The sequence below is a fragment of the Anguilla rostrata genome, chromosome 10, assembly GCF_018555375.3.
Source record: "Anguilla rostrata isolate EN2019 chromosome 10, ASM1855537v3, whole genome shotgun sequence".
In the NCBI taxonomy this organism is placed as follows: Eukaryota; Metazoa; Chordata; class Actinopteri; order Anguilliformes; family Anguillidae; genus Anguilla; species Anguilla rostrata.
In genome coordinates, this window is record NC_057942.1 from 35,209,486 (window position 1) to 35,353,664 (window position 144,179).

At 41.4% G+C, this 144,179-nt stretch overlaps 5 protein-coding genes and 3 long non-coding RNA genes across 16 annotated transcripts in view; 5 read left to right on the top strand and 3 right to left on the bottom strand.

Moving 5' to 3' along the window:
* The first annotated feature begins 11,513 nt into the window (after positions 1-11,513).
* arid3c (AT rich interactive domain 3C (BRIGHT-like)) lies at positions 11,514-95,734 on the top strand. Of its 2 annotated transcripts, XM_064296713.1 has the most exons (9): positions 11,514-11,810; positions 12,560-13,240; positions 21,453-21,536; positions 67,635-67,707; positions 84,964-85,147; positions 85,860-86,104; positions 88,532-88,831; positions 90,263-90,352; positions 91,155-95,734. In XM_064296713.1, the coding sequence occupies exons 1-9, from the start codon at positions 11,772-11,774 to the stop codon at positions 91,328-91,330; spliced, it is 1,872 nt and encodes a 623-aa protein (XP_064152783.1). In that variant the 5' UTR covers positions 11,514-11,771; the 3' UTR covers positions 91,331-95,734. The 2 variants fall into 2 exon arrangements, with proteins under 2 accessions (XP_064152783.1, XP_064152784.1); XM_064296714.1 differs by lacking the exon at positions 21,453-21,536.
* On the bottom strand, positions 12,242-13,245 carry LOC135233311 (uncharacterized). The gene is made up of 2 exons (XR_010323807.1): positions 13,116-13,245; positions 12,242-12,989 (listed from the first exon to the last, which is right to left on the bottom strand). It is a non-coding gene; the product is annotated as an uncharacterized LOC135233311 (long non-coding RNA).
* LOC135233310 (uncharacterized) lies at positions 37,624-59,641 on the bottom strand. The gene is made up of 2 exons (XR_010323806.1): positions 59,509-59,641; positions 37,624-38,886 (listed from the first exon to the last, which is right to left on the bottom strand). It is a non-coding gene; the product is annotated as an uncharacterized LOC135233310 (long non-coding RNA).
* Positions 59,693-60,981, top strand: LOC135264522 (uncharacterized). Its single transcript, XR_010332716.1, has 2 exons — positions 59,693-60,332; positions 60,823-60,981. It is a non-coding gene; the product is annotated as an uncharacterized LOC135264522 (long non-coding RNA).
* Positions 95,735-114,719: 18,985 nt separating the features above from the next.
* On the top strand, positions 114,720-121,986 carry pias2 (protein inhibitor of activated STAT, 2). Of its 6 annotated transcripts, none has more exons than XM_064296724.1 (15): positions 114,720-114,858; positions 115,926-116,014; positions 116,903-117,142; positions 117,902-117,986; positions 118,076-118,126; positions 118,426-118,516; positions 118,753-118,887; positions 119,064-119,169; positions 119,478-119,551; positions 119,638-119,798; positions 119,893-120,026; positions 120,412-120,592; positions 120,736-120,875; positions 121,065-121,096; positions 121,243-121,986. In XM_064296724.1, the coding sequence occupies exons 2-15, from the start codon at positions 115,996-115,998 to the stop codon at positions 121,429-121,431; spliced, it is 1,638 nt and encodes a 545-aa protein (XP_064152794.1). In that variant the 5' UTR covers positions 114,720-114,858; positions 115,926-115,995; the 3' UTR covers positions 121,432-121,986. The 6 variants fall into 6 exon arrangements, with proteins under 6 accessions (XP_064152794.1, XP_064152792.1, XP_064152791.1 ...); XM_064296726.1 differs by lacking the exon at positions 115,926-116,014 and adding an exon at positions 117,260-117,405 and having other exon boundaries at positions 114,741-114,858; XM_064296723.1 differs by having other exon boundaries at positions 114,798-114,858; positions 116,668-117,142.
* Positions 121,987-122,350: 364 nt separating this feature from the next.
* eef2l2 (eukaryotic translation elongation factor 2, like 2) lies at positions 122,351-131,418 on the bottom strand. 2 transcript variants are annotated; one of them, XM_064296715.1, is made up of 15 exons: positions 131,167-131,418; positions 129,764-129,978; positions 128,941-129,122; positions 127,869-128,080; positions 127,587-127,771; positions 127,077-127,182; positions 126,750-126,863; positions 126,057-126,195; positions 125,748-125,943; positions 125,237-125,495; positions 124,990-125,097; positions 124,482-124,835; positions 123,979-124,161; positions 123,217-123,349; positions 122,351-122,874 (listed from the first exon to the last, which is right to left on the bottom strand). In XM_064296715.1, exons 1-15 carry the CDS (start codon positions 131,167-131,169, stop codon positions 122,681-122,683), a joined length of 2,583 nt encoding a protein of 860 aa, XP_064152785.1. In that variant the 5' UTR covers positions 131,170-131,418; the 3' UTR covers positions 122,351-122,680. The 2 variants fall into 2 exon arrangements, with proteins under 2 accessions (XP_064152785.1, XP_064152786.1); XM_064296716.1 differs by lacking the exons at positions 128,941-129,122; positions 131,167-131,418 and having other exon boundaries at positions 129,764-129,898.
* Positions 131,419-132,822: 1,404 nt separating this feature from the next.
* Positions 132,823-140,492, top strand: fancg (FA complementation group G). 2 transcript variants are annotated; one of them, XM_064296719.1, is made up of 14 exons: positions 132,823-133,202; positions 133,401-133,485; positions 133,597-133,722; positions 134,084-134,268; positions 135,657-135,801; positions 136,138-136,268; positions 137,151-137,297; positions 137,603-137,763; positions 137,943-138,009; positions 138,315-138,661; positions 139,018-139,058; positions 139,206-139,373; positions 139,703-139,835; positions 140,226-140,492. In XM_064296719.1, exons 1-14 carry the CDS (start codon positions 133,110-133,112, stop codon positions 140,347-140,349), a joined length of 1,953 nt encoding a protein of 650 aa, XP_064152789.1. In that variant the 5' UTR covers positions 132,823-133,109; the 3' UTR covers positions 140,350-140,492. The 2 variants fall into 2 exon arrangements, with proteins under 2 accessions (XP_064152789.1, XP_064152790.1); XM_064296720.1 differs by having other exon boundaries at positions 132,825-133,187.
* A 1,280-nt stretch (positions 140,493-141,772) lies between these two features.
* vcp (valosin containing protein) overlaps positions 141,773-144,179 on the top strand; it is an 8,679-nt gene continuing 6,272 nt past the window's right edge. Inside the window, exons 1-2 of the mRNA XM_064296718.1 lie at positions 141,773-141,932; positions 143,931-144,042. Coding sequence (XP_064152788.1) covers positions 141,916-141,932; positions 143,931-144,042 — 129 coding nt within the window. The 5' untranslated portion in view covers positions 141,773-141,915. The remainder of the gene's footprint in view (positions 141,933-143,930; positions 144,043-144,179) is intronic.

Sequence of the window (144,179 nt, forward strand, 5' to 3'; positions counted from 1 at the left end):
GCTCGGGCCTTGATGGACTCTCGATGCTGTCTCCTCAAACTCCACGAAGTCTGCTCCCCTAATCCCCAATACTCAAACCACAGAAGAAGAGAGTGTGTTCAAGCCAAAGCATCTGCTTTTTACAATCACGTATTTACTGTTAACCCAGCTTGGAATTTGTATCCTGTCATAAAGGATTCCTTTGAAATGTCGGAATCATTGTTTCTCGGTAAGTGCCATAGAGGGAAATGATGCCCCTTGTCCAGTGTCATTGGCTGGCACTGTTCCCACTGTTCTACACGCGAAGGCAATGCTTTGTTTCAGAGTCAGAGCATACCATTGAATTGTCATGGGAGTTTGTCATCGTCCATCTGCAATATTCCACTACTATCATTTTGCAATCACATTTCTTGTTGATCTGGTCATGCTTCTAGGAACAGTTGGCAAAATGACAGTCAATTTGTCAGAGGACATAAAGTGTAAATCTAAGCAAGTGCATTGGTAGGAGAGTATAGTTATGGTTGGTGGATGAGAAATGGAGTGAAAGGATTGGTTTAGCCCATCCACAGTTTAATTCCCAAGTAGATGTTTTAAAACTAGACTTATATGCTTGGGCTTGCTACCACCTAATCCTTGTTAACATTCATGCAAATTTTAATGAACTGATTGGTTTTAAAATGTTTTGTATATTCATAGGGTTTCTTTAAAACAGATTTCTTACATTACATTACAGGCATTTAGCAGATGCTCTTATCCAGGGCGACTAAGACAACTTTTACATAGCATTTACATTGCATCCATTTATACAGCCAGATATATATACTGAAGCAATGCAGGTTAAGCACCTTGCTCAAGGGTAATACCCAGCAGTGTCCTACCCGGGAATCGAACCTGTGCCCTTTAGGTTACAGGACCGGTTCCTTACCCATTACACTACACTGCCACCCATTTCTATATTAAGAAATGGGATATAAATAAAGTTAATCTGCAGGCAAAACTGAATCTTGTTTGTTTTTCAGTTAAATGGGAAGTTATCACTCAGCTAATAAAAGAGACGACATGTGCTTGGAGCGCTAAATAGCAATGATTTAAACTGCTCTGATTCACGTAGCTTACAGCAGTTTGTTTGGCCCTCTTGGGAGCTCAGGAAAGATATCCATCTGGCCTTCACGTTTTCCATTTTCATTAAGTGAAGTCACAAATACGTCACATGGAGACAAAGTCTGTTTATCTGAAGACAAACAAGCACCGCTGTCGGTTCCCTTGTGCCGGGTGATGCATCATTGCTCGGAGTGATGGATAAATGATGATTCACTCACAAAAATTTCCCCATCACAGTTGACACCATACTAAACATTCCACAGGACAATACAGACGAGTGGGAAAAGGAAATCTTTGCTATGACTGACTGGATGTGTGTGTGTGTGTGTGTGTGTGTGTGTGCGTGTGTGTGTTGAGGTCACTCTTCTAAGAAGCCATGGGAAATTTCCAAAAAAGCCATGTGAACATTTACAACACTAAAATACCTGATTCATCACTCTGATTTCTCTCTCTCATATCCTCTCAGGATTATACAGTAGGATAAACAATGTTATTTTTTAAAATTTAACCTTTGACCTTCAATTAAAAACAAAGAAATTGAGATTGAAATATCTTTTGCAAGGGGGACCTGATATAAAACACAAAGTTAAGAAGGCATGCTTAATAAAAGCGTATAAAATAAACTTCCTAGCCATACTCTAGGTGTTGGTGACACCTGGTGGTCAAACTACTTTTCAAGATGCCCCATGCTGAAATTTAATTTTTATGGTCAGGTTTTCAGGAAAAATACTAAATACTGGAAAATTATATTCAAAGACAAACAGGAAAAAGTCATGCATGTGAGGTGAGAACACAGGAATATTATATGGTCTTTTGCTTTGGTTTTAAATATGCATTGTTTTCTATGGACCACTGCTCATAAAACATGCTGACCCACTCCCTCTTCTTCTGGAAATAAAAGCATACATAATACCAACAAAAAAATAATGTTTATATATTGTACTTAAATATATCAATTATACATTAAAATATGAAGTGAGTGGCCATGAACAGTGGGAGGCCACTTTTTGAATGCGTGAAGTATCTGGTCTCTCGGTCATTCTGTTAGTAAAAACGAGCTCCTCCACTGTGAAGCTTCTAGTCTACCATGTCCTGGATTATCTCTAATTACCCACAGTGCAATGCAAGCCTTACTGCCATCTGAAATCATCAGTTTTCATCAGTCGTGTCAGCAGGTTGGTGTGGAATCACAGTGTGCTGTTCCTGTTTGCCACCAAAAACATTTTATTCACAGGTATTTTGACATCTCTGCTCCTCAAATGCACCAAAACAATTTAACTTAAAGAAAAGCAGATGTAAAAAATATTGTTTCCTCCATTCTCAGCAAAGCATTAGGCATCAGCAACATCAGTAATACTTTTTGCAGTTGATTTTATATATATATATATATATATATATATATATATATATATATATATATATGTATATATTTGCATGTGTGCTTGCATGTCTGTGTGTGTGCATTGGCACATCTATGTGCTTGTGTGCATGTGTGCGCGTGTGTATGTACACAAAGACAATGGCTAATTAGAGTGTGGTTGCAGGAGCCGCACGGTTTTAATGCCGTTCTGTTGTGGCCATTGATTGCGCCTGGCGACGGGCCTGGTGGTCCCTCGTGGTTAATCAGGAACGGGCTGCAAGGGTCAGCTGCCCCGTGGCTGGAGACGCCGTGCGGCGCTAAATCAATAGCGCCTCATCTGGAGCTCAGCGAGACCTTCACATACGAGCTGCCAATCAGCAGGCCCGGCGTATACAGCTCTGTTAGAGGATTACCTGGACGGCCTGTGGAGACGTCCGCAAATCAGGAGGCATTTAAAATAAAATAATAAAAATGAAAAAAAAACCATCGAACTGTCTCATCTCAGTGTTGGGGGAAAAAAAACTGCTGTGTTTGCATGCAACTCCTTAAAGTGGCAGCTCAACCTATGGCACGAGAATTTATTGATAGAGCTTGATTTGTCCGTCAAACAAGTGATGATACATCAAACTCATCACGGCACAAGTGATACTGTAAATTGATCCACTCTAATTCTGCAGGCAAACAGCTTTATCTCATTTTAACTAAGACCAGATGTAAATATAGTGGTGTGCTTGAGATTATTGGATTGATTTGTGGTTTGTGCTTCTCATAAAGCAGTGACAACATTAAAGTTGTAAAATTATCCCACTGCATTACAAATCTCAGCACACAGTGCATTGTCTGTTCAGACCATTACATGGAGAAAACACAAATACATTCTCCATTGCAGTACACAGAACTAGAATACATCAGGTCCGCAAACTTTATATCCTGTACATATTGTGCTGACGGTTTATGCCATTTTGAAAAAAAAGGCACAATATTCTTAATGACATGAGGCATGACATGGTATTTCATATGAATCCACCCCCTCCTTTACAGCACATACTCTGGCAATGTAGCTGTAAAATTCAGTCGGACGGTCTATTTGACCATGTTTCCATTTTCAACAGGTGATCAATATCCCTGATCAGTATTGATTCTCTGATCTGTTGTGCTTTTTCTTCCACCTCTCTTTTTTCCTTCCCTGAATCAATCGCTTCACCCGAGGGTTGGAGAATGCAGAGTATAGGTTCAAAAACAGTGGCTGGAGGGTTTGTTCATTTCCATTTCCAGGTAATAATTACACTTTCTTGACAACTGAGACCAATGTCAAAAAGAGGTCTGTCAGAATGTCACCAAAATCTTCTCGAGCCAGAGGAAAATCGATGAATTTGGCAAATGTTCTGTCCACTTTTTGGGATTTGATATGATTTTAGGATTTAAATAATTTGAGACCACCATCATAAATCTCAACAGATATAGGTTTGGATTTAATCAACACTTACCCTTAAATTTGACTATGGCCCTTCATTACTAATGGAAATGTTAGCTTTTTCTTCACAGTTTGAGTTACTCTAGGTCATCTATAAATGGTGCTCTAATTTGAATGCGAGACAAAATAAAGGACAAAAGTTACTTAAGAACATTTTAAAATTAAAACTAAAATCCTGACCATTCAAATGGTCACACTGGCCTTTCGCCTTACAACTGAAATTAAGTCATTTGATTTAATATTATGTTTAATTCTCAACTATTAGTAAATATTAGTGCATTACTGTATATTATAATTACTGTAGACATTATAATGAGATTGACAATCACAGGAAGGATAAAGCATGATTTGATAAAATATCAAATAAAATAAATATACTAGCTTGAAGTCAAATTCACCATAGCCCTTACACCAATCCTGCCCTCACTGTAAATTTCCCCAAGAGCCCGAGAGTTTTTTGTTTTCATTCTTTTGCGACACCATTTATCATCAGAATGATGGGTCCACGCACGGCCCGAGCAACCTTCGTCAGGTGATAAGGCCCTGCCGTCACTCTCCGGGCTGTCGCACAGTCCGTCCTGCAGAAACGGCTTATTAGCCTGATTGAATTCATTTTTATGTGCGCCTGACGTCGATTCAGAACACTCACCAAGGACAACAGGCAGCTTGTTTCATCAACTTAGGGGCAAACAGGCAAATAGCTGTTAAAAGCATCTCAGCTTAATCATTCAAACTTCACTCAACTTTAGCAATTACTGAGTTACAGAACAAAGCGTATCCACATAATATAGAGTATGGTAAGAACATTTCATATATGATTTTTAAAAAGGGCATATGTATTTTTCAAATGTGATCAACAGCGTGATTAGTGTTTCCAAATAAGTGTATACTTTATTTTTTACATTGAAATCAACAGCTAAATTAACTGTACATGGTAAACACTTTAAATTGATCCTCAAGTATGAGAAAATCAGGTTTATGGTCCTCAAACCATTGGGCAAGTACGCATGCTCTATGGATGACAGCATTGTCATCTTGAAAGGATGGAAATAAATCAGGAAATAAATGATTTTATGATTTTACATGGGTGAAAATAATCATTCATTACAACTGAATAACAATTAATCAAAAAAACACGTCTGGAAAATTTTCCTCACATAATTACAAACCCACGAGAACTCCTCACTGTTGGAACACTTGTGTTTTAATTTTTTGTTCCCTTCACTACTTTTATAAAAGTTGCTCTGTTATTTATAAATAATTTGAACCTGTGCTGGTCTCAGGATCAGATGTGCATGAGGAGTTAAACAGACGCTGTCCTGTTCGTAACCAGAGCTGTGTACTGTGAGAGCACAATGCTATACTGCTGTTCATTCATTCCTGTTTATCCACAATTAGAGCAGTGCATGGGATGTACTAGATGTATTAACAGTAATCAAATTTTCCACTGTGTTCTGCTGTGTAAAAGCTGCACAACACGGAAATTTCCATTAGCGTGAGAAATAACCTGAAACACCCTGTCAGCAGAACAAGGAAATGAAATTTGAGCCGTTGAATAACCTGCACATTAAGAGACTCAGGAAATTATTATTATTTATTTATCTATATCTGACTCATATGTTGTGTACTTAATTGATTTTACGTTATTTTTCTCAATGTGTGTCCTACCATTTCTCACTTAAAATTGTATTACAATGGCCATGACTTTCTCTAGTGTGAATTAGTGTAGGAGTACACCACTAGATGGTGCCATTTTACAATGCACGTATGCTCAAATGTTAAACGAGTGTGTATTTTAGCAGACGGCATTCATTCTTCTTGCCCTATTGGAAGCCAAAGAGGATTTGGAACAGGGAAATCATGCAGATAATTTTACCTCAGATTAATTTACAATATCAACATTTCAGAAGGACCCAACCAGTTGCAGTAAATGGGACGTAAGCCTTGGACCTGTAATACAGTCGTTGTTCTAGTTTTACACCCACTCTGTCCTGATTTCTGTTACTTCTCTGATGTTTTTCATCTTTGGGGAGTAAACATAATTTCTCCAGATGGGACATCATGCTTTGTCAATATAAACAGCATTCTAGGATGCATAGTGCCCTGAAACCACATCTCCCAACATGCGAAGAGTGCATATGTGAACAATAATAATAATTCCACTTACACTGTAAAATGAGAGTGAGAAATGGTAACCTATTCTATTTCAAGTCATATGTTTTGTTTTCACATATGAAAATTGTAGTTCACATTTTAAAAAGTCAGTGACATGTGAAGATTCAAATGACTAAGTATGACCTATTTTCTTTTCACAAATTTTCATTCACAAGTGAAAAAAGCAAATCACATGTGAAAATGCCCAGTTCACATATGACATTTTCTTTTCACATGTGAATATTTGAATTCACAATATTTTTTTCATATGGGTGACTGCTTCTTAGATTAAGAAATGCATACACAGGTCGCTGGACACTGAGGTCAAATGACTGCAAACAGAGTCAGTTATTATGAGTCAGTAAATCCTTTCTTTGTCCGGCAGAAGGAAGCCATGTATCTGTTCATACAAATGGAGATAAAGATGCAAGAAGGACTGTGATACACACAGACGTCACATCTTAATTTCTCCATCTCTCTTTCCTGCTCCGTATAAACAGCCATATGCAGCTTGTTTCCTCCTTAGAGACTCATTGATCACTGGCTGCATAAAGCCCCATGCTTTGCTACTCCACTCACACAATGTTATAGGGCGATCTATATGGTAGAAAAATTCTTGTGTAAGAGCAGGTCATATTTTATGGACTGTTCAGTCGGTCATATTCTCTTTTCCAGGTCATATTCACATCCAGGGTTTTCGTGTCCTACCACTCTCAGTTTACTGTCAGTGTCAGTGTCCTCCATTATCTGGTTGATCAGCTGCCAACACTGGCCCCACTGACTTCTGTGTCCACTCCAGTATGAGGCCTGTTTATCAGCTTGTGTCACTGACGCAGAATTTCACCAGGAGAAAAAAATAAAAATTCCCTTCTGACGGTCGGCAAGAATCGGGGAGCTGCGAGCACCGGCACTTTCACACGTGACCCTGGCTATGACATCACATTTATGGCTGACCAACAAGCGGGGCTGATTACTAATAACTTAATGGGATTGCTGTCTCTTCACACAACAGAGTCATTTCTCAAGTCGCAAGCAATCACTGAATAAATCCTTTCTGAACATGTCTCTCTGTCATCCCCGGTTCATATCTCAGACATTGAAGGCAACAGTTTGGCATGGCCTTGACGTTAACAAAGTAGGCCCACATAGCCTAAATTCTATGCAGTGCCATTTGTTTAAACACTATTAATCCATACTCAGATGCAACAGAACATCTTAAAATCCATTAAAATATCACAAGTAAAAGATATTTGTTATTTGTCTTCCAATAGTTTGACCACCTTGAGAGGCTAAAACAAGCCCCAGGTCATGAAAAGCAGTTTGCAGTAGACTATCTTGTTATGGTGCAATGATCAAGAAGTGCGTCAGCAAGCTTTTATATGAGTGAATCTGTAATGCATCTGAGAGCTGAGGACTAGATTTTCCTTTTCTTTCCCCTAAAGTGGGCCTATGACTAAGACCGATCCCTCCTCAAGCTGTGGCTTTGTCACCGCCTGCCTTGTCCCCTTAATTCAAATAGATTATAAACACGGATTGATTATCAATCTTGTTACACAGTCCAGGCATAAAACAGGACGGGTCCCCTTGAATGTGAGTCATTGGGGTCAGCAGTTAATGGGTCATTTCATCATGATCGGAAAACAGAGGGGTCAAAGGCGTTACGGGGTAGCGGGGAATTACCGGTGCAGCGGTGCATTAGCACGTGGTCCCGCCCGAGACGTATTTACGGCCGATCGGACGAGCGACGCCGCTCCCTGATAACTTAATGGAATTGCCTTCTCTTCGGATGAGGGAGAGAAGGCTCTGCCCATAGCTCAGGCCCCTGGCGGCCGGGGACGTGGCAACCAAACCCCCCCCCCCCCCCCCCGCGTGGCAAGCAGATGACACCATTCGTGGCGACGGAGAGCTGGGGGGGCGACGGGTACGAGGGGACAGCACGGCAGTGAAACGGGACACCGCCGGAGGAATCTGTCCGGACAAACAGTCGGCAACAATTAGGAGAAAATAAACGTTCGGTGGCCCCACTTGTAGATTCTGTCAGCTTTGCCTGCAACATTCTGAAAGGGGCAGTAGATGATACACACCGTATTTAAGAGCTTGACGAGTGGGGCTCGTGCAAAGAGATAGATTAGCTACATTTTCAGGTTTGGCTCCTGGGTTTCTGGCTGCCCTATGAGAGATAAGCTTCCAAGGGGGCGGAGCCATATAAGGGAAAGGAAGCGCATTATGGCCCCCAGGGGGGTTATAGCGGAATGGGGGGTGAGGGTGGGGGGGAGGAGGTAGGGGCTTGACTGGAATAAAGATGGAAAGAGGAAAGACACAGAGACTGGAAGTCATTTTAGGCTTTCATTTAGCAGAATCAAAGCCTTGCACACATGAACCGCTGCATTGTCTTGAACAAAAAAAGTATTGCCTGTGTACGAGCTGTGTGAACATCACACGAAAACAGCTAAAAGGATCATTGTACTGTGTTGTACTGAACAGTGACAAGCAATACTGACTGTGTCAACTACAAAGAACAAATCCGTCATTAGTCCTTTCATTGAACACAAGAGCATATTAAATTAAAAGGAACAGTGTGCGAATCCAAAGGGTCCAGAAATCTCAGAGGACAATTACCAGATTTCTCTTTTTTTTAATACAGACAGTTTCTGCAATCTCTGATGGTAATCAATTCACTCTGCCCAAATAATATGGAGGATCATAGAAAGATTACCCGTAATTGTAGTGTTATTATGGCAAACATCCTGTAATTGCAGGGTTTTATTGCAATTTTATATCCCACAGCATCTTTGCTATATATTCAACATGTTAGACCTCACTGGTGCGTTTTAAGTAATTCAATATTTTCTAAACTTCCAAATGCCACATTAAAAGGCAATTGCCTTCCTCGTGGAAATTTTGGTGGTCAGAGTCCCATCCTTAACTAAACCTTCCACTTTACAGTTTTCAGTTATGTGTTCCCTCTCATAAATGGGTTCTTTCTGCAATTTCACATATGAAAATACTTTTCAAAATGGGTGGGTTACAGGGACATTATGGACCTTGTGAAGAATCCAAGAATAGGATGAAATTACTACATGCTTGCCGAAAGAAATTCATACTCTTTGGTTTCCATTTCATATACCTAGTAGTACACTATGCGTGTTTGGCTGTGACATATGCAATAGCGGATATGCAAGTGCAATATAATGTGTAAACCAGGCACCCTGAGCAGAACTGTGGAAAATGATTGACTTCCTACAGCACACACATCATAACATATGACATCTTTTGTAATCTGAATGGATTAAGGATGACGTGTGCTTCGACAATCTGTTTTGGCAAGTACTGTCCTTCAGGGGACACTGCAGTATAACAATTGTTTATACATTTTCCAAAAGAACATGTGTTTTTCCCCCCAATACACCACAGCAAGTTAAAAGAAAGCATGTTATTCACATTATTCAGCCAGGGGCAGTAATAACATTCCTTCTAGTACCCAATGCACAGTCTAAATCTTACCGCTTACCATTGCAACACAGCTTCTCCGGAAAAGAAGTTGCAATGATGAGTATGCAATGGTATGACAACAAAGTGGTTTAGCACGTTTGGAAAACCCACTTGACAAAAAATATTGACATAACATAACATAACAAAACATCACATAAGAGTGAGTTTTTTACCTACATGCTTTTTCTCTCAGAGTTTGTAATTAATGTGTTAGCATGTTGGAAATCAATGGAAAGCAGAGAATCTTTTTAAAATTATTATTATTGACTACTTTCTTTTACTATTGGTGACAAATGAGGCATCCATTACCTCAATTAACATTTTATTTACATGTTACAGTTAATATTTGTACTAACAATTGTGGTTGCACATATGTTTCAAAGCATATTGCCATTATGTAAAAATTCTGATGAAAAAAAAAAAATCCTACACCTTTACTGATGATTCTCAAAGTATTATCCAGATGTTGCTGTATATATATTTGTTACAGAATTTTCTTGTCCCCCATTTATATTTGTATCTAACTGTAAACTAAAATGCATTTTCAAATCATAAAAATAATGTATAATTTAAGAGTTTTAAAGATAAAATGCAGAAGAAATAAATGTTTTGTTGCATTATATGAAAAAGAGGATTGCTGTAAATTACTGAACCTACTGACACTGAGTCCACACCTCGATTCCCTGTCTGTTAAAGAGGGGTTTCTGCAAACAAGGGACCTGACGAAAAGGTCTCATGTTACTCTGTCAGATGAGGTAATGAGCCAAATGAAAATAAATGTGACGAAACCACAGTGGAATACTGATTGTATCACAACTGCTTCTTCCGCCACTTATGGACGTTAACTGTTTTATTTTTTATTTTCTTATACCCCTATGAAGTCATGTTTAAGTGTTTATGAGATGAGAGGATGAGCTCAGGCTTTGAAATAAGTTACTGAAATCTCTCAAATTATTACAATAGAAATGTGCGTACCCTCTCCGTATATAAATAATTACTTACATTAAATTGAATAGTTTTATTGTATAATGGCATCTAAATAAGGCTATCACGTGATATACACATTTAATGATTTACGCGTAGCTTTCTTTAATACTGAAAATAATATCTTACTTCAGTCAATCATTACTTTTAACCCAATAGTGAAGCCCGGCTCCTGTAATGGCGGCGTCTCCACTATGACGTCAACGCCACAGTCATACTGTATTCATTTTCAGATGAGCTTGTTTCCACGTAGACATTTAATGATAGATGTAACAAATGGTTTATGGCTCTGTTACTACTCTGAAAGAAAAGTAATGGCAAACCTTTGGTGATATCTTGTGGATTAGACAAATAATGTCTGGGTTACACCTGGTACTGTGCGTTAAAACTTTTTTTCCCCCCCCGGAGTCACTGAAAATTCAGATGTTTCATGCTTCTGGACGAAAATAAAATTGCGTAACTAAAAAGTTTAATAACATCATCATCATAATCATCATCATCAACAACAACAACAACAACAATAATAATAATACTAATAATAATACTAGTTAACCCCAGTAATGCAGACGTACAGTAATGTTTCTTTAAATTAGGCTTATATTTGGTATGGTAATAATGTGAGCTTTCTTAACACTTGTGCAATTTCAATTCAGATTATTATTTAATTTTATTTTATTTTAATGTATTATATATCAGATGGTAAAATAATTGTATTGTACATTTTTCAAATATATATATTGTAACATCGAAGCTAACATGATGGATCAGTTTAAAATACCTATTTTATATGAACTAATTCTGTTACTTGGTGTGGAATACTTCAACTTTGAGTAACTTTGAATTACTTAAACGAACCCCTCCTCTGTCATTATTCCGACTGGTTTGGCTTCAGCATCAGGCTATCACAGTTCCCTCTTTCTTGTTGTTAAACTGTATTTCCTTGGTTGTCAGTAGACCCTGCCCTCTATATTTATCACTCTATTGACGTGTTGTTAGCAAATGGGAGCAGAAGGGCTGATCTCGCGCCTGAAGAGGTCATTCTGGCTTCGTTTGCCACTTGTTGCCAAAACCTCCGGGCTTCAAGACTCATCTTGTACTCATTTTTAAAACGAATTATATCCTCGTAATTGCGAGGCAGATCTCGATGTTGAAACAGGAATACACCCACATCTAACATTTGAATAATCTTGAACAATTTGGTATTTTATTACGTCTGACTGGACAAGCATGGTTGATAACACCAGTATAGCAACGAAATCTGCCCTGGTAAGTTTCCAGATCGTTTACTCTTACTAAACAAAAACTGATTTCCATTACATTAAAGTTACTAGTTGCGTGGCACTTTTTTTGTGGATGCAATAGTCTGTCTAAACAATATAGTGTTATTTATTTGTTGTGTATACACTCACAGTAATGACGTGTTATATTGTTTATGGATTATAGCATATGATGGTTTAAATAAAGTAATTAAATTTCTGCTTCTTTTGTACTAATAGTGGAACGTTGAGTGTATTTACGCTGGTTTCGAATTTATTTTACGGTGTAATGCATTAAAGCCTTGCATGCTTAGACATATCTTGTTAATAACAAATAATGTTGTCGGTGTTGTCCTGATGGAACGTTGCATGCTGGTATAAAGTTGTTTTAAAACATAGCAAACAATGTAATACAATCAATACATATGCGACCTCAATTGCTTTGTTAGTTACTTAATAGCCTACATTTAATCTCACTGATTTGCGAAAGACGACAGACGATGCCCATAGCAACATGTTGCATGAGTTGAGAAACTACCACATGTTATTTAAGGTATTAACCTACTTGTCAATTCGTTTCTTTCCGCCGTTGGGGCTAAAAAGCACATTTCCCTTCTCTTAGTATACCGGTAGAGCTTTGCCAAGCGCATTTGTTCGATTTCATTCACAGTAGCTAGGTTTAATATGACTTGTGTGGCACCAGCTGCTTAGAATCGTTCCGTTGTTTTGATCTGACCCTGGTCTCTTCGTCCCGCACAGCAAGCCGCTTTCTGTTCGGCGAGCACCCTTCCGCAGTTAGTATCCACTGCGTCCTCCCATAGCCACTACTCCGGCTCCCATTCCCATCAGTCCGGCAGCGGAGGCATGAAGTTGGAGGCGGTCATGGAAAACCTGCAGCGACAGCAGGCTGCGCGCCTGGCTCTGGAGGAGAAGCTCCGGCAAGCAGAGAAAGAAAAGGACCTCAGGTCCATGGTGGAGTCCCAGATTCAGCAGCAGGCTATCGCTTTCCGTCACTACCAGGCAGCGGTTAGGGGCGCTTTCGCTGCAGGAGTACCGGATTCGTCCTCGGGGGGAAGCTCAGTGGATCGCCAACTTGCCCATCGCGATGTACCAAGACATGAAGTGGACGACTCCGATATGGACGATGAAGTAGAGGGTGATCGCGGCATGGGCGATGAAGAGCGGGACCCTGAGGAAGATGAAATGGAAAATGAGGGAGACGTAGACGAAGACATGAAGGGAGACTTGACTCACTATCAGTCCCGCCACACACTGCATAGTGAAGCGGGGCAATCCCCAAAAAGCAATGCCGTACATGTGCTCTCCAGGGTCGGACAGCCGTCGTATCTGGCGCCGAGGCATTCCGAATCCCCGAATGAAGTGGCACCGCACGGACAATCACAGCACCACGACTGGACTTACGAGGAACAGTTCAAACAAGTAAGGCTAACCTTTTGCAACTTTCCATGCACCGTAGGCTATGCTGTCAAACTCTAGAACAAGTGAACATAGTTAGTTGCAGCACAATTATTGTAATTGTATTTACGTCCGAAGTACACATACAGGTGAAACCCACAGATAGAAGTTTATCATACCAATTCATGTGCGCATTTATGTATTTTGCAAAACGAATGAAATCCGCCTATTTCAGTCAGTGTTGAATGTAGCTATACATGATGCTTCATATAGGCTTCAGTTTATAAGCAAGATCAAGTACAGTGTGTTCATTAGGACCTGGCTTATTTGTGCAAATGTATCACAGATAGCCTATTCCATTTAAATGCAGCCAGGGATCAGATGCACATTGAGTACATTATAGGCTACTACACACGAAGCCATCCATTATCTATTCTCCCTGAACCACTTGTTTACTTTACTGCTAACTGACGCCTGTTAATAGTAATAAGCTTTTACACAGCAGAAGACTTTGTGTGGCCGCTGCATCGTATGACATAGGGCAATTGCAAATAATTTAATTCACACACCTCCGCCCCCCTTCCCCCTTTGCTGGCACATTTTTTAAAAAGGTATCCATGGATAGGCTGTACGTACAACGGTTTCCCTCCAGGATGGCCTCATGAAATATGTTGGCAACCAGTTGGCTTCGGTTAGCTTGCCATTTGTTTCCCATATGAGCTATCGCGGTATTCAACCCGTTTTTTTCTTCTTTATACCCTTCTGGTAGCGGTGCATAGATACATATGTGCTATTAAAAGACCTCATAACTTTTGACACTTGATCCCTAAGGTATGGTTTTGTCATAGGACACCCCGGATTTATATTTATTAATAGGGGTGTATGCGCAGGGGTATCCCTTTCACCTGTTTCTCATTTTGTTTAGTGTTGCTTAAATTAAGACATTTAATATGTGGAATGTCAATTGAGAATCAAAACTGAACCTGACTTAAATTAGTATGTAGCTAAATTAGTATATACCGTTATTCATTTTGGTATACATGTTTTTCCCCTCATGCTGTTGTGTAGAAGCATAATATTTAGTGTTTACAGATGTTTGGCTATATGACTGAAGGACTAGTAGTTTCCCCTCTGTTGCAAATAACTTAGCCAGGAACACCTGTCAGCGGTGTTCTCTACTGTAAATACTGTGCCAAGAACAGGGGAAGAAGCAGAGGAATTATGTAATGTAATATATTAGGCCAGCACCAATACATATAAAGGGGTTTTTTTCATTTTAGATCATTGGCCTGTATGTTTTTCAGGTTGATTTAGATGTCGAGTGCTCAGATTTTTTCGATCGCTTTATTTTGTTTAGCGGGTTTCCTGATCGTCTGCCCTGTCCATCTCCGATAGTGATCTAAACCGTTCCATTACAGAGTGATGCATGTTTCCAAGCAAACGCAGATCTATATTTCTGAGTGAGTGTGGATGCACTTGTCATCCTTTATTTATGATATAGTATTCAGGAGCATCCCTAAATGTTATATGTACATTAGGGGCTGCATTAGTGCATGCATTAATGCAACTTAAAGCATGGAAATGCAATTCAAATCAGGGTAAAAGATCTTGATAGGGACCATAAAACAGATGATTAACCCCTGTGACATCAGAAACCTGATGGTTCTCACTGGGGCTACTCTCCGGGCTTATTGTTTGAGCCTTTGAGCGAAAGAATACTACTATTGTTTACTGGCATGGGCTGCTTTGTGATGATTGGCTTTTTATTGGTTTTCCTATTGGTGAGTGATGTATTTTCATTCTGAAATTGCTGTTACATTATTTTAAATATCGTTTTATTATTAAAGGTACCTTACTCGATTCACATTTTGATATAATTTACAACTGTGATGTAATAACTTGTTGAAGTTTTATTCTGTAGACAGGAAAATTGTGTAATTCGTTTTTTTAAATAATAATAATAATAATAATAATAATTAAAAAATAAAATAAAATAAAGTATCGTTCTTAAAACCAAATTGACTTACAGGTCATCACATTTTTACTTCATGTTAAATTAATTTTTGAGAGCTGAAAAAAATGTTTGTATTTCTGAATTAAACTGTGATTATAATAATTTAAGTCTATTAAAATATGTGACTCACTGTAAAGGCAAAATAGAGAGATGTGAATATGTGGTAGGCAGGCAGTATGTCAAGTATGTTCAAAGCTGCAAAATAAAAATAAAAAATTCAGAGGTAATGAACACTAATCTAGAAATAAGAATGATCTGTGGCTTTTTAAGAAGATCGTAAATTTAGCATACAAATGTCAGTAAGCCTTGAATTGATATCATTGTGATTTTGGGAAGCTTTCCATAAATATTCTCCTAAATTAATTAGCAATCTTTTTGTGAATCAACCTGAAATCCACCTATCATCCTTATTGTTTGTTTTGCAAGGTTTAACAAGGAAAACAATCACCAAACACTGCATATAATGCACATGAATGATCATGATTCATTGTTGATGTATTCAATTTTTTATCCAAAAATCTATTAACCTCCATTTAAAAAAAGTATATACAATATGAAAAAACGAGAGTCTATTTTAAACATCCAACTTTTGTGACCAGTGACTGATTTCCTTTTAACTAAAGAGTCATATTATTTTTATAAATACATTTTTGCTTGTAAGTATAACATATTGAAATATGTCTGTGAAATGCAGTTGATATACCCTGGAGAAAATAATCAGAAGAGAACATTTATACTCAAGCGTCAGGCTAACCTAAATATTGAGCACAAAATCCACTGATAAAATATTTCTTTGGCCAACTGTACAGCCTTTTTAACACTTAAAAGAACATTATAAATCATTAGAAATGAATGTGAAACTAAAAGTATTTTTACAATATCAAATATCTTGGAACAAGTTTTTTTGTTTACTATATGCACTTAAATTTTTTTTTTTTTAACTTTATGTCATTTAATAATAGCAGCATGTGATCCAACACGTGTTTATATATGTAGACAACATCATGCTGTCTTCCTATCCCACTGCGTGTAAAAAAAAAAAAAAAAGCAGAAGATGTGTGCGGTTGTTGGCAAGCGTGCAGGAAACACAGGAAGCCGGGGCCTGGTGGCATTCCAGCCTGGCTCACGCCCAAACTCTGGGATCTCCCTTTTTGGCAGACTGCATGTCGGCAGCCAGCCAAACTGTTACGAAGCAGAAACAAATCACACACTCTCTCCACACACACAGACAAAGACTAGGAAATATACACGTGCACGTGCCGACAAATACACCTATGTATGTACACACACACGCGCACACACTCACACAGACGAACACACACGCTCACAACCACATACAAACACACGCACCAAATAAATTCACATGCATACACGTGTAGACAAATACGTACAGTATACAGTTCTGGTATCCACCCCAAACTCACACATACTGTAGATAAAAGCACACAAACATGCACATGTAGACAAATGCACACATGCATTACTTGCACACACAGATGCAGGTACAGATACAGTACACACATTCTAAACGCACACACACACACACACACAAAGTGCACAGACACAGCAGCAGAAACACAAACATGCCCGAGCACATTTACACATTTTGGCTAATGCCATTGCGCTAATGTCGTAGCCTGAGCTTTCCACACCACGCGACGTTTCGCAGCGAGAGATGATGGTAAAAGTGGACCGCCATCGTCCGTTCGCTCTCCGAAACGCGTTGCCGGATGTGGGCAGTGTGAAAAATGGCGGTAACGGAAAGAATACGGAGGAGCGGGGCCCGACCTGGCATTGTTTTAACAAGACGACGGTTCGTTAAAAAGCAGGCTTTATTTGAAGCATTGATCACGGCGAGCGGCGTGAAGCGGGGCAGTTCATTTGTACCTCCGGAGCGCCTGTCTTTATGATCAATGCCGAACCACGGTGACAGCCCCTGATGTGGCCTGAGGTAAATCCCATTTTAATCACTTTGTTGGATAGCATATCAACCCTGCCAATGAAGCCACGTCCGCGTAGCCCCGCCCCCACCGTCTGTTGCCGCTGGTCCTTCCCGCATCTTTGTTTTGGGGGCTGCGCCTGATCCCCCTCTCGCTCCCAGGCCTCCCGCATTGGTGTTTAGCAAACAACGAAAATGCGCCAAATGACTTTTTCCCATAAACAAGCCCTTTAGTGGAAGACAGGGGAGGGGGTGTGGGTGGGGTGGAAGGGGTGGGGGTGGGGTGGGGTGGGGGCTACGGTTACGACGGTGTAAGGTTTCACTCCAGAAGCCTCAATAATTCAATTCCCCCTTTTTTTGCGCTGATTATTAGCTCCCTTCCCAGGTAAAATAATCCATGTTTGTCGACGGTTCGCCGTAAATTACGAGATGAGAAGTCGTCTCTGATAAAAGGCCGCGCCTGCGCTACAGAGATCGGCGAATCGGCAAATAAAGGTAATCTTGGCCTCTTGCCAGCATGCGAGGGCTTGTTTGATCATGAGCTTTAAGCAAATGTCTCCTGGAGGGAAATTAATCGACTACGAAAAAGCAAGACAGAGAAACAGGTAGGAAGAGAGGGTTTGCCCTCAGAGCGGAAAAACATGATTGTGGTCAAAGAAATATTTGTCAGGTAGCTTACTTCACCGCTCTTCGGAGGGAGTGTGTGGTTGGCTAATGTAGGTAACCCTTTTTTGAGCGTGTCGGCAAGGCCCCCACGCTGACACACAGGCAGGGGTCTGAAGCGCGGAGCCCGAAGCTGTATTTTTAAATGACCTATCCGCACGGGGCTCAAATACCTCCCGCCCTCTCGATTCATAGCTCGGACACGCCTGCGCGCTCCAGCCCTCGTGCGAGCTTCCAGGGGCCCGCTCGCACGAAAAAACGGACGTGGCACTCACACCAAGAATTCATTTGCTTTACTACTGTGCCCCCCCCTCCCTTCCCCTCCCCCCTCCACTGTCGCCCACCCCCACCCCCCCCCTCTCGGAGTACGCAGTTTCGGGTATACGTTTCGCTGGAGATCCATTAAGCCACTCAGCATGCAGTCCTGCGAAGCTAAAACATATGCATGAAGCAGATTCCCCATATGGCCAAGAGCTTGTTTTCTGTCAGCAACAGGGGCCCGCAGCATTAGCCAGCATAGGCGACCCGACAGCTGCAGTTGAGCTTTAAAACCCGCTCTGTCATTAGAAATGTTTAATAGCGCATTGCTTTTATGCTAGCGGACAGCTAGCGGAGATGGCTGAGAAGGTCTGGCTGTATGAGACAGAGGCGAATGAGGCCTAGGGTGGGTCTGACAAGGTATTGCATTTTAATGCTATGTTTGCCAAATGCATTCTTCACCGCGGCGGCGTCGGGGGGGGAAAGTATGCAAAGAACTTTTCTCCAGAACTCGAGCGAAAGGGCGCTAGTAAGCTGGCTGCGTGGAACACAATGCGCCATTCAAGCGTGAATGTTTTCTCAGCAAATGGCTTCCTTTTTTTTTTTTTATTAAAGCGGAGGCAGGCCGATGTGTTTAAATGCCATCCCCCGGATCGCGGGCGCTGCGCTTTAATTACACGGACCCCAGAACGTCCCTCGGTCGCTCGCGCGCCAAGGAGTCTGCTGGCCTGGGAGCTTTCGCGAAAATCTGGCGAGGTTTGGAAGCGAGTCCGCGCGCACCGTTTTTTTTCCGAGGAGGCCAATCGCTGTTTGCGGTGTCGTCATTACTATTGAACAATCGGCGGCGGAGCCTCCGTGGCACTGAAGCTTAGCGTGCTATTGCAGCAGTCTGTTTTCAAGGGCGGGTTTTTTTTTTTTTTTTTTTTTTTGGAGACGAGTCTATGCTTACTGTAACGATGCATCTGTTAGTACTCACATGGCTTTTCTGAGAGGCCCCACATAAGGGGCATCTTCCCTGGCCCTTCATTCTCTTAGGCAGAGGGAGGAGGAGGAGGAGGAGGAGGCACGGCTCACAGAGTACATGATGGGATTAACCTGATTTAACAGCTGCTAATTGGAGTTCCCTCCTCATCACATTCACCTGTGCAGATTATAGGACATGGCAGGCCCTTCCCAGCTCTGCCCCGTGTTCCAGAGGGGCGGGGCTGCAGGGGTTGTGGGGCGGGGTCACGGATAAAGGGCTGGCGTGAGCTCTCTCCAGACAGGGCACTGGGCCCGGTGCTGCGCGAGCGCATCGCACAGTCCGTTGGTTTAGAAACGAGCTGAAAAGGCCAAGTGCGGTGGGCCCCTGGCAGCATTCATTGGCCGTCACCCCCCATTCACTGTCCTGCTGCACGCTCACGATTGGGCGGAAATTAAGCCTGGGGTGGGGCTTGGTGTCACCTTTGGGGAGGGGGGCCAAAGCCAGAGATCATATGAACTCATGATCCACAGGTCAGAGGTCAGATGTCTTCTTACCATCGCTGTATAGCATCACTTTAGCCCTATTCCATGGCCTTATGCTTAGCTACATTGGGTGGGAGTTCATGTCTAATACAATAATCTCATTTATAATGTGGCTTCAGTGCTGCACTGTCTGAGTTCAGAACACGTCTAAAGATGGAAGCTTGTTTCAGGTTAAATAATGCAGTGTGAAAATGCACAGATAAAATTTCACGTTTGATTCTTCAGGTTGTTAGGGTGGTTGCAGTCCCTAGAATATTCGGTGTTCGGGTTGTGGAGCGGGAGTCACATGTCACAGGACCTATTTCATATGACCCTGCATGTCAGCGTTCATTAAAGTCAGGAGCGGTGAAGTAACATGCACTGGTATCAAGCAGCAAGTGTCTTAGACCTCTGGTCAGCATTAGATATTCTTTCTGCCAGGAATAGCCCGCCCTCCTCCCCCGATTCGTATGGTCTTTAGCCCATCTGCGATCTTCCTAAGGGATATGTATCAGTTATCAGCTGTTTGCTTGAAACACATCCACGAAAAATATTCTACAGTAGGTTCTTTAAGTATTTCTCCGCAACACCAACAAAGAAATGAAGTATTTTTTTTAATGTATGAAAGATTCTTATTTATAATAGTGAGTGTGGATGTATATTTGAAAAAGCTTCTGGAACCGGTCACAGTTCCACCCACAAAAGGTTCAAAGTAAACATTATTATGTGTTCTGGAGTCAAATGTCTGAAAATCGGTCCAGTGCCCACTTCCTCACCGTGGTGTCACGTGTCAGGGGTTTGTGTGCGACTGTGTTTGTATTTTATTCTATTTTTTTTTCAGGTCACCCTAGCTATTTTCCTATGTACGAATGCCTACGTGTTAGACTCAGGGTAATCTCGCTCTGTCGGGCTCCATCTAATTCCGCGACGGATCCAAAGTGCGCCTCAATGTAAAGATCAGAAGTAACTTAAGTAAATTAAGTCGGGCTAATCCGGGAGACTGAGGTGTTTATTTTAATGACGGTTCAGCCTGCTGTTCCAGTTTAGTGTCTAGAAGGAGCTGTTGGGTAGCAGCAGGGATGGGGGGTGGGGGAGGGGGGCAGAGGGGGTGCATTTTGATGCAAATGAAAGGCTATTAATGGGAGATGGAGTGACTCATGTGAATGTTTAAGAGTCTGTTTTGAAAGTATTTAACAACTGAGTCACTTTGCAATATATTTGCGCGGATTACTGAAATCGTCTCTTTGCATTCATTTTGCATCAAGACTCTAACTTGGGAAAGAAATTAATTTCGCATTTGGTGTTGTGGTATTTGAGTGACAAAGAGCATATATTAGCCATTAGCTTGTTGTTTCAGCATTTGCACCAACATGGAAGGAATTAATTAAATACATAACCATGTTCCAATGTCAGGCTATAGTGAATGACAATTAAAAATAATGATAATATAGAAAGGCAGCTATTGCTTTTTAGTGTGTTGACAATGTTTTGCCAAATTGTAAATGTATAAATGGAAAACAAATTTTGCATCAAGATGTGGGATATAAGATTTTTTCAGGATTAAAAAAAAATTTCATTAACTTTTTGAAGAATGTCTTTTACTTGTTTTTAGTGAGTATAATGGATAAATTGCCTAATAACTGTTTAATATGAATGAATCTGAGGATATTCGTAAATAATGGATTAAATGTGACAGTTTGTTTTACCTGAATGACATCACCGCTAAAGACCCTGGCATTGCTGCAGGTGATTGGGAAATGTAGTCACGTTCTCCACCTACTGTATTGTGCCTCATTCTAAGAAGCCAGCAGCTGCCAATGCCTCCAGATCACTGTCATTGAAGAGTTTGTCACCTGTGCCCTTTAAAATGTGTTCAGTCAGGCAAAGCCACCAGGCCAGAGAGGAAGCTGGAAAATTCAAGTTTGGGTATCGGTGGTGGCTCCTCGTCTCTGATTCAGGAGGTCAGTAAACCCGCTCTCCCCCTCTCTGAGCCTCCGTGAGCTCACACAGCCCCCCCCCCCCCTTTTCAACCCCCCCGCGGAAGCGGCAAGGGGAACACCACTAACTGTTACCTGGCCGCCTGTCCGCTCTGAACACACAGATCAGGAAGGCCAGTGGAACACAATGACATTTCGATGGATAAAATTATCATTGTGTAACGGACAGATCTGAAACAGCATCACAGGCCTCCTTCCTGTCTTTCCTTTTTGTGGTCAGTCCCTAACTTTGACTTCAACGTATTTCAGTGAAAACATGTTTTTTTTTTTTTACATTTATCACTGCTACCACTCAACTCATAATGTTGTTTAAGTAATTGAACAACACAAGCAACACTTAAATTTCTTCATCAAAGCTGAGAGCAAATTGCAAAGCAGGATTTCATGTGATTGAATAAAGTCTGGTCTAAAGATTCCACTTTTATCACAATGGTAAAACCTTTTTTGTTTTCCTGAAAGGATTGTGGGGTTTCTTTGTGGCAACTGTGCAAGGTTAAAATAACTGTTTACAGTACTATTTTCAGCTTGTCTCATTAATGGAACCTTTTTTTTCCCCGTAATGTGTGTTTAAGGTATTCTTTGTATGTTGTACCAGAAGATCTGAACAGTCATGTGAAATCATAGAGATGAGCAAATTTATTAGAAATATTTAACATGTAGTGTTAGTTCCTCATGTATTATTGAGACACTTGATTTTGTTTTCCTTTTTTATGTGAAGCAAACCCTCTAAATAGAGATTGCAGCTGGAAAAGGCCGGAGATTGTTCCTTTAGCTGTGCGTTTCTCCTCTGAAGCGGAGTTAAAATGAACAGCTGTGGCTTTTAATAGGCGGCAATGAATCCCAGGGCTAATCAGACCCAGAATTCCTGGGCCACGTGAAAGAGAATTTGCCACCTCCACAACAGAAACCACACCAGGCGGGAAGACACCCCTCTGATTGTGACCAATGGCCAGCGACTCAGCCTCGCATGTTTGCCGGGGAATGGGGAAATACTCATTTTCGTACCGTAGACTTAATTGGCTGCGGTTGAGGTTGGGGCAGGAATAAATCAACACCCCTGTGCTAAAAAATTTGGTAGCCGGCAACTGCAGTTAAAAAAAAAAAAAAAAAAGCTCACTGTTAGCTGTTATTGCAACACCATGGAAACCATAAGCAATTAATAGGGAAAACAGTGCAATGGGCTCTCTGAGCAGATCCTGGAAATGTTTGCTTTGCGGCCTGCCCCTGGACCCATTGCTATGCCTACAGCAGTTAGGATGATTTATCACGTCTGATGGGAAATATGAACTATTTGAAATGAAAACACGTAACGTGAGTCATGTTTGCTTTGGGGTTCCTTACTTTTTGATGCCTGCACGTGATCTGCGATCGGTAATGTACCGGGTGTGCATTTTCAAAAGGAAAAGATGGCGCTGAGAAGAGCGAGATGTATAAAAGTAAGCATCGCTATTGATTTTTTTTTGTTATCAGTTTTAACTTGTCCTGTTTCCTTTCCTCTGTTGCACTCAGCTGAGGTATGTAATAGGATAGATGGAGAGATAGAGCGAGAGAAAGAGAAGGGAAGAGGGAGAGCGCTTTATAAAACGGCGGCCACTAATACCGCAGGATTGTTTTCTCTGTCAAATGTTTGATTTATTTCAAAGAATATTTCAAAACAGTTCCTGTGTAACAGGAAGGTTTGATTTCCCTTGGGCAAGAAAGGCCGCCGCCGTAGCTGCATTGTAAACATTGTTGCCCGAGTTGTCAACAAAAGGAATCGGGATTGTGCAAAGTTATACAACCCTGGTGTTTTTGCGGCGAGGAAAAACAAAGGGTTCCTCTGACTTTGTGTGTCTGTCACTTCAGAGTCCTTATCGCCACACTTTGAAAACACAAACAAAGCAATCAAGAAATGGCCGAAATAGTACGTGGAGACACGCAGGACGGTGATTTTTTTCCGAATCAGTTCATTGATCGATTCAGTCGTCTTTAACTCTGTTTATATCATTGATTGTCATTTTCCATCGACGGAACGTCAGTCAAATGAATCCGCATTTGTCCGTTTGTTCGTAATGATCCCGCTGCCCTTTCCCGCGTTTCAATTAGCTGAATCTCAGATACGAACGGCACACGTAACTGTGCTGACTGACAGAAATCGGCCAGTGTTAGTGAGACAACATGAATATTATTTGCAAAATTAGAGTCCTACTAATGTATAAAGGGGGGTGGTGTTCCACAAAATGAAGTCAAGAAGAACACAAAGAGCATCAAACATATATACTTTAAGGATGGTTTGCAATAGTCTTTGTCTATGAGGCCCAGAGTTTACTGTGTTAATTTTATGCTCATACTTTTATGCCCCAGGTATGTGTTATTCAATTTGCTTTCACTATTTCTATTAATTTTTCAAAATTTCCTGTATATTTATCATAAAATATTTACAAAATAGAAAACCCAGGAAGTTAACTACTTGGCTGTAAACGTTTCCAGTCTATGAGACCTAATGGTGTTTATAGAAAATGGCATAATTGGAACGCAGATTGAACTGCATGTACGTTTTGTAGTGGGTTGGGTGAAATATGAATCAAACTAATTCTCTCTGTTTTTGCCTCTGCTTTACATACTGTAAGAGGTAATTATTTGGTATGGAGTTTATTGTAGTTTATTGGGTATGGAGTATGGCATATGGAAGTGTGATTTTAAAGGAAAGATAATATTAATAGAACAATAGTGTGTAGTTTGTAGATCCAGATACACATACCTTAGTGTCAGAACAATCACGCAGTGTGGAACTCTCATGAGCACGGTTCCTTACACTAACAGATTCACTCTCGTACACAAACACACTGTCACATGGGGACTCACAGGCAAACGCACAAACATGCACACACTCATATATCTAGTCACACGTGCGTTCATATATAAACGCGCAAGCACATAACATAGCTGTCACAGAAGCGCGCTCACGTTTTCATACGCCATGCTGACTCGCAGATATATCCTGCTGCACGTTCTCTGTTGCGTGTAACGTGGGGGTGTAGGTGAAGGGCGTAAGGTATTGTCATTTCAGGGCTCCAGGGAGCCGTTTGACATCTGGTGAAGGAAGTGGCCGTTTACTGTAGGTCCTGTTGTTGACAGGAACTTGAAGATGGATAGCAGGACCTCCTCTGTCTCTCTCTCATCTCTTGTATGGCAGTTGCTAATTTCGTATGCGTACATTTTCCGATTTAAATCGATTCTTGCTCGTAAATCCTGGTATGTCCTTCCCTGATGTTCTCGTCAGTGAACACGTTGATGTTGACATCTGAGGGTATCAAATCAAGCCGCAGTTGTTCTGCTTCTTTTTCACGAAGCAAAGCGAACTGAAATACTTTTCTTACGTTGCGGCTTTCGAAAGATATGCCATGGCATGATGAACATGGGGCTCTTGGGCCCTCTTTGCTACATTTTCCAGCTCCACTATTTGAACTCTGACTCTCCGCAAACAAGCAGTTGAACAGATAATATGTTCCGGCTTGCAACGGCAGCTAAAAGCTCTTCGATATACAGTGGTCTGAAAAGGAGATACAGTTCATCTGGATTTTTTTTATTACGATACTATTTATCAAATAAGTGCATCAGTCTAATTAATGAATGCGTCAAACCATTACTGCTCATGTACCATGGTTTTTTTTTTTCAACAAAATATAATTAATACCTTGCAACTAATGTATTTTCCCGAATATTGCCTTATTGTTTGGTTGTGAAAGGGCTGTACCTATATATATATATTTACCCACAAGTAGACGGTGAAAGATTCAGGGTCTTCTTCATCGAGGATTTTCGGAATACAGATTGTGCTATAATGCTGCAGATCCAGTTATCCACTGGAAAACACATTTAACTTTGTTGCCATTTCCTTTATTCTTTATTCATTGCATTCGGACAGAGACATCCTGGTGTCGGCAATGAAATGCATTATTGTTGCGAGGACTGAACTTTACTGATGTTTTCTTTTTTTGTTTGTGTGAAAGTCGCCTCTGGACTCCCGGCCGATTATCGAGAAACGGAAATTGCTTGTCTTCGACAGCGGGGTTCACTGACCGCGCTTGGAGTCCTTCCTCAGTTTCGCGAGGTTATAGGAAGTGTAAAGTTAAAAAAAAAAAACGACAGAAGAGAGACAATTGGATTAATACCATTAACCCAAATCCTCGCTCGTGTTAACCGTAATAAACAGGACTTCTGCTTCTGCCTCAACCAGGGTCAGAGAAGCAATCAGTAAATTTAGACTGAGGTCCGGCTGAAATCAATACAAACAAGATAAATTTCCTAATGTGTTCTATAGATCCCTGGGTGGTCAAGAAAGGCAGTTACACATCTCCTCCGTGTTTTTCTTTGTGAGAGGGGAAGGAAAAATAAATTGCAGAAATAATGGGAATGTTATTTTTATTTGTTTTATGGGCGGCTTAAATCACATTCCGAAGGGCCGTTAATAAGACGTTTTGTTCCCCCCAGATTTGAAAAAGGATAAAACTCTAGAAAAAATAAGCTCCACACTTTCACAGCGAGAAAGTGAGCTGTATTTAACGGCCATGCAACAGAAGGTCTATGTGTACTGCAGAGTAGTGTTGCCGTGTGATTTATTTAAAAAAAAAAAATTCTTCGTCTTCGTAGACTAAGACAAAGATGACAGGAGCCAGAATTAAATGTGCACAAGCTTGATTGAATGCACCTCTACAAAGGAGACAATCCTACCAGCAGAATGCATTATCCCATTTTCCTCAGATCTGGGCCTAATGGCGTTAAATAGAATTTTGACAAAGTAATGGATTTGTTTTTCCTAGCGATTTCATTCCTTGGCCATCGGTGTTCTTGACGAATGTCTCGGCGTACAAGCAACTTGCTGGGAAGGGGTTATTCAGGCAGGGGGATGAAAAATCTATATTGACCCCTTTGGAAAATGCCAATGGAGGCCCATATAATTCGGTACCACGTCAGCACAAAAAAAAAAAAAAAAAAAAAACAGTCTTGTTTTTGGTGTCAGGGAGACTGTGTGCCCCAGGAGGGGACGGTGTATGTGCTTCAGCCGGTCCTCTTCTGGGACTGATCTTTGACCAATAAAAATTTAGAACAGATAACAGAGTAAATGACCAAGCTGCATGAGCCTGGTTGCTGTGCTCAGTGGTCGAAACTGAACGCTTTACAACTGCCACACTATACACTACAGTACAAATCAGACGCGCTATTTTGCATGTTTTACAGAAGAGCAGTCCTCATTCATTTTATATCACGCACGACACGCAGCGTTAAATTTCAGCTGAACCTCAAGTCTCAACAAATGGTGAGGAAAGTCAACGTTCTGTTCCACTGAAAGTCACTTATTAGCCTTTTATCGTATTACTCTTATGAAGATTTCTTTTTGATCACTTACTTACATGTTTATGTGTTAATAAATGCAGTGAGCTTTGCAACTACATCTGGCACGTAAGAATAGATGGTAAAGATCTGACCCGATCAAAATATTTTTCGCAACGCCATGTATGGATGGGCCTGCACTGTATCGACCTGGAATGATGATACTGTCACTTTAAGAATGCGGGGCCATGTAACATGATCTTCTTCAATCAGTATTCGCTGCTGTGAAATCTAGCATGAGCCTGCTGACGCTTTGTTTCTGTTTAGCATGAGCTGACTCTGGTGGCCTTTAACCTACCTATAGCCCGGCCATAAAATACCGCCTGTGACTCATGAATTCTTTTCTTGGTCAGAGATCACCAGAGAGATCCGCAAATGTAAAAAAAAAAAAGAGAAAGGTAGATTCATGATTCCGTGGCTCGGCAGAGGCCTCGAAAGTTGAGGGAATAACTCAACTGCAAAGAAAATAAGATGAGGGTTGTGAATCAGCGATGAAGAGCGCTCGGTTTACTCTAGCCAGCAAAAAAAAAAAAAAAAAACTATCTAACTAAAACAAGAGGCAGGCCCTGATTTTGAGAAGTAAAAGCAGTGCTCTGGAGGGGATTGTGGAGCTGAGAGGCCGTTTGCTCTCTTATAGTGTGTTTGTCACGTGTGTTTGTGCTGGTCACGCTCAGCTGTAGACACTGTGGCTCTGTGTGGTTCAAAATGGCAGATTGCAGAAGACTGACCAGTAAAAAAATGAGTCAAATTTAGTGTACAGTAGGCAACACTGTATGACATATTTAAGTGAAGTGACAGAAGCTACTGAATGAAGTGGAAATGTAGAACATTTAAGGCTACAGCATAATCTAATAATTTAGACTGCCTGGTCATTTTAAGAAAGTGATCAGGTTGATCTCAAAATATGGAAATATTTACCTCAATTGTAAACACACTGCTACAGTGGTTGCTGCATCCATATGGTTATAGTTCTAAAAAAATACATTTCAGTGAAGCGTGCACATGAAGGGGTGCAGATTTTCATGGTCCAGCCATGTCATACGTTCTAACACTTGCGACTCACTCTGTCCACCATTGACCTGCCATTTTTTCCATGTACAATTAGACGATTATTCACTGGATTCAGATAAATCGAGCCTCTTTAAGGCTCTGAAGCATTTGTTTAGTGTTGTCACAAAATGTGCCTGTTTTAGTGCCTGTCTAGTGAGACTTTGGCAAACTCTTTGGGACTTCAGTGGGATCAGCTCTACAAAAGTTAAGTCAGTCCGAGCCTTTTCCGACCCTGCTATCTGTCATAGCGACATCGTTCTCTCAGCTTTCTGTGCAGTTGCTGCTGCATGTCTGTGATGATATCATTAATGTATGTGCAGACATTACCCTGCGCGATGTGTCTGTGATGCTAAACGAACAGATCAGTACACGTGTTGAATAGCTTTATGAGAAATGATGGCTTGAAGCTGATAAAGAATTGCTATCTTGTGACAGATACAGTGTCTAATGCACAGCCATGTGAGCTGAAATCTGTAATATCCTGTGGCTTGGTCATTGCCTGTTTTTAATGATGCGTACCGTACATCATGGGTGTACTATGAACAGTTTATAAATGTTTATGATTTAATGACGTTATTGAGGGGTGAAAGTGCAATACGTTATGCTATGTATTCATTCTGAATGATTACATACATGCATAGACTGCATGGATTTATCATGAGCATGGTGAAACTGTGGCATATGTGGACACTGTGATACTCTTTGTCCCACAGTCTGAAGGGTGGCTTAGCTAACAGTATGCAAGTGTGTATCTATGATGTGTTTTATCACGGTGTTTCAGAGCTATAGTCTTATAGTTTATCATTTGGGCTGATTGGTGAAGTGGGGAAGAAGATTCCTAATAGAGTCTTATCAGCTGCCTACCACCCTGCTACCCCCCTACCCCCCAATCCCCATGCCCCAGCTGTTTTAACGTCATCCTGTTAAGGTACTGAACATTTTTTTGCCGGAAAAAAAACACATTAAACCAGCTAATACTCAATATAGAATATTGAATAAGGTTTTAAAATGCATCTTGCAGGGGTGCTTTAAAAAATCTGCTATATTGAATTATTTGTTATATACCTTTACCCTCATTGAGAATTAATATGTAAATTGGCAACGCTTGCTGCTGTATATATATAGTAAGCACAGGATTCGGATTCAAAGTCAGTTTCTTCGCAAATTCCATCGACTTATACATGAGGTTCTGAAAGCATTAAAACGTCTGCAAAATGCATGCTACAAACATGGATTCCCTCTCTGTGGTCAGGTGTATACATGTTCCACGCTAATTTTATAAACAAATTCCATGTTTCCGACTAGGATTTCAGGGAAGTACACAGAAGTTCTGCATCTACAGTGGAAGAATGGGAAAAAGGTGCTCGGGTGACCAGTTCTGTACCAAAAATCAACATGTATAGAGAAAGTCATGCCTCCAAGAGGAGTTAATCATTAAAATCATCTTTAACATCTGTGTGTATTCGGTAGATATACGGGACAGATTAGATTTTTTGTAAACTGCCCAGGCCTAAATGACAAAGAAATATGCCTTACATTTCAAAAGCTGTACTTCAATGTGATAGCTGAGGTCTATCTCTTTTGTGTTAGCATAGGTCGTTTTGTAACATGTAATCAAACTGTCTGCTATAGATCAGCAAGTTAAAACAAACTGAATAAAGAACACTGTGCAAATACAGAACATTACATAAATTTGGCATTTGTTATGAAACTGAAAAAATGAAGCAAGCAAAAGATGTATTGTGCTGATGGGACCTGATGATTTATTTATGTGTTCTTCCATTGCTTTACAGTGGATGGTGTTTTTATACTGGGTGAGGCCACTGTTTAACAACATGTGGTCATATGTGACTTGTGATATTCAATTTTAACACTTGTTTGGACAAATTCTGCTAGATGTTAGATGTGTGCAATCCTGTTGTACATTCTTTGTAAAATAAGATCATCATTGGCTTGATGCAAGGTCAGTTAAGTGGTATTTCTTCTGGTACATGTTTATAAGAAATCTCATTAAATTAGCATAAATTGTTGCTATGATGTAGGATTAGAGAAATATTTTTGTGCATCAATATAGCTTTTCCTGTTCTGAATCCACTATGTTAAAATGGATTTTCTGCCTTATGAAATTGACATTTTTGAATTGAAAACACACCTTGCATTTATAACACATCCCTATAACCTTTGTGATACACAGATTAAAAAATCAAAGAGAAAAATCGAGACAGTCCAAGCCTTTTAGTAGCTGAAATAATGCTCAGTATTACAATGAGGGAAACCCTAAAGCCATTCCCTAGTGTTTGTTTTTAAACCCTGCAATGGAAGGTATTCAGTGTCATTGTGTGGATGTGGACACTGAAGCACATAGTTTAACAAATGACAATCGTAAGCTTTAGAGTTCCAGCGGCTAGTTTCAGTGGCAAATGCTGCGTGGAGAAATTATTTGCAATGATATCTTTTCCATCTGCTTGCACAATGGTGGTTTGACCTGTCTGGCTGTGTTCAGGCAGGAAATGCCATTGCTCGCTGATGATGTGGCAGTTTTGGTCATAAATTTAACAGCCCATCCCCTTCCTCCCCTCTCTCCATTCTTTCCACCCCTTCATCCCCCCACCAACCCAACTGAGCCCCCCCCCCCCTTTAGCTGGCTGACCTTCTTCCTCCAATTATTTGGCCACATCTCTGTGCCTGTCCTTGGAATTTGTTTAGAATGTATGAAGAGTGCTGTAGAGTCAGATATGTGTGGTCATAAGACGTTATGCTGCATTAACCCTAATCTTCCTGTATGTCCCTACCAGCATTCATCAGCTCATCTCCTGCATCTTGGCAATTGAAAAGAGTAGGAGACGGAACAGCAGGGAATTAACTAGTGCAAATTTCCTGTCATTTAGCTCCGTTGCCACATGTCACCTGATTTATTACTTGATTTTCATCTATCCAGTGAAAAAAAGAAAAAAAGAAATTTGATTATGGTAATAAAATTAAAATCTGCTCATGCCTGGTAACCTTGTTAAGAAGTGGTAGTATTTGCTAATTGGTGAGCTTGAATGAAATACTGCTGGCTTACTGGGGCCTAATCTATCTATCCATCTATCTATATTTGCGGGGGTTTCACCAAATGAGGTTTATCAAATGAAGTTAGAACCATTGTTTTTGGAATTTTCTGTGTATTCAATTTACTTATTTTTCGTGGCGTTCTTAGAGAAGTCACAGCTGCATTATTATTAGCATACTGATGACTGGTGAATGTGCTTCAAATCCACAGAATTAATTTTAATATCCTTAAAAGTTTTAGCTCATCAGTAAAATGGATAAAATCAGTATAAATAGGGAGAACAAACAGCCAGACGGCATTCATCCAGTTAGACTCAGAATTTCCGGAGTATTGAATTGCCCGATTGACTCATTCTAACTGATCTGTAGTTACAGACAAGATCTAAAAATCCCCCCTGAGCTGTTGTTCAGGTGGGCATTAAAAATGCAAAACAGTAACTGATACACACAAACACGCCCGTCCACCAAAAGGCAAACAATAGAGAAGCTATCCTGTATACTCTAAAAGGAGCCAACATAGCACGCTAAGTCAAACATTTTTTTCTTCAAAAAATACCAACGGTTGAACAATCTCAAACATCCGACCCTAACGTTCAGCGCAAGATTACTCTGGGACATGTCGGTCGTCTCCGTCTCCGTCTCCTTGCATATCCAATAAAGGGAGATTTATATTGTCTTGGCTCGGTACTGTTAATTTCCTGTTGAGCTAGCATGCTGGCCTGGCGACAATGGTCTTTGTTCAGCGCCTTATAAAAATAAAGGTATCAGGGGAATGGTAGCCATTTAGAGCCTGGCTGTCAGGCTCCATAAAAGGCGTGCTCGCTGAGGGCTGGGTTGTTGATACGGCAAAGCCCAGCTCAGCTGGGGAAGGTAATGAGGCCCCTCACATGTCTTGAGCTGCCTTTGCTCTGGCCTACCTCCGGGAGAGCGGCAGGCCTGCGAGCACAAAGCGACTCCATTTTCTCTGCCGCGGCCCCCACGTCGACAAGCCTTTGGCCCTTAGCTTATTCCTCACCAATCACAAATGTACACAAGTACTGTGCCTTGGAGCCAGGGAGAAGAGATCTGACAATTGCGCTTGTGTTTGAGCTGGGATATTCAACTCAGGGATAAACTGTTGACCAGCGAATGTTTAATGCTACTCCAATTAGATGTTGGTGGTACCGCGCAGTCATTACGTGATCGTGGACGGGTCCAGTATGCTGGAACCCCATATGAGCAGAACCCCCACCCTAGCAGCTTCTCACATTTTATTCTCAGAGCCATTTGCACCCTAGCAACGATGACACGTTAATGCTGTATCAGCTCGTCGCTCCTGCTGCTGGCTAATCTTCAGTAATGCCTGCCAAGCAGCTGTTCTCCCTCCTTACAGATGGCAAACCGGGAAGCCAAGATGCACGGGTCATACGTCCGACATTAACAGCTCTTAATGCCGTGCTTCCGCTCGCACCACGTGCTGAGATCTCGCACATGCCGGGAGCAGCGCCTGGCTGGTTTTTAACTATTCAAGATGGCGGCTTGGATTTATATTAACTTGTTCAACCTTGAAGCCCTGGCACATGTATACCGTGTCATCAATTGCTTTTTTTCCAGTCAAGTTGCAATGACAAAATACTGCTCAGGAATCCATAATGTGGAGAGTCACAGTATTGTGAAACATTCATGTGTGAGTAGCATTTTCAGGTTGGTTTCTTGATTCTGACATACAAAAATAATTTATGTATGTCATTGTAGAATACCGCATAAAAATACCATTGCCATTTCTTCAATTGGTGTTGCTGATGTAACTCTGTATACAACTCTGTAAGTTGTATACATAGTTATTGCAATCAACCTGTAAAACACGTTGAACAAACTGGTAGAAATATTATGGTCTCTATTGTGTGTTCTACTGGGAGTCCTTAAACATAGTTCATGGTGGCCAAGAATGAGCACAGATTCTCCTCTGAAGCTTTTATGGTGCCAGCTGCTGCATTTAAAACTGCAGCCCATAAGCCAAGCTCACACAGACACGAGTCAGAGGAAGACATTTTATATGCAGCTTTGGCAAGCAGACTATATCCACGCCAGTTGACCTGCGGCGTTCACTAGAGAGCAATGAGACACAGTTCCTGGCCGACTGCAACCACCTCTCGAACATCGATGCATCTACCAATCACGGTTCATTCTGCTCGGCTACCAGCCACAGTCAGCACTGGCGTGATTGGGATTCGATCTCGGACCATGGGAGGAGCATTTCCAAGAGCAGTGTTTACACTGGCAAATTGTTCCGCGGAGTTAACTCGACAAGCGCTTGCTAGTGAAAGTTAATCTTTTTTTATTTCCCCTGCTTGTCTTCAGAACCTCTCTTCTTCTTCGAGCCTGCGTCGGCCAGGCGCGGAAATATCTCAGTAATCGTGTAGAGATCCGGAGATCACGGGTCACAGGGACGGTGGCTATAACTCAACCTGGATGGTTGTGTGTTATTTAGGCCCAGGCACAGGCCCAGGCGCTTTTAGCCTGCGTCCGACGTGCTCTGCGCTCGCGGCACCACAGCTGCATTTTCCCTGCGCAAAGAAACAAAAAAGACCACAGCCCGGGAAGCCGCCAAACCCGCCTCTCCATCACAAAGCCAGCAGCTGCGTCACATAACACTGCATTTGACCCTTCAACCAAGAATTCTCTCTCTCTCTTACTCTCCCTCTCTCTCACTCTCCCTCACTTGCGGCCCGCTTACTTATCTGGCAGCGCTTAGTTGGCCTGGGTCCAGCTGGCTCGCGCTCGGTGGATCCGCTGCTGATGTCTGAGTGCGGAGGGAGATTTACACCAGTGACTCACAGCAAGGTGTAGGAGCGGCTTTGTGCCTGTGCCAAGCGCACAGCTGATAATGCGCAGACCTGGCAGCGTGCCTTGTTTTCGTCCCCCCCCCCCTCTCGCCGCGGCGCGCGTGACGCGGAGGTGGTTCCCCGGAGCGTCGGGTTTCGGATGCCGCCGCCGCCGCTCCGCGTGGGGCCCGAGGCCTGAGGAAGCGGCTCTGTCGTGTGCGGGGCTGCGCCGTCTGGGCTGAGGGCGAGCCGTGTACGGAGCGTGGCGCTGGCGGCGGTGACGGCACTGAAGAAAATACTGCCTTCCTCTCTCCCTCGTTCTTTCCCTCATTCTCTCCCTCTCCCCCCCCTCACCCTCATTCTATCTCTTGCTCCCTTCCTCTCTCCCTCATTCTCTCTCTTCCTCCCTCCCTCTCGACCTCTCTCTCTCCCTCCATTTCTTCCTAATATCTCCCCTCTCTCCCCCCTCATTCTCCCTTCCTCACTCATTCACTCCCTCTCTCCCTCATTCTCTTTCTCTCATCACTCTCCCTCACTCCCTCTTTCTTTTCATTCTCTCCTCTCATTCTCTCCCTCCCTCCCTCTCTCTCTCATTCTCTCCATGACTTATTTTCTCTCTCTCTCTCTCTCTCTCTCTCTCTCTCTCTCTCCCTGTCTCATTCTGTCCGTCTCTCCCTCATTCTCTCTCTCTCTGTCTCTCTGTCGTACTCTCCCGGTCTTTCCCACTCTTCGGTGTGAGGGAGGGCTCAGCTGACGGGTTGAAGGAACCGCAGGGTCAGGGAGGTTAAATTGAACAAATCTGGCCATTGACTTCCTGTCTTCTCCGCCTTCCATTAATATCATTATTCCTGGGCGCCTCGGATGGACACATTGGTCAGACTGAGAACAGATCCAGGGGTGGGCAGGCTCTCCGAGCAGACCTCCCACAAGGAGCCAATTGTTATTACACAGGGCTGTTGATAGACATAAAAAAACATTGATTTTGGTTTCCCCTTCGCAAATACAGCCAAATATACCTCATTCAAAAAGGGCCATTTAAAACGCAGCGTATTACTGCGCAAAACTTTTATTTTTGTTTCCCCCTCTTTATACTCGTTCAGAATAAATGATTATGTGCAGCGCAACTCGTTTGCCCGGTGGAGCGTGTCTCCTGTCTCGAGATACACAGTTCTGGACGTGCATTATTTAGATGGGGAGAGCTATCATTTTTCACATCCACACAATCTCGCGGGCCGGCTCCCAAAAGAGTCTTCCAGCTCTGGGGGGACGTGAGCCAAGTGAGCAGAATCCCCTGCACATTTTTTTCATTATAAACCTGACATTTATGGGGCTGCACATAAGGTTTAAGAGCCCCTAACAGAGAAGGCCCCGAAGACACACTGGAGACATTTTTATGTGAAGTGAGCAAATGAATGTGTAGGTTTATTTTTTAAGTCTCCAGCTTTCTTTTTTTCTCACCAAAGCCCAAAATTAAAGCTTGAAGTACAAAAAGGAAAATTCCCACGTCATTAGCGTGAATATCCCGCGCTTATGGGCCCTAATGGTGTCGTTTGTGTGCGTGCTGGATGTACTGTGCGCGCAGACGCTAGCCGCATAGCTTGCGCCATTAACAGTGTTTCAGTGGCGACACGACTACTGGAAGGGGGAAAATTTTCTAAATTATTGGCATTAAAAATGTTTTGGGTGTCTTGAGGCAAAGTGTTTTAAATGGAAGAACGTCTCTGAAACCAGCAGCTGTGATTAAAACACAGAATGTTTCTTGTTTGAGATGAACTTGCTTTTAGCTTCTTCTTCTTTGCAAATTCGTAATCTTTTTATTGAAAAAAGTTTTGTTTCACAGAAAACCCTTCCAGAAGGAACTGCATACAAAATATTTTTCTTCCAGTACTGAGCTCAGTCTATTTTCATGATCAGACAGTAGGTTTTGATTGTAAATTCAGCATAGAAATACTTTTAAAATATATTCATTAAAGATCCATCCGAATAAATCCATGGAAGTTAAATTGCGAGTCTACATCAAAGTAGTGTTTCATTTGCCTGCTTTTAACAAACTAGAAACTCAATTTAAATTCTTTTCTCCCATTCCTCTTTGTTTCCCTTGTTTCTTTCTTTACTACCCCTCAATCCACTTAAAAAAAAAAAAAAAAAGTGTTGTCCAGACATGCAGACCCCAGTAGTGCTTAACGATAGGGTCTATCTCACTCATCTACAGCGTGCAATTTGTGAATTGCTGGTGGCCTCCGCAGTCATAGAATGTATTTTAAGCCGCTAATTGCATTTACTTTTTCAGACAAAAGGATTTCCTTCCTCTGATTGGTCAGAGAGGCCTCTCACATTTAGTCCAATCCACTTAATGCGGTTTCTGCAGGCCCAATTCCCTGGGCTGTAAAGTGGGACCACTGTTACATTTGAATTTCAGTTAAAGCCCCTCCCTAGATTTTATCTTGGGGGGGTTATTTCCTTGCTGCAACATTCCTGTCCAAACCAACATGCATTTTTATTTTATGTCTATGAGTGTGATGTCATTATTTGCATGTGTTTTGTAAAAGGAAACAAGGACCTTTTGTTATCACCTGGCATTGATCTGGCTATTCACAAGGGAAAATATAGTGTGTATTCATTGCTGTTAGCCTACAGTGCAATAGTTATGATTTGACCAGCAAGACAAAATAAAAAAAAATACGGTGTTACGCCAAAGCCAGTACTGCAGTGCAACACCAAAAAAGAATAATAGTTCCCGGCTATAATGTATAGGCAACATTAATCTAGTGCCGTACTATATGAAAAAAGAAAAGCTTAGAATGTGTTAGCATGTTACATATTAAAAATATAATTACGATATGAATTCAATCAGGAAGACATCTGGAATATGAACACTAATGTGAGAAACACTAATGACTCTTCCCGAGCATTTTCAGTTTGGGATTCATGACACAAAACAGTGAATGCTGTGGTGATGTCATATTCCCTCTGCAGTATGCAGACAATGGACATCAAAGCTGAAAATAAAAGGTCGTCTAACACAATTTTTCACCTGATAGAAAGTACATTCAGTGAGACATTAGCTACACACAAAGAGTAAAAATGACAAAAAAAAGGAAATTAGCTGATTAGTCAGTACACTTAGCAGCATGTCACAATATTGAATGCCATCAAGGATAACAGCCCAGTTTTATGTTTCTCTCACCCTCCAGCATTTATTTGCCCCCCTTCTGATATTCTCATCTTTGTTTGTGAAACACTCTACCCATTGTAATTACATTTTACAGGTTTTGTTTACGTACGAGCGGTATTGATATTGTATAATGATAAAAGACGCCCTTTGTGCACGCACAGAGAAGCTTCTGTCGCCGTTGCTGCAGCGATACCATCCAGACAATTAGGTTAATCCGCTGGATTTGAATGGCTGTAGTTCTAGAATGTTCCTGCATTTGCAGCTAATGTAAAAACACAAAATTGGCATTTCCACTGGTTGGTCTCCTGTGTTTGATAGAGGGCAGGTGACATGCACTACCTGATTATAAATAACTCCTTCTGACAGAAAGCAGGTTTCCCTTGTACGACCGGGAATCACCGATCAGTCACAGCCATAGCTGCTGCTTTCCCTATCCCTCACCCTGCGAGGCACCCTAATCAAGTTTCTTTGAGAACCGACTGCAGACGGAGAGTCCACGAGAACCTAAAGTACAGGAACATTCCGGAACAATCTCTCTGTTCTGTTCACCTTGAGATCTCATGGTGAGCACTGGTGCTATCTACCATTCCACTCGGAGTCATTTATAGCACTTTAATACGGCCCAGTAAAAAACGTGTTCAAACAAGCAGGCATGAGCAACGGTGCCGGCGGAATAGCCCGGAAGATTGTGGAATTCTCCCACGGAGGCAGTGAAAACTGGGGGTGCTGGAATTCTTTTCTCACGGAATAAAAGAATAATAATAGATGTTCGAATGTCCACAAAACAGCACACTGTTCACACCTATTTTTCATGGGACATTATTTTAAGTGTTATTCTTTCCCCCCACGGCTTGGCAGTTAAAATACACACCCTGTTGCAATACACCTGCGGACTGTGCGGCGGGAATTCGGAGCCCTGTTTTAGTGAGGCGTATCGCCCTCCGTCTGCGCGCCTCGCCCACCGCACACACAGACGCCCTGGCGTGTGTGAAAGGCGCAAACATGGCGGCAGGCAGTGTTTGCCGATCCGTTCGTGTCGCAGGTTGACCCGCCGGAACCAGTTCCTGTCACCCGCGTATGTTGAACTTTGAACATTCTGCGTTGGCATGGCGACAGCGAGGGTCATTTCAGAAAGGGCAAAGTTCGCTGTATTAACAATTACAACGAGTATCGGGACTCCGCAGATGGTCGGAGGAAGTGGTTTGGCTGATTTAAAAAAAAGCGCTGAAGTTTGACTGCTCAAACACACGCACCAGCAAATAAGGATTCTGCAACTGGGGGGGGGGGGGCCAGAATATTACCCTTCTACTCTGAAGTAAGTCCTTATTTGATAGCAGCCAGACATTCAGGGCAAGTCTGAGTCCCCCAGCCACCCCTTCCAGTCAGAGGATTTGAGCAGTGTTTTAGCACAGGTCCCATCTTGATGAAGGTGTGGCAGTGCAGGAGGGGGTCGGGGGATGCGGGTGTTGGGGTCCGCCTGGCGGTACGGGCGGGCTGGCCCCCCCGCCCCCTTCCCTTCCCTGTGGGATTTCAGATGAGCTCTCGCATGTAGGTCGTGGCAGTGTAATTACTCCCGCATTCAATCATGGCCATTTGCTTGATTAAGTACAAGACTGCTGAGTAATGCCCCAAGTCGTTCCATGTGCATTCAGCCAACATGGTGTACCTCACTGCAAAGAAGCTCGGTCTCTTCCTTTTGAGGTGCCAAGGTGAAAGTTGACTCTTGGTGTTTTGCAGTGGTCATGTTGGATCTCCGCTGGCTATTCATTGCTTGCAATCTACCGTGGAGACGGCTCCAGTTGCAGTTGGCAGACCTTCTTGAGAGTGGAGCCAACATTTAGTTTGCACATTAAAGCACATCCTGTGACGAGAGAGAGAGCGAGCAAGCGAGAGAGAGAGAGAGAGAGAGAGAGAGAAAGAGAGAAAGAGATAGTAAATAAAAGAGTAAAAGACTCTATGATGTTTTCCTCCTGTTGGCGTGTGAGTGAACTGTGTGTGAGTATATGGCAATACCCTTAGTTATTCACTCATTTGGTATTGATCTTCATTTGGGATTGCTGCCTGATAAACTAAATGTATATTTTGATTCCTAGAAACCAAGATGGTTAAATTCTTGTGAGGTCTTTATCTGTAGACTCACTCCTGGTAATGCTTGAAGACAGAATGAACTTCTTCTGTGAGCAGCACCACAATCAATGTTGATTTTATTTTAATCCCAGTTGTTTGGAAGAGCGTTTTTTTGTGTGAAGCCAGACGTCACAACCGCAAGGCCAGTGAACCAATTACTCTTCTCACTGCCATTAAAGAGAACAGGACTCCCCACTAATTTGCTGCTGGAAGCATAATACTCTGTTTATTTGCCTCACAAATAATGTCATATTAATATTAATTCAATTTGTATCTTAATATCCCTGATTTCCAAAACACAATGTTTTATGTTAATAAATGTTGTGATATTCTAACATATTAGCAATGCAGTCCAAGGGGAAAAAATGATTCTTCAGCACAAAATATTCAAGTGTAATCGATATCACTTTTAGTATATTGCCTAATTCTTCCTACCATTTTTGCACGGATTTCAATAATTATTTTAAAACAATATTGTTTCTTCATTAACCCGGCCCTCCCTGTCGAATTTCGGGTGGACGGCTCGAGGGGCCGTGGAACTTTTCTATTTTTTTTTTTTCGCCTCAAGGGCTGGCAAATCACCGAAGATGAGCCAAAAAAAGAAGAAGCCTCCAAAGAGTGGAGCTGGATGAACAAAGGCCCCCGCCGCCGCGTAGCCAGGGCTAATCCCGGCAGCGGCCGCCCGGACCGGGAGGCATCGTCTCCAGTCCCCGACCGAGAGTAAATAATCGGCAGCGTGCATTCCGCGCTGACAGAAGGGTTATCGACTGGTTTCCCTCTCTCGCACAGCAGCCGAAGACATTATCTGGTCCCCGATAAGGGATTTGTGTGTCCAGATATTCCAGTATAAACACAAATGGTAAACAGTTTAAGAGAATGGGGTGCTGTGCGTTGACCCTGCCGGTAAAACATACGGCTAACTGCTTCTCTTTTTTTTTTTTTTTTTTGCATGAAAATGTAGATGTTATGTTTTCGTTGAGCAAGGTCCAGCGTAGTATAAAAGATTACTTATTCAGTAAGTGAAGGGTCACTTATATACCAGATGGTTCAGGATTATTAATGTTTTATTCACATACTGGAGATCTCAATCTATACATTTACTTAAAGGGCACATGGACATGGTGTTGTGGTTTAGACACAAATTTCACTAGTTTGACTTGTTAGTTGGTGGCCAAATTCCAGTATGTAGATACCAATATATCTTTGCTAGTCATTTAGTTTACCTTGAAAGTATATTTTCTGATCACATTAATTCTTATCTTTGTAGCGGTTTTCATTTTTGGATTCATTTTAGATGACTGACATATTAATTGCTACCGTTGCAGATGAGACTCTAACACACTTATGGCTGGAGTGAAAGGTTGTCAGGTTCGTTCTGCGCAGTTTGTAATGTCAGATAACATCACGCGATCAAAGGAACTGCCAGTTGGTGTTGATGGCAGGGCTCCATAATCTGCCTCAAAAAGGCCCCTGTATGAGGAACTGCTGAGTCAAAAAATGTGGTGGTCTAGGAATGGGCCAACTCAGGCGTTCAGTTCTAAAGGGCCTGCTGGAGGGCTCTCAGCTGATAAAGGCCTACCAAGACCGTGATGTTGTTCACCCTTTTTTTTCCCGCAACATATTATATATTTGACAGTTATAAAAAATGATAATGTCCCTTCGCTGTACTTTATTGTTTTCCACGTTGTATAAGCACCGTTTCTTTTCTTTTTTTTATCTCTTTAGATGTTTTGGCAAAGAATTACAGTAAGTGCTGTTTCTTATCTCGATGATTCGAAGAACAGTACAGAATGTTTTATATGCACAGGCCCATAGGGGTGTGGGAAAGGGAGGGTGGGAGGGTGCTGGTTGTATAATTATGAACCTCTTTCACGATACTCTGCCAGAGGTTGTGTTGCGAAATACAGATCTGATGCTGTTGACATTATCTGTTGCATAATTACTTAAATATTTATATTCCCGATTATCCAATATCTCACAGTATGTTGTACTTGACCATTTGAAACATAACATTTATATTTGTGCTAATCATTAGCCGAGCGTTGTGTTACAAAGCCATGGTAAATAAGCAAAGGTAGTGGATGCCTTAAAGACAATGCAGTCTGCCGCGCTGTGCTTTGTTGAACATCTTTTTTCTGCTAATGTGTAGTTACAACGCACTTATTCTCCCCATTCCAGAACTGGCTCACCTGGTTTTCAGTCCTGTGATCTGTCATTATATTGTTGAGTTAGGAAGGGTGACAGGTTCGATTAGAGGACTAATTCTCACAATGACGATCTACAGTCCTCTTCAGCATTAGTCAAAGAGTAGACATTTAAAAAAAAATCAGCATGTTACATAATTCAAAAACTATCAGAGATTTTTAATATATCAGTGCATGTATTATGGATATATTACTGGATTTCCATTATGTATAATTAAAATTATGCAGTATAGTATTACAGTGCAGATTCATTGTCTGTTGCTTGTAGCTGATCAAGAATTACAACGTTCTGCCCTGTGATTGTGACACTTCCATTTATGCAGTAAATGAAAGGTTTGACACCTGTGCAAGTCACAGTCGTTGTGTGAAGACTTCTGCTTCTGAGCTTCACAGGCCTTCTTAAACCAAGACGTAACAGGAGATAACATGAGCGCTCGTACGTAAGCTTGAATGTTGATCGCATTGGCGTCAGACCTCAGACTAATCAGGAACATATGTATGTAGCAAACAAACTTGCCAACAGTGGAGACCTTTGAAATAAAAAGCAAGCTTTTTTGCATATCAATGCACATATCAAAGAATTAACACTTTCTTGTGTGGTTTTTTTTTCCAACAGTAAGATCAAAGTTGTAAAGAATTCCAAATTTAATCATGTCCTTCAGATAACTTGATCATGATTCAATATTTCAGATAGGAGCATTTGTGTTCTCTAATCCTAGCCTTAGTCCCTCTGTTCTTTTTTTTATCATAAAAAGCTTTTTATCATGGGGAGTCAGGTTAATATTTGAATTGTAGTCAGGGTGACATTGAGTAATTCAGAGAGGTCACTGTGTACTGCAAATAGACGGCAGGAGGATTGTGGGTTTAATGAGTCGTGTCTATTAAGCATATAAATGAATAATTTATCTCTGCACATTAAACCACCCTCCCGAAAGGTACAGTTAAACATTAGACCAGTTACGCTTGGTTGTAACATGCACAGACACACTTGCGCATTGAGAAACAAAGAGTGGACAGAATCATTTTTATAGAAAGAAGGAAAAAAGATCATTTGCATTTTTATTTTGCAAGATCATGGTTGTTTTGGTCCAAAAGGCAGTTCACGAGACCCCTGATAACATGACCGGTGTGTCCGTGAGCCAAAGCCGTTTCTGCGTCTCGTAAGTTTGACATTCCAGCCGAACATGCTAATTTGGAGCAGATAAAAAGGGAAGATTTGCCGCAGATTAGCCAAAGTAAACGAGCGAGCGACAGCCAGCCCCCCTTGTCTGACTTTCGCTTTGTTAAAATGTGCTGCTGACCCCCATACACAAATATGTACAGCAGCCGAGGGCTTTGATGTGGTCTAGTCAACCCTGGTGTCACTGGGTTTAAGCTGTAATGACTAACCGGCCGTCAGATCCCCCTGATTTCATTCGTCCATTTTGTCATGCAGCATCTTGTGTCTGCTATTGCAAAAATACACATAGGCCCTGAGGTGATGTTCGCAAAACCGTCCTATACTGCTAGATTCTGTTTATTGCAAGATTTTTTTATTTCTAACTGCTGTAGTCCACCTGTTGTTAGTAAGAAAGTACGAATCACACATTAGCACAGCGATGGCATTGTTGGCTGATGCTAAACTGAAAGAATTCAAACTATTTTGTGGGTTAAAGACAATAATTGCCTTGTTTGTCTGGTTTGCGTTGGTGAAATGTCATTGATAATGTTTCACAAGATTGATGAAACATTTTCACTCATCGCTGTCTCTGGGTCTCGACACTGGACAGTTTACAATTCTGGCTTAATGAATAGTCTGAAGGTGAAGTTATTGTGAAATGACTTTGAAAAACAATGCCCTGGATTCAATCAAAATGTGACCTGAACTTTGACTTACAAATATATTCCAGTTCCTTTCAAAAGTTCAATAATAAACTTTTAACTCACCTGTTTGGGAAAGATAAAAAAAACATTAGCAATTATTTTGGAGTCAAACGCAGGTAATTTTGTTGAACTCAGACTAGTGTTTTTTCCATTGTTGTTCCTTTTGGTGCAAAATTGCGAACAGTAGGCCTTAACTGGTATCTGAATATTATTTTACCTCTTGCATGTGGATAAACTGAGTGATTTCAAGATCAAATTTGTTCACCAGCTGCAAATTCTGTTTAATCAGGGATATTTACATTAATTTATTGATGAATTATAACACTTGAGCAGGTTATGTTTTAGTTATACATGCCCCGGTCTGTCTTGGTCTGCCATATGCGAAGATGCCACAATGAGTGCTGTTAGGGCAGGATCAATAGCTTAAAAAAAAACAGGAAATCTGTTGCACATGCCATTTTGTTTCCCATTCTAACTTGCTGCATTCTTGGCTCATTTGAAGACTTTAACATTATTATGATATGATATAATGTTTTTTTTTATGATATAAAAAAAACATTTAAAAAACGATGTTTGCTTAATGACGTAATAATGATTGCTTCTTCAAATGAGTTTGTTTTACGGATCCTTTTGAAACATTTTGAAATGTTAGTCATATGTCATTTTTTTAATGGACAAGCCTAGTTTTGTGTTTTGTTTAAGTTTGAGAAACTGCCACATCTTCATCACTGCATGGATAGGTAGGTGGAATTAAGAAAATGTCATCGAAACCTGTAGATCCAGAATGTGGACGGACGGTTACCTCCCCTCTATTGTAATGTTTATCAGATAAACGCCAACCTCTCCCAAAAGAGCCCCCCTCTTTTGAATCACGAAATGAAGAAAATGTTCTTTCACACACTGAACTCTGTTGTTCATTGCACGCATATGTTGACATTATGCCATATTTTTGTGAACTCGCTGCTGTTGTGAAATAACGTGAATAAATTGATGCTACGAGACATTTGTATATCACACATCGCCATAGAAAAAAAGGCAAACATTTGCTCATATTTGTAATTCAGTTTCAGACTTTCCAGCCCAAATACGAAACATGAAATTCTGCATATATACAATTGCAATTATTTATATGACTTTGATATTGTTGTCCATAGTGAGTTCAGAAACAAATCAGGTTAACTGACTTGAAGTAAATAGCAGTAAATAATAGTGTATCGGCTGGTGTCCTAGCTGGAATTTCAAACCATGTGATCTGGCTCCCTGTCCATTTGTGGTTAGTGAAACCTTGTGCTAATACGGTCTAAGCTTAGCTTAGGACAACATAATGAACTGACAAGATTGCCATCTGTTCTAAAATACACAAAGCCATATCACTTTATAGGCTGATTTGTAGTTTCTATACCTGTTTGCAACCACAGTTGTAATTTCAAATATTCTACAGATGACTTGTAAACCTGTTAGATTAAAACATCAAATTAGTCAGATGAAACTAACTGAACAGGAGTTTTATAACCTCACAATCTGAAATTGTTTTGTCCTCATTGGTATGTAAGTTCACACTGAGAAGTCATAAACCTGAAAAAGAACAAGGTTTATGAAAATTAATAATTTGATTGAGAACTATACCGTATATGTATAGTTGAATTCATTTATAAACATGACAAAGTTTGTTTTCTGTAAATATAACATGGATATTCCAGAAAAGACATGACAATCTTGCCAGGATACACATGCTTATTTTCATAATTCATATAAATCAAAGCATGGTTTGAGCATGGCTGTCCATGATGATGTGCTTTTCATGTTAGTGGTGCTACGTGCATCACCTTAGTTACGTGGATAAGAAGCTGTGTTGCAAATGAGCACCTTAGCCTCTCTTGTTTCCTTGGAACGAGGAAGGCTGTTTTCATCTTAAGAGCAGGGCTCGTTATATTCTCCTGAGAAAGCACAGGGCCTGGGCACCATGCCCAAAAATGGCAGAATCAAACAAGAATGTGGGCTATGTGTGTTCACGAGTGCGGTATATGTTTATAAGAGAAATTTTCCCCCTCCCCCAACAACCACTGCGTAATGCAAAGTACTGTAAGTGGGTGATCAGCACTGTGTTCAGCCATAGTACCATTATTATTATAATTTGTGTAAATTGCTGATAATGAATGAAGATTGGCATTCATTTTAAAATGGAAGACTATTGAACTAAGCATCTGAGGGCCGCATTTTGCCCGTGGAGCCGCTTGATTTGGCGTTTTGATGGGAACGCACCTAGCATGTATATTTATCTGTTTCATAAAAAGGCTTTCTTGGCCTTTTTATGGGTAAATACCCCCCCCCCCCCCCCCATCATAACCATGGTAGCGTGTATGGCTGCCATAAAATGGAAAGAAAAATGGACATCTTGGTGGACATCTAGATGTTAACTGTATGTTCCTATAAACCCATGAAGTACTAACAGTGTTCTCTCTTTTCCTTGTTGTGTGTGTGTGTGTGCATGGACCTGACCTCTCTTTGGACTTGGATCCTCATTGCAGGTAAGCTTATTTATTTAACCCTTTTGTGTGTCAGGAGTAGCCATGTGAACGGTCTGCCCTAGAGAGGAATTTTGCTGTGGTACATCCGAGGCAGAATTTTCCACAGCGGAGAGAAAAGTGGTAAAATGATCAAAATAATATTTTTTCCCCTCAGAATGAGGGCATTTGTGTCCTCACTACATTGGATTTTGAAGTACAGTGGAGAAGGTTTAATAGAGGAAACTAATGTTCGTAACAACCAATCATCCTATTTACTTAAGTGACTGAAAACATTGTGTTCTCTGGTCAGCCATGTCTATGCTAAATGCCCTGTACCATTAGTAATTGCCCTTTTTTTTATATATAATTTTTTTTATTATTTGAAAGACCTTTTTTTAAATGTAGTTTACAGCAAATGGCATCTCTCAGGTTGCGCCAGCTGCAGTACTGCGTTTGATTTCCGAGCTCTGACCTTGCAGATGCACCGGTACAATATGTGAACTCCACGTCTGGGCAGAGGCCTGGTTACAGAACAACAGTTCTAGTCGGTAAATTGAAAAATGTTGTTGCCGTGGAGACGGGAGTGCATCCTGCGACCGTGACCCGGCCGTTGCCAGCACCCCGTTTATGGAGGCCCATTAAGTTTTATTAACATTATTCCGTGCTTGACCAGTCATCACGTGCTACGTGTCTGGCTTTAAATTTTTAAAGCCAAAACATTTGGGGGAATAAATTAATCCAAGTCAGCAGCTAGTGTGAGGGAAAACAGGATGAGTTCTGAACATTAAGCACAGCTCTCCATTCTTTACAGCTTAGCAGCGTGAAGCAGCATTTTAATATCAAACGTTTAATGGCCGATTCCCCGACACTGATTAACAGATTCATTGGGTCGCCGAGCTCCGGTTGATCTGACGCAATGAGTTAACTATTTTTAGAGTCTAATTGTGTGTGCGTGCATGTGTTTGTGCGTGTGTGTGTGCACGCGTCTGCTTGCGTGTGTGTGCATGCGTGTGTGCGTGCATGTGTCTGTGTGCATGTGTGTATGTATGTGTGTGTGTGTGTGAGTGTGTGTGCATGTGTGTGTGAATGTAGGTGTGTGTGTGCGTGTGTGTGCATGTGTGTGTGTGTGCATGTGTGTGTGTGTGTGGTGGGCGGTGTGTTGCCTATCACTGAAGCTGTAGAAATCGAGGAAGAAACTTCTGGAACCTTGTTCTGACACACATATGGGTGTATTTTGTTTTGTCTGGTTCACACACTCCGGTGTGCTCTCTGGCCCAGTCCATCACCCCTCGCCTGCCGGAGGGAGCGGGGTGGCCGTGTTCAGACTCAGATAATCTCCGGGATGCTTGAGTGAAGGACAGAACTGGCTAAGTCAGTTTGCACACACACAGAGCTGAGAGGCCGTGAGGTAACGAAAAGCTCTAGCTCACCCAGACCACTCTGCCATGTCCTACAAGCCCTCATTGAAAAATGTGTCAGTCTGTGAGCACGTCACCGCTGGCAAGAGCCGAAGACGGAAGCACTCCAGACAAACGCACTTCTCTTGTAGCGTCTCCAAGCGCCTGTGTGTTTTGTTTTTTTTCAGAACTCAGAACTGTCGAACGTCAGGTTTTTTTTTTTTTTGAGGATTTTTTCCCCCTCTTTTGCCTGAATGCAGACAGTATCAAAAGTTCAGTGGGCTGGATCTAAAAGACGATAGTCAGTTTGATTTAAACGCTTCATTAATGGGTTTTTTTTTTTTTTTTTGCGTTCTCCTGCTCGGACGGAGCCGTTCGGTCGCTATGACGTGGCGGGGGAAAACACTGCTCTCCATTCAGGGCCCCGTTTCCTGCTCGGCCCCCGTCAGTTTTAATGAAACCCGCATTCTTAGCGGGCCTCCCCTAAATCTCTGGGCCCCGTGATGAAGTGCCGGAGAGGGGAGGCAGGCGGTGCTGGGCCGAGGGTTCGGGGTGCGGGGGGGGGGTTACAGTACACCGTCTGCGACATCTGCCAGTGATATAAGCGTGCGAGCGGGCCCCGGTCCGGGATCCAGGCCCCACGGTGAATGAGAGATCCAGCGTCGGGGGGGGGGTCAGAGTCTCAATGAATTACCCCTGACCCCTGTGTGTCAGCGAAACAGAAATATGGAGTAGCTTCCACGCAGCAGTTGTGACACCTCGGTCATTGAGCTTTCCAGCTGAGGCTGCATTTGCTGTGTTCTTTTGCGCCGCGCCACGTGTCGCGGTTTTTGTAGCACCACTTTTAATGTTTTTTTTTTTTTTTTTTTTTTTAAACATCGGTCGTTTGTGTTAACTCCCTTTCGCGTATTGCGGGCCGTGATAGTCGGTCGTAAGGACGCTTAGTTACAGTTAAGGGCGGGTAGGGAACTGTTATAAAAAAGTAAAGAAAAGTTGAAAAGGAAAATATACTAATCGTGTCACTGTCATGGGTGGAACCATGACTGGAATGGTGGGTGGGTGGGGGGTTAAGGATACGTGTCTCTTTTTTCTTGAGGTGTCTAATTCTGATTTTGTTTGTTCAGCATTCTCTTGCTAACATCTATTCCCACATGCCCAAAATAAACAATTGTTAACAAAAAAGAAAATGAAAATATTATACACAACCCTTTTGGGTTTCCGGTTTTTATGAATCCCAGTGTGTAGTGTTTCTCCCTTGAGTGCCCATAGAGGAAATATTGCGATCTGCAGTTGATTGGGTGTGATTATTTGCTAATTGAGCTGGATTTAAAAAAACAAGAGCTTTAATAATAAAGTGAGAGAATGAGAGAGAGAGAGGGAGAGAGAGAGAGAGATGGACAAGTGGACAGCGAGGCCTTAATGGTCACACCTGTTTTGAGCTTTTTAGGCAGCGGGCATTCTATTTTTAATGACAGCTCTGGACATTCCTGTTTTCATGTGGGGATAATTAGAGACGCAGCCTTGGGCCTGTAGGATAAACATCACACAATTACAGCAGGATGGGGGAGGGGCCTATTCGCCAGACATAAAAAAAACCTTCATAATGGGACCGTGGTGGGAAACAGTATCACAGTTATACTAACCAGGATACTGCCTGTTGAAGATACCATCAGGATATGTTTGTTTTAATTGTAAACCAAACATGGAAAGTAAGTGTGTTTACCCTCTGGATTTCAGTGCAAAGTAAACACGTTTTCACAGCATCTATTAAAAAAAAGTAGTCATTTTTTCTTCTTGTCTTTTTTTTTTTTTGCTTTTTAAACCCTTCAACTGAAACCAGATGGGGGAGGGGAATGGGAGGCAACGTAGGTGACTGTTTTGATAAAAACAGAAGATTCTGAACAATGTGTATGAACTCCCGTTGTTATGAAACAAGTTTCTGTAATTTAGTTCAGCTTTGCTCTGAAAGCTGTTTCATTGGCGCTAATATGGCTGATAAAAGTTTAATGATAATTTTTTTGTGCCTAATTAAGCTATGCATAAGCTAAACATTCCCTTATTTCACATTTAAAAGATGAGAAAATATTTAAAGATAAAACTGTTGTAAAATGGTCGAAAATTTATTTTTGTGTTTTTGTAGTTTTATAGATTACTTTAAGTGATGTACTGCCCCTAAAAAGAATGCTTTATTCTGCCATTAACCTATTATACATGTTATAAAATCCATTCTAAAGAGCTTGTTTTGAAAAGCCAGCATTGTAAGATGAAATTTCTTTACATTTCCATCTGTGCCTGACACATAGGATGTATATATGGGTGGAGATTCAACTGTTCTCTGCGTAGGTGTAAATTTTTGCCCTTCAAATCTTTATTCAACACCTTTTTCACAACAATTTGAAAGAGGCCATACATTATGTTGTCATAATGGGGCTTAAGTAAGATGTTTCGTTATTTAGGGCAGTTCTAACAATGTGTGTGGGACTTCGAGAACATCTGGGGGGGTTTACCGCATGTCTGAAATGAAGACGTTTTTCGTTATTTAAATCCATTGAGTGACACATCTGGGGGAAAAAATTGTGCAAGGTGTGATCTGTGTAGGCTGTGAGCCATTGGTCTTTCAACCTTCAAATTCCATTGCGTGAAAATGTGCTGTTTTACAATTACAGGGTAGTGAGTCACAGAACTCCGAGCTTTGCTTTCTTTTAAACACGGTTTACGTCCACACCTGACATGCTACGTTGACAATAATCAGAGCGTAACTATGGCAACACTCATCAGGCCACCACACCTCGCCTATTCAGTATTTCATTTCCATGACTGGCCCACGGGAATTCATTCTCAATGGCTTTACCATGGCGGAAACCCCACAGAGAACGCATTACAAGGAAAGATATAAAATTCACAAGAGCGGGGAACTTTGACATTTCCTGACATTTCTCTTCAACAGTATATATTTTATTTTTCCCTGAGATACAGATATGCAGAGCTCTGAGCCGAGCAGAACACACCTGCTTTTGTCCTTAAGAGAAAGATTCTGTATTTCCCCATGATTATCGTTTGTCTCTGACTGGACCTTAAGAGAAAGATTCTGTATTTCCCCATGATCATCGTTTGTCTCTGACTGGACTGCCTTAAGCATCGTAACAACCGTTTGTTGTAAAAACGTATGACTCGTTTGTCTCGCTCAGGAGAAACAATAGGTGGGCAAGTCGCTGCGTTATTGGCAACAAGCAAAGACATCGGCCTAGATTTATTTTGTTTTGTTTTATTCGTTCAGTGTTTATCAGTCAAATACATGAGCCTCTCTATTGCAGCCTTTGGGTAACTTAAAAAGTTTAATCCTTTGACGACGCAAACAAGTACAGTAATTAATCTTACTTTGAATAAATTATACTTTGTGTTTTACGACATTGCCACACTGTTGCCAAGTTATCATCGTCTGGGATCTAAATAGCCTCTTATTGGAGGCTCCAAAGTTAGTGGTCTGCTGACCAACTTTTAAACAGAGAATTATCCTATTCATGCGTTGAATACTGTTTATGTATTCTTATTCAGTAAGTCCTGATTAAAGGAAATTTAAAAAATGAAAAATGCATTCAGAATGAACTGGAAAAATGTGTAATCACCCAGTGTTGTTTTCAAGAGCTAGAAATGCTCTCTTGGTTTTACAAGTGGTGGAGAAAAGCCAAAAATACTATCTTAACAGGAAGTGCCTGAAAGGACAGGCCAAAAGATTGTCCACTTCCCATTCCCAGTCCCCATAACACAGATGAAAAGCAGTGTGTATTTTAAGTAACGTTGAATATTTAGTCCGTGTAGGAATCCTAGGCACATGGTAATTCAAACCAAAATTTTCCCTCCTTGATGAAATTAGTGATTAAATTTTACGACAAGCATTTTTGATTGTTCTACAGTGTAAGTTCAGTAATCATCAAAAAGTGCACATAACTACTTTTAAAAAGGTGGGTTGAGGGGGAAAGTGTGCCCTTGGAATTTTTCTCAATCGCGTTTTAGTTAGTTTTTTTTTTTTTTCGCTTATAAATCACCCTGACCTGTCGCATCCCCGTGCCCCTGGGTGAAGGCCTGCAGTCTCCTTTCTTCTCCTCGCTGCCTGCATTGGAAATCAGCTGCCCCCTGTTCCCGCCGGACCCCGGACCGCTCCCGCGCTCCACGTTATTAGCACTACAGAGGGGCGGGTTCCCCCCGCGCCGCGGATAAGAACAGGAGGTGAAGTGACTGGGGAGGCCCGCCCCGGCTCTTTCCCTCCAGCAGTAAATCCATTCCGTTTTCAAGGCTACGCTGATTTTATTTTTCCATAAATTAATGACCCGACAGGAGGAGCCGATAAATCAATGCTGCCATTCAACAATGCGCCTGCCCGATTTTGTATCTTTTTTGGCGCTCGCGTCGTACCGCAGGTAGATTACTTACCCTTCCTTAGTTTTCCGTTTCCACGTTACAGTATTTTCAGCATTAGCTAGATTCAATTTATTCATTTCTTTATGAGCAGGCAAATCAAGCTTACAGTTGAAAAATGGTTTTGATAGACCAGTGGAAAACATGGTTTACTTTGGTTACGGGTACAGTTTCTCACTGGTTTTGTGATATTTCACTGAACACAGCGATTTTTCTCATCACCATGTAGTAGATGGTTTTGTCCTTGTCAGAACAAGTTGTTGATTTCCACGAGACATTTCTCATATTAGTTGTGAGATATTCTATTATGAATTTCCTGGGAGGCACTGGATGATGAATTGACATGGTGGCGTGTTGTTGCACAGATCTCTGCATTAAACTGCTAACCGAGTGTAATTCAATCTCCCCAGCTACGGATTGTTGCTGATATGATAGTACTCTTCCTACCTCAGGAGCCTTTCTTGGCTTTCCTCTTTCACTGTATGCCAACCCCAGGCTTTTGAATTGAAGTTTAACATGACAAATTGTTGTACGATAGAGGATAAAAAAAAAGAAAAAAAAAAAAGAAACAGGAGCACATTTATTCAGGGATTTTGTTCCTGTTTTTAATCTTATATATTGGAGTCACACATCCATATCCTTGGATCATCTGAGATTTTTACATGGACTACATTTCCCTATAGCCTTTATTTTTGTTCCTGGGGTTAATCTGTGGAGCTCCCCTTTGACTGACATATGATTTAGGCCATTTAAAAGACCCTTTGGTTTACTAATGACAATTAAAATATCTTTAACATTAGAAACAGATTTTTTTTCACAAAGGGGCAAATAATAAACGATCCATACTGAGATAATTCATCGAATTCAGGGCTTTTCCAACGTGTATTGAAAGAACTGGGTCATAGGGTCAGTTTCATAGACATAGATCACGCAATCTCCCGAGAATAGAATCTCCACTGAAAATTTAATTTAGTCTAGGTCTAGGCTTAATCTGCATCTGTGAAATTGGCCCTTAATGTCCCAAATTGGTAAGGCAGCTGTTGGAGTTCCCACCCTAAAAAAAGACAAGTTGTGTGTGTCTTACTGACCTGCACCTCAGCACATGCGTTAAATATTGGATGAATCAAATCTGTAACATTAAACAGAGGGCTAGCGCTCTCCCTCGTCTTTGTTCAGTTCTAGTAGTAGCACGTGTAGTACAAGCTGGCAGCTTGTAAATTAAAACAAAAAAGAATACAGCACAGACAATAATTATTTTCATGTGCATGTGTGTTTTTAATACATCTTACAACATAAAATATGGCTCCAAATGTGGCTAAGCTCGTTTTAATAGCATTGCTTGTTTGCCAAGGATAGTTAGAGGACAGAATGGTCTGAACCTTCATTTCTGCTGAGAACTTTCTGCTTGAATAAACATAAATGACTGCCTCACAACATATCTTGCAGTAATCTTGTCTTTTATTAGTGCGTACATTTTGGCCCAAAGACCTTCATTAAAGCATCTGCTTAAACATGAAAACTAACAAGTTTGTTCATATATCTCATAAGATAAATATGATGTATATATTTAATGCCATATGACATATACTGTATATGGCATATATATATAGTGATGCAGTGAGCACCATAAGGTTTGGGACAAAGACATGCTCCATTGTTTTTGCTCTGTACTCCACAATGGCTTCACAGGTGTTTCTGATTAGTCAAGTGTGTTCAATTGCTTACTTAGTACAGGTATAAGAGAGCTTTCAGTATCTAGTTTTGATTCTAAGCTTTTGATTGCTGGTGGAGTCTGTTCCTGTTATTTGTCAACATGAGGACCAGAATTGGTGGAGGCCAAAAGGAACTGCCCAAGACCATAAGCACCCCCTCATCTGTGAAACATGGTGGTGGGGGTGTTATGGTTTTGGCACGTATGGCTGCCACAGACATTGGCTCACTTGTCTTCATTGATTATGAAACTACTGACAGTAGCAGCATAAATAATTCTTAAGTGTACAGGAGCATTTTATCTGCTCAGGTTCAAGCAAATTCCTCCAAACTCGTTGGACGGCACTTCATCCTACAGCAAGACAATGATCCTAAACATAACTGCTAAGGAGAAGAACTAAGGCAACTAAATCCTGAAACAAGAAGGAGCTGAATATGGCTGCAATACAGGCCTGGCAGAGCATCACCAGAGAAGATACCTGGTGATGTCTGTGGGTCATTGCATGTAAAGGATATTATTATGAGTACTGAATACGACTACTTTCATTTACATAGCATCAATTTGTCCCCAACATTAAGTTGCTCTGAAATGAGGGGGCTATGCATAAAAAACTGTGATTTCTACATGGTGAAAGCAAAGTGTATAAAATACTCTTAAATAAAAGCTGAGAATGTGCTTTTTAACCACAAACAAATCTAAAATTGCAGAATATAGAGCCAAATCAAGAAAAAATATGTCTCTGTCCCAAACATTATGGACATTATATATATATATATATATATATATATATATATATATATATATATATATACACACACACACATATAATCATTGTTATTATTACTTTGGATTTCAGCATATATAATTTATGGTTACATTTCAGAGCCTATCATGACTTATTTTTAGCTTTGTCAAATGACATGTTAATAGACAAGGAGGGGTATTTAATTCTGTAGCTCTGCATCCCACATAATGATAGTGTTTCTCAGGGAAAACCTTTAATGTGTATTTATGAGCAATAAGTATTCCATTTTGGACATCTCTGATTGTCCTCTCTTTTAAACGGTTGTCAGCATAAACACACATTAATTCCGAGCTCAGAGGCACATTATAATAATGTTCCAACACGGTCTGCGCCTAGTTCTGCATCTGCGATACACATGGCGATCAATTATACTGGCTCTCAGTACTGTGGGAGTTGTTTGCCTGATAAAACATCCAGGGGTTGAAGTACTATAAAGGAATAAGTGAAATGACACTGGGTATATGGTCGTTATCTTTAGCAGTCACAATGTCTCACAGTCTATCACCTGAGCATTCAACAGACATTACACAATGCGTACTGATAAGGTTTTGTTTGTTACGCTTACGTACTCAGTGTTTGTGGCAAGAACTTGATTGAATTATTATGATTTGATTTGACTTGATCATTTCTGTCCTCATCCCTTTTTATTTGCTTGTTTTTATGAATAATTGCACAAGAAAACAATGATCCAACATCAAGTTTGATTTGGATTCATAGGTAGATTTAATAGTGACATCTGAGCCTCTGTTTGTCAGTCTTTATCCTAAATGTAAAAAAGAGACTTGATTTATTGTTCCTGTTAGGTACACAATATGTATGGTTACATGCATTGCTTTCATACAAAAATATATTGCTCTTATGGAAGGAAGTTGGTATATTCAAACGCGAAAATTCATGCACATGTTTGACTAATTTATTTATAATTTTCTCAAACAATAGCTTGCTTTATCACCCCTTATACCTGGCAAGTGTTGCCTGGGCAAGTGTGTATGATGTAAGACACATTTTCAAATTGTTTTACAAACACCCGCCTCAGCTACAGTGGCCTGTATTTTGTCAAAATTTGCCCTTAACCCTTTGGCTTACAACTAATATAGGCCTGAATGTTTTTAAAAAGAAATCTTCTACTGGTACAGTTTGGCGAGTTCAACAATCACTAAATTGAACTCTTCCAACTTTTCTGTGAAGAGAAAGAGCAGCATGTTATTTGTGCGCCAACGTTGAGGACGAATGTTGATTGAATCCTGGCTAGTGTTAAAGGAGATAGATTCTCCGTTCTCTCTAGCCTTTGGGCTGTCACCGTTGGTAGATCCTCATTGCCGAAGGGCCTCCGTGTGAATGCATTGTCCGTAACTTGTTTTCACTTTTTTTCCCCCTCAGAGACCTCCCCTTGCTGGAGTTTTCTGACTTTTCTTTAACAGACCTGAACTTGCTTCCATCCACCATTTAATCACGCAGCACAAATACGCCTGCAGCTCTTTTACGTAAGAAGGCCTTTCAGGGTAAACATAATCCATCAGCACACGCCCAATACAGATGTCACATTAATTGTTTGAGGGAGGCAATTTGTGGGCTGCCCAGATCTACCTAGATCTTTGAATTTACATCCTGGCTCAATAGGGCCCCCCTGAATCAAATTAAGGGCAGATCCATTGTTCTCTTCACCCAAGGCGGATTAAATGTCTGGGGTGGCTTATCTATCAAGATTAGATATCCTTATTACAGATAATGCCAGACAGCTTGAATTATATGTTGTAAACCTGGTTTCACAAGACCACATGAAATGTTTGTGTGAGTCATAATTAATTTTGGGGTGTGCTGGGAGATGACATGGTAGCGGTCTTATTTCTGTTTTAATTACTAGTAAACCACACCGGTTATCTCCGGTGATAAAAGTCTTTTTTTTTAAAAAGGGCCAAAAGCTGATTTGGCTTCTAAAATGATTTATTGTACGCCGTATCAGACCTGGGAGCTGGAGGACATGTCTTTGAAGTGGCTAAGATGAAGGGGTCGGGCATTACACTCAAACATTTGAAGCCTTGTAATGAAGGGGGTGGTCATTGTATAACAGAGGGAGAAAAAGAGAGAAAGAGAGTGAGAGACAGAGAAGGAGAAGGAGAGAGATGCTGAGTGCTCTTTATCTCTTGACCTGTACAGACAAGGCCTACAGACAAAAAGGCAGGAGCTCATTAGTTACATGGGAACCAGAATGGTGTGTATGTGAAACCCAACAAAGCTTTTTTTTTTTTTTCCACCATCTATATCAGGGCTATTCTAGCTAAATGTCTTGAGCACATATGCACACAACTGTATACTGGGGTATTATATACTGGGCTGTATACTGGGGGGGACATATTATTTTACAAATTATCTCAGTTCTATGCATGCACAAGGAGAAGTTAGGTTTGAACTCAGTTGGGCTGTTGGTGATGCGTGACGCTGTTGACGAGCGGTGAAACCTTGCACCATTATGGGTGGGAAAGCTCAGTGTCTAGATTGGATAAGTGTTTGCCCTTTTCCATTTCAGTAAATTAATTAATTCATTCATTAATAGAATTATGGTAGCAAAGTCTTAGTGAACTTTACAATAAGTTACCAAATCTAAATGGAATCCTCAGAAGAGAAATTACAGTATCATACCACAGAACTTTGACGATTAATTCTCGAGACCGAAAGATAAAGTAATTGATAAACAAATGGCTCTACTGTGAAGACAGTGAAGGTTTTCTTTCATTGGACGAGACGTGTTTGTGCGGGGAGCCATTGGCCGGCTGTTGTTGTCAGTGCCGCATGACTGCAGATGTGAGGCAATGTGAGAGCGGGTGGGCGGGGTCTCGCTGAATGGGTGTCGCTATAGCGATATCAAAGAGCGAATGCATGTAGCCCCAGGATTAAGAGAGGCCAGATTTAACAACTCGCATTGAATTTGGCCCTGACACCTGTCCGGCTCAGGTTTCCTGACCCCCTCCGCTTTTCCGTTGCCCAGAGCTCTCGCTGTAACAATGGGTGAAGGGTTCTTCACCAAGCTCTTTCTTCAGAGGCACAATATACAGGCAACAAAATGTGGATAGATGATGTGTTTGAGTTAAGTGAAGTGTGTGTCACACAGTCTTTGCTCAGGGAATTGCCAGAACCCCCCACTTCCTTTGTAAATAATAAATAAATAAATAAATAAATAAATAAATTTGAGTAAATAAACAATTACATTTTTAAAACCGATCGTATTTAATTGTGCAAAAAACAGGACGCCGGGTCAGTTCACTGACTGTAATAAATGCAAGCACTGAGAACAGCACTGTATTGTGTAGCATGCTACAACAGACACGGCCTCTCTCCCTCTTATTTCCATCCATATTTCCATATTCAGTGGTGTGGGATTAAGGAGGCATTGTCTGCCATTTGTAGTGCTGTGGCGCTGAACCGCCATTCAGATTTTGAGGTACCACCTGTAACGTGAGCTCTTCTGGCCTCTCCTGTTATTCTGCCTCTACCGGAGGGGGGAGGGGAGAGTTGTGGGTCCACCATTAGCTCTTCTTGTTAGTAACTAGCAAATAAAGCTGTACACTCAGCACCCAGCTGCACGCTCAAGTTGGGTCCCAGCAACCCTCTCTCAAAGGTCATCTCTGATTATGGGCATAAAGAACTCCCACACCCACAATAAACCATGTCTGAAATGGCTGGGGTCAACAAGTTCAGAAAGATTTTCCCTGTCTGGACTTATTTGCAACACCACCTACAACAAAATAAGATAAACAAGACAGAGAATAAATGTGGACCTGTGCATTTAAAACCTGTTTGCCCGTCGATCATGTTAGGTCAACCCTTTAACCTTATTTCTATATTTCACTGGAACCTGAAATTGATTTCCCATTTTTTTATTTAAAAAGTCAGAAGTGCTGACTTTTGAACCTCAGGAAACGGTTGTGCAGTTTCTATGGCACCGAGCGCATTGCTTCGTTGATCTCAAAACGCTTGGTGTGTCCAACCAAGCTATTTCCCTGAGTTTCATTTTCGCGCACGTCGTCCCTTGTGCCTTTTAATTGGCATTTCTATTCCACTCGTTGCAGATTAAACTGAGTGCTGTTTTGCGTTTGAACCATTGACTTCTGTTTCTGTCTATGCAGCCCAAGCTACATTACAAAAACAACAGTTAGCTCTGATGACAGTTTATTGTGGCTCTTGCTGCGCTAACTTTAGCATTTAATTGTTATTGCACCGTTGTACTGTAAATGATCATATTTTTCCCCTCACTGAATAATGATCTTGCAAGGTCTGAAATCCATTCTGCCTTCCTGTTTTTCTAAATAGTGCGCATTTATTTCCAGTGGAAAAAGTGGCTGTAGCATTTCTGTTCTCTTAAAAATGTGTGCATGCTCCCATTGCCTTAGGATAGAAGGAAGGTCACAGAGCCCCACTATAAAATCAGTATACAAGCTGTAATACTGAATTATTGATGCAACACAGACATAAAGAAACTGCCTCTGATCATAATATATAATTCATGTGGTCAATCTTGAGTAGTTCCAAAAGATTGGCTGTATTTTGTCCTTACCATAATTAGAGAGGGGGTTGGGTGCTTTTTTCCCCCCTCCTTAAAAACCTTAGATTACTTTATGTGGGCATGCTGGAAGAGTATCTTAATTATGTCGTGTAAGCCAATCATCTCCAGAAAATAAATGAACCCGATGTGGAGCTCTTTACGGGGGGGCGGGGGGGGACTTTGGTTCACAACAAACTCGGATGAATCTAAAAATAAAGGTAGTTCCCTGTTATGAGGACCAGATGTGCGGAACAGGGGCGAGTGGATATTGAAGAAAAAGAGCTCATTCATTTTTTGCTTGTTGGCATGCACGCGCTGCGTCGCGCTTGCGTAGCCCGAGACATCTGGAGGCCCGCGAATGACAAGTGTAAATAATCTGGAGAACAGAGAACATGGCGCGGGCGCTGTGTTTACGCCTTTTTGACTTTGGCGGCGGCGGCGGCGGGGTTAGCTTTTTGGTGAGGGCAGGGGAGATTTCGCAGCGTGCGAGCGATTTTAGGCGCCGCGGGTCACGGTGTCGGGAGAGGCCACACGCATGTGCGAGCACCGATTCCGGTTAAATGAATACACAAATCACGGTTGCACGGTAAATACGAGCAGGGGCTGGCGCTAGCTTCCCGCTCACACAGGCTATGTCCGGGACACTGCTGCATTAGAGGGAACCTTAGTCCTGAGCTGTGTCTGATCTCTACTTTAAAACTGGCTTCAGTGGTCTAATGTCCTCGATTAATCAGACACTGTTTGCATACACTCAATTTGATCACACAAAAGTTTTGGTTTACAAACATTCGTATCACATGTTGTAAGATGTGACAACTCAAATAAACCAACTTACCAGGAGAGAGATCAAGCAAGCGAACAAGCCAGCCGCGCTGGAATGGGAGGAAGAGAGTTAAATAGGGAAAACACTCACCACAGGTGTGCCTCAATTAAAGACCGCTCTTCCCAGCTCCGCCCACCAGCTTCCTGTTCAGGTGCCCAAGCCAACCAGGAGATCTGTATCAAATGCAGTTCTTCCTTCAGGGGTGTCCAGTCTTATCCTAAAAGGGCCGGCGTTGGCGCAGGCTTCTGTTATAGCCCAGCACTAACACACCTGATTCTACTTATCCAGGTCTTAATTGAAGACCATGATTAGTTCATTAGTTGAATCATGTGTCATGGTGTTGGGCTAAAACAAAAACCTGCACCCACACTGGTCCTTTTCAGTTAAGGTTGGATACTGCTATTTTACTTTGAGGAAACTTTGGAAATCATCTGTAGTGCAGAAGTGATTTGACAAGTTTTATTTTTGGTTAAACCTAAATAACAAAAATGGGGGGATAAACAGACAGAGTGATAAAAGAGAGCAGTGACTCAAAAGAGAAAGGGTTTTGAAATAAATACTTCATAGGCCAAGACCTGTATTCAATGATCATTTGTCCTTAACATTTCAAATGGAATGGTTAATATTTTTCTATTCAAATGCAAGGTTTGTCATGTTCTTTTTGGTGATTGGGGAACTTACCAAATTATATGTGAAGAAAATTAAGACTAATGCTTGCATTTATTTGTAAGCCAAATATAAGGACACATTGATTGATTGAATCCAGGCCCATAACTCCACAGGCCTGGTTTGCCTCTGAAGGTAAAATACTGTTTGTGAACCATTGGATCCAGCCTTTGCCTGAAGTCAAATGTACATTCTCAACTGGAGGGAAGTTGATCTTGGAGATTTGACTATAAGTCATGTGACAGGAGGTAGGGGAGCTCAATTGCCACACTTAAAGTTGTACTGAAAGGTCTGCTTTTTTATTTCAGTTTGAAATTTCCCTAGTTATTAATTAGCTCTTGCTAGTTTTTACATGGAGTTTATAATCTCATAATACTGGCATTTTTGGACTTTTTTTCTGAATGCACATTTTAATGGTATATACTAAAGCAGCCAACAGCCATTTTTGATAGCAGCATTTTGATTTTGATCTCAAATCATAGCATTCATGAAATTTTAGACTACTCTGTGCTGGATGCATTTCTCATAAAGGTGCTTTTAGAATGCACTTCACTAATTTTTCTTAGAAGCCATGTCTAAGCTATGGTCTAATTGTTGAGTGAGATTTTGTATGGGCCCAGGTTCCAGTATAGCAGTTTTACTATAGTATAGTTTTGCCATAACCAGATCTTTGTGTTTCCAGCGCACAGTGTCTCAGCTCTCACTGGCTGCCGTTAATGCCGTCTCTCACTTTCCCAGGACGTCACGACGGCGAGAAACGAGAGCGCATTCCAAGATGTTTACTCTCAAAGCAGATATGTGACACAGGGCCCAGAAAGCAACGCACAAGGGTGCAGTCAGGAGCACTGTAAACGCATGCCAGCGTGCGTTGTGTTTTTAAGAGTTCCATGTGCGGCGTTTTAATGCAGCCCCTTTACGTCCAGGGATGGTTTACAGGACGGAGAGGAAAGCGGGCATTAATCTCTTTGTGTCTTGTACCGCGTATGATTCATGCGGGCGACGGTGACGGCTTCATTGGAGTGCCTCTTGCCGGGAATGATACTTTTTACAGGCCTGTACGGCCCTGCCGGGGTTATTTCTGTTGTCGTTCGCGAAAGCTTGTATCTGGACTTTTATAGAGGTATTTATCTGCCGTGGTTAAAGCTTGCCCCCCGAGCCTCCTTCAGCCCTGTATCTTTCCCTAGCGGGTGTGGGTGTTGGCCCTGAGTCTCGCCCTTCGTCTCTGTGTTTACCGTGTCGGAAAAGGTGGAGAGTATACGGATTGTTCCAGATTCCAGCAAAACTTAAAGGAAGATTCAGCAGCTGGGTTGTGATTCTTGAAGGGGGAGAAATGTTCTTAACGTTTCTATTAAATGACGGCGTGCTCGTTCAAAACAACTGTGGTGCTTTATTCACTTTTCAGAGAAAGCAGCGAATGCTCATTTCAAGGAAGGAAAGTAATGGGTACATCTAAAAGGAATCTCACGCCTGGCATAAAGATAAGATCCTGGTATTGTTTAGGTCCCATTATCAAAATGTTGATTGACGTAATTCACGTTGCAGACATGGATGCTGACAAAAAAGGAGACAAAAAAAAAACTAAAAAATCTCACTGATCCACATACTGGAGAAATTGAGCTACGGCATGAAAGAGATCAATGTGCATGTTTTCAAAGTACAGGCCTCAGAAGTAGGAGGACTGCGAGGGACGGATCCCATGTCGTCGCTTGATTCCGATTCATAGATATCGCAACCTTTACAGTATTAAGGTCTTACGGGAAATGCACAGAGGATTTGCGCCTGACCCAATGCACGGCATCGGTATGTGCGTGAGAACGGCTGCGATTGTCGCATCCCCCCGCCTGCCTGCGAGGGTTTGTTTGAGAGGGCGGGTGCCTGGGAGGCAGGCAGAGGGGAACGTTTCCCGTCGTCCAGCTGCTGAAAGCCCGCGCCCAACCCCCCCCCCCCCCCCCCTGCTGGCCTGCCGTCATCGTCTGACAGAGGAACGGGAGGGGCCAGGTGCTCCACGTGGCCCGCACCAGTAAAATAACACTTAGCCCTGCCAATACGCGCTCAAACTCACTGCCACTTAATCCAGCCCATCAGCTCAAGTACCCAGCAAATCCCATTAGGAGAAGCTCCATCAGGAGAGAGACAAAGATCGGCCTCTTCATATTAGCTTACACATCTCATTATGTCAGCTCGGCATGTCGGAGGCGCCCCCTGTGCGGGGGGGACGGGGGGACGGGGGCGGGGGGACGTGGGGGGGGGGGCGCACTGGCACGGGGCCAGCTGGCGGAGTGCCAGCATGACCAGGCGCTGCGGCGTTCTCTAATTAACTCCCCGCTCCCTCGCCGCCCGCGAGGTCCTCCGCGCCGGTACAGATCCGTCCGCGGCGTCGCCTCCCAGGAGTCGGGCGGCTCCGCCCGGCTCGCCGCGCCACACACGATGACTCAGGGCTGGGACGGGAGGTCCGTTTGATTAATTCTCCTGTCAGGGATCCCCCCCCCCTCCGTTCTGCACTGTACCGATGGAGAGAAAAGTGTTCCACCACAACTCTCTTGCGCCGACGGTCTCGTGCTCTGAAAGATGCTGTTTGGGGTGAAGGTGCAACCTAATATGTTTTCTTATTTTTATAAGCGTCTCCTTTTAAAATCACTTATTTCTCTTTTTTTTTTTGCTATTTGGCTAGTCCTTATTTTATAAGCATATGTAGAATATAGGCCTAAGACCAACCGGGCTTCAGTTACTTAGGCGGAAGGAATACCTAAACAAATATGGCAATGGAAACAAATTGAAAATAGTAATAGTAGTAGTAGTAGATGTTACGGTAACAATATCATGTCACTTACCATGCACTAGTGCAGTTGTGGTGATAAAACAATATAGACAGCAATACTGAAAAATTTTGTAAGTCAGAAGACTGTTGAGGAGTGTACCAGTAACAGATAAACTCTTAAGTGAGTAGGGTAGAAATTAATTACAGAGGAATCTACTGAGATTTGCTGCCATTGCCTTAAGCATAAAATTGCACAAGCTTATAAATAAACTGCCGATCTTCATGTCAAACGATTGCACTGGAACTCACGATCGTAAGGACTGCAAAAATAAGCAGCTGGACTTATACACCAGAGGTCGGAATGGTGGTGACAGTCTGGATAGAAACGATTTTCCTGTTCGGAGTTAACAGCCTGTCCCCCGGTGACCACCCCTTTGTTACTTTGATGGTCCCTGGCACCCGGTGGACCGTCTGAACTCAGGGAAGAATCCTGCCACTGCGCAGGTTATATTTCTTCATTTGTTTTCGTCTTACCAACAGAAAAAAAAGGTATTCTGTTAGAAAGGAATGCTGCTTGTCAAGATTGTGAGAAATGCTACAACAAAGGAGCAATGAGAACAAGCAAGGAAAACAAATTAGCAGTGTTTCAATCATACAGTACAACTATAAATAAATATTTGTAATAGTATTTTTGGGTATAACAATTGTGTGTGTACAAATACATATTGAGAAACATCCCTATCAGAAGCCAGGTAGTGTTAGATATTCTGAGCGTATGCATTTTTGAATTGCTATTGTTATTCTGATCTTGTTTTAGATTTGACAAAGTTCTGTCAAATCTGTCAGTCTAACTGATGAGCAATCATTATGATTCAATTTACTTTTTCTTTATCACATTAGTGTGGTAGATCTGCCTTTGTGAGTCATTGTAGTTAAAAAATATTATAGCTAAGACCCATCGCTGTATTATATTGATTAATAACTTCATTTGAAAAGGCACAAACCTGGACAGAATTAGATAAACTTAAACCACCTTGATGATTCATACCCACATTGGCTATTTTTTATCTTGACTATTCTCACTGTGCAGGGAAAGCCTTTCTGTTTACTACTACCAGATGCTAAATTGATCTGCATTTCGCTTTCACCATTTTACAAGTTTGAAAATATAAGCTTGAGATTTGCGATACATTCCTCTTGGAAACCACATAAACGAGTGCGTATATTTATTAATTTTTTATTATTGAATTAATATGATTGTAAAGAGCTCCCTCTGCTGAATTCCTGGAAGAAGCAGCTCTTTTTCACAGTGGGTTGGAGAGGAGAGAGACGGAGCTTAACTCTCATCGATCAACACGGATGCTGCTCTCTCGAAGGTTTCTCACAGGGATTCGTGTTACAACCTCTTCTCACTCAAACTTCTACTTTTCACCTATTACTTAACATGACTGAGAAAAATAAGGGATGTGTTAGCTATTGGCGCTTTGTCCAATAGTGCTTTTTGGAATTGAGCTATAGGTTAGCGATGAAGCTTTGAGCCAATTCTACATCCAAACTTTCGGAGTACAGAACGCTGTCAGATATTAGCATGATAATTGAATGTGGAAGTAGGGGATTTTGTCCCAGAAACCAAGTGAGGTCAAGTAATTATTTTCATGTGCTTTCTATTACTTGAATGTGCACACACACACACAGAGGGGTGGTGAGTACTGCTGGAGGGGACCTGGGGATGATTTAGTCTTCCTAGGCTGAAACTCTTTTGACACATTCAGTCTAATACAAGGCTCACGTTCCCTCTTTCTCTATCTGATCCACGCTCCTCGTCATATCCAAATTCTAAAGTCTGCACATGCAAGACAAGTATGTCTGAGAAATTAAATCGGTATGAAAATAAACAATAAATCTTAATCGGTGTTGCAGCATTTCAGGGTTCATTTTGGTTTAGAGTAAAACAAATGGTGGAACACTGTGACATTAGACAAGTCACAGTGTGACTTGTCTAATGGAGAGATTCATGTGCCTGCATCTCAAATAGGAAGCAGCGTCCTACTAGTTCTCCAGATACTGTAGATCGACGCGCGGTCGCGCGTTCTGGGGACGTCGGCCTGGCGCGTTTACCGTTCGCGCTCGTCCGCGGTCTGCGGCTAACCTCTCGGAGCGACGCGCAGCGGATGTGCCGAGCGGAAGAGACAGCCGCGCGTTCGCGTCGGAGCGCTTCGCTTTTAATGACGCTTCGGGCAACCGGAGGATTTACACCTGGAGCGTAGCGCAGAGTAATGTGATGAATGTGCCGGTTTCCTGTGTTTAATTTTCCCTGTTGAAGGAGAGGAGAGCCATGTAATGAATTTTCCACTGGTTAATATTTAATGTGGTTGTGGACATTGCGGTGTAAGGTATTGTGACATATGGGCAGGGAGCTAGTCCTCTAATTACTCTTCTATTAGCTCTCCAGGCCTCCTGATGGGCTTCCCGACCAACTCAAGTGTCACTGTTACATCACTTCCTGTCCTAATTAAGTCATGATTCAATGGGGGAGGTATCTGGTGCTTGATGAAATATGTATCTCAAAAAGTGAATTTCTTTCACGTTGAATGAGATACTGTTTCCGTTCACAGTAACTTGCCACCATAATGAACGTGAGAAAGCTTTGTCCACAGAAGGTATGTACAGAACCCATTAACCCTTTGAAAATCAAAACAGGCAAAACCAGTTAAGGGATGAAAAGGCCAGTCATCGGAAGCTCTCTAGTGCTTCATCTTGTGTGGACAAAACCTCTCCAGCCTATTTATTTGCCCTTGCATTATTGCATCCTAATGAAGGTTCCCAAATATAGCTATGAAGAACTGATAAGAGCCCCCTCGGTGTTTGCAATGTTTAACTGCTGAACAAACGTTAGCTGCTGATCGCTAGCAATAAATGGTGAGAAAATGAATACAAGTCAAGGATTAAGGTAAAGGGCCAAGCATGATTTAATCCAGTCTTATGTGTATATAATTGATGGAAATCTACACACAAAAAAGCACTTAAAATGTAAGTCGGTAGATTTCAGTTACTAAGTGGCAGTGCAGTGTAGAGACATATTGTTTCACCAAGCAATTACATGACAGATTTTCTTTTTTTGCAATTTATACTAATGCACATCAGTCACTTTCCCCGAGACACGTGCTTTTCCCGCCCGTTGGAGCGCCCGATATCTTTAGGATTGGTGACAGCTAATACACTCCTGAATGATCGGTTATGATCTCTTGGGTCTCATTTCTCTCGCACCACTGTTTCCAAAGGTCACCTCTATGCATTTTCCTGTATTGATCAGATCATCTGTTAACATGGCTTGTGACTTATTGGAAGTGAGCGTTGGCTAAAGTATTGCCATCAGAAGTGCAGTCCTCTCAGCCAGCAAGAGCACAGGCTCCAACTGAAAGGTCTTTGAACCAAAACATCGACTTAATAAAAGCAGAGATCAAAAAAAAAAATGTGTGGGAATAAGTTGTTTATTTTGAAGACTCTCTTGATCATGGTCTTTGGACTTGAAAGCAGAGGTCATAAAAATGTATGCAGGAATAAGCTGTTTATTTTGAATCATATTGCAAAAGAAGCTTTATATATTTATTTATAATATTATACAGAAACATTTCTAATTTCCCTTCTGAGGTGTTAAGATGACCCCTTCACAGTTATGGTACAGTAACGATTGAAATAAAGTTTATTTAGACCGACAGTGACTCTATTTGAGTTAAAATGATCTCTAAGAGATGATTTTACACAGAAAATTCTCTTTTTGAGGTTTATGTATTGACAGCATGTGCATGTAGTGAATTTCACATTGTGAAGTCCAGCCCTTTAGCGTACGCATACGTACAGATCAATGCGTGCAGTTTATCACTTTTATAATGTAGTCTCTCATTTCCAGCACGTTTGTGCCATGTTGTGTGAAGCATTTGTAGGTCCAAATATTTGTTTGTTTGTTTGGTGCGGTCCCTAAGCCTCAGTTTGAAGTGCCAGTCTGAGCAGGAAAGGCCAAACTCCGGCGGTCGTTGGGGGTAGACGCACGGCTGTCTCCTGTTTATCACCCCCCTCCTGTGAAGATCTTTAAAGCCTCTCCCTGTCTTGGAAAACCCAGGGCGCTCGGTGGATAAAACTCATTTTTTCCTGAGATTGTTCCTTCGCCAGGGTGGCATTGCCTCTCTTTGTGTGGGCTGGAGATGTGCCCTTGAGCCCCGTTTCCTGATACGCTCGCACTCCACCTGACGTCTTAGGAAAGACTGAGGTCACGAGGGTTGGGGGGTTGCAGGGATTCGAGAAAAGGCTGAAGAAATTGGCACCCCTGACATCACGGACCTTTTGATCCAGTTGTCTTCTGCTGTAGCTCTTTTAGTACCAAAACGGCTACACAGTGTGTCTTGCTACTTGTATATACAGTATTAAACTTAATTGATCTTTATAAACTGCATCTGCGGTTTCTCAGTTTTGTGAATAAGAATGATTAAAAAAAATTCTCCATTATTATTTTTTATTGCTGTAACTAAGCCCCATCCTGGATCACCTGGTTCAAATATAGTGGCTGTGTATACATGGATGTATTGTTTTATTATCTTTGATTTTCCATTTTCTCAGTTACCTTTTTAATTTTTAGAACATTCCAGCTATTTTATTGCTGATTTGATGCAGCATATGTTTTGAATATGTACATTTGAGTTTTTACTACCTGGGGGTTTTATTTTTTTATTGTTTTTTATTTATTTTATTTATTATTTAAAAATGTAAACTTATGTTTATCTTTGTTTTCTTTCAGTTGTATGAGCTGGATGACGATGAGAAGCGGAAGGAGTTCCTCGACGACCTCTTCAGTTTTATGCAGAAGAGAGGTGAGTGCTCTTGAGAATTACATTATTATTTTTTATCATAATTTGTATTAATTTCAGTAGTAGTGGTAGTAGTAGTTGTAGTATTTATATATTTAATGTATTTATTTTGTTAAGCAGATTTATCTACTGTGAGTAGTTTAAGTACAGTGCTACTTAAACACACTATTCTATTATCTATTATCTATCTACTTCTATTTGAGACAATCATGGGGCACATCATACGGATGATGAAACAAAAGCACACACAAATTCACACAGGAGTCCTGGGAACTGGTCTTTTGTACAAACACTGATATAGCATTTCATAAACCTAGCTCAACTCGTCTAACCGAGCCGTTTTATGGTGGTTGTTCTGGAAAGTTCTGAGCGTACTGGCGTGCAGTCGGCCTGGAGCGGCCCCGGTGCGGTCCGTCCGTCCGTTGCGAGGGCTTCCCATAAACACGCGCTATCCGAACAAGGAGCCCGCTGTTTGTTTTACAATCGCCCAGAGGATCCGCAAAAACAGCACAGAAGGGGCCGACCTCGCCAAAGAGGCAAAGGCAACATCCTGGAATTATGTGGCCCTGGCATAACGTAATCAGCCCTCAGCTTTATTGCGCATTCATCGGGACCCTCGCACCGTTTTCCCACAGCAGCCTGCCGTCGGCGCGAGGGCCTGGGCCTTTATTGGGGAAATGGATCGGATTGGAGGCCTTGCATAATATGAGGAAGTTGGCAACCCTAAAGAAGAAAGGGACACAATGATGGAACTATTTTGAGAAAACAGGACTTACGTGGAATGTTTTTGTAGCACGTTTTTTTTTTTTTTTTCTTCTTTTTTTTGGGTCACCTTCCTTTTTTTGCCAGAATTGGAGCTCACAGCTGTGTTTTTAGCTGAGTAGTTTGGCTTTGGTGTTTGCAATGGCCCAGTCTTGCTGTTGATTTGTGTGCCCAGTGCTTCCGATCCAGCTCCTCTGTTGTTTGCTCCCGTTCCCGTAGATAAACCCTCCAAAAAAATGTCAACACGTCACCACTTATTCATTGTTTTACAAAAGCTTTTTCGTTATAACTACGCTTTACATTTATAGTAAATATAAATGTAATGTTACATTGTTCTGACACTTGAAAGAATTGCTTTGAACCGGCAGTGCTTACATTTTCTATTTGAATTAATTTAATTAGGAAACCTGATTTTATTAATATGAAATCAATACACGACATTCGCCTAACAGTGCGTTTCTGTACTGCTGCTTTTACCTGGGCATTGTCATGACCTTAAAATGACATTAAAAGCTCGGTAAATGTGTAAAGTATGAAAGACGACACAATTTTTGCCCGTGACTTTCATTCCAAAGGAGGCTGTTTTCCCCCCGGGGTATCCGGGGGTGAAATTAAGTCCTTTAATTCCGTAGGGAAACAAACAAAAACAGCCCAAATTTAACTGTGAGCCCGACGTGCGATCAGTGCTGTTTTAATTGCAGTTTTCTCGTAATTTCCCTCACTTGTTCGAGTACAAAAGAAGAGGTCAATTTTCTCTAAAGAGAAATGTAATAAGTTTGCTTTTGTCGGTGTAAAACCAAAGGGCACATGTACAATGTCACAGCTGGAATTTAAATCGATGCGCTCAGCGCCTGTAAATCAATCCCAACTTACTGACAAACTCGGTAAAAATTTGAATGAAGGGAGTATTAGTTCAGACATGCAGGCCTTTTCTAGACTGCTGCACATACATCTTAGAAGAGGGCTTGCTCAATAACAGGGGGAATTAATCACTTCTCTCGAACAAAAGTGCGGCAAATTCCTTGTCTTAGAGGGGCGGGAGGCGAGGGGGGGGAACTTGAGTCTTAATCCATTAATGGACGTCGGTGGCTTGGGGAGCCGGCAACTTTTCCCCACAGGCCTGAATCACACCTCTGTGTACGGCGACAGTCGATGAAATAATGAGTGCAACACGGAAAAACGTTTGTCATGGAGTCGTTCACAAAAAACTTGGGTCTGAGTGAAAAACAGTATTATTTGAATTACGCCCGTGTAAATTTCTCATTAGCTTCCAGTGGACATGTTACTTTTTTTGGTGACTGAATTGGTGACCTATGACTATTATGCTTTTACGTTTTATTCAATCCAGTTATGTTTTTTTTTATAGAAAAGGAGAGGACAGAATGGTAAAAGCTTCATTATTACCATTTTATTTCACAGTGCATTCATGCAGAATTAATTAATACACAGTGTAGAATTCCTTTATCATTGAGGTATTTTTTTAATTAATTTTTTAATGATTAGTTATTGAAGACTGGCACACAACTGGCCAATGTTCAATAGCAGAACCTTTTTTTACAGCTGGTCTCTTGGGAGTGGGATGGTATGGATCGCTGTTGTTTTTCAGTCTGCAACCGCTCTCTCGCTGGGGCCTAGCGACAGTCAGCTGAGCTGGTTTTATCGCCCGACATCTGCGCTCTGTCTCCTCGATAAAGTTAATCGGAGATGGCGGCTGGAGCTTCGCGATCGACGCTTCTTGAAAACGTCAGTTTCATTACGACAGCCAATAACCCGCCGGTGAAGCACGCCGTTCCCTTCGAACCCGCGCTTTAAATCCCCTCCCGTCCTAGGTGATGTCGGCCTTTAATATTTGCAATCCGCGGGCGGCTAAAGTCGAAGAAGGTTAAAGGCGGCACGTTCGCCTCTTGCGCAGGGGACACCTGGCCGATCTGTCGCGTCTTGTGATTTGATGACAGAAGTGCAGCGCACTTGTTGTCAACAGCATTGCCGCTTCCCTATTGGCTAATCCAACCAAAACAGCCTGTGGTGAGTCACTTCCTTGTCAGATGCCAGTGAGTGACACAACATTGAAGATATGCAAATTCACAGGATTGGAAGCAGTCTTGCAACACAACTACCTATACAGCTCATGTTTTCTCTCACTCATGCTAGCGAGCATTATTCAATTCTCTTCAGCGCCCATAAAAGGCATGAGCGTCAATTGCAACTTGCGTGATAGGATGTCTACTCATTTTCATTTTTCAGGATGCTTCATACTGTCGTCATAATCCCCCAAAACCTTTTTTTTCATATCATGTTCACAAAGTGCAGCGAGTCTCGAAAGAGGAAAAAAAAGAAACTATAGCATTGCCCTGTAAGAATGCTAATGGTACACAGTTGTGCAGGGGGACTTCAAAGCCCGCATCACTAGAATTCCATTAGCCCATACTTGCACCAACACGTAACTCCGGCGCGTAGACTCTCTTTATCCCGCCAGCATTTCAGAAATATTAGCACACATGTGTGAAGGGTACCAAACCCCGGGATAACCGTTTGACCACCCCTTTATCAGTTCTTTTTTTTCCTCCCCTTCTTTTCAGAGGCTTGTCATTCTACTGGAATAACATTTCTGGAGTAAACCTTGCAGCTTTTACAGCTGATATGCAGGCTGATATGCAGTATCTGCCTCTTGATCTCGGTTAGCCTCTTACCATAGGGTAAAAAGGGCAGGCTCCACTGCGCTAGTAAAAAGGAGAGAGTTGATTTGTCTCTCTCGCTCTCTCTCTCTCTCTCTCTCTCTCCCATTCCCCCAACCCCTGGTCTTACGTCCAGTGTGGAAAAAAGCCATTGCCTACCACCTACCAAGTAACTGAAACAATCCGAGGTGGTCTGCTATCGAAAAATAATGACCTACATGGATGCATAACCCCCCCCCACCCCCTTTTGCTTCACGTCAGCCAGTTCTTCGCATGCATGTCATTATTTTTCAATAGCAAACCACGATGTCATGGATTATCCCTTAATTTGGCAACAGACAATCAACCTGGTGGCAGAGCCGAACTGAATTTGAACTCTCACAACATCCTTGTTTTTTTTTTCTCTAGTGAACTGGAATCTTGCTGTATTGAAGAAGAAATAACGACATTTTTACGTTTCTCTGGTTTTGAAATTCTATCATGAGCAAAAGGCCATTCTGTATTGATAATAAGACATTAATAATGAATAGAAGACCCAAAGGACCCAAATTGTTTATGAAAGGACGTGTGCAGAGTAACTCTCAGAATTGTTTTGGTTTCTTCTCCTACATTTGTGAGAGGGGGGTACAGGAGTAGAACATGGCAGCTGGTCTTCTTCCTGAATGTTGTCTTTGTCACATTCTTCACATGTGATGTAACTCTCTCAGGGCCCGTGTTGCCGTAAGTAAATCTGCAGGGTCCGCTCTAATTGGAAGATTCATTTCAGCAATGGCTGACTCTTAATGGTGCAATACATTTGCCATGTGCGGCCATTGGTACGATGCTGTTAATGGTTGTTAGTGGAATGTTTTAGTTGAACTTTTAAACATGCAAAGCCACTTTTCAAATGTTCTTGTTGTACAGTTCTACATAAACCTAACTTTATCATCCATTTCACTAGCAAACCAGAAAGTAATGATAGCACTAATAGCATGTCGCAATTGAAGTTTTGGGACAACTGATAAAGATCATAGCTACTGCAATATATTGATTAAATGCTATTTTTCTGTAAATGTTACCTCACATTTCAGATAATACTTGAAAGTTGCAGTGCAGAAGAATATAGAGATATTGTGAAGGGTTTTTTGCTACCATTTGCACTGCAGTTAATGAGTTTATTAATGGGAATTAAATAAATAAAACACTGCACTAAATTAAAATATAAAATGAATACATTTACAAAGAGACATTTACTTTTTCCCTGCCCAAACAAACAAAAGGGTTGATTTCTTTCCCTGTAGCTTTCCAGAGAATGGAAAAAGTATGAAATGTCCAGTTGTTATTTTAGTAGTGGTCTAAAATAGGCTGACCTTTACTTCTTTTTTACAGTAGCCCATGCTAAGTTGGTCTAAATTCAGCTATATGAAGCAGCTATATGAGCCAATGAGGTCACTGATCAGTGACACCTCCCTGGATTTTATTTATACCCAGAGACAGTGTGCGTTCCAGCAGAATTTGAGACTTAACTTGATGTTTGAGAAGTTGTTCAACTTCTTACTCTATATAAATCATGTTTGTTTCCTACCATGCATAGGTACACATATCCACATATCATAGAATATGGCAAAGTAGACATGTTATCATAAATTAAGATATTAATAACATATTAAAAAGCTTCAATAAGCAGTGCAGGCACCTTAAGGCTGGTCAGAAATATGCTGTAGTGTTTAAGCAGCTAGGCTGTGGTTGTGTGTCCTTATGCAAGATAGTTATCCTACATTACATCTGCAAATGTAATAGACCTAGCTGTGCAAATGTAAAAGTCAGATGTGAACTATATGCCAAAACAGGAAACATAATAAGAATAATTGTTTTCTTTTTCAAGCAGTCGTTATTGTTTCTGCTTGGCGTATGTTTGATTTTAAAACATTCTGAAGTAGCTTAATTATCTTCTGACCAAGGAATAACTGAGTCCTAGCATGTTTTGTTATTCTTTTCTTGTGCATATCCAGGCCAGCCTAAATGATTATTTAGAAACCACTTGTCTTAATTAGTATTATTAGTTGTATGAGGTTTTAACTCACCCAGTGAAATCCAGTATCACAATATACAGAGCAAAACGACAGTTACTGTTGCCAGGCAGCCAGTGTGAAATGTGTTAGCTCGGTGTGAAAAGTGGCAGTTGCATAAAACATCAGTGAAATGTAATATTACAGGTTAAAGGGTAAAAATAAAATGAATTTAATAGGCCCAATACAGTCGCAAGAGGGATAAATTCACGGATGGCAGTTTTATTGGCATGTTTTTTTTTTTCTCGTCTTTTGTGACTGCTCTCTCACGTGCGTTCAAAAACAATGCGTCCGTGGCTCTGACTCCCCTCTGCCACAGGGAGGTTATGCAGAGTACATTAATTAGAGGACTTAATGTGTGTCTGGATTAACAAACACACTATTGAATGGCACATCAACCCCGGCCAGAGGTTAATGTTTTGCTAATTAACGGAGGGAAAAGCTCTTACCTTGTCCTATTTAACAGGGAAGTGCGGAACATTAATGCTCGGCATTCAGTAAGCAGTTTTATTGCGAGCCGACGGCGTCGAACATGCGTTACAGATTAAATGAGTTAACCGAAAAGGCCAGATGGAACACCATTATAAATGGAATGTTAAATTGTTAAAAAATGTGAACATTAACCATGTACGGATCACATGCAAACCATTCCACAAGTAGCTTCAAGACCTAAGTGTTATTTTAATGTTGGTGACTTTTTTGCGCATTCTAGTTCAAGGGCCCTTTTGGAAACAGAATATACTGAAAATATATTGAAATAAAAAGCATTTTAAAAAATTAATTACTGTGAATAATATTACTTTTTTATTATTATTTAAATCAACATGGAAATGGTCTTTCAGTAGAACCACCTCTGGGACGGAAATAAGAGTAAGCATGTTTCACGTCATTACTTTAATCATTTCATCTAGTTTCAGATGTTATAATAGTTTTTTTTTAAGAGAATATATCTGACATATCCATCTGTTGATGTGTATGTTTAAAGCAAAGACTTCAGGTAACTGACTGACATGAAAGATAAAGCAGATTACAGTGTTTTAGAGTGTTTCCTTTTCTCCTCTGCTCTCGTAGGCAGTTCTCCCGTGGGTCACAGGTAGCTTGGCGATAATTCCTGAGTCTAATGCAAATGACGATGTGCAAACAGGCAGAGGGAAATATTCACTCCCTCTTATATCCGAGTGACACATCTAAGTCCCGCTTAATGACAGTAGTCAGCTCTGGCCTGCGGGACCTCAGTCATTAACCGGATAATCCAGACAGAGGGATAACGAGAGGCCAGGAGCTGTCGCTCAATGCAGCCTGGGGGAGGAAGCGCACACACACACACCCGCCCGCGCGCACACACACACACACATGCGCGCACACACACACACACACACACACACACACACGAGCACGCACACACTAGAGGCTCTGTCACGGCCCACCTGAAGACATTAGCTTTCTTTTCCCAAGTGGTGGTGCGACACTGTAAGATTTCCCAGAGAAATGTTTGCACGGTAAGGCTAGTGGCTTGAGGTGTGCATGCGTGCTTGTGTGTGTATGTGTGTTGGGTGGTGATAAGGACTAAACTATGAACTGCCTTTACTCTTGCTCTCAGCTAAAATGTTTTGATTTTATTTAGCCCATCTTCACTAAAAACATTGATGTTTCAGCCCTATTGTCAGACCCTAATAAGGGAAGGGGGTTTGCGCTTCAGATTGATTTATATGGACATGTGTGAGCTACTGTATGTTAACTAGATAACATTGGCGGATGAATTTTGCATCTGATAGCTAGTTTGCATATACCATGTTCAGGATCACAGCTTACATCACTGCAACCACTGGAAAGAAAAGAACTACATTTTCTTCCTTTTTTAGGAAAGTATATTAGTTTGAAGAATTCGTATTTGGAAGCTAATTGCTTGAAAATCTCCAGAAACCTAATCCAAAAAAAAAAAAGCTAATGTAATACCTACCAATTAAAATAGAACCGTTTCCATGCTTACAACTTTTGTTTGTCAAGCCAAAAAGTGTTCAGTCGCCATAGGTACGTTTACCAGTGCTACGCTAATGACAGTAATGCCTACTCGACTTTAATGTGGTTAAAAGGTAAAAGCCAGTTGTAGCGGAGGTTTTAGCCTCTGGTTTTTAGGGCTTCATTCAGCACAGACTAAACACAATAAGACTCCCCCTGATGGCATTAAAGTGCTCTGGCAGTAATTTAAAAATGGTAATTAAAAAGATATACACTTTTTGACAGTTATTCATATGGATGAAGGGGTCTGTGTCTTCATGTCAGGGAGCTATTTTTGTATGACATGTCTGACCATATGTGACCTTTATCGGGATAAAGTTACTGAGAATGTGAGAATGAGTATCGTTCACAAATTACAAATCTCTCTCGCCAGAGTAGGAATATCCAGAAATGCTTCCCCACACACATTTCAACCCATCAACGCACCTTTGTCTCTCTATCAAACATTATGTAGTGGCTTTGTTGTGAATAAAATCAAGTTTTTCATTTTTACGAATGCACAAGTGTTGAAGGTATTGGAGAGAGCGCTTTCTGTCACTCTCACTCTCTTTCTCTCCCTCTTTCTCTCTCTCACACACACACTTGCTCTTGCATTCATATTTACAAAAAAATTATATATGTATATATATATATATATATATATATATATATATATATATATATAATACATTTACTGTATATTGTATATCCTACATTAGCCTATTAACAACAATGGCAGACCATCCTTAAACCCTAAAATCCTCTGTTTTTCAGTGAAAACCCACCATTTCAAACTCTACCTTGGGCCCTGAGACTTCGTCTTTTGCATTTGACTTGCTTTAGGCTGTCTCCCACACAATGGTGTGTGTGTGTGTGCGCGTGTGTGTGTGTGTGTGTATACGCGTGAGTGTGTGTGTTGTGTTACAGGTATTTGTTATCCACCCATCTGTTCATTTAGCATAATTATATTCGCCATAATCGTCTGTCATAAATTTGTGCTAATCTCACTGCGAAGAGAAAAATACTCTAGTAGCTGAAATCTTTTCTTGACCCAAGTTGTATTGCAGAAGATTGTCGCATCTGCCGCATACTACCAGGGTTGTACAGTATAGATCCCCCCATTGTACACCAGCATCGATCGTCTGCATCACAGGTCATTTTCAGCCCTGCAAGAAAGGCTCTAATGAACTAAATCGCATTAATTTTGCTCACCTTAATGGCTGTTAATAAATGCTAGCCTTTCACAGCGGTGGTTGGTGGAACTTGGTCTGTTCCTGTGCGATATTTGCGACAAGAATCACTACGTTAACCAATATGGCCGCGGGGAGTCCATTGAGAGAAAGTATTTTAATTATGGCATCCACTCTCAGGAAAAAGTCTCATGCGGTTTTCCAGTAGGTCACAGAAAATGTTACCTGCACCACATACGGTACGCTCACTGACCTTTTCCACCTTTCATTATTATGATTCAATTAACAAGCCTGAAGGACGCGTTAGTGCACTACAATAGTGTACTACAATCCTTCCCAGAGTAATGCCACCCTTCTCTTTTCCACACGTATGGACTAGTCCTATTCTTCATCAGCTTTAAATAAGTATAATATGATGAAATAATTTTAACTATAACAAACATTTATGTCATATTTATTAGCTTTTAATTAAAATATGTTAAGGAACTACGCCTTGACTACAAATCCTCACTGTGCACAGTTATTTCACATCAGTTTAAGAAACAGCAAGATGCTCGACTTGAATTAAAATGAAGTATTTCTTTACAATGTCTGCAGTTTTAAATACGAGTTGCTAAGAGTAAGTTTGCGATACGATTCGTGAATTCAGCTTGTGCCTTATGCAATTATACATCTGGTATACCCAAAAAAAAGTAGCCATGTACCTTTCCCACACTGAAATAAGGACCAGCCTGCTCATTTTAACAGGTTCACGCTTCCTCGAGGAAGAAACAGAAACCTTTGGCCAGAGCAGACAGTAGAATAACACCCAGGCCACCGCTTAATTGGGCTTTTTCGTTTAAACGTCTCCGCGACGACTTCCCAGGCCGGCCCCAGGAGGCCAGATAGTTTTACATGTCTGTTTCCCGTGAATTTGACCGGTTTTTATTAAAATCTCCCCAGATTTATCTTCTGTCAGACGCATATCAGAATCGATTCGCTGAAGAGGTTCCCTGCTGCGCTGCAGCTTGAAAGTGAATTTGTGCCTCGCAGCCCTCCGGTCCCCATAGGCCAGGCCCAGTGAAGAGGTCAGAGACCCCGGCGGTGCCCTCTGTCCTCCGCCATCATTAATCATAAGCTGCCAAGCAGCAATCATTTGTCACCGGGACCTCTGAGCATCGAGGTAGTAGTGTCTCTTTTCAAATAAAAAGGGGGCGGGGCAACACACTTCGCAGTGTCAGCAGCTGGAAATCAGAAAGGCCTTGTGTGTTTACTTCTGATTGGTGGTTGGCTGGAAGGGGGCGGAGCCACACATACAGTTTGCGGTTTAAACTGCTTCCTTATTTTATATGGGAGATTATTGGCTTTTTCTTTTGTTTTCTTGTACATATCCTGCGGCAATATCTTTGTTGGACACAGTTCACAGGAGTCTAAGGCTGCGGTTTCATTGTAATGTTCGAAGAACATCAAACATTGTGATTCTAAACACAAAGGGGTTTTTGTTTTCCTTGACAGAACATGCATGCTACACATCTATATCCTGTATATAGTCATTCCTTGAGTATGTCTCTGAAGATTGTTGTTGTTGTTGTGTTGTTACTCTAATATTTATAGAACCATTGAGTCGCATTGCAGTTTGATTTATATTATATATCTGTTGATAAATCAAATATTATTTACACTTCTCAGTTCTGGTACAAGATAGGAATATTTCACTGAGCATGTTTTCAGAAATGCTTGTCATACAAACCATAAAACACTGAAAATCTCACTTTAATTGAAACTGAAAAAGACTTGGAAAACAGTGTCACGGTGTGTGCATTGGAATTCTCGGGAAAGGCACTCGTACATTTAAAAGTGCATATTCAGAGGATTAAAACTAAAGTGAATTCATTAATCGTGGCCTCTTTCAAGGGGTGGTGATGGAGAAGACAGTGAGTTCAATCCGACGAAGAGAATTTGCTTTGTTTTTGCGAGAGGAGTAATGGTCTTCTTTAGTGTTCTGATCTTATATATCAAACAGGACAATAAAAGTGTTCGCATCCATTGTGTGCAGCTAAATTTCCGGTTTGATTCATGGTTTCCTCAAGGCTCTGAGTATAAATTGATTACGCCCTGAACTGCATCAGCACTTTCACCTGAACTTTTGTTCTGCCATAATTACCTGGAATACAAACACTGGGAATAAAAGGACTGCTTGAGAGTAGCTTCAAAGGCTGAATAAGTCTTTAATCGTTAGCCCAGTAAATATCGCCAAGGCCTTTGATGTTACATCACTGATGGGTTTAATATGTTGAGTACCTGACACCAAAATGTACTTTCTAAAGTGCGTACGTCTTATTAATGGTCAACCGAAGTGCTGCAGTGTAATCATTATTGTTGACTAATCATCTTCTTTCTTTTCTTGCACCCTTTAGCAGAACGCTTCCCCATTTGACATTTTCTCAGCGAGGAAGCAGTGTGCATATTCATCCGTTTTGCCGATTCACTAATACCAAAATACAGGCTACTAAGCAGAAATGTATCTGTAATAAATTCCCATCTAGTTGCAAAATTCAGTTTGGGGAAACACAGTAATTCCACGCTACCATTTCAATAGAATTTATCCTTCCTGCTTCTTTCATTTTTCTGTGACGATAAAGTCGAATCCCACTTTTGCAGACTGCGGTGCCGTGGCGTGTGAATAATTGATGAAACTGGTGTGGAAACATCCTGTCGTACGTGAGATTACAGCCCTATTGCGCGAATGGGCTCCTGCCGTTTCGCAGAGGGCCGCTGGGTATTTTTGGCTTGTTTTTCTCTGTCTATTTCAGTCGGGCCTCGCCCTTGGGATGAGACGCGTCTCTTCGCTTCTCCTCGATGTCCATCGTCTGGGAAGTGGGCGAGCTTCCCCCAGCCTGCCTTTCCCTTCCTTCGGGGGAAAAAACAGGAGGAGGCGGCCCGAGCTGTGGCCCGCTCCCCTTCGGTCAGATTAAGCGATTTCCGAGCACGCGGACGCTTTTTAGGCGTCGTCCTTAGCCCATCGTTTATTTAGCGTAAACGGAGGGGCCTGTCCGCTCCATTGCCCGATCGAGGCGCAAACGACGGGCGGCGGCGAGGCGCGGTTCGGCGCGGCGGCGATTACTTCGCATAGATCTCCTTTCCCGCTCTGCGATTTTCCCCCGCTCCAATTAAAACAATTCCGGGGTGGCGGACGGGTGATTTACCAGCGCGGATCAGCCGTGGAATTGGCCGGACCGTGTTTTTCGCTGATCTGCAATCACTCACGGTCATAATGATCCATGGCCTATCATATCGTTTCTGCTGACTAAAGGCAGTCCTCTCTTTTATTGGGTGTATCTCTTTCAGGGAATCTGAGAGACAAATCCGTCACCTTTGGTATTGAAAGCACATAAATCTCGTTTTAAGAACCGTCCTGGTTTAGACTCAGACAAAGGCTTGCAAGGGCAGACTTTTATGCATTGGCCTAATGCAGACTGCATCCACATACCTCCCAATCTCTAAATTAAGTGTGTAAGCATTATCATTTTCTAATTTTATTTTTGGATCCAATTATGTGTATTTAATATGCTCATAATATTTGAAATATATCAATTTAAAATGTTTAATCTTACATATCAATCCTCGATTCCCTGTCCAGGAGGTGTCAAACCAGTTGTACAACACAGTTCAAAATTCTTTCTTGCAGCTTGAAAAGCTTCCCTTTTCACTGGAAGACTAGTATGTATTGCGTGACACATTTAACTGACTCTCTGTGGTCATTAAAGACGCCATAACGCTTATTAAAAAAGTAGAGCTATTAACTGGCCAAATTCCCATATGTGGCTCTCTCAATCTAACCACATAATCATCCGCTGCAGTTGATTGGCTGCTCAATCCCCTCCTGACTCTTCTTCTTTCCCCTGGTCATCACTACCAGAGACAAATGTGAGCCCTCCAGTTTATGTAAAAAACAAATTGCCGACGCTGAGGCAATTTTCTTTTAAATCAGTCGCCATTAATATTGGCTTACAAAAAGGCTGCCCAACCCTGTACCTGGAGATCTACTGTCCTGTTGGTTTTCATTTCAACTCTAATTCGGCATATCTTATTCTACTAATTAGCAACTAAACGAGATCGCCAGCTGTTGAGTAAGGTGTGCTTTGTTTGGGTTGGAGTGAAAACCTACACGACTGTAGATCTCCAGGAACTGGGTTGGGCAGCACTGGTGTACATCATTAATTCTGTGCTGTAGAATACATGTAACATGAAGCGCAATTTTCATGTTTCTCATTAATTTTTAAGTATTTAGTCGACACTCTTATCCAGAGCAATCTCCTGAAGGTTAGGTACTTTGCTCAAGAGCACAGCAGTGTCCCCTTGGGTGTTAAACCTGTACCCTTTGAGTTGTAACCTCAGTTGCCTTCCATTACGTTACATTGCCTTCACCATCAATTCCATAACAAGGCAGTGTATTAGAAAGGAGGGATAGTGCACATTGTGTGTATGAGTGTAAGTTTGTGTATACAAGGCCCTTTCAATGTAAAGTATGTGAATCACTTTCAAATGAATATGTGAGTTCGCATTTTTAATGTGTGTGTTTGTGCGGGCTTTTCGCTAGTCTGCGTGACATATTTCAGGTGTGCGTGTGTGAACTGTTCCAGGTGTGTTCTCACGACGCACTGCATTTCACACGCACCTGCAAGTGTAGCTTCAGCGGTGAATTTATGTGGCAGATTCTGAATTACGCCTCACCGTGTATTAAAATAATCTATCTCTGCCACAGAGGTGAGTTTTGGATAACTTGATTCTACTGACATTTCCTGTTCCACTAAAAGTAAGAGTGTCTGCATTGGATTGTGGGTATCTGATTTTTGCACCGTCTACTAGATACTGAATTTTTCAATCACTTTAAAGCCTTTTTCTTATCATTACAATTACTCATTTTACCTTTACTAAAATTACTTGAGGCCATTTTTGCAATATACCTGAAATAAATATCTTGAGATGAAAGAACACCAAATTTTATGACAAATTTCCAAACAGTAATATTGACTGTGGGAAAATTGGGTGCTGCGTATATGACCAACTCATTTTTCTGACCCTGGCATTGCGCACTTTTCTCTAATAGTTTTGTCATTAGATTCCTTTGTTCCCCTTTGGGACTCTATCCATCTTGGTTATATAATTAAATTTAATCTCAACACATTCATCTTGAATACTTAAACAATTCAAATGCTGTTAGCTGCCCATAACAAAAATCAGGCACTGCTTATGAAAAGAAATTACACAAGGACTCAGACTGGCATATGCATAGTGTTATTGTAACGCGTGCACACACACACACATACACATATATATATATATATATATATATATATATATATATATATATATATTATAAAACTGTCATGACTCATGATGCTCAGAATATTCCATGTAGGCGACAGTGATGCCATACATCTAGACCTGGCAAAACCCCGCCCTACTACTGAAAAGAAAGAGGAAACTAATTTCAACACATTTCCTCTTTCATGTCGCTAGTCTTGAGAACGTTCCTGAAATTCGAGGAACTTTTTCAAGACATTGGGTACCCAGCGGCCATCCGGTCCAGTCCAGATAACAAAAACAAAAAAAAAAGCGGGGTGTGTTTGCGACACTTGCGTGCACGATGTAGCATGCCGACGATCTCTAGTGCCGTGACACGGGCTTTAGTCATCTTTTATGAAAGAACATAATTTGACTTCATTCGCACTTTTGTCTTTTTTTTTCCTTCTTTTTTAGGAAGCATTATAGTTGTCACATGAGGGATTTGCATGATCCTCGTAAAAAATGACTGGCTCTGGGGCGGAGTCGAGGCCACGGTGTGACTCTACTCAGAGAATATTTTTCTGGGGCTTGCTCTTTGTCCTTTCAGACAAGCGGATGAGTTTTTATCGGGTTTTTTTTTTGTTTAGTAATAAGTGGGAATGGAAGAATTCCATCCACATTCCGGGTATTTGTTATAAGAACTCAAGGACCTCATGCAGCACTGCAGCCTGGTCTCTGTGTCTAATCCATGACACAGTGCTCAAGCCCTAACACAATTTCATACTTCCAAAAGCAATGTTTTATTCTGAAAGTATTGTAGACACACATATGTACGTATATAACCATATGCAGAAATTAATTAGGCTACTTCATGTATTTATTTTTTATATGGCATGAATATCATCACCTTCTGACATCTAATTCAATTTTATTTGTTTATTTATTTGTTCTGGATATGGTTTCTAATGCACACAATTCAGTGACACAAATGTAATGTAAGTGTTTCATTGTTCCCAATGTTCATCCCACTCTTCTTATCTCCGGGCCAGTTTCCTGAACAGTACGTTCGGTTATTTTTGCATTTGCCAATAGTGCCTTGTTATACAGTGTCAAATCACGTTTGATATATATCTGCCTCCGTATCTTTAGAGCCAAATAACTGCAGGGATCTGCATCAGAGGATATGTATAGCACAGTGTGTTCTCCTACACATTTACATTTAAGACATCGAGCAGCACTCTTAGTCACAGATAGTGGATAAAGAATAAGTTTTAAGAATGAGTCAGGGGGAAGGAACAGAATTGGGAGGCTGTGTTTTTCAGTAAAATATCCGGAACCTAGAAATCCCCTTGCTTAAATTTGCATTTTTTACTGATACCATTAACTATGAGTGTTTCAGTCAAGGCCATGAAGACAATCCTTTAAAGTCCTTCAAACATTTAGTTCCTACAGTGTGCCGGGATATATTTATAGTTTACAAGAAGTTTGGGGCTGGATGGATTGTCTTAGGTGTTGCTACACTACTACCCCAGATATAACGGCAGCATTGTCTTTAAGGACAGTGGGGATAAATCTTTTATTTTAATAGCGTCCCTCTGTTCACACGCCAAAGTGGCGAGACCAAGCCGTAATTACTAGCTTTAATTGATGTGCTTTTACCACCCCAGACAGTACTTCTGCCACCTCCTCTCTCCGTACAGTCCCCGTTGCTGTTGTTTGCACTATACTTCTGTCATTATCGATCGCTATTATGGTAAATCCGATGGGCACAATACAACTCTATCAGCAAAATGCAGGTTAATTATCTCAGGGTCAGACGTTTTTTTTGTGTGCAAACAAAGCGCTGACCCCCTCAGACATTATGAGTCACATAAAATTGTGAGGGGAAAATGATTTCTGAGTCATTTTAAAACTGTTAACTGAGGGCCAAACAGGAATGCATAAAACAAAAAAAAAGATTGCACTTTCAATTGCTGGTAATTGCCATTTCATTTTTTAAAGTTAATTGGAAAAAAACATGTCACAGCAACTGTATAGGACAAAAAAGAAACATGCTTAGCATTCTTTGAATTTCAGACAAGCTTATTATTTTAAATACGGGCTAATTTGAATGTTAAGTTCAAACTTGTGAAATGCAATGATGGAGATGTCTCAAAAGAAAGAACATTTTAATCTATGAAAGAAATTTTGTCTTATGAATAAGTGAAAGGGAATAGATCTACCAGACAAAATTGTTGTTCATACTGGCATAAATCAGTGTCTAATGAAAAAAAATTACTGTCGTTGTTTGATGTAACAACATGCAACAATATTAGAAAATTTGAATTACAATAGAAATGTTAAATGATATTCTATTATTTGACAATGCCTGAGTTATTTCATGTTTGGCCCAAAAAACTCATTTTGCCTCCATCTCCCTGTGCTGTTAGCAACAACAATGATTTCCTATTGGCGTAGTGGTTGTAGTTTGATTTGACAAAAGTTTGCTGAAGGTTGCTGTAGTCATTGCGTAGTTTTCGCACTGTGCAGACTTGACATTCCCAAACCAGAGAACAATTTGAATGTGTGTCAGGGGCATCTAAGGTGTTGGGTTTCTCTTTCCACAGGTTAGTGCTTTTTTAAAAGTGTGGTCCTGGAGCTTTTGCCATTTCACCATTTTTCCTCAGATGTTTACGATTTTGGAAAGCTCTCACCTTTTGCATTTTTAATTCTCTGCTACTGAATAATGAAAAACACAATACAAGGACACATACAAAAATTACATTACATTACAAAATGTATGCCTGGGTGCTACTGTGTGTGTTCAAGTAATGCAAAGCAAAATGTCAGAGAGATATGCTAAGAGTCAGCGCATGCATTTGGTGCCATTCAGAAATGGCAAAAGCTGTTGGCATTTTTGCAGACGAAGTGAGTTATGAAACGTGCCTGGGGTCTATTCAGAGAGACCCTGGACACATTTCATAACTCGCATTGTCTGTGAAAATTTCTCCTGTTCACAGCTGTTGCCATTTCAGAATGGCGCTAAATGTACGAGCTGTTTAATTTGCAATTGAGCGCATCCAAAACATGGTTGTATATCCACAAAAATAAAACAAACATGCTTGCATTGTTTATCCCTGCCTGGGCATAAATGTTTTTCATGTATAAAAAGTATCTTTGAATTTCGGATTTTAAAAGTGATATTTCTCTCAAGCGGAAGTGCGGAACTATTAGACATTTTACTTAGTTCAGATTAATTGGCCCTATAGCCAGCAGGGAGGCTTGTCAATGGACTGGAGTTAATTGCATTGATTGTGGATATTGTGCTTGTTTCTTCAGGGACTCCAGTGAATAGGATTCCTATCATGGCCAAGCAGGTCCTGGATCTCTACACCCTCTACAAGCTTGTCACTGAAAAAGGTGGCTTAGTGGAGGTCATCAATAAGAAAATATGGCGCGAGATCACCAAGGGTCTCAACCTCCCTACCTCTATCACAAGTGCAGCTTTCACCCTCCGAACACAGTGAGTATCCTCTCTGCTAACCTTTGAGGAAAAGAGCAGCTCACAGCCAAGGCCAGACAACGAGAGACTCTCCATTTCACCGTACCGGAGAGAGAACAGAATAATGACCTGCTCCCACATAATTCTTAAAAATCATCTCATCTCATCCAAATGAGTGCATTCTGTAGGCGTGCTACTGACTGTACTTAAAAGAGAGTTGTTCATTTGATCAGATTGCTACCTTCTTGCCATTGCCTTTGCTGGATGTAAATGTCTGCACTTTGAAAAGCACCCTACAATAGTTCCAAAAGCGTATCTAATGTTGCTAGTTCTATTATCCACTTTTGCAGACACTTAATAGAAATAATGATTATTTTCAGGCGAGATGGCGTCTATTCTGCTGTTAATATCATAGGAATATGGCGCGTAATTACAGTGGTGCGGGTTGGCGTGCGTAGCCCTGACCGCGGTGGAAAGCAGAACCTGTTTGCACAAGCCTCTCTTCAGGACTGTCATTTAAGGAGATTACATCATCCCCGAAGAAGCCGAATCCTCCTCCCGGAGCCGGTCGACCGCAAAGCGTGCGCAACGTCGTACCGAGAACCGCCCGCGACGGACCAGGCCGAAGCGCCGGGGCGACGGGAAAGGGCCCCGGACAGGAGCCCGTCGCGCGGTAAATCTCCGAGCAGAGCCGGCGGCTAACCGCTTTCTCTCTCTCTCTCTCGTCGCGCAGGTATATGAAGTACCTCTATCCTTACGAATGTGAAAAGCGGGGGCTGAGCTCCCCGGGCGAGCTCCAGGCAGCTATCGACAGCAACCGGCGCGAGGGCCGCCGCCAGAGCTACGGGTCGGCCATGTTTAACTACTCCCCCGTGGGGACGCCCACCCTCCTGTCCTCGCCGAAGATCCAGATGCCCCACATCGCCATGTCCACCCCCAACGGCGGCCACATCGCTCACGGGGCGGCCATCAAGAAAGGTGAGCGCGCTACGCACTCCGTGACGCTAGTGCCGGTGTTTAAAAATGGATATACCCACAACAGCTATAGCCCACTGTAGACCCCCCAAAAAAAGGTTTAGGCCTATATCAATTAAAAAAGGAGAAAAACCTGTGAGCACAAGCACTGAATTTTGGAGGAAGCCATAGATTAATGAGTTCCTCCTATTTGAGGTTTAGAGAAATGTATGCAGATATATATGGAGAAGTAGGCCTGGAGGCTTCTGTTAAATATTTGTTAAATATGCCACACCCTTAGCAGTAAAATACAACAGTAAAAATGTAAATGGATCTCTTTAGATGAATGCTCCTGCAGAAATTGACATCCTGGGGTGTCTCGTGGCATAGCCTGTGGAGCACTGTCCACATGCTCATTACGAGCCACGACGTCCGCGGTTCGAATCCAACCGCACAACCCTTGTCGCACGTCTCTCCCTCTCTGTTCCCCATTCTTCCTGTCTCTCTACACTGTCCTGTCCAATAAAGCTGAAAAGCCCATAAAAAATAACATCCTCACACCTGAATACTACTTGTATTTTTATTTATTTTTATTTTTCCATAGATTGCGTTGTTGCCGTTCTCGTTGTTAGTGTTAATCCGTTTAACCATCAGGGTCCAAGTTGAACTATGCGGTTGTTCCCTGTACTTGGACCGGTACTTCTCTCTAGGGCTTTCGTCATACTTGTTCCTGGTTATGGTTATACACTTTGTTGTACGTCGCTCTGGATAAGAGCGTCTGCCAAATGCCTGTAATGTAATGTAATTAATTATTTATTGACAGTGGATTGGCATGTTACTTAATCGCTTCTTCCAAATGATCAAAGTTCTGTGTTTGTACAGAATGTGTTTAAATGGATATATATATGTATGTTCCATATTATAAACAGCATATGAAGACACAAAATGTCTCCTTTTCTGAAAACAAATATGCAATTCTCTCAATCAGATCATTCTGTTCTAAAGGAAACATCAATGACTTGTGTTATAGCAAAATAATGGTGAAAAATAAGTTAAATCGTCCAAAGCTACGTATATCAATTAAAATTATTGCTAACAAAATGGCAGAATCCATGAGATCCAGCAATGCCCAGAAAATCACCATCAGAAATCCCACTTTTCATTTGTTTGGGTTGTACTTTGATTGAATTCTCAGAGGTCTTCAAATACTCTACATTTTTCATAATTGTTTCGCGCACTTTTTTTCATGAATTACGGAACTGTGCGATAAACACCTTCCATTCCTGTCACACATGTACATAAACCGATGACAAACCCACATAAAGAGAAGTATTTTTAATTTTGAAACCCGCTGGATTTCGACATCATTGCGTGGGAGAGTCAGTCCGTCCCTCAAGCCAAACACATGGTCAGTCCGGGGCGTCGCAGCGAAGAGGAAGCATCTTGTCAGACTTCCTCAAACCATCGCTGCCGATTTCCGCGCGGCATTAGAGAGAGGAACGCAACACAAAGAGCGTGAGATTCCTTTCGGTGGCCTGTCTTTTAGAACCGTCGCGTGCAAAAAAAAATTTTGCGCCGTTTTTATTGAGGGGCACATGACGCTAACGATAACTGTGATGATGGCAGGAAATCAATCCTGGGGAGCCATAGGCTGCAGCTGCATTAAAAAAAACAAAATTTAATCAAGTAGCGTGAAGTATAAAAAACGAGCAGTGCTTAAAAATATGAACAAGTAACAAACAATGGTTAGTTACCGCTGATGGCAGTTTGCACATTGCACATTGATTCTTTGGTAAATAGTAATCGCAGTGTTCTCCCTCTCAAAATTTTGCCACTTAAATGTTAAATGTCCTAAATTGTTAAGTTGTTGTTAGTTGTCCCTCAGTACATTTTCAATTTTATTCTACCTGATAAACCAAGAACGCACGTAGGAAAACAAAATATTTAATGTTAAATTTACTGCTGGCAGGAATATAGGAATATAGGAGGGGATTCAACCAAAATGTGTCCCAAATATTTACTTTGAAATAAATCCTAAGTGTTATTTTTTTTCTGCAGCATTCTCAGAAATTAACTCATCTAACTGTGTTTGGTGAGACAACACACTTGTATTTGGTAATACTCAAGAATAAGGACGAATGTCGATTGAATCCAGGCCATATTCTGTTTCACTGTGCCCCTCATACCTAGAATGAATTTCAAAAAAATATTAAAGCTTGATTCCTTAGTATAACTGGGGTACGTAATTTTGATAGTAACCGTTTTAACTGACGCCTGCTACTTTCTTATTTTTTCTTCTCTTATGTCCCTTAAAATTTTATTTATTTTTTGGTGTTATTGTATCTCGGCACCATTGCAAATGAGGGTTTTCCCAACCCTCAGCGTGTCACCTAGAATGTTAAATGAAGAATAGAGTGTGAGTGAAGGAATGCCTTTGCCTGTGGCTTGCAGAAGACTCCATGCTGTCCAACTGCATGACCAGCCGCATGTCCATCCCGACGTCCCTGGCGGGGCACCACGTGGCGGCGGCGCAGGCGGTGGCGGCCCAGGCGGTGGCCGCGCAGGCCGCCGCGGCCGCCCAGGCGGTGGCCCTGGAGCAGCTGCGCGAGAAGCTGGAGTCCGGCGAGCCCCCAGAGAAGAAGATGATGCTGATGGCCGAGGAGCAGCAGAGGATAATGCAGCACGCGCTTCAGCAGAACCTCTTCGCCATGGCAACCCAGCTGCCAATGAACATCAAGCTCAACAACAGAGGTGAGGCGGGCCTGCGCGCTTCAGGCTCCGGGGTTGAGGAAGTGACCATTGATTTATCGTCGCGAAAGGCCCGCGCGTATCGGCTAGGTCAAAATTGGGCAAGCTCAGTCATCAAGGGTCAGGGCCCTGCCTGTTTTAAAGATAATTTGAATTGCAAACATATTTAAGCGAACTTCCTGTCATTGGATTGGGCTCAATTAGAGGGAAATTTCATTAGGTACTGATGTGTAGGTGAAACTGACATCCATATGTGAATGACGGATAATACTCGGTGAGTTTGGACATTTTAGCCCACCCAAAACGTAATCATTCTTAGATGTGCCGACGTACCAGGGTTTTACGATAAAACAGTACCAGCACATTATACGATGGGCTTTACGCTTATCTACCGCATTTCGAGAATACTTTGCGAAAAACGAAAGTGAAATATTGAACTACCGACTGACACATAATCCATAAAGAAATCTGATGTCTGCTGTCATTTGACGGCTGCTTTACCGATGTTATGAAGAAACGTTGTTCTGGCACCAGAGGCGAAATAGAGGATTTCTGGAGCAGGAGTTAAAACAGTGCTGTCTGCAGTGATGGTGGCAGCTCCACTCTACCCGGATTAGGACAAGCAATAAGTCATACATTACTTAATAATAGATTCCCCAGGAACACTGAGCGCCTTATCTCTCTGTGTGATATCATTTTTCTCTGCTCGACTGTTCCCCTTATATTAGTCATAATAGTTGGCTTTACACTTTATATTTGATGAGAAAATGAGTTATAATTTTTCGAAGGTTGATTGTACCGTACTCGCCTAGCCTGGGTGCAGATATAAATACTGTAATTTAAAGATGACATCCAAACACTATTATTTCTCCACACACCTCTCTCAGGCTCCCGGTTAAAGCTTTGGCGGTTTGTGGAACTAAATCAGATTACACAAAGAGTAAATCTCTCACATTTATTTCCATCACAGACACCATTTCTTTGTCTTCAGTTGTTGGTGAGCGTGAACAGCAAATGTTAGTAGAAAACTGAAAGAATATATTGTATTAAGTACACAGTACAATTTTATATCTGTTTTTTTATTTTTATTTCTTATTCAGCCACTGTTATGAACGTAACTTATTACAGGGAATAAGAGAACACTGACATAATGAAGAGAACCTATGATCAGAGATCTTACCACTAGGATCTATATGTCATGACATGGCTCTTCTCTAGGTAGTTTTTATGCAGAGATAACCAGTAAGTATAAATGGATGTTATTTCTTTGACAGTTCTTTTTCCTTCCAAACGCTTTAATAAACCGCTCCTTATCTTGTCACTCATGAGTTATCACCGATATTCCACGCCGTTCTCCTCTGGCTTCTTGTGTTCTTTTTTTAAATGCTCATATTGAGTTTTTCTCTCTCTCCCTCTCTGCCTTCTTTTTGACAGATGATAGACAAGAGACTGCATTGAACCTGTCTACCAACGGCATTAGCAGCATCAACATGTCAATAGAAATAAATGGAGTTGTCTACACAGGTAAATAGAGGGCCGTTTGCTGATGTAATTGCAGGCAGGAAATTCAATAAGTTATAGCAGCACCCCTGCGCCTAGTCCTCCACACAATTTGATGTCTTTGCTATAAAATCCATCGTAATGAAGTGGCAGTCCAATAGAGTTAAAAAAGTTAAATATCTCAAAATTGGGCCTGTTGATTTGGGGTCGATGGGGCTTATTGTCTTACGTGCTGGAGGAAAAGAGCGCTTGTTTTAGCCCGAGACAGCGCCTGTGCTTCTGTGCCGGAGACTGTAATTACCCGCAGATAGACCATTCATGTCGCCTCGCAAGCCTATTGGAAACTTTCAGTGAGGAAACATGACTCAAGTGGCTTTCAGCCCCTGAGCCTGAGCCTCTCCTAATGCCACCAGCCCAAGAGCCGGGGCCGGGAGCGTGCCCAGTCGATGCCGTCGCAGGTTAGCTTTAATCGCGTCTCTGATTGTTCTGTGAGCTGCTGGGAGTGTATCGGAAATGTAAAAAAGGCTTTTGACGTCAAAGTGCGCAACAGTCAAATGTTCATTTTTTTTCATCTACAGTACTGGTGGATTTGACCACCATTATGTCTTCAACTTTAACTCACAATTACGTGGAAAATGTCCTCAGTGTTTTTTTTAGTTTTTTTTTAGCGAGCGCCAAAATTAGCTCGCCAAACAACGCAAATAGAGAAATGATTTGCCAGGCTAAGTTCACAGCGAACCCAGGTTTCGTCCTATCAGGACCAGGGGGGTGAGTAGGCCCAATTTGTAGCGTTCCCGCTAATGCCCGTCTCTCCCTTTGCCCACAGGCGTGCTGTTCGCCCGGAAGCCAGCCATTCCAGTGATGCCAGGAAACAACAGCCTCCACAGCTCTCAGGGAAAGACCAGCCCGGGGCTGTCCGCACACGTCCAGCCGTCCTCCTCCTCCTCTTCCTCGTCCTCGTCCTCGGCCCACGGGCAAGCCTCCAGCAGCTCCTCGCCCTGAGCGGCCCGCGCCTTCGCCCAGCAAACCCTTCCTCCAATCACAAGCGCGTCGAGCGGCCCGCGAAATAAAGGAAAACATCTCTGTTGTTTTTGAAGACGGCTTCTTTTTTTCCCTTTCTTTTTTAAGTTTCCGAGTTCCACTGAAAGAATCACGTGTTTATATACAAAGGAATATACTTCCAGAAAAAAAAAAGAAAAGAAAATTATTATATTCTACCTAACTCTGAACAGCAACTTTACAAGTGATCTTGATCGTATGAGTAAACACACTATGTACTGAAGAGTCATTTCTTTTGAGTGAAATCATTCTAGATGGAGCATCATAAACCCCATGTGAAGACAACCACATAGAAGAGATACACAACTGTAAAGAAGACATGAGAACTACTGACTCTGGACTCTGTAATCTGAGAACTGCAGATTGTGAGAATTGTGAGAATTGTGTTCAACCCCTGCAGAAACTGTGGTCTATGATGCATAGTTCACTGGCTGTATTACTACTGTAAGCACGGCTGTACATTTGTCAAATGATTTAACTAATCTTAAAATCTAAAATCCATTTGCTTAGAGTCAAACAGTAGGACCATGTCTACTCTCAACTGATACCAAAGAAAAAGAAAATATAATAATTGTTTTTAAAAAGAGTTATGTAATATCACTCAGTATGAGCATTAATTAAATAGGTTTTCTATGAGATTTTTAACAGTGTAGATGCACAAGAAACAAGAGCAGCTGCTTTAAGGAACCCACAGGTCGCTAACGTCAAAGCGCTATCCTGTTTCGCATGAAACGCGTCTCGGTGTCTGTCTGCAGGGAGAGTATTTTTAACCGAAAACGGGCTTTTCTATCGACGCGTTGGTTAATATGGCATGACGATAGCCGGGACCGCACTGATATCTGAGACAGGTGGTTATTTATTCCCCCTAGCCTTCCTCTTCTGCGCGGTAAACCAGCCCAACAGCTCGCCATGTTGCTTCATTAATGGCCGAGGCCAAAGAACTATTACAAAACTTGTTCCTTATGGTAATGGGAAATTGCATGTTTCTTCTCAGACATCTGCAGCTCTATATTCTGAACAGATAGAAGTCTGTAGATGGCGAATCAAACTCATATCAGTCGCCCAGTGATCACCAGTGAAGTTAGCAAAACACGCATGAAAGTGTAAAATGGCGGACAGGCCGCAGACTGTGATGACAGTCTGGCAGACCATTAAATGGCGTTATTGCGCTGCCATTTTGAGTGGTAGCAGCTGCAGTGTGCCGATGACAAGCTAGGGAAGAGCACTTCAGTACTACATCCAGGAACAAACAGGTTAGGACAGAATAACCTGGATAAATCTTTTGAATAAATTGAGTGGGGATATCAAAAATTATGTAGTGGCTTTGTTGTGAATAGAATCAAGTTTTTCATTTTTACCAATGCACTTGTGTCCAGGATATTGGAGATTTCTCTCTCTCTCTCTCTCTCTCTCTCTCTCAGAAATCTTTTTGGAGGACAATGGGGAAGAAGGTTTGAAGATATTCTTGTATTTAGTTTTTTTTAAGTCTGTTCAACATATACTTTTGATTTTTATTTATTTTTGTTTTTATTTTATTTCATGTTAATTCTGGGGCTGTAACCATGAATTCAGCTGCATAGCTTTATTTGAAACCCCTTTTTAAAACACCTTTTCAGATGCAGCCAAATACCTCACAAATTTACCTGTATATACATAACAGATTATAAATACAAAGTATACCTCATATTTCATTCTATTATTTTTATTGTAATGCCACTTGAAAAAAATCTTTTTGTTTCAACAGATCACTGGATTTTTTCATATTTTGTATTGTTATACTAAAGAAGGGAATATTTTATGATAGTACATCTACCTCATTTGTTATAGACTGTGCCAACAAACATGACCACATTCTTTAATTGCCAGTTTTAACTGTAGCTTCAAGGTCCACACATGCTATTTGCCTGAATACAAGGTGTACTGAGGCAAAAACAAACAAAAAAGTAGGTGGACCATTTAGGACGTGAAGCAGCCTGCTCACATTTCTTGTTTGGGTTTCGTACTGGTGTATTGTTGTGTGGAAAATGCCAGAAGGATTATATTTCATTTGGACAATATTCTGTCTCAAGTTGTTTTAATGATTTGTAGATATGTGATAGGGGGTAGCACGCAATGTTAAAACACATTCATATGTCACAGATGTTTTGCTATGAAATGTCCTGTCATGAAAAGTGAAAACTGTTTAAACTTCTCATTTTCAGGCATCAGTTCTGTATTGCAGGTGGTGGCATACTTTGCTTCTGTCGATTTGCTGAGTGTCTACTTAAAAAAAAAAAAAAATTTTCAGGTCAGGACATTTAATTGCAAGCAAATCTTGTTGGAACAGTACATCTCAGCATATTGCATTAGTTTCTGCAGAGCTTTCAGAGAAGGGAAATGCCATTCAAGTACTTTTCCGGTTCAATTTCCCATTTCGACACAAAGAAGTAATTGGCTGTTTGGCAGCATTTTGGGCATAACTGATGACTGTCTGAAGAATGTAATATTTTTATTGTCTGTCTATCCCTCCCTTTGGACCCGCAGAATGATTTACATGATTGAGCATGTTCATCCTCCCAACATTTTCTGTGACTGTCGTAAAGGTAGATTTGCTGAAGGACAGAAGTACTTAAGGGGGCTAAAGCAGGGCCTGAAGAATATGCACATTTTTTTACTCAGTGGTGTGAGTAGAAGTTGCTTTTCGATTTGCATATCAGAAATGTATTCACTTGGTGTCTCAGCACTGGCACAGTCTATTCCTAACGTATCAGACAGTCAGTTCTGTGCCCTCCTACACCTACTGGATGTTAGGGGTAACAACAAAAGAGAAGAACAGAACAGCCAAAAGTCTGTTGCTGACTGTTAAACAAAAACATGATATCACTGTAATCCTTGCAACCAAAGATTTAAAAAGCAACAAATTTCACGTACCTTTGTAAAAAAATAAATGTTGAAAAAGATTTCCGACAACAAAAGCTTTAAGAAAATACAAAATATACAATAGCATTGGAGAAAAAATATATATATTCGCTTATGTCTAAATAATATGTTGTTTACGTTGTTTAGTAATTTTAGCTCTGCTATGCTGGTAGATTGTAGATCCTATATTGGCTTTAACTAGCTGTGTATGAAGCTTTAAATATTTCTTTTATTTCCCTTTTGTTCATTTTGGATAAATCCAGTGCATTATGGGAAAACTGGATTATGGTGCTCAGGGGTTTAAAAAAAACGTACAAAAAAAACAGGTGAAAGAGATTTTTGTTTTTGCCTTTTGAATTGTAGCACATTTAGAAATAAATATTGCTTTAAACTTCATAATGCCGACCATTGTATTATCATTTACCCTGTCTCATCATTTTTACCCATTCATCATTCATCGAACATCGTAGCTGTCAAAGTGCAGCCTCAAAAATGCACCATACAGACAAGCAGCACGGTTGTCAGCTTTATATGAAATCTTAGCTTGAACAATATTGCATCACAGGGTCAATATCAAGTGTAGCGACTGTATCTTTATAGCATTGTTTTGTACTGTATGTACAGTTCTGTAAAATATTAAGCATAATATCACATGTTCCAGAAACAGGACATTGCTGAGCAGAGCACTGTAAGCCACCATACATAGTGAGACAATATTTCCTTGAAGCCCCACAGTGAAGGGAGACTTTGTTCAGTTTGTCGAATTGAGCGCTTTTAGACGCGCAGCCCCAGTTTTATTGCCTCAAGGAGAAGGTTCGTGCAGTCATGGCTGAAGGGTGATTTAGAGTTTCATTGCTTTTCTTTTCCTAGTGGCCTTAGCCGGCTAGGTTTACCTCACCAACTGTTTAAAATGTGACTAGTTCTCTCTATTAACGGTTTGATTTTGCACACCCATTCTCCATGTCGTTCCATTTATTCGTTCCAATAGACATGCAATGGCTGAAAATAAGCAAAGTATTTTCCAAGATCTGTTTTGCTTTTCTAAACAGGCCCTTATCGGTGACTAAATAATTCAATGATGAACTTCTGATTTAGCTGTCTCGGATTGTTCTTTTTTCCAAGAAACGTATCTTATTCCAGCATTCTTTTATCAAGAGACCAAGGTCCAGTGGCATTATTACTACAATGTTTCTTGTCCTTTCAGAAACAAATGTGAGCAAGTGCTGCATTTTCTCTATGTGGCTTACACAATGTGTCTAATTCAACAATGATGTTGTCTTATGATGTGTTTCTCAAAAGAATTACAGTTGCTTAATGCTGAACGATAATCATTCTCATGTAAGGTAAAGCAGAAAACAAATTTATAATGTAACCCCCCCAAAGTCTTTGTATTGTAAAGGGAGATGATGCCAGTGTTTCCTTAACATGAATTAAAATGCTTAAATTGTGTCTGGGTATTCTACTTATAGAAGGAAACTAGACATATTTTAAATAAAATGAGGAATCACGTGTAACCCATTGTTTTGAGCAGTTACTAAGATATTCATATTTAGATATTAGTTATTTTGATATTTTCAGGTCATTCTATTTGAAAAGCAAAGGACCTAAAGCCAACGTGTCAAAAGTAAAATCTACAGTAAAATTATATCTACAGTAAAATTATAATTGGATATTCAGATGTTTAAAATGTTAGTATGTGATATTTAAATGATAAAAGGGAGAAAGACGACATTTACAAACAAGGAATTAAACACATTTTTATTATACACAATTTTTATTATACACAATCTTTAAATATTACTGTTCAATTTGGACTGCTTGCTGCCTCATTTTTTTCTTTTATTCAATAGTTTTTTTAATGATTTTTCTTAAATATATTAACTTAATTAGATCAGTATCACAGTTTGTGTATGCTGCTTTCGTGTCATTAGCTGACAGGCAGAGGCAACAAAGCAAGTTTTCAATGGTTGACATATGGCGTTGACTACATTGCATCCCTCCTCAGTGCACATATTAAAAAATAATAAGATTGCATAAACGAGCAGATGGTCGGATATTTAGACACAGGTGCACAGAATTAGGGAAAATCATACATTTGTGTTAAGCAAAAAAAGTTGAGGACTCTGTAGAACAAAGGTCAAAGTCCCTTTGGCAACGTAGGCAGTTATACTAATGACGCCAGTATGTGCAGCATTAAGCAGCTAAAATGGAGTAAAGATTGTTTAATTAAGGGCTGAGAACCTGATGTAATTAGGAGCAGCTGAGATTAGCGACCGTCAATGGGCTTGCTGGGATTTGCAGGTAATAGAGTTATTATTGGGCTCAAGAAGTGTTACATTAGACTTCTGAATAAACAAAAACAAATTAGGAGTGGCCGTCCAATAATGGGTTATCTTGTCAGCAACCGACAGAAATCTATGCCCCATAACACAGTGTTAATTTTATGCACCACTGACAGCCACGGTCCTAATCAATAACACCACTATAAAGTAAGGAAAACCATCAATCGGATTGTGGCGGGGAGGGGTGGCGGTAAGCTGGCCTAGTCAGTGAAATTTTTTGCATTGTTCTGACCCCCACCCCCTCCCACATCATTTAGCAAGTCAGAGTTAGCTTGGATTGATTTTGCATCCCTGTCTGTAAGAGCTTGTTTTACTGGAGCTGATCATTTTAAAATTGCAATGTGCCGATATGTGTCCTCTTGTTTATTAAAGCACAATTTAATGTAATGGGAGAACCTCATTCTGTGTTTTGTGAATTTTTTATTCTATTTTTTCTTTTTTGCAGAGAGGGACATTATTCCTATCCCACACATTATTGCCATTCTTTCGCATTTGGGCTGCACTACTGTGACAGCGCTTGGTCGAATCAGTGCTGACATCTGCACCGAGTTGACTCTGATTCCCTTCTGTGATCTTAGCTTATAACATCGCACATGTGGCGCAGTTTTGCAGTTTACCAGCTCGCTCAGGAGGATTGATTATTCCTGCCTGACGTGATAATCGTCACAGAGCGGCGATTTTGGGGACTTATCGGGTTTCGCGCCTGAAAATCCGAAGCAGATTGCCTTCGCCCGTTGCGCTCAAAGAGACCGGCCCGAGGCCTCATCAAAGCCACTCTCCCTTGCTCCTGTCCCACATATCAGCTCATTACTGCCACACATTAAACAGTCATGTGACCAATAGCTGAGATTACTGACCCCCGAGGTCATCTGCTATCCACAAATCCAATTAAATAAATATTTAAAAATAGAACGTGTAATTAGATTTTCCTGATTCACTCCCCGAATGACTGAGGTTTAGGGATAGTTTTATAACCAACAAAACACCCATTGCTTAAATGAAGTCCCAGAACATCACTGTCTATTTCTTATGCTGCATGTGAAAGGAGTTTGCAGAAGTGTGTAGCATGAGACAGCATTTTGGGATGTAAAAGAAGATTCAATAAGCAGACAGAACAACAACAACATGCAACCGTGGTTTATTGGATAACCTTTAACACAGCATTCAGAAGACAGGAAGCGATCACCTTATGATAAGAGATTATGATTTGAAGACGTGGAATAACGACTGTATATTAAACCTGGTCCACACAGCACAAATGAGTCTGACAAACACATGCAGACACACTTTTTAATAGGATTAGCACCACAGCAAAAAGGCCAATAGTATGGAAAAGGACTAACATGCTCTATTCAGACATCAGGTTTCTTTACATTTTCATCCATATCTGTTTATTTTTATATAACAGCAAAATACAGTTTAGGACTGTAAATTGACATAAATCAACATTTACTGAAAACATTTTTTATTATAAATTTGAAAAGATCATAACTATCATGAAGAAAAGTTTAAAAAAAATGTTTGTCATCACCTATAGTCCAGTGATAATGCAGTTGCATTACTTGGTTCTCTACTATCCACAGCTAAAGAACCTGACATCTTTCTGAAAAATTCCTAGCTGACAACTTTAATATTGGCAACTCAGTGTGTTAAGAAACTGACTTCTGCTCTGTTAGTGCAAAATAGAGTGAATGTTCATTTTTTTACTTATTGGGGTACCAATTGCCCCTCTTAATATTATAGGGCCTTTATGTAATAATGTATCCCAGAACATTTAAACTAGTCTGAGAGGAACAGAAAGTATTATATACTAGAAGACACTTTGTGTATAAACTGGCTTTTCACTGCTGAGATAAGATTGTAACCCATATAAGAATTCATGTACATCAGCTGATTCATTCAATGCCTCTCGTGTCCAGGATGACTTGGTTTTCATTGGTCCAGCGCTACTGGCCCTGTGCAGACAATTGCTTGTGTGATGTCTGCTGAATTTCTGTTCCTCCAAGGTTATATTAGAATTTCTGGACATGAGAAAATATGTCCTTTCCTTTTTGCAGGTGTGTTTTTGATCAGTTGTAATGAGGAATCCTAAAAGAATGCAGGTAATTTGACAGAATTCAAAGGCTAGACCAGACAATCACCGGGGACAGAAATGTGTCTATTAAATGGCCATTATCTGTAGTTCCAAAGTTATTTTTCTCAGACATTCCTGTGAACAAGCATATGTAAGCAAGATCAATGTTTGGCATTTTACTTTTAGCTTGCTATTATTCGGTTTGGATGGAGAATTGATTGTCCCCTCGTTCACGGTTATAACAAAAGCCAAAGAAGGATTTCTTACTTTCTTCTGCAACATATGTTGTGTGAGCACTCGTGCATGCATGTATGTGCGAGTATGTTGCCAAAGTACAAACCAGGTTTCACAGCCACCTTTTAAAAGGAATAAAAAGTGCAATAAAATAGTACGACTGCTTTTCATGCACAGAAATGACATTGCTGACAGCATTTAGTATTAAACATTAATTCCATGTGTATATATGTTCTGTAAATGCTATTTCAGTGTTGGTTTCTTTTAGTGGTGAAGCCAATCCCCCCTTATTGTAGTTAAAAAAGGCTGGGCAGTGATGGACTTGCTTGTTTTTTACCACCGCTATAAGTTCTGTGCATTTTGAAAATAGACATCACCTTCAGACAATTTCCTAGTGAAATTTATGCCTGGGACACAACCACAAATAGGACCATCACAAATAAGAGAGGCCATACCTCATGTGCTTTTAATATTTCATTAAATAATAATAATAATAATAATAATAATAATAATAATAATAATAATAATAATAATAATAATAATATGGCTTCCATATCCGGAGTTGTTTATATTAAAATGGGACTTAGAATGTGTTTGAAATTAAGAGAGGTCAGTCTCCTCACTTCTGCCGTCATTGACCTCTGACCTTCTAACTCCGCCTGCTGAGATCAGTGCAGTTGGCAGGTGGTTCTTAATAGGCCTTAATGTAGAGCAGGCCTTTAGTATTCATATTATAGGAAAGGATTTCTGAGCAGCTGTCCAATAAAATTACATTTGCCATTTTTTTTGAGGGGGTGGGGGTGGGAGGGGGTTTCCCCTGATATATTCCCAGATCAGTGAATATATTCATCCTCAGAAAAATTGCATATTGCATGTTGAGTACTAAACTGTATGTAGTAAACAGTACACAGTATGCTTGTACACAGGACACAGAATGTAGTAGACAGGACTCTGACTTAGACAGAGCCAGTGAAATGGTCATGGTGTAGGTTAGAAACTATTTAGCAAATCATGAATGTAACCAAGAACTTGTCTAAAAATTTTAAAGCCAGAACATGCCCTATTTGCACTTTTAAAAAATTCTGCATCTTTGATCAAAAATTAAGTGCATTCCTTCTGCATTTGTTACTCCGCATGTGCATTAGCAGCCAGTACTGTAGTAAATAACATCTTTTCAGACACACTGCTGTTGTTTGTAATAGAGGCTAATCTCGCTAGCAGCAGGTTCTGCTATTGACTCTTGGGCTTCAGCAGGCTCGGGCCTGTGGTTTTGACAGTGGTTGTCACGGATCGGGTTCCCGTTATCAGTCACTGGGCCTTGCCTCTGTGTGGGCCCTGCCCCTGTGCGAGCCTGTGAGACTCTGATGAAATTTATTAGCCCTGCCCAGAGGCCCACAGAGGAGCGCTTCAAAGGCAACCTGATAGGATCATCTGTCATGTCCCGCACATCGAATTCCTCACCTTCGTCCATTCTAAATCCAGAAGCCCTTCTGACGGGAAGGGGGGGGGGGGGGCACGGGGGGGCGGCCAAATTCACTCGTCGTGCTGTCCACACAGTGCTCATTAACACCACCCCCACGATCAGCTCTGCAGTTATGGCTGAATAGACTCATTTTATGAATACATGCAAGTGCTAATTTGGAGTTTCAGTATTGATTTGCTTTAATCTTTACACTATACATGATATACGACAGTCCAGACCAGAAGTAAATAAATAAATAATACTCAAATAATTTCAGTTACCTACTCAAGACAAGTCACTACCCATTCAAAATCTTAATATGATGGTAACATCACTCCTATGCATAGAAGAAAGTTACAAATTGTAATGTACAATATGATAGCTATGAAATAGCCATACAGGCATGCCCTGTAACACTTTATTCAAGTTGTCAGTGTTTCCAGGACCTTCACGGTTGGTGAGACTGCTCTCTATCAGTGTTTAGTGAGGAACACAGGAGATTTACTCTGAAGAAGGGGTGGTTGTGAAGCTTTCTTTCAGCAACTGCACAAATAAGCCTTTATGGGATCTCCTCAATATATTCTGCCATACTAATGTTGATCAGGATGAAAGATTACTGGGTGGGAGATATGTTTTTGCAGCCAAGGGGGGATTATCAGACAACGGCTAATGCATAGTGATAGGATTATTCACTTCTTGCCACTATCTAGGTCATGGTTTGTGTCCTCCCTCAAACAAGAGTCTCCTTTCCATCTTTGAAGGTACTCATAACCTTTCACACAACACATATTTGAATTCATGTGCTTTGTGCTTTTTGGCTATCCAGTCTATATGGCTGCAAATAAGATAGCAGGCCTGTTAAACTATCCAAATCCAAAGAACTTGATGGTAAATTGAAATAAATGTCAGTAGATTCCTAATATAATGTACAGATAAAGTCTTTTGGACAGCCCTTGACGGAAGAACTTGGTTTTGCAGTGTAACCCCTTGGTAGGATAACCTCTCTGTGACCCTGGTCTGGATTAGCAGTAGGATAAGGTTTGTGCGCATGCATGCTATTAGAGCAATGAATGAGACTGGGGAGGGACAGCAAAGCTCCCACGTGTCTTATTTTCATTTGGAAACCACCCATTAATAAAACTTAAGCAAATTGGAAAAGCAAATTGAACACACCGCACACTGGAAAAAGAATGGTGGCAGAATGCTTCACACCCATTCATTTACACAACAGAGTAACGCAACAAATTATTTACACGCAAAATAGAATTCTATCTGCGATTAAAGCCATTACAGTTGACAATATTACTGATTAATGTGAAAAAGTACATGCCAGAATCATTCCGTGAAAAGAGACGCATTTGAGGAAATACCATTTACAGAAAACTGACGGACGCAAAAATGCAGCGGTTGGTTAACACAAATATAACTATCTTGGAGCAGGACTTAAGTATGAGTTACAGGGGCTGGAATCAGGGAGGTGTGGATCGGCACAGAAACAATGCACTTTGCTAGCCCAATGGTCTGAACACATTACCCTGAAAAGGCTTATCTGTTTTTCAATTATGAAATAATGAAATGATCACCTGAATTATATAATTGTTACATACTTGTTTTACACCAGTCTTTATGTCATATGTAATGATGGTGAGTATAAATCATTGAATGCAAAGTTTTAAAGATATAACATTTATTCAACCAGAACAGATAGGGAACAAAGAATAGCACATACAGACAGAACAATAGTCTATTAATGGCATCACAACCTTTTGAGTTCTACCTAAAAGACTGTAGTTGGGAAAATGTTGTTTTTAAATGATTACTTTCGACCATCACTTATTATTCTTGACTATAGCTATTACTAAACAGCTAAATGCTTCCGTATGGTGTGGATACCTATCACACTGTTCAATATTTCATTAAATGAGGCTGCACTGACCTACGCTTGATTCTCAGTTGATCAATTTTAACCTTTTATGATGCTCCTTTCCTCATTGTCTGTGGCTTTATTAAAACCTCTCCGAGACTCTACACAGACAATGAAATACCATGACCACAAGGAACGCACGGCTATGTGGGCTTCTTTGAGCCAGGCCATAGGATTTCACAACAAACCAGGATTGATGTGTCCATAATAGCAGCAAATATAACAACCGATTCTTCTGTTATTCAAGGAAATGAGGCAACGCGTATGGCGCAAACCTGCGGAATTGCACTGCAGTTTGTCCCCCAAACGAAATATCGATAATTTACAAAAGTAAAAAAATGTAAAGGCTGAGAAGAATTGCTTCTCTGTATATTTGTTTCATTCTTGTCAGAAAATGCAGGTTCACTTTGACTTGTGGGAATGCATTGAAGGAATAATATCTTCTGAAAGGTCTTTAATAAATTATTTTTGTTTTCGTTCAGAGAGGAGGAAGTTTCCACTCACTGATACCTAAATGTAGCTTTTATTAACAGAGCAGGTCAGCGTTGTTGCTTAACTGGGAAATGACGTTTATTAATTATTAATAGTTTTTTCACCCAACCTTTTGATATTAGACTAATTTTCTACCCTACAGTGTCATTTAGATGAAAACGTGGACGCGACATGCTTAAGTCAATTATTTTTCTCAGGTCGAGGTGAAAATAGTCACAGAACGGAGGGTTCTTGTGCATGGAAAACATGATTAGTGCACTCTAACAAAAGCATCACGCTTATCATCCGAATACATACATAATGCATAAGCAAAATAGTTTCTTTATGGCTCAGAGTAAAAATACTTATAGAGAACGACGCCGCTAATGCATACAGAGTAATTTCAGTAAATGCAGACACGTTTCAGCTAACCGAGCACAACTCCATGTGCCTCAGAAGCGTTGTACTGTGAGCAACATGAACAGACAACTATATTTAAGCATGTATCCTTTCCTTTTTAACTTATTTTATTGGAGAGCACAGACTTTGTATGACATGAATTGTAGTTTGTCCCATTTTGCACCCAAATAATCCTTTTGGAGTCAGGATTGCATGTATCCTAGTCTTTGATTTGGGGTATGACTACGCCTATTTTTTTTGTGAGTGTCGAGCTGATATGAACGAGAGGACCACAGAAATAGGCCACAACTATTGACGAATGAAACACAATTAATGTTGACAACCTGGCAAACACAGCTGTTCCATATGGTGCTCCTCTCCCGTTACGTCTCACAAACGGAGAGCCTTTCTCATTCTGTCTAAACTGACAAGGTCCATAGGAAAGGCAGAGCATTCACAAGGATTTCATTAATTCCTTTTCTGTTTGTTTGCTTGGTGTTTCAAAACTATTAACAACTGTTAACGAGCTTCTAGTTGGTAGCTGCATGATGCAATACGCTTTGAGCACTGCAAAAAAAAAAATCTAATAAAATAAAAAACCAGAAATCATGAATAGTGAAGAAAAAATACCTAAGAATAGAATAGATTAGATCAAGGAGCTAATTGTTAGTCGGAGAAAACATCTGTTTTGTTTATTCAGTTCTAGGCTATATAAAACAAAATGTTATCCAATTATTGCTCCAACTCAAATTTTTTCCCACTTTAGAACAAATACAAAACAAAACATGCTGCCATCGTGCAAATGCAAATGAAAAAACACACCCATCCTTTGAATTCAATGATTTGCAATACTCAGGAATTCTCAGTAAGAGCCACAGGCTGTAGGTAGTGGAACAGCGAGCAGTAGCTTAGGCCAGAGACAAAGATAAAGGTGAAGGATGGGAGAAAGATAAAGGAAGAAGAGAAGAGGCAGAAACCCAGTTTAAACACAATCGCAAGAGTCACCCAAAGAATTGGAAAGCCCAGCCTTTCCAAGAGAAGGTTCAGCAGGCCGGAAAATAAAGCCAAGCGCTGTTCTGCAGCGCGACGAAGCTGCCTGGGATCGAGAGAAAAAAAGTGACAGACAGGAACAAGCGTCTGCTGACAGACAAGGGGGAGGAACGTTTTTAAAGATCTGCTTAACCACCTGCCATCGGCAGATATTTCTCCAGAGCCTCTCTGAAAGTCTATGGTTAAGCCCAGCAAAACAGAAATTAAGGCTGCAGTTAAGCACCTAAAAAATGGTGACGCACCTGGATCTGATGTAATGTAGCCAGAAGCACTTAAGGCTGACATAGAAACACCCCCTGATGTGTTATATATGCTGTTTGAGGGAACTTGGAAAGACCAAAAAATTTCCATTTGACTGGATAGGCTCCCTGCTCATAAAGCTCGTAAAGAGACAATATATAATAGACTGGAGGAATTAGGCAGGCATACCTTCTGTCTTTCCTATTGTAGGGGAGGGGCTCAATCTGATCCTCACCCAAAGAATAATGCCCAAATGAGATAAGCAGCGGGTTTCGGTACTGAGAGATCATGCGCGGATCAAACAGCGGACTTCCGCAGGATTGGTGAACGGCCAATCGAATGGAACTCTTCATCCTATGTGACATTGATCAATTTTGTGAAAGGGTCCGACAGGATCGAAACGGAAATGCTACAGAAGACACCATGGAGTCCCTGTGAAGATAGTCTGACATGTACAGAAGAACTAAAATGACCATGCCTGCTCCACTTCAATTTATGGCTGTTTTTGGTCCATACACTAGTTTGTCACCATGTCCCTTTTTGATCACCACTTATTGGATGACACTGCAAGCCATGGAGATCCAGTAGATAGAGATTTAATGGACAGCATTACAAAAGTAGGACTGTTGATAATACACTAACCAGTCTTTAGAAATTAGGATTACAGTTGACTACTATATTGTAATTACTCACGGACAGAGAGTGAGCAAGACAAATCCAGAAATATCACTCACAATTACAAAGCAAATTCTCATGACCAAACCCATGATGAAGTTGTAGATGGGTACAGGTATGTATTGAATGTTTGAACACATGAATGTTCAGGGTAGGCAAACCAGTTTGCAGACTGTTGGGTTATCGGCTTCTTATCCACTACACCTCTGCCACCATTTTAGAATGGTCTCTATGGAGACCACAATAGATACAATGACCTGCTGCCCCTGCATTTGAGGAATTAGGTCATTCGTTCCAGTGGTTCCACTTCCAACAGTCACGTAGGCTAATCCAGAATGTATAATTAGCTCTATACTCACTTTACGTTCAACTTTTATCAGGTTAATGCCATTGTGGTTTTCCACTTCCAGGAGCAAGGTACGGGAATGCAAGAGGAAAGGTGCAAGAATCTTTGGAACAGCAGTACAGCAAACTCAATACTGCAGCAGTGCAGCTTCATGTGCATTGCACTGAAGTACATGCAGCCCCACAGCCACTGAATGGGAGCCTGGCTACATTTTCCATGCAGAAAAGCTGACATAAAGTATTAATGTAAAGCCATTAAAGCATTAATCTAAACCCATTAACCTTTTAAACCCCAGTGCTTCTTAAAGGCACCACCTGCAGCGTTATTTATTTATTTATTTATTTATTTATTTATTTATATTTTTAAATGCATTATATGCAGTAACAATAAGTATGTGTACATCACACAACAAAGTATTAGAAGTGTTGGGTTGACAGCTGCGGAAGTAACTTTGGGTGCGTCCTTATGTTATGTTTTCAAATTTCCTTACTGTTACAAGAAAAGAAGTACTTAAACATTAGTCCAACATCAGGTTGTTTTTGGTAGGATGTGTCCTATTAGTACAATATCTGTAATATGTCCTTAAGTGGCCGTACACATGGTAATTATTTGCAGACTTGACAAGTGAACAAGAACAGCAAGATTCAGGTTCTCCTTACACACTTGTTATCTACAATCTGGAGAGATCAAAAACAGGCCAACAAGATGGTGAATAATGAAAGCCAATTTTAAAAGTCCATAGGCTACCCACCGCTGTGTTGGGTTTTCTCCTCGGGAGGGGCAGATTAATGACAGATAGAGACAGATATTTGAAAAGGAAATTCCCCAGGAGCCTGGGCTAACAGCAGCCTAACAGGCTACATTGTCCACTTCACTGTATAGCTCACGCTCCTGGCTTGACTTCAGCTATAATTGGGGTCCTGCCACTGTCAGTAAGCTCCCGCTAAGGTTAACAATGCTAGAAGTCTCAGGTGTGCTCGAGTGTGAGTACGTGTTCTTGAGGCAGGGCTGTGTGCGGACGAGAAAAGGTCTGCACTCGCGCCCCCCCCCCGCCCCGTAATTAAGGGGTGTAAACGCCGGGCTGGGGGCAGGCGCCCCCGTCTCAAATTGAAACACTAGTGCAGTGAGGTCTCATCAATCACTGGCCTGTAGCCCGGCGAAGTGAATTCGTCAAAGCAGGGAAAAGCGCACAGATTCACTGCGACTGCGGTTTTTATTCCTCGCAAACAACTGAAAGGATGTGACCAGACAAGTTGAACTCACTCACAGCACCAAATATGGGCGCCGGACTGAAATGGCCAAGGGCCTGATCTACATACTGGAGATGAAAAAAAAAACAAATATGCTGATGTATGCTTCTCAAAAGATCATTAAAAGCTTGAGATTTCAGGTACACTCATATGGTTATGCAGTCGTTTATGATGACAAGAACTTAATTTTATTCATTTTCTGAATTTTTTTTATTATTATATTATTATTATTATTATTATTATTATTATTATTATTATTATTGATTGCTCAAAAATTATTTTATGTGATCTTTGAAGTATTGTAGTCTGCTGGATAAAATCGACCTAACTTACAGTGGGTTAGCTTCAGTGAGAGGACTGTGTTAAAAATGAACACAACAACAACAAAGAAAGATTTTGTTGATGGAATAACTTACATGTTTTCCTAATTTTGTATGCCTTAAATATTGCACATTGTTCCCCTTGATAGGGTCATGAAGCAAAATGGTCAAAAAACTAAAAATGTGATAAATCTCACCAAGTCCCCACAGGGTTAAAAATGTTGAGATTATTATATCAGACCAATGTGACACAAAGTGCTTTTTATTGATCTGTGCGCGGGACAGAAGGCCTCGTTCCGCAAATGTAAACTTCACTCCTTCGGACATTGAATGTGCACAAAGATAAGACTGGAATTTGTTTTACTTGAACAGATACTGATTCCACAATTGGAAACAAGTTGTGGCAGGCTGGTCAAAGTTGTTTAGAGTATTACAGCTATTAATTCAAATGACATTTGAACCTGGACAATTCCAAACACAGCAATCTTGGATGGGTGGGGTGGGGTCTGGTGGAGGGCAGGGGGGTAGTGGGGGTGAGTCTGGACTTGCACATAATCATCCATGACACACTGGCCTTGGTCTGACTATTATGTAGGATAATTACCTGATTCAGGCTCTCACCTTCTTGAAACTGCCTTAATTTTAACAGCTTACATAGCTGATATAGATAGATGCCTGCCTCATAGCATGGCTATGGTATTTTTCCCATAATCCTGAGAAGGTGATGAAACATGAGGATACAATTCCTTGGCCTTCTGAGTTGAGGTATGCCAGTAGTTTAATTAGAGTGCCTTTTCCACTTCTTGAACCAAACATTATTTGCTTTTGACCTTATTCAACTAGTAAACTGCAACATCATTTAGCTAATTTGCATTTTATACAGTTTTTTATGATAGGGTATGCAAAATCAAAGGCACTCAACAAGAATTTTTTATTTTTTATTTGTAACTTTATGGTTTTAGGTGGAGACATGAGTCAAACAGCCTATGAAAAATGTTTGTAACTCAATCCACCTTTGATAGCTGAATCGGATAGCCCAAGAGATTTTTTTTTTCTCCAGAGGTGACCATTTTCTATTTTCATGATCCTGTGTGTCTAGAAAGTTCTTATTGTATCTGAAGTTGTCGCCTGCCCTGACAAGCTCAGTGTACAATGATGGATTGAGCCTTTTGCCCTTTGACTAACCTATCAACGTTAAAAGGCAGCTCTTTTTTTTAGGGGGGGGGGGGGGGGGTAATAAAAAACATGCTATTGGGAATTATGCATTACTTTTTTTAAGGTGGGAACTTGCCCTTGCCAACTTGGAGTCCTTCCTATTGTCTGACAAATATGAATAACTATGTTGAAGATTTAGGTACTTAGGCTTGTTTGCTAGTTTGCTTTCCAGGCATGAGCTTACATTGCCAGCTGACCATTCAAGTGGCTCATATTTCTTCTTTTTTTATTTATTGTAAACTGACAATGGGCTGTAGGCTGTAGCAAGCAGAAGACAGGTAGTCTTTGTACTGTTCAACAACACTCTTCATTCCTTTAAGTTGATTATTTTGGCTAAGAACATGAAGGGTTTGTGCTACTCCTCTGTAAAATACAAGCAGATAGTTACTTCTATTCTGAATGATGTGGGAAAAAAACCATCACAATATATCTGCCCATTTGGAAATTATGTTGCTTTTGGATTGGCTTTTGTGTGTCTTTTTCAGGGTAGTATACTGGTTAGAGAACAGGGCTTGTGTAGCAGCATTGTAGAAAACGTTACTGATCATTTCACATTTATGATGTGCTACATTCATATCGACTCCCCTATAAAGTTAATCTGACAAGAGAACTATCTTGCATCATCAAGTCTCCCTCCAGAATGTGTTAAAAGTTTCTTGTCCAACCTTCACATTTCTCTCTTGGTCATCGACTCCTTCCGTAAGTGTGTACGCTGCATTACTGTTGAAAAAAGTAGAAAGTGAACATAACATTATTTTGCGTGCCATTACGTTTTGCTAATTGTTGCTTGCATTTCTATATTAGGAAATTCAGTGCATTGCAGCTGGGAGATCTGGTAAAAAGAGCCAAGACAAAAAGACGCATGACCTTTGAGGGTTCAGGTTTGTTTGGCCAGTGTTTGCCCTACATATTTAAACACAGCACAAATAATTTTTTGTTCACTGCCATTCATTTTTTTAAGGCCGGGCCCTCAACTGCCAAACTGTAAACAAAGCCTTGTTTCCACAGCAACGGATAATACAATCAAGAAGCATTCGTCCCTGCTGGCGGTGCACGAGGAGTTAAATGGCCGATTCTGGGTCAGCTGCGAGGCCTCACCTTCAAATCCCAGAGATGTTTCGGAAGGCAGATGTGGATTCACTTGAGTAATGCAAATCAATAGTGTGTGTGCGACTTGGTCAATATGTAAAGGCGACAGCAATTATAATGTGGAAAGACCACCTAGGTGTATGGGCTTCAGCCTAGGAATCCCATAACTGTCTTCAGGGCCTCAGGAAGCTGAACCTTTGTGTCTTGCAAATACACCTGAAATGTGTTAACACTGAAGGGGAGGGGGGGACTTTTTGAGGTGAGGGGTGGAGGAGGGGTGGAAATTGCAGAAAAATATCCCTATGGGCCAAACAGAATGGAGCAATGGATATTTTCCCTGCACAAAGGCTGTAGTTTTATTGAGTTAGAAGCAACTTTTCTGTTGTTTATGTGCCCACTTGTAGTCAACTGCAATTGCTAAGAGCTATCCCATTTTGACCCAGGTGATTGGTGAGCACTGTTATCTAACACAAAATTCATTGTCATTTGACTCTTGTTCATATAATAGGCCAATTAAAAGGGATCTGGATCTTACATGAACTCCTTGGAAAATAAGCCATCCCAAATCTGTTTGCTGCTTGTGTGAGGAAAAAAAAAAAACTACTTAAAATGTAATGCTTTTGTTGAAGATACATATGCTACCAGAGCTGAGAAAGTGTTAGCATATGCAGCATTAGCAAGCTGCTTTAAGCTGCAGCTGAAGCCTGTAACCTTCACAGGTATCGACAAGAAGCACCAAGGTTCATCAACATGGCTCAAAGTTTATGGTAGACAGCTAGCTTTAAGACGTCTGTGTGCGTTTATTTTTTGTGATATTACCACCCTCATAACCCACCCTAAAGTGTTAAGAAGCGGAAAGACAGCAACCAAGACTGCCTACTTGTGGCAATTGTTTCTAATTCGCTGGTAAAACACCACACACACAAGACAATCATTTCCAATTAAATGTCTTGCTTAGCAACTGGACTTGAAACAACTCATTGAAAGCCAACTGACCATCTTGCAGAAGTAACAGGACAGTTGGAGAAATGCTTATTGGGATGAACTTTTTTAAACTGAAATGTGTTTGGTATAGATATAGAATTACTACGTTACATATGACCTTTGCCATAGACGCAATGTCCAATCTTGTAATCGTATATCTGTAATCAGCGTTGAGTTTCACTTTTACGTCATTAACCCCCGCCAAGCATAGCAAGGGGTAATCTGATATTACGTAATGGTAGTGTACCCATAAATCAAGGAAGTGTGATTGAAGATTTCATTTATACAAAAACATATATAAGGACCTTTGAGCAGTGGCAAACAATATCTACATTTGACCTTTTTCATTCCGCATCTATCAGCAGGTGGTAATGAACTTTGAATGACCTATTACTGCTACTACACAAAAGCTCATTCTGATTAGCCATAATCTATGATTAATCACACACCCGCATGATTGATTTAGCTGCAGAACATAGATGACCAGGACCTGTGAAGCAACCTGTTTTAGGATGGTAAGGAAAAGGTATTGCATAATAGAATAGCTTTTCAAATTTCCTGATTGGGCCCCTATGTGAGTTACAAACAGAGCACAAGATGTATAAAATACTGTAGATATGATTCACTTCTGATGACTGGACAAATGTTTGCCAACTTCAAAAGACATTTGCTTAAGAATAAAGTCATGTGGTTTGCATGGGCAAAGACTAAAGACAAAAAAATTTCATGAAAAAATGCTCATGAAATGTGCGATCTTTTCTTAACTACAATGCCTGGTGGTAATTGCATTTCTAAAACAGAATTTTCACAACAGACAGAATATAATTAAAGTTTATCTTGTCTGGCCCTGTGAAGACTTCAGCCCTGAATGAAAGTAAATTTAATCAAATGATAAGTTTGACAGGAGACAATCATGTACACGTTGTTGTTTGTAAGGCTTGTATGTACAATGGCATTTTGCACAGCAATCTAATCACATGTTGTCAGGAGCTGGCACCTGGTGGATCCCTGCCAAGAGCACAGGACAAGTGATACAAGTTATTAAGTTACAGTTATTACCTATAAAATAATTTAGCTTAACCTTGCCAATTCAGTACAGATTTCCTGTTGACAAGATGATGAGAGATTGCTTTGTAAGGTCAGTTACATGAGGTAATAAATTTAGATTAGTTTTTTTCATGTGTGCTGCAATAACTACAGTCGAGGCATACAGTGTGTTGCCACCTGCTTTGTTTATCAGTAAACAGTAATGCTTTTTAATAGGGGAGACTGTGTGGATTGGTCTATGAGGTGACTGACACTATACCCATGTACAAAGACCCTCATAGGGCCAGAGTTTGACTCCGCACAGTGGTACTCCCCGTACTGTGATCCTATCTCTATTTTTCACCTTCTCTGCTTTCCCCGTCTGAATAAAGTTAAAAAGGAGAAACGGACGGTGGACTATCAACTGTTTTTTTTTTTTTTTTTTAAAGAAGCCTTAATGTTAATTTCCTGGGGTGGCTCATATCTGGTTATTTAAGAGTAAATGTGCTTATTGTTAACTAGTTTTGTTATGGTTGCAGGTATAAACCATCACTTTCCACCTTTTTAAATTGTGACAGCTTATCATTATCATCATTGGGGTGAAAAGTAATTCGATTTTCTATAATCTTTACTTTCTGTCTATGGTAAAAAATTACAGTGATTACTTTTTTTTGCTTAACTAGCACTTGAAATTCTCATGTAGCGACTGGAAAAAAATGCAAAAATCTACACAAGTTGCATTTTTAGGCAAGCAACCCATGCAGGTCTTGGCATTTTCGCCGAGGACTGTAATTATTGTCATCTTGTCTTCAAGATAACAAAGCCGTACCTTCAACGGTTTTATTGCGCTTCTCAACTTTCCACTAGTTGCATTCAATTCCTTCTTTCATCAAAAAGGTTTTGACTCCCTCTTGTGGCAGTGTGTGGGATTTCATTTGTGGTGAATGTATTTTTGGTTCACATACCAAAATGTCTGTTTTGGACGACTTCCTTTGTCTTTTGGTTTGTTGGCAACATTCCACTACAACTGAACTCACTGACAGAATGTAATTGGAACGACTTGTCTTATGTACTATGGGATATTTCATGATTAATTAAACATTTCATATTTAACATCACCGGTAAATGTATCCAGTTACAGAAACAGAAATACTTAGTGTCTTAAAATGGCCTTTACTCTGATTGTAGATGGCACTATAACATGTTTGCTCTTTGCTAAAGCATGGCTGGGCATAACAGTAACAAACCCAGGACCGAGGGTTTGTTCAATGATGAACGGTCACCTTTCTTTTCTACTGTGCAACTGGCCATCAAACTATTCTGCTTTAATACACAGTAAATGTACGGCAGTGACAGAGACGTGCTGAGAACACTGAGGATTACAGAAGGTTAATGTTCGTAGAGGGGAAATACTGCTATTTATATTTACTATATGAAAGGTATACAAGAGAGGACAGGATCAGAAAATTAACTAGAATATTATCTTTTTGGGTTTTAATGGCAGATTGTATGCTGCAAAGCGTATTACTGCCACCTACAGGAGACTAAAATTTTCACCCTGCCAACACACAGTGCATTACACCTTCGCATGTAATCCAGTAGAGTACAAATAGGCCAAGACTATATATCCCTCTGCTGTTCTGCCAGAGCCAGCATATTTTTCTACCATCTATAGCTGGGACTCACACCTCAAATCTCAATTGACAGACATAAGAAATGGATGAGCCTTTGACTGCCTTTCTTTAATACAAGTGCTGCTACCGAGCCTGAGCATATCACCACTCGTTCGGGCCACATATCTTCCAAACACCAAAGCCCATCAAATCGCCTGGAATTCTGCAGTAAATACAGAAAATTATTCCCGAGACTTTCACCAAGTGTGACTCCATATTGAGGAATTAAAAACTGCATGGTTGGTTCTCCTGCTTTCTGGAGCCTTTGACCCATCTGTGTACACCGGGAGTGAACCTGGATATGCCATTCCCTGCCTCTTAATGCCGACATGTGCCCCAGCTGCTCTCAATGACCAACTAGCCGCCAGTCTCCAAGACACTGATCCACTGTTACGACCCCACTTGTAAGGGCATTACAAATGAGTTTACCAAAGAATTAAAAAGAAAAGCATAAAGAAAAAGGAAACCTGTGGTTGACTGTAGGGCAATAACATTCCAGTGTCCCCCCTTATATAGAGAGACAACCAGAGAGGTGAATTACAGGGTCTTTTATAGAGCCTACACCAGGTGTTCCTGAGCAGGAATCACCGCTGATTGGCCACACCGACATAAGCACACCTGAAATCTAAAACTAAGCGGGTGGAGTCAGACAAATCAGCCATGGACAAAATATCCACATTGCCCTATAATCAAGCGCTGAGTCAAAGGAATCTCGAATTGAGGGAGTTCCGAAATCAGGAAGAAATGTTGGAAATAAGCTGAAAGGAAAATATGTGCTGAAGGATACTAGCAAGCACCATAGGATAGGTGACTGCTAGAACCTCCAAATTAAATCTCACAAATAAACAGTTTGTTTTCTGAACGTAAAATTAGCTGGCTAATTTATAATGCATGCCACCGCTATGTACTGTAAAAGAAAATGTTGAATAGTGTATGACAATTGAAGGTAGCATTTACCTCAAATTTGACCACAATTTATTATTATTATTATTATTATTATTATTATTATTATTGATGATAATAATAATAATAATCTATTTTGGGGATTTCACGGAATATAGTATGCACAACTATACTAATTTCCTCGTAGAAAATTATTTAATGGCTTAAAGTTAATTTGTATGATTCCTGCCACAAGCATTTTTTCTCTATACTGTGGTCTGTCGATTGAAGCTTCATTATGGCAACGATGTCCCTGTAGAGGCTATAGTTTTCATAAATTTTGGATCTGTAAAATGAGACATTTATTTTGATTTGTCCTTCAAATAGAGACCACCTTATCAGTTCATATTCATTGTAACCAAAATCAAAGTTTCTTAACATCTAAGCTCCTTAAAATGGTTGTTTGGAGCATAGTGTACAACTCCGGTCCTAGGGTATAGATCTGTGTGCTGGTTTTCGTTCCAGCCTTAGTTTTAGTTTTCTGACAGCTCAGTAAACTTCGCTGGTTCACTCCTGTATGACCACAGCAACGTCTTTAGGACACACTTGCAGTAAGCAGTTGTAGCTGGTGCTCATACAAGTGTCAGATCTGTGTCAGATGATACAGCTAGATATATAATCAAGATCAGAAGTTGGCACTAAATTCTGAAACGGATTCGTCCTTGTAGTACCTTTAGTAGGTAAGCTATTATTGCACGTCCACATCACAGTTTTGCGTTCCACACTAACCAGCTGATTGTTCGGGGATCTCCGTTTCGGCCAGGGCTTCCGAATTTTACTGTTGTCACGTGATCAGTGCCCCTGTAGCAGTGCAGGATGGTCGCGGAAAGAAAATGGCGGATTTTGAGGAGCTGAGGGTAGGAAAAATACTATAATAGCCGATAGTCTTAAATCTGGTTTATTATGTCAGCATCACAGTATAGAGTGTTCACACATTATTTTCTTTTAAGCAATTATATTCACGGTTTCCATTTTTAATGATGAACCGGATGTGTACTAGATCGTTTTGGCCTCTGCTCCTATTGAAGTAGAACTGATTAAACTATACGTTTGTTAGCAAACTAAGCATAATGCCACTACTAGCAACCCAACGAATTAACGTTAACTGATGGTTGAATTTACCCGTGTGTTATTAATCAGCTTTAAACACAGTTTACTAGTTATATAACATTTCCATCAGCAATACAGTTCGACACCGTGAACTTTATTATAGGTTGTTTTGTTTGCCAAATAATCTGTTACACTTCGAAATTTCTACTTTTTTATGAGCAAGCTATATTGAAATTATTAGCATGTGAGCTAGCCGGGCAGATCATGTACTGTAGTTTGTCTGGCTAGGTGACTGGCTGAAACCATACGTGTCTTGCTGAAACGTGAAAGCGTATTCATATTTAACTTGATGAAGAAGGTCATTTTGTGTCATTGGAATAATTTAAAATACGGAATGGGGTGGAATTGTGGAATGTTTAGTTATGACTTATGTGCCCTGTTTTGAATCTGTTTACTAGCTTGCTACTCTTTTGTTTATGCTGGCTAATTTATCCAGCTGTTGGTACAACTTAACGTCAGCGTGTCTAGTCTCGGTCTTGACTATAGTAGCATTGAGCTAGCTAAATTAATAGTATAGAAAAGAAAAACACTAATAATTAACTCTAGTCTAGCTGCAGATTAGCAAGCTAGTAAACGTTAATGCATACTGTACACCACTGTTCCACAATTCCTCGTTGTCCCACGGTAAAGTTTGCTGTTTTATTTTGTTTACGTCAAAAATAGCTAGCTAGCGTTAACCATACCTCTTTAATAGCCAAGTTAGCTAGTCTAGCGAACGTGTTTTCTACATTGATCACATAACATACGTTTTGTCTACTGTGTTTGTTTTCCTCCGAGCTAGCTAATGGGTTTGGCATTATTCTTAACATTTTAGATGCATTACGGTCACATTTGGTAAGGATTTGTAAAGGAAAAAAAGGATAAACACGTAAGAACAATCAAGCATGGACCATATAATGAAGGGTCAGTCGGGGTTTTCTTACTTTTCTTCTGTGGGTTTCGGAATGGGTTTGATTGGGAGGGTCATGACTTCAGATACGATAGAGGGAAAGACTCAGTGCAGTCCTCTGTTCATGTCTCTAACTAATTGCAAACTATCTATGTCGTTAGATATATCTGGGTATAAGTGGGTTATATACTAATTAACTGAGTTAACTTGGATAGTTGTTTGGCTGGTCTTGTTCACCTCTGGATTGATACTGAGTAAAAAATGCTGATTGTTGCCATGCACACTCAGTAAGACTGAAAAATTATGTGTGACTATGCCATTGATTAATGGCATGGGAATGGAATTTTTGGGAATTGCATTAACGGGATCTGTTTAACTGCAAGCCTCTTGCCTTTTCTGCATTTTCATTGCTTTCATGAACAATTCCAGTTCTTGAAAATCCTGTGGCCTCAACGACAAAGGCCACAGGAAATTTTCATACGGTTCAATTTCTACCTCGGACACTTGAAAAAAAAGATAAAATTGTGAGAACTGGAATTGTTCCATTTTGCCTGAGTCGGTTTTGGTGGGATGGATCTTCATTTTTTTGTTGCCATTCTTTTATGCCATTTGACTAATCAACTATATCAGTGCCATGTTTTTATGTGTCTGTCTATTTAATTTCCAGAATATGGTATCGAGTTTCCGAGTGTCAGAGCTACAGGTATTGTTGGGCTTTGCCGGACGGAACAAGAGCGGTCGCAAGCATGAGCTGCTCCTGCGGGCCTTGCATTTGCTAAAGAGCGGGTGCAGTCCGGCGGTGCAGATCAAAATCAAGGAGCTCTATCGACGGCGCTACCCCCGAACTGTAGACAGTCTTCCCCACCTGTCCTCTCTCAAGCCCTCCGTCTTTTCCCTGGAAGGCAGCCCCCCCGCCCTGGACCCGGAGCTCGCGCTCGGCGCCCGGCAGCCGCGGGGCTCCCTCCCCGCGCCGCAGCACCTGGTGGTAGCGGCCCGCGGCTCGGCGCTGCTGCACGACGCCAAGCCCGGCATGGACATGCAGCAGTCGGCGGCCCCCGTCCCCCCCGTCCACCCCGACGTCCAGATGAAGCCCCTCCCCTTCTACGACGTCCTGGACGTCCTGATCAAGCCTTCGAGCCTGGGTTAGTGGCCCTTGTATGGAGCGTGCCCGAGAGTGCGTGGAAGCCCTCTTGCCCTGTGTTTTTTGGCCAGTGCGTTCAACAGCTTGGGCATGCCTGTGTTTACCTTCTGTATTTCAGCTCCACTGAAGTATAGAGACTGATGGTCCGGGGCCGTTGTGTCAGACTGATTATCGGAGATCCATATGGACATTTGCCCGAGCATGTTCAGCTCTCACATGACTGCAGAGGGCTTGGAAAACCTTGTAGAGAAAAGCAGGCAGCAGGTGTCCGATACTGTTAGGATTGTCTGTTTTCCCAAGGAAGTGCCGTGTCAGAGGGTTCTTCGTGCCATCTTATTATCCTGGTCTGACCTGGGAGCAAATATTAAATGAGGCCTCTCATCTGTTAGTGCTGAAAACCATTGTGCCCCACCAGCATTTTGGGTTTTTTAGAATGAATTGCATTTGCATAAATTCCTCTCACAAACACAAAGAGATTGTTTTCGACAGAGTTTTTGTTGAATGGTGGGAAGCTTACCTTGTGTGTAACACCTGCTGTGGAAATTTTAAAGGCATGGTCATCAAAGTTGTTCTGAGATGATGATAATAATAATAATTTTGATAATAATACTTATAGAAATGCATGTTTTTCATGAACTAGACCATTTCACAGTTTTGTGTGCGCTTTGAGTTACAAACTGCCTATGAAATGTACTTCATGAAGTTTTATTTTGCCACATAGTTGGCACTTAGAGAACATTGTTTTGATATCTCATGGCAGGGGCCAGTAGTATCCAGCGCTTTCAGGAGAAGCACTTCATCTTCGCCCTGACCCCACAACAGGTCAGAGAAGTCTGCATTTCCAGGTAAGGGTTCTCTTTCCCTAAAGCTCCTCAAGTAGTTCATTATTAGTTGGACACTACATAAAACATTTTTTTTAATTCTGTTGTCATAGGGATTTCCTCCCAGGTGGCAGAAGAGACTACATGGTCCAGATTCAGCTGAGGTAACACAAACTCCTACCACAGCACTGCCATGTAGAGACAGCAGGTGCACTGTAAGGATTAGAAATGTTGCATTGTTACCTACTGGGTGTTTCAATGTGCAACTTTTGTCACAGAAAATAAATTTTTACTTGATCGTTGAAAAACTTTAAATTTCTTCAGATAAACTATATTTTTGTTGCTGTCTCCCATGAGGCCATTTAAAAAATATATATTATTTTTATTTATTTATTTTTTGCTGTTCCAGTATGTATTTGTGTGTTCTCCAACTGTCTAATATATCTTCTTTGTTTGGTGTCAGGTTTTGCCTTGCAGAGACCAGTTGCCTTCAAGAAGACAATTACCCCAACAGTTTGTGCATTAAAGTGAACGGGAAGCTTTTCCCTCTGCCGGTGTGTGACAACTGCCTCTATTTACTCAACATATTATTCAACTACACATTTAGTGTGAATACTGAATTTTTGGCTTTGACGTCATTTACTAAAGTGCACAAAACATTGTGAATTCTTCAAATGGATCACTATGTAGAATTAAAAATGGTTTAATAGGTAAAAAGTAACTTGACTCCTGTTTTCTGGTACCTCTGCAAATGCGAATGAGTTGTGAATGGTCCTTGCTTTTGCCGCAGGGTTATGCTCCACCTCCAAAGAACGGAGTGGAACAGAAGCGACCGGGCAGGCCTCTCAACATCACTTCCCTGGTCAGGTTATCCTCTGCTGTGCCCAATCAGATTTCAATCACGTGGGCCCCTGAAATTGGAAAGGTAAGGTGCCATTTCATAGTTCTTTCCATTCAGGGTTTACTTCAGAGTAACCTCCAGCATGCTGGGCCTTCAAACGCCCCTCTCCCATGCATCCAAAGCCACTTAGACGTTTGGCCAGTTCAGAATGCTGAAGCGTATTGCTGATGAAATACCCTTCTCTTGCGCTTTCCTTGCAGACGTACTCCATTTCTGTGTACCTGGTGCGGCAGCTTACGTCTTCGCTCCTGCTGCAGAGGTTGAAAATGAAGGGCATCCGGAACCCCGATCACTCAAGGGCACTAAGTAATACGCTCAGTCAGCGCATCATAAAAATAAGTATTGCTATACTGATGGAAGAGTCTGTTTAATGTTAATGTTCGGATCACACATTTCTCACATTTCTCACAACTCTGGCTGATCTTTTGGCTATTAGTTGTAGGAGGAGTGTTGAATCACAAAGTACAACTCAACGTTTGTTCAAAAGTTTACCGTATTCTTTGCTACACAGTATCTGTTCAGCTGTTGGACTCACAGTGTTGAGTGCTGTTAAAGAGCTCTCCTCACTTCTTCCAGCAGGCTTTGAACCTCAGTGTCTTTTTCGTTTGTTTCAGTAAAAGAAAAGCTGACCGCAGACCCCGACAGTGAGGTAGCCACAACCAGTTTACGGGTCTCTCTTATGTGTCCGGTGAGTTTCCATCACTTAAAAAAAAACCCCATTGTAAAAGATGCGCTTTCAGCATGTGAAGTTGAACGGTTTTTGCTGTTTTGCAGCTGGGTAAAATGCGGCTGACGGTGCCGTGTCGAGCGGCCACCTGCTCGCACCTCCAGTGCTTCGACGCGGCGCTCTACCTGCAGATGAACGAGAAGAAGCCCACCTGGATCTGCCCCGTCTGCGACAAGAAGGCCGCCTACGAGACGCTCATCATCGACGGGTGAGCCGGAACCGCCGTCCGCTGACGCCGGCGCGCGGCGTTTCTAACGACGAGGGGCCCCTCCGCGTCTGAGCCCGTCTCGTTTCTCCCGTAGGCTCTTCATGGAGATCCTCAACAGCTGCTCGGACTTCGACGAGATCAAGTTCCAAGAAGACGGGTCCTGGTGCTCCATGAAACCCAAGAAGGAGGCCCTGAAGGTGTCGTCGCATTGTATCCCGAAAGTGGAAAGTAAGCACCGGAGGCGGTTCTGGAAGTTTGTAATGCAGCATTTCCTGCAGGAAAGCTGCTAGCCAAGGTGCTAAGCCACTGGTGCTCAAATCTGGACCTCGAGGCCAGTAGTGCTGTTACTGCTTCCCCTCTAATCAGCACTCATTTAAGCCTGGGACACCAGCTGAGTTAAACCTCTGGCCAATCAGTGGCATTAATAGTGTTAATGCAACGCTGTTGCTACAGACACAGTCTGTTTGTCCAGCCATACGCTTGTTAAGGACGTATGAATACATCAGGAATGTGAAGGTATCGTGGTGTAGATTATGCATGTAGCAGAGGTCTGTATTTGAGGCATGGCTGTATTCAAGCAGACTCTTTAAGCTGCACTGCTGCTTGTCCTCAGGCTCCAGTCTGGTCAGACAGTGTGCCGTGGTACCCCCCAGCGAGCCCAGCAGTGCCAAGAAGCCCGACATCATCGACCTCACTCTGGAGAGCTCTTCCGAGGAAGAGCCAGAGGAGGAAGACCCCCCACTCAAGAAGAGGTGCCTCTACATGGCGAAGCCTGAGGAGATTCATGGGAAGGGGTCAGTTACCACAGCTGACTTTTTCAGGCCCCATACTACCATATGGAAAGTGCTAGCATAACTTAAATTGCCCGATACTTCATGTGGAAAAGATAAACCTTTATTTGTGTTTCTTTTTTTTTCCCACACATTTACTTCTTCAGGGTTTTGACCTACCAGCCATCAACGATGCGAGTGCCAAACATCCAGACCTTGGACACGTCCTACCTAGCGTCCTCACTGGCCGAATACGCAGTTCCATTCCACCACTCTACCTTATCCACAATTCCTGCAGACATGCAAAGTAAGACCTTTCAAGCTTTAAGCAATTTTTTTTCTGTTTCTGTTTCTGTGTATGCTAAGTGCAAAATTGATAGAACTATATCACACTGGAGGAATTACGTTTTCTAAGTGTACATGTCTGCATCACATGAAAAGTTTGCTACGTTATCTCTCCCGTGGCTGACACAACTTTTTTTTCCCCCAAATCTAGATTTTTTCTCGTTATTTCAAGGAGACCCACAGGTATGTAAAATGCATCCACCCAAAATTTGACATCTGCAATTAGTGATTGACAGTGTAATCATACCATCATTAGCTCTGATGCTCAGTTAGCTTCCCTCTGTGCGAAGAAGCACAAGCGCATGACCAGACTTTTCCTCCGTGTCCAGCAGCACTACCGCACACCGGTGTCTCTGGCCCCGCCCACCCTGCTGAGCCCCGCCTCCGGCGGAACCCTCATGCCCGCCTCGAGCCAGTACGACGGCCCCGCCCACAGCACCAGCTCCTCCCACAGCGAGACCGGGGTCATCACAGGAGGATGCGGGACCAGCATCTCTGACATCATCTCCCTGGACTAAGCCATGCCCATGCCCACGAAAGATGGTTATTTTATATTTAAAAATAATAATTGTGTACATTGCCTTTTCACTGAAATGAAATTTCCAGGAGTTGGGTAAAGGAGGACAGCCTGTGGCCTGTTGAATGTTGAGCAGTTGTGTGTAAATGTATTTTCTTTCGACGGTCGGTTCTCAGAACGTGTGACGCAAGCACTCGGGGAGCCAGCTCAACTTCGACGTGATATTAACCGATTAATACGATGCAACTTTCGTTTCTCTTTGTCTAGGCCAAGTCTGTTATATAGCAATAAAATGAGCTTCCCGGACACGCGTGGCACACGTGTGTTGGGGGGGGAAAGGCCTCTCTGTCTGCCTGAGGTCATCTGCAGAGAAAAGTTGTCGGTTGCTTGGATTGTACCAGCAGTTCAGCTCTTTGCACTTATATGGTTGTTTGTTTGTTTGTTTGTTTGTAATGGGTATTACCGCATTGTGTCAGCAGTTAATTTTATAAAGGGACTTCAAGGACTGGACTTGTCTGTCCTCCAGTGGATTAAACATTTTCCCAGTTAATAGAAACCGCTGCGTCTGTGCTTGGTGCAATTGTGTCCTCAGCTGTCAATCATGCATATTCACCGTTTCCCAAATTAGGTAATCCAAGTGTCCCTTACAAAAGATGCAGTCATACAGTGCTGATTTTCTTTGCCTTGGATGAGTGTACATTGACAGCTACAATTGACAGGGAAATTCACTCATACACAAGTACTGTACGAGAGTTAACATAACACAAATGGGTTTATTGTGTGGAATCCTTTCCTTTTGTAAAGTAAGGCCTTTGTTATAAAACAGAAAGCGTCAAGTCTGTGTGGGTCAGTGGGGGGGGGGGGGGGGAGTTGTGCATTCCGGCTGTGGTTGTCATAGAAATATGAAACGAGCATTCTAATTTGATTTAACATTTTATCAGAGCGAAAAGAAAAGCACAAAGGCAGCGAGGTTTCGTTTTTTTCTGTAAACGCCCACACGAAGCAAGCTGCTCATTTTTATTTGATAAGGTGACCGCACAGAAAAAGAGTGTTTCAATGGAGCTGTAGCCTGTTTTTTTTTTTTAGAATAGTTTTATCGTTTGCTTTATCTTCCCTTTTGTAGTGGTTTAGCGTTTATTACTCTGCAGCGCAGCGCAGTTTTTTTTTTTTTACATTTGAATCGGAGCGCTACGCTGCTAGCGCTACAGTGCTAGCGCGGCGGGGTCTGTGCAGCAGGGAGTTCCCGGCGCTCACAGCTTGTCCAGGTAGTTGTCGAGGGGCGGGATCCCCTCCTTCAGGCCCTTGCGCTTGCGGGTCTCGGCCACCACCTGGCTGGGCCGGCTGTTGTCGTCGTAGGGGTCGCCCGGCAGGATCTGCCAGTGGTCGAACACGCACTGAGGGAAGGCCTGACCGCCCGTGTTGGACCGCAGGTCCGCCGTGAAACCTGTTCGAGGCACGGTCTCCGTTAACAGCACTTGTATGAGGTCTCGAGCGTCAACATTACCAACCATTTTCTGGTCATTTACACAGAAAAAAAACAATTTGGAGTGACTGCAACCAACTTCACAGGAGTTGAACTTTAGTTTCAAACCCCTAAAGCACAGAACTGCTCCTTATCAGATCGGGTGTAGCTGCTGTAGTTTTCTGCAGTTCTCTGGCCTACTGGATCAAACACGACCTGCTTAGATGGTTGCAGTTGCCCCTTGTTCTGCTTTGAAAAAAGGCTTTTATGTTCAAAATGTTTTATTTTTAGTGTTATTTGTGTGCGGAGTGTTGGTGAACTTACCAAATGATTCGTTGACGGGCAGGTATGCCTTCACCACAAATATGGGTGTTCCTGCAACCTGGGACTCTTCATAAACGTGGCCTCTTTTCCTGTTCAGGACACCGTAGATGCCTCCGACGACATGTTCTGGGCACTGTAAGGTAGGAGTTTTCCACAAAATTAAAGAATAAAATTATCTGAACCAAATTACATTATATTCTCCAATTGCTCCATACAAATGCACAAAGAAATGTAAGCATTCTTTCTCAAAAGAAGAAGGGGAAACTTCACCATTAATAACATTGCCTTGTGCCTTAAGATGAAATTTAGCTTTGGCTTGGTATGCATACTCCAAAGTATGGAACCATTTTCACACTGGAGAAGCCACCTTTCTCTACAGTGTGACGCACTGCTGTCAGTGCTTGCCATCCCGCCTCTCGAACGGATGAACAGTGACACAACATCTGAACACAGGAGCCTTTGCAGATCAGTTTTAAACAAATTACTGCAACTACAGTACAGTTGTTAAATTATTCAATTTGCATAAATTCCCGTGGGTGAAGAGCAGGAGAACTATTCTGCGTACTGAAAAAGAGTTTGAATGACACAATCTGAAATCGGTTACGAAACCAAGAAAGGCAAATTGGCAGATGTTCCTGGTTATTAAAACAATTTTTTCAGTACAGCCATAATAAGCGGTGTGAAGCTATAAGTCCCCTTCACTGTGCTTGTCCCTTATTTATATGACATTGTGATGGCACAGGATTGATGGCGTTCGATCACCTGGATCTCCACCAGGTAGATGGGCTCCATGAGCCGGGGCTGGGCAGTGAGCACCGAGGCGTACAGCACCCGGCGGGCCGTGGGGATGATCTGGCCCCCGCCCCGGTGGATGGCGTCGGCGTGGAGGGTGACGTCGTGGATGTCGAAGCGCACCGCCCGCATGTTCTCTTCGCACAGGGCGCCCTGAGGGAAAGAAGTGATGCGAAAAATGAAAATCATTTACCAAATTAGTACATCATGAATTTAGCAGCATTTACAGAGCTGCTTTTACCATTTAAAGGTGGCCTACAGTTTAAAAAAAACAAAACAATATGGAATACCAAATTATAATTCCCTCGCATTACAAAAATAACTGCGTCCAAGTCTTTCAGGAATTCTGTAATTGCAACATAATATTGAGCATCAAAACTACAAAAAATGTAAAAATAACTCAATGTCTTTATCTAGTCGTCCTCTTCAAAAAAAATAAGGGCAGATGAGGATGTTTTTAAGCCCCCCCTCACCTCTTTGGTCGCCCACTGGAACCCGGCCACCACGCTGTCCTTGATCTCGTTCAGGTACTGCACTCCCTTGGTGATGTCCACCAGCATGTTGGGTCCCAACCCGTCGGGCCCGAAGCACCAGATCTTGCGGGCCTCGGCGACCTCCCACTCGTACTTCTCGGCCAGGTAGCGGGCGCGCTGCTTGAGCTCTTGCCTGGCGCTCACGTCGCCCTTGTCCACGTCCTCCGCCAGCCCATCTGGGAAGGGCCGCGCCTTCAGGTACAGCCGGTTGTGCTTGTTGGGAGACTTGGACAAGCACACCTGGTCCGACTCGTCGCTGACCGTTTCGCGGTAAGACACCACCGGGTCGGATTTCTGCGGAAACCAGAGGCCTCTGTGGTTTGTCACGAGTCACAAATTTGCATCTATAAACGGGGCTTGAACAAGACGTGCAGTATTTGCGTCAATCGTTTTTTAACGAGCCGAACGGAATACATTTCCAATGAAGACGCCAGAGAGAGATGCTCACCTTAAGGGGAATGCAAGCATGGTCCTCCTCCAGGTCTTTAAGACAGATTTCCAAATGAAGCTCTCCGGCACCAGCCACAATGTGCTCCCCTGACTCTTCAATGATACACTGTAGTGCACAGGTCAAACACACTGCGTCAGCAAATGCTGGTAAAGGAAACCCAACTGCTCCTCCCATTTTTCACACCAATCGACCAATCGAGCAAGGGCAGATGAAACCAAATATGTTTAGAGAAGTTCAGGCCTACCTGGACCATAGGGTCCGACTTGGCCAGGCGTTTGAGGCCCTCCACCAGCTTGGGCAGGTCGGCGGGGTTCTTGGCCTCCACGGCAACGCGAACCACGGGGCTGACGCTGAACTTCATCACGCGCATGTTGTGGGCCTGCTCGTAGGTGGTGATAGTGCCCGTCTTCACCAGGAACTGGTCCACGCCCACCAGCCCCACGATGTTCCCACAGGGCACGTCCTCAATGGGCTCCACGTAGCGGCCCATCATCAGAATGGTCCTACGGTAGCGGGAGAGATCGATCCTCCATGTGAGAACCAGCCCGGTCATCTTCTGCACACCCATGTACCCACGCAAGCAACAACAGTGTCACAATCTATGCAACATATAGCCCAAATAAAATTTAATATTAATTATAAACAAGGAAAAGAAAAAAAAATCACTAAGTTAAACAGTTCTTACGAGACATTCATTACAATAGAACATATGTGTATACACAAAGTGAGTTGTGTTGGCCCTAAGTCAAACGGACCTCTGGATAGGCTTCAGGTACAGGTCCTCCTTCTTCCCAGGAGTGTAGTTGGGGCCCATGATGCGCACCTTCTGCCCGGTGGCGACTATGCCGGAGAAGACGCGGCCGAACGCGTAGAAGCGGCCCTTGTCGGTGGTGGGAACCATCTTGGAGATGTACATCATGAGGGGAGCCTTGGGGTCGCAGTTCTTAACGCCTGCAGTAGGCCCACGAGAACGTCACTGAAGACGGTTGATGGGAGAGAAAGGGTGTTTGTGCATGTGTACGTGTGTGTGTGTGTGTGTGTGTGATAAAAGGCAGCTCGCTCACCCATAGCGGCCTCATCATCTCCCGGTCCCTCGTACAGCAGCTCGCAGCGGTACTTCTGCGCCGTGACGGGGGAGGGCAGGTGGATGGTGATCATCTGGAGCAGGGCTTCGCCCGCGGGCAGCCAGCGGCGCATCACAGCCTGAGTGACAGGGCACGCGGCGTTACCACGCTTACTGAACATCTTTATACTTACAGAGCCTCAGTACATACGACACAGCACTTACCAACACTCATCCTCAACATGCATCCATCACACGGAAATTAAATCAGTGACAAGAAAAAAACATTTATTTACTTAGAAGATTACCTTATCGTTTGTATTTATTTTTTAGCAATTACACTTTATTTTCATGTCATGTACACACCTGGTTTCAAGATTTGTGTTGTTAAAGGGTAAAACAACAGTGCTCTAAGTGAACCAGCAACCTCTATTTCAGCCCTCAAAGCTAAATTTGCTGTGCTGCACCGACCATTAAACATAAAAAAAGAATTAGGATTTTTTTAGCAAATTAATCCTGAATCTATACATAATATAGATAAAGAGCAGGTTTATCGCCAAATCTTATTGCCTGATCCCTAAAAATGTTTTCACTGTTCTATTAAGACCACAATTAGCATGCAGTATAGATTCAATTTTTTTTATTCAGGATTTGTTAGACTTATCTAATGGTCCTCCATTTCAGCACACAGTACCTTCAACAGTGGCTTCCCCTCCTTCTCTTTGTCATCTGCATCCAGCTTAACGTCCAGCTTCTCAATCAGCTTCTGAGTCTCCTCCTTCTTGAAGTTCATGATGGCATCAAATACCTGTCACGAAGAGCACCCAAAGTCAAAATACATTTGTCGCCTGTTAAAGAGTAGCTGGAGAACTGACATAAATACAAGAAAAGGAGAAACTATTTTTGCCTGGTAACACTAAATCATTCCAGAAAATCCTATAGGCTCCACTGGGCTTCTTTAAGGCCTGTCTAGCAAATGATGATGGCAAAGAAGATGTGTAATTTGAAGTAACACAGGCACCTTAAAGATGGGATCCAAAACAAGTTGGCAGAATGTTCTTGGGAGCTTAGCGCCCTCTGCATTAGTTGCCGTCTTGCTGAATTTTCCAGCTGCAGGATCAAAGTACCTGCAAGAATACACATCCCCACTGGATAAAAAACTGAGCCATTTGAAAATCATGCAGTTCTAATAATTAATGAAATGTTATATAACATTTTCCTACAAACATTGCCAGCAAATGTCATAGACTTATGGAACCATAACCATTATGGAAACATTACCATGATTTACAAGGTTTCAGGAGGTTCCCCATTACTAAACAAAACATTTGTCCAGACCAGGAGTCTATAGCCTTGGACCTGAACAGGATCTGTTGGTTTTTGTATTCACCTTAAATTCAGAAACCAATTTAGACAGAGGAAAGCAGATGAGGTGATTTCAGCTGCTTTAATGGATCAATGAACCTGATCGACAGCTAAAAACCAGCTGACCCTGCGGCTCTCCAGCACTAGTCCAGGTGAAAGAACTCACTTGTCTCCCCATAGCTTCTTCATCATGTCCTCCACTTTCCTGGCACGCTCTTCTGGGGGCAGATCCGCCTTCTTCTCACCCTTGGCGGTGAATTTCGCAACGTACATCTCGGCAAACTGCTTCAGGGTGAAGGCCCAGCCGTGGAGGCCCGACCCGAATCCGACGGTGCCGACCACTGGGTCCACCTGGATTCCACGCAGGAGCAGAGAGTCACGCCAGGATTTCGGGGGGCTGAACGACACTCTCCCACCCCTGTTTTCAGCCCTGGCTTGTGAGACTCACCATGATGTTGCCCATTGGTCCGTGCTCCCCTTCTCCGTAGGTAGAGATGATGACGTTGACGTTCTCCACGATCCGCTGGAAGGTCTGGAATAGCTCGTCGGGCTTCAGCTGAAGCTCCAGCAGTGCCCGGTCCATCTTGTTCATCATCAGGACCGGCTTGATCCTCTCGGCGATGGCTTGCCTCAACACGGTCTCCGTCTGCACACACACACCTGGAGTGACAGACACACACTCACGATGTCACTCATTCCCTAATGTTCCGTCGTGCTTAATTCCACACTGACATTTTCACAGGAAGTGAGGTCATGCTGCGTTTTTACTATTTCACGAGGGAAATTTACTGCATTGTAAAAATACAGCTCACTCTCTAAACGCATTAAAATTAAAGAAATATGTTTCAGGCCTTGCGTTGCTGCAGTAGAAGCAATGTTGAAAAGAGGTCAAGGCTATGGAAAACAGCTGACCTGGTTGAACTTCTACAATTACTGTCATTTGAGATCATGAAATGTTCTCAAACTAATGATGAAGGGGCAACAGCACCAGCATGAACCGTGATATCAGGTGTCCCACAAAACAAGACAAATGTACTGTTTATTCCCAAGAGTGAGTGATTTTGTTACTTCAACTAATAACTCAAGCAATTAAACCTGCAATGCACAGATATAACTGTACTCCCAGATCTGAAAACCTTACATTGAACGAATAACATTAATGTTTCAACATTATGTCTAATATGCAATAAACTGTACATTTATGCACAATGTAACTGTTGAGAGAAAAGCATAAGCCCTGATGTTTTCTATTAAACTGTTTATGCAAGAATAAAAATGTTTTGTCTGTTCTATTTGCATTCACATTAAGGGACACTATATACACACTGAAAAAGAATTGCATATCTCCATATAATCCATCTTTCATATTTACATTCACCTGCAACGGAAATAATGCTTTATTTAGCCTAACAGGCGCACCTGTTGTGTTCATGCAGCAGCCAAGGATATTTGATGCATGGTACTCTGTGTAACAGGTGGAAAAGTATTTCAGCTTGATCTGAAGCCAAGTACTGTCGTACCTGATACACAGTCTACTACTACAAGTGCACCATCTGTGACCCGCAGTGCAGCAGTCACTTCGGAGGAGAAATCGACGTGACCAGGAGAGTCAATCAGGTTTATGAGGAAACCAGAGCCATCCTTGCATTGTTTGATGAAGGCCAAGTCATTGTCTTTGAGCTCATAGTACAGAGAAATAGCTCTGTAAGGAAGGCGACACATAACAACACCGTTAACTGCAAGGGGAAGTCCACAGGCCACACATTCCCTACACAGTGAAATGCATTAGCTGCTGTTTAAAGCATTTTGTGAGCTGGCACTACTGTGAAGCTTGGCAAACTTGCGTTAATGGAAACGACTTAAATTCCACTTTTAAACAATCTAATAAGAGGTGTGCGACCCATGTAAGGTGAAAAAAATATGCCGTTTGTTTGTTCTTTACCACGGCCCAGTGCATGACCTGTGAATCTGTTTCACCTTACATGCGTTTACAACCTTGGTGCCGTTTTGCGAAGTAACCGGCAACTCCACCATCTTGGCTGTAGTTACAAACAACAGAAAGTAAAATACCCAAAAATATGTACGCACCAAATACCTGGATATCTGAAGTGCATTACCTTACGAGTAATCAAACAGTTAATAGATAGTATTTTGTCTGAAAAATGGAGACTACTAATGCACTAATCAAACTATTGTGCAATCAGTACATCCATTTATGAATATACTTTTCTTGTTATTGCCAACAGTGGTAATAGGTTGGTTTGAGATAAAAATGCTGGGCTCTGATTCAATAACATTCAACACCAATGCACACAAATTCCGGTCACCTAAAGGAATACCTACGTTGACTTTATGGTGATGCATCTTTCTTGCTCGTCTTTCCTTGTGTCAGTGAATCTGGTCTCTCCAGCACGCGAAGAGGCAATAATGCCTGCCTTGCACACCAAAGAGTCTGTCAAAGTAGACTTTCCATGATCTACATGGGCAATCACAGACATATTCCGAATATTGGACTTCTTGTCCATGATCGCCCGGATCTGGTCAACTGTAAAGTTCACCTATTAGGAAGAAATTACAAAAAAAAACATGCATTGTTTACAAAAAGTCAGCAAAATGTACAGCTGAAAAACATGAGCATTTTGGTGGTGGTGGTGTGTGTGTGTTTTTGGGGGGCGAGTTATTACAAAGTCATGCTATTGCTGCACTGCACTGTTATCCTATGTTTAGGTACTAGGGGAAGGGGAGAGGAGTATAAAAGATTACGCAGGCCCTGTTGCAATACTGCACACCGCCGGTAATTTTTTTTTACAGTTATGGCATTCTGCAATACAACAAGATGCCACCTTCTAAAGACTGTTTTAAAGGAAAATATATTACACTTGTTTGAAAATGTGAGTACATAGGAGGAACTACTGAGATGTATTTCATACAAAATAACATTTGCCGCAGTAACACAGCCACCATCATCCCACAATGAAGGCTAACTGCAGAAGTACACCGTCCCTCGCCATACTCGGCACGACAGCAACACCGCACTGTAGCATGCAACGTTATTTAAGATGAATTCTAGAAAAAACTAATAATAACGTGATTAAAATGAAAATATGTCCTATTATGTTCCAGAAGCTTCGCTATCTCAACATATAACAACATGCAAATCAAGTTAGCTACGATTGACGCGAGGAGAAGTGGGTGGGCACTCGCTATTTATAACAGGGGGGTAACATTATTCCAATTTCTTTATACCCCTACAGGGACACAAGATACTCCAAAAATAACTGCACACAAATCTAAACACTGTTTAAAATAAAACTGGAAACACCGAGACACAACGTGTTAAAATCACCGAATGAGTTAGTTCATTTCTATATAGTTATTTATTTATTTAATATTTTAGCCAAGAAGAACAACGTTGACTAATAATATGGAAATATTTTATTAGGCTATCTACTGAACTAGCAATCTAGTGTGTGCTCTAAACGTGTCCTTGTTGCTGTATTTTCTACTTTTGAAAAACATCCCCAACGAAAATGGTCACCGATAAAATTCAAATGATTGTGTTTCTTTTAATATTGAACATCAGCTCTAGTTCTTGCACTTGCCATAGTTATTACGTCATCGAAAACACAATTTATATAAACGCCCAAAATCGTATAAAACAGCCCATTATGCTTCAACCACACGACATAATGGTATTCGGAGTTGTGTCGTGATAACAAATTACATGGCTAAATAGAAATACTCACCATTTTGGCGAATAACTCCCCAATTCGAGATTCGGCCTTCGGTTGCAGATACGGGTTGCACCTCTCCGCTGGAGGACTTCGGGGAAAAGAGGGTGAATATGACGTAGAATCTTAGTTTATGCTGCGGCACCCCGTACAGTGGAGGTCATGTGGAAAAAGTCATATGGACCGATATGACCCAGATATCCGACCGATAACTGTCTCCCGTCAGAATAAAAACTACGCGGTTTTGCCCGTCTGTGGAAGCGATGCGCAGGTCCAGCTACTAGCGGTAGACAAATCCTAGCGTTTTAAACAACGCTCGAGGAGCCTCATACGTTCATACAAGCACAAAAGACATATACGTTTAACAAACCTTTTCATTTAATCACATTTACATTTACTGAAATATATAAAATATAAATATATACACCATATGTGCGCCCACGCACAGTTAAATGCAAAAGAATTGGGACAGTCATGACAAATTTCTCTACTAATCATATTTGTATCAGACGAGGGAAAATTCAGAATGTCTACATTTATTTCATGATTTTTGTTTAACTAATTAACTATATTACAACAGTACCATTGGCAATATACAGTAGCCTACCCTCTTTCAAGTCAGTACTGGGACAAAGGAAGTTTTTATAAATTTATTAACTTGCAAGTTCATTATTTCATTGCATACTTCTTACATGACTGCACCAAGTCGGGGGCTCTTGGACAACACTAGATGCATGGTGTGATCATCTGAGATGCTCTGCCAAGCTTTTACCGCTACCTCATTCAGTTCTATGTGTTTGCTTGGGTTTTGGACAGATTCCTTTTGAACAACTGAAAAGCATGTTCAATGGGGTTTAAATCTGGTGACTGACTTTGCTGTGTTTAACACCTTCACCTTTTCTTCCTGATAAGCTACTTTGTTGAGTTTGTTTTATGTTTTGGGCTATTGTCTTGGTGCATCATAAGCGTCCTTCCAATTAATTTGGTGGCATTTCTCTGAATATTGGTGGACCACGCTTCTGTAATTCTACTGCAACCATCAGTGGCTACATCATCAATAAAGATGCAGATGCAGCCATACAGGCCCAAGCCATCACACTGCCTCCACCATGCTTGACAATAATATGCCAAGGGTCTAGGGCAGTCCCCAAATTTCTCCAAACTTTCACATTCCCATCACTCTGGCAATGTTTTATATTTGTCTCATCTGTCCTTGAGACCTGTTTCCAAAAATCATCAGGCTCATCTGTTTTTTTTCTTGCAAATTCCAATCTCGCCTTCCTATTCTTGGTGCTGATGTGAGGTTTCACCCTCAATGTATGGAGAGCATGAGCGATTACTATTTTTTTTTTTTCTCCACAGCTCTTACAATCATCCTGTCATAACTTTCTGATGTTTTCTTCAGACGGACCGATTGCTAGTGATTCCTAAGTCCTCCAGTAGTTTGTTTCTTATTTAGGACATTCTGTTGTCTTTGGAATGCACAAACAATCTGCAATAGCAATAAATTATGTATTTATTTTCTTTCATTTATTTTCTTGGTTGTCATACTCAGCCCTCAACTGCAGTTTTCACGAGGGACGTAAAAATACAGCATATTACACTGACACAGTGTGCATAAGCGTTTCTGATTGGCGGAAAGAAAGGTCGGAGTTCCTGAAGCCAATGAGGAGAACGGTTCAAAGGACACGGAGAAGGCGGGTGTTTATGATTCGAAGTGGTTTGGGGTTCAGCTATTAAGTATACAGATAGATATTAGCACTGGAGAAAATTCACGTTACATGTGAGGCTAGATAGCCAGTTTTATGTAATTTGGGGATGCCATCAGGATTTTGTTGCAACTTCAGCTCACACTTGCTGAATAATCTTAGTTGCACTGACTGAACAACTAACGCCAACTGTCCTTCCCTGGTAAATCCCAGCTAGCTACAGTTAGTTAGCTATGGTATATTTACACCATGGATCGGGGAATTCGCAGCAGTAATTGCTTGGACATTTGGACTGAGGAGAACAACGATATTATCAAGAAGTGGAAGGTATACTGTTTACTAGTGAGTCGTTAACTAGTAAGCTAGCTACCTAGCTGAATTTGTCAAAACTGAATGTACACAACTAAACGATGTTAAGAAAGCATACGTTACAGTAGCTAAAGGTAGTTAGCTAAAACTAGAATACTATGATACGGACAACTAGCTTTCAAGTTAGCGAACTAATTTAAATGGTAGCAAATCGTTAACCTTCTGTTTTAGCGTAATGAAAGAGGCCAGGAAACACAACACGACGCACGTAAACGTTACTACTCAGAAATCCACAAGTTACTTCAGAAAATACAAGGTAATCATCGTCGTGTCTCTCACATAAAACAATTCTGCAAAAGAACACTAACATTTGGCCTTATCTAGCTAGCAGTGTTAGCTAACGTTAGTTACATTTTCTGTACAACAGGTGTCCCATGTGTCCCTGCTAGCGTCCGACTTGAGCTGACTATCCGTTACAACACATTACTCTTCGCACTCAGCCTGTCGGAGTTCACCGAAACGCGAGTGCTTCTTACGCAGGGCCTTGTTAGAGGTAAGTGAACTACTAGCGTTACTTCCGGAAGTACATAACTATATTAGTTAATGCTGTTTTGCACAGTTACAAGTTATGTTCCGGTTAAGTCAGATGACACTGTCATATTACGACATTGATAGGGTTACAGTTTGGAATGTAGTTGGACAGGTTATCAGAAATACTGTACTTATACTTATAGTTATGCCAGAACAGTGTGGACCAGGGTAGGGTAAATCCAGTTTTTGGAGTTAACAAGGTTGGGTTTTTGTTCTACCTGATCTCATAATTGGTTAATTGACGTCATAAATTGGACAGGAAATGACCTCACCATATTTACCACGGTTCTGTGTAATGTGTCTTGCTTCCTTCTTTCCTGAAGCACTTGAAGCCAAAGGCTGTCAGCCCCCCGGCTCTGAACCGATACTTCTGTGGCAAACCGCACTGCAAAGCTTTGCTGGCACAGACCTCCTGTCCTGTCTTCACCAGCTCCTCTGTGTGCAGTGGGCCCTGTGGCTCTGTACTGACCAGCTAGAGGAACTTCAAATACTTCTGTCTGGCCCTCAGGTGTGTGTGTGTGGAACATCAGCTTTCAGTGTTAACTTTGTTTCAGCTGATCCAGTCTGCTGGATGCTGGGTATTTGCACTGAATTGTCATCTATTTGCATTGTGTGGTCAAGTCACCATTTAATAAGTGATTGCTAATGATTAAAACTGTCTTAAGGATACATTACTAGTATGATTGTGCATCTGGTTTGATGAATGACAGAAAAGCAAAAGAAACTATTATTTCGGTTTGTACTGTATGAGTTGGGTAGCGATATCAGCATTTGAGATATGAGCCTGATGATCCCCTGTCCAGTGTCCACAGGACCTGGGTTTTCCGACCATGGGATAATTGTCTCTTTTGGTTAAAGGGTTGACTGGTTGAGCTACCTCAACTTAAACCACAGTTATGTACTTTCTTGGATTGGAATGTCATATTGCAGATGTTAGACTAGGCCATTGCAGATATCAGTAACTACGAAAACAATTTTGATATCAGAACTGCATTAAACACCTTGTACATTTTAGTTAGTAAACACATTGGAGTGCTTGGACTTCACTAGCCATTGTGATGCAATAATTCACAGGAAATTAGGTCAGAAAACAATGGGGCCTTTGTCTTTGTCTATAGACCAAATCTGAATAGATCAGTATCGGAATTATAGCTTGCTAGGTATGTCAAGACATGGGTGGTTTACACCTGGAATAGTGGAAATAAAAACAATGTTTTAATTGGTGGTGTAAGTAATTACGAGTCCGATCCAAATAGCAGCTCCTATTTTCTGCTAGCTGTTGTAGTCTGCTAGCTGCTTTTGTTTTTGTGCTGGGTGGGCCAGAGTTTTCATGCATTTCAGCTGTAGGTGTCAGTTACTGTTACCCACGACAGTTACAGTTACTCTTACCCACAGTTAACAGTTACAGTTACTGTTACCCACTGTGCAGAAGCCTTCATCAGCTGTACAATCTTATAAGCAGCTTCTCAGCAATGCTAAGTGGGAGTTCTCTTGGGGAAATGCCCTGTGTCCTTGTGACAGCAATACTAATGACTGTCCTCGATTGTGCTCTCTGTCACAGGCTAATTCTCTTCAGAGTCATGGCTTTAAAAAAAAAAAACAAAGAAACTTCCAGTAGTGAAATTGCTATCATATGTGTACAGTAAATTAGAACTATGTACTATATTCTCTGCACCATAAACAAGAAGGTCATAACCAAAGTTTTCATCGACAGGGGCTTTGTTTCCTTAGAAATATCACAATATGTACAAAGAACATATTAATGTGCTGGGAGATCTAGTCAGGTGCCATGTAGGGTTCATTTTTGAGAGGGAAGGACATTTTATTTGTAAAAGAGTATTCTTTTGGGTCTCCTTTTTTTGCAACAGGGCTTAGTTTTTATCTTTTTCCTTTCAGAAAGAGATAGCTGCAGCACCAGGAGATCTGCTTGCAGTAATTGGAGACCTCAGGTTTTCCATTGAAGGGAATCCCTCCCTCTTGGTTGCCATGGCACCTGGGGAGTTAAAGGAGCTTGTACACATATGCACGGTCACAACAAAGGGTAAGAGCTTTATATAACGCTGTCCATGTGGACAAGCCAGAGGAAACCTCTGACTTTGCCACCTGTAAATAAAATTACACTTGAAACGGTACAACAAATAACCATTTTTAAAAAATTAATTTCTATGAGTGTACAGTATATTAGAAAATAAACAATACTATCTTGCATGAAGATAATGTATTTTGCAGATGAAAGACATTGATTGATAGGTTTTAGATCATTTGTTAGATGTGGTCCTTTTTGGTTTCATGACAGCTGGAACAGGTTGGCTCTTGCTAGGACCTTGTAATCGATGCCCGTCGCGCACGCCCATTCTCAACTGTCCTTCCCTTGCAGGTATTGGAGAGATGGAGGAGGGGAAGGACTCTGAGGCCCTTCTGGCTTTTCAGGAAGCCCTCTCCCAGCCTGCTTCCAGGACACTTCTGGCACAGCTCCACACATTGGCTGGCATCTGTTTAGCTAAGCTGGTAAGGATTCTCCTGTTAGTATAGTAGCTGAGAGCAAGCCATTCATATAGACAGGCAACTGTCCACACTGTGGTGCCAGAAACAGTTAAATGCGTGCTGATTTACTGCATGTATGATGTGAGGGAAAGGGAGGATATGTGGTGATGATTGGGTAAGAGCAGAATGAAGGATAAATTTTACACTGTGTGGGCTCTTGGGCAACAATAGCGGGGGTAGAGAAGTGCAAAGATTAATTTAAAGAGATGCGTACTCAGTTTTGGAGACAGTGTATGACTTTGTGAAATTGCCGCTTCACACTCGTTTACAGCAGGGGCCGATGTGTGTCTGTCATGCTGGATGCATCCTGCCATAAATCCAAATGAAGAAGAGCCATTTATCTTTGGCTGTTGGGGTGCTCTTTTTGACCACTTTACAAGTATCCATAAGTCACTTGTGGTGTCATCATATTTTTTGCTATTTCAGTGACTTTCATTGACTTAATTGCCACTTAAATACAACAGAATTATAGAAGTAGTTTGTAGAGTGAAAGTTTGTACTGTACAGTACATTTTTTTCAAAATTCCATACTGTTAATTTAGCTTGGCTGTATGAACTTTTCTCTGTCACTTTGAATGAGAGTCTGCCAAGTGCATGCAAATGCGTGCATGCTAGGATTTCTTTAATGAGTCAGTACTATTTACATATGTATAGTAGTACTGACGTTTAGCTTCTCGTAATTTCTCATGGAAACAGAATACTGAGTTACAACCATATTTTTATGGTGACCATGCTGATTGAGACCTTTGTGTTGTTTCTGTTGGTGCTGGAGTAATAAGCCTCAGGGTTGTAATGAGCAGCCTCAGGGTTGTGCTGATTGGTTCATGCAGTGCTTCCTCTTCTCAGGCCCAGCCCCAGAGTGCCATGCAGTGCTTCAGGAAGGCCCTGGAGGTGGACTTCGGCTGTCGGAGCGCGCTGTATCAGAGCTCGCTGCTGTACGGGCGGCTGGGGAACGTCCAGGCCGAAATGGAGGCCCTCCATCTGCTCCATGCGGTGAGTGACCCAATCCACATCCCCCCCCCCACAACCACCACCTCCGCCTCCTGCATGCGGTGAGGGACCCAACCCAGCTCCCCCCGTCATCTGCCCTCCCCTTAGGCACTGCTGTGTCTGCTGCTCTCAATTAAACCACATTAGAAAATCAATGAACACTTCCCTCAAAAGCACTATGCTGAATGAATCAGAATTACACAGGAAATGCTTTTAAGAAGTGCGGCTACCTGTGGTAGATGCTTAGCCAGGGGAAATGAAACCTTTGGCAGTAGTGGAGTGTGACTGTTTGGCCTGACCCTGCTCAGGCCGTGACCCTGTCTGGCTGTGGAGACTCTGCCAGGGACCAGGCGCCACTGCTGTCCGCCGAATCACTGCTCCGCAGCCCCACCCTCGCCTGCTTCCTCGCCACTCCCTCCCCACCTGGCATCCAGCACGCCCTGGCGCACAGGTGCCTGCAGAGCCACAGGTAACTCTAGAAAGATCTAAAGAGGTAACTCCACAAAGATCTAAAGAGGTAACTCCACAAAGATCTAAAGAGGTACTCAGCCTGTTCTCCTTTAGTTTCAGTTTGTTACATTTTTTGGGTTGGATTTTTCAAATAGAGAAAGCGCTCTGATCCCGTAATACATCATTTATTTCCTGTAGAATACCAGAAGCTGTAGAGCACTTCCTTGACTTGCTTACGTCCTTACAAGCAGACGGAAAGCTGTTGGTAGGTCGTGAGTATTCATTTTATTTTTGTCACAATTTATTGATAAAATGATCTAAATGTATTTGAGAAGCACACGTGAAGCAAATAATAGCTGCCCTGTTCTTCAGTCACTACATAAATGTCATCTTGTAGATGTATCACTAATGAAAGAGCTCTGTGGTTAGACCAGCACAAACGAATTGAATTCCATTCATGTAATGCTAGTCGGAGCTGTTGTACATCAGGCTACAAGCTTTCTGTCAATCGAACTTGAATAATAACCGTTGGCCACACAAGAATGTCACATTTTGATCAATAAAACTCAGGTAAATACGAGTGGCAGTCCAAGTCTTCCCAGAGTTCCTGAGATCTACCTTGAGGCAGCGTTCACCATGTTGAAGGCCAAGAGATACTGGGACTGTGTTGCAATCTGTGAAGAAGTAATCAGTAAGACGGTAGACCTTGTTCCTGAGAGGCTAGCGCTGGAACTGCCCATTGAAGGACACCAGGAGCCTGAATCTATGATGCAGCCAGCTCCTCTCACTGGGAGGAAGACTGAGAACGTGGAGGAGAGGCTGAACTTTGTGCTGTGGGCTGGAGCGGCCTACCTCCTTCAGGGCCTGACCTATGGCCACATTAAGGACAATGCAGAGGCTTTAACAAATTTCACCAGGTAAAAAGGCTCACCGTTACTTGAAATGCTGGTGTCGTGTTTCTGGGTCATGCCTTATCGCGTAGTTTTGTCTCCTAGTCTTTTCCAGAAAGAATGAAAAATCTGTTTGAGTCTACACCAATCTTGTTTTCTCTTTTGGCCTGGTTTTACTGTCATTTATAGATAGCCTTATGTATGAAGGCATAGCAAACAAGCTTTTGAATGCATGCTTTGTAGTGTTTACACTGTAATAGTTTGGGTTGCCTTTGTTCCTTTCAATGTAAAAGTGAATTTCGAGCATAGAATTTCATTTGACAGGCAAGCAGCGGTAGTCTCCCGTTGTTCTCCTGCTTCAGTGAAACTTTCTTTCATTTCAGATCAATAAATGTGCTCCTAAAGGTGCTTGTTAAAAATAAAGGTAAGCATTTCTGGAAGAGGGTAGGGCACTTACTTGAGGGCAGTGCTTGATTGATCTGTTCTGTATGCGTCGCTCACACCCACATTTATGCATTGTGAGTGCATTAGATAAATGGCATAAATGGTGAGGCACACCTGTGTATCACAGATGGCCAGTTCATGGATCCAGGAGACGGGCAGGCAGCTGGCATTAAGCTGCAGACCCTGCAGAGGCTGAAGGGCCTGGCACTGGCTGGCAGAGGGGTCTGCTTCATACACGCTGGAAAGCAGAAGGAGGCCCTTCAGGACTTCCAGCTGAGTCTACAAGCTTCTCCAGGTACTGAGTACCTTCAGAGTTTAGCAGATTCAGGTGTTAGGGGTTGCATCTTTAAAATTGGTGGATTTTTACATTTTGTTTTTTAACTGTCAACTTGAACGTCTTAATACGTTTTTAGTAAAGCAATTCTAAAAAAAATATTGAAATGTGTGCATTTCTGATGCATTTTATCTCCTTGATAAAAATTAGCCTTGTTGCCTTATCAAATGCATACGCAGTAGACTTGGTGATGTCATAGGCTCATCCTGTCTCCTTCATGTTACTCTCAAGGGTGGAGCACATAGTGATGTCATAAGAGGCTCATCTGGTCTCGTCCATGTTACTATTAGGGAGCGAGCATGCAGATCTGTGGTTGGTGGAGGCTCTGTGGCAGCTGGAGCGGAAGGAAGAAGCACTGTCCCACTGGAGAAGCAGGAGTCGAAGCTCCGCCCAGAGACCCGCGCCACTGGAGAACACACCAGGGTGAGAGGCAATATCATGCAGAGTGGAACTCTACCCTTATCAGGGTTGACAGATTTCCTCACTAGGTTGAGATCGCAATCCAATGCAGTTCAACCTGTTACCGATGTTATTGAATACAGGATACTACTATAGTAGTTATGAGTGGAAAAATTATACCTGAGAAAAACTGCATTTTCTTAACCATCCTTTTGAAGCAACTGTTGTGACAGGGCAGACCATGCTTGCTGAAGTATATTTTGTGGTCATGCAATATTTAGTCATTTGCAGTCACATTTCATGTTGTACTTGTTTGACCCAAGGCAAGTGTCGACTGAAGGTAATGCGCTTTGTTGGTGTTAATATGATGTATTGTGAATGAAAATTGTTTCTATAAAATGTATCTTGTTGTAGAGGTCTGCCACTGTATCTACAGTACAACCTTCAAGATGGGATATCTTTTGAGCCTGAGGGCCTGAAGAAGAAGATGGAAGACCTTATTCACAGTAGAGGAGTTCCAACATGCAAAGATATTTGATTACCAGTGGCATTTTGGGGAATCTTATCCCATGTGGGATTGCTTCTGGGAACTACATATTGTCTTCTGCCACTGCCACTCAGCTCTCCTGGACACTTTTACATCTGAGGAGTGCCGTGAAAAGCTATATAAAATCTGTGCTGTCTAAAATGACGCATCGTTGCACTATTATGAGAAGCCATGAAAAGTATAATGACTGTGACTGGACAGTTTGCACTTAGTGGCTATTTACCATAAGAATTGTGTAAGCTGTAATTAATAAAAATGTATTTCTAACATTTTATCACTTCCTCTTTACTTTCTGACCTGCAGTACTATCATTAATGTGCACATTTTTAGAGGAAATTTTAAACTGTGAACTTAGGACAGTCAAGAACTAAAAACAGAACATAAACTCTCCAACCACAGTACTGAGTAGAAACATTGTTAAGCGGTACACACAATTTATTTTTTTTATGGTGACCATATGTTATCCTACATGATATATTTTTGACCATAGTGGCTGGAATGCAGTTCACCCAAAATTATATTGTCTGAGGTGACTTCCTACTTGTGTAACCCATTCATTTACATGTTAAATTTTTAATTTTAAAGAGAATATCCATTCCACCTGAAAAAAAAATGGAATACTTGTTTGGAAAAGACATTTATTTTATTGGAGTAGTGCTATTCAAAGCATCCAGTTAGAAAACTGGTATTTGTATACCTCCATTCCACAAAAGCTATTTTAAATCTGAAAGAGTATGGAATTGAGTATGCATGGAAATTCAGAAACACTATACTTACACTGTACTTTTCTGGACTTGGGTAACTGATCCATTACTTAACTGCTTGTTGTGACCAAGCCACTTGTTTTCAAAGGGACAGAAAGTGCTTGAACATAAATAGAACGCTCCCGATTGCTCTGGAAAGGGGGGGAGTAAGGAAATCATATGAAGGTGTTTTTTTTTTCCTAGGGGGAGGAGAGTAAGTCCATAATTGGGTGGGATATTATAACGGTAATAGATATACCTGAATAATTACAGGTTTCGTTATTTTATATTACTACTTTATCATTATATTACTATACAACTACGCAGATCCACATAGCTATCCAAGCTTCAAACTGGTCAAAATCGGATAATCAATATTTTCCAATACTTACCTAGCATGTAAATATGATAAGTTACTGGACCAATTAGGTGGAGCCATGTCGCTTTAGGGCGTCCGCTAAGGTCATACCAAAATAAAAAACGTAAAATAATTTAACCAATGACATGTGTGTTGCTTGGTAGAAAAGGTTTCCGCAGCCTTGGTTGAATATGCGATTGGTAAATGTTTTACAGCGTTTCCAGAGAATTGGCCAATTACATAGCCGTTTCTAGGCAGAATGCAACAATAACATTTTTCTGATTGGTACTTCGTCCCGTCTGCTCAAACTGTTTCTCCGCAGCTTTGATGCTAACGAGCACAGCGGCCTTGAATTCAGTTTATGAAGAAAAGAACTGACGGGAGGTTGAAGACAATTAACAAAGCAATATTCACTAGGCATAAGTATTATTTATCAAATAGTTCAGGAGGAGCAACATGGCTTCGGGAGGAGAGTAAGTAGTACCAGCCAAATATATTATAACCTGGTCGAAATCGCATTTATTTTTTTAGTTTCGTGAAATTGCATTTTTAATGAATCATCGTCGATGAGGATATTTTACCTCAACAAGCAGAAAACGTGTATTCAAACGTTATCGCCCGAATCAAATTTAGGACATGGTATCTGAAAGTAATAATACCTTGTATACCTAGTTATCTGGCCTGCTATTTAACGTTTATTGTTAAAAATGTGACTTCGGCCGGTGAATAACGTTAGCTAGATAGAATGCTGGTTGGCAGTCTAACGTTGCAGCGCTAGGTAACTGTTCAGCAAACCGCTAGCTAATAATTGTTGAATTCGTTTTTAGCAAACCTTTTGTCCTAGCGCATGAAATTAGTGATTATAGCAATAAATCCAGTTAGCTAGCCGTAGTCTATCCACAGACTAAAGTTCCAATTTAGGTGCTAGCTGTCTAGCTAGGCTGTTGGCCTACCGGCACAGTGTAAAGTGTAAACCGACAAAACGACTGACACTTCATGTTAACGTAGTTGCTAGAAATAGTTTATTGACGTCAAGAAACAATTGGCGTTAATGTACCACTGACCACAAAGGTGGATAATTAGGCGAAGTGCTGTTGGAAAAAATATATAGCTGGCTAATCGTAAACGCTAGACTAGCATTATTTAAGTGGGAGAGTTAGCAGTCTAGTTCTGTGCCATTGGAAATTCTACCTCGCTAGCCAACGTTAGCTAATTGAGACATTTGTGACATCAATACGCGGTTAACAATATCACCGTTTGCTAACTAACAAACAGTCCTGTTTAACACAATTGCTAGATACCACTCTACTGTGTTTATTTAGGAAGGTTTCGTTAAGACCCATTCCTCAGCATGTTAGTTTGCTACTGCTAGCTAACTAGTTTTGGTTTTTGTTTAGATGATTGGCTACGTAGCATTAGCTATTTAGGCTAGCTACCGCAGCAATATGAGCTGACTGACGTAAGCTTGCTAGCAATTAGCTAGCAAACCATATTAAAATTCAAAGTGTGTTTTGGTTAGTGCTAGACTGATACATTGAGTTTTACAAGTATTGTCTTATTGGGAACAATTTAGTAACCCAGTGTAACATTGGCGTAATTGTGTTTTGTTGCACTTTCGTATCTTTTATTGCTGTGTCATCCGGGCCTGAACTCTCGTGTCATGAATACGATGTTCACGAGCAACATGCTAGCCATGTGTGCTCCGAATAAGCTAACGTTGGTAATATTCAGCTTCGGTTAACTAGCCATTTATGATTAGTTACATTTTTCACATGCTGTAGGTAGCTAGGTAATGTAGGTTCGTTACCTAGATGGCTAACATGCCGGGCTTCAAAGCCCGTAACTTAGCTACACACGGTTTAGCTTTGCTTTGCTAGCTGCCTAGCTTTGCTGTCATCACATCCTCATTGTTTGATGAGTAATTGCCGTGCTGACTTTCAAGTCACCTGTCTAACTTAAGGAGAAATATTTAACTTGCACGACCTGGTTGTGAAAACGAAACCATTCTTTGCAACGTTGGACAGCTGGGTTTCCATAACTGATAGGGTTTGGGTACACTGAAATTACACGCAAGCACCTGATATTTATTTTCTCCCAAGCATCCGCTTCGGGGTGAAACATTTAAAACATTTATCCAACATCGATCTTGAAAGCTCGACCACTGTAAGGAATGATGGGTGTACTATATTTAGCTTAACACAAGTCAGCCCTAGGTGGTCTAAGTCATGAACAAGTCAGTTGACTAAATTAGTCCTCAAAATCATGTGTCTGTCTGAATATTTGAATTTCAGTAGTTGCATGTATGTACATTAATATTCTAGCACAAGTCTGTTGTGTTAAAGGTCACTATCCATATCATGGAAAGAAAGGACAAAAGAAAAAAAATCATGAAGTTGTTTATTTGGTACTACTCAGTGATAAAATATAGATGTATATTTGCATAACACTTGATCTATTTTTTCCCTAAACAGATCCAAAAATGATGATCTATCAACTGCAATTTTAAAGCAAAAGCATAGACCAAACCGATTGATTGTGGATGAATCGATCAATGAGGATAACAGTGTGGTCTCCCTTTCACAGGTACGCTTTTACCTTTGCCCTCTTGACCTCTTAGTATATGCGATCAGTTTAATGGGGAAATTCTCTCCATTAAATGTCAGGTGTTGTGTAGCAGCCTCTAATGTTCTGTTCAAATAAAAAAATATTTACAACGGTCT

Bases quoted from the DNA above. Each gene is read 5' to 3' on its own strand.
- arid3c (XM_064296713.1), top strand. From the start codon at position 11,772: ATGGTTGATAACACCAGTATAGCAACGAAATCTGCCCTG. The intron at 11,811-12,559 runs GTAAGTTTCCAG...CGTCCCGCACAG, and splicing joins TAGCAACGAAATCTGCCCTG to CAAGCCGCTTTCTGTTCGGC. The intron at 90,353-91,154 runs GTAAATAGAGGG...CTTTGCCCACAG, and splicing joins AAATGGAGTTGTCTACACAG to GCGTGCTGTTCGCCCGGAAG.
- pias2 (XM_064296721.1), top strand. From the start codon at position 114,835: ATGGCGGATTTTGAGGAGCTGAGG. The intron at 117,987-118,075 runs GTAAGGGTTCTC...CTGTTGTCATAG, and splicing joins AGAGAAGTCTGCATTTCCAG to GGATTTCCTCCCAGGTGGCA. The intron at 120,593-120,735 runs GTCAGTTACCAC...TTACTTCTTCAG, and splicing joins GAGGAGATTCATGGGAAGGG to GGTTTTGACCTACCAGCCAT.
- eef2l2 (XM_064296715.1), bottom strand. The intron at 127,772-127,868 runs GTGAGTCTCACA...CGTGGAATCCAG, and splicing joins GACCAATGGGCAACATCATG to GTGGACCCAGTGGTCGGCAC. The intron at 126,196-126,749 runs GTACTGTGTGCT...CCTGTCACTCAG, and splicing joins AGGGGAAGCCACTGTTGAAG to GCTGTGATGCGCCGCTGGCT.
- fancg (XM_064296719.1), top strand. From the start codon at position 133,110: ATGGATCGGGGAATTCGCAGCAGTAATTGCTTGGACATTTGGACTGAG. The intron at 135,802-136,137 runs GTAAGAGCTTTA...CTTCCCTTGCAG, and splicing joins ATGCACGGTCACAACAAAGG to GTATTGGAGAGATGGAGGAG. The intron at 137,764-137,942 runs GTAACTCTAGAA...TATTTCCTGTAG, and splicing joins AGGTGCCTGCAGAGCCACAG to AATACCAGAAGCTGTAGAGC.